The 129,540-nt window shown below is 35.3% G+C and overlaps 1 protein-coding gene across 1 annotated transcript; it reads left to right on the top strand.

The window, feature by feature from the left end:
* Positions 1 to 7,910: 7,910 nt before the first annotated feature.
* On the top strand, positions 7,911 to 101,238 carry LOC149572983 (synaptotagmin-2-like). The gene is made up of 12 exons (XM_089814114.1): positions 7,911 to 8,095; positions 61,121 to 61,219; positions 61,362 to 61,412; positions 61,597 to 61,720; positions 87,675 to 87,793; positions 87,876 to 87,977; positions 88,184 to 88,258; positions 90,099 to 90,175; positions 90,291 to 90,537; positions 90,675 to 91,019; positions 91,131 to 91,259; positions 100,637 to 101,238. Exons 1-12 carry the CDS (start codon positions 7,985 to 7,987, stop codon positions 100,763 to 100,765), a joined length of 1,608 nt encoding a protein of 535 aa, XP_089670240.1. The 5' UTR covers positions 7,911 to 7,984; the 3' UTR covers positions 100,766 to 101,238.
* Positions 101,239 to 129,540: the final 28,302 nt, after the last annotated feature.

Genomic DNA, 129,540 nt, shown 5'->3' with positions numbered 1-129,540 from the left:
AAAAAAAGCCACTCAAAACCTTGGAGTCGGTCCTTGATAATCTTTTCAAGAGAGAGATTTGAAAGGATCTCTATCATTCAACATCATGCAAAATGACAACTCAACAGGTCCCTATAAATAAGTTGTAATGCCCTACTCGAGAACCCAAGAGAGATAACCTAACACGATTCAATGTTTACTGAACTATATATATTTTAAAGTTTAAACAATATCAAATAACAATATGGAAGCAATACCCACATACACATCAAGTACACATAAGAAATTACAAATACAAATTTCCATTCCTCAAGGGTTCCTTCATGTGGAGTCATGTTAAGAAGTGAATATTAATTAGTGTAAGTCTCAAGTACATGTCCACGATCATTAAGAAATAATAATTACATTATCTCATAAGAAAATGCATAAGTACAATTGATATAATGCAAATGCATCCAATGAATAACATCCACTGCACATTTTGCAGGGTATGCGAGAATAGATACAAATACATCAGAATAATAAGATACACAATAACATAGATATACATCAACTGAAAAAAAGTCTCCAATATAGGAATGAGAATGATAATGGCACACCAACATCCATGAGCATCCAAAATCTATCAAAATGAGAGGGACCCAAATGGTAAGAAGACATTACCTCCTAAACACATAGTTACCTAATTAGGCTTCCACTCCCATTGTGCAAGGAAGATAATGCACGATCCACAGATGACTAATCAATTATAAAACATTCCTAGACAAGGAATCCTAATATCTAAATCTACCTCAAGGGTATCAAACTACCAAATAAAAGATGACAAAATCGAAAGACCCTCATTCTAATACCAACACCACATACCAAATCAACATACAATACACCAAGTGTAACTCGAGTACCAAAATCAATAGATAAAAACAATATATCCACTTCATGTCAAAGCCATATGTCAAAGTATAATAATAACAATTTGACCATCAACAACCACTAATGCAAGTAAATTACCAACAATAAGTACACCACCAGAGGCAAATACAAAATCTACAGAGGAGACTCAGGCTACACTCTAGGAAGTATCATCACATGGTCAAACTAGTCGAGTTAGCCTGGACTCGTCTCTCATTAGACACCAGACCCTCAAGTGTTGAGTTACCCTAGACTGGCCACTTTGGACCCCAGACCCTCAACGTGACACATGCAAAACCAGAATACCCTCTCATAAAGACAAGGAAAACTAGTCATACTTCTCACTAGGTATCATCCCATTCCCATCCTTAGCCTATACAAGCACTCAAGACATGAGCAAACCAATAACTCTTAACTTACCTTTTTAGTGTGTTTCCTAATTATTAATTACTAGATTATCACTTGTTACATAACTTATAATAGGTTACCCTAGTATTGACCGCTTTGGGTCCTGAACCCCTACTACAAGCCACTCCCAAAGACATGCATCCAAACAACCTCTTCTAAGCATACAAATCATAGTTGTGTCCCATACCACAACACCCATATGATCAACTCGATTCCTTAACAGGAAACGCAAAAACAAGTTGGTTTTCCCAACCCAAGTAAACATAAATGCATTGCAAGGGAATACTCATAAATGCCACTTCCAATACAAGGTCCATCATAATATCCAGAACAGACAACCATCATAGAAGAAACCACGAAAAGAAACCTTTGGTGCACATCCTAGTTGGCCAAATAAACACTCACAGGAAAACAATAATGAGATAGAACATCAAATAACTTCAAATGAGATTATAAGGAAGGCACATGTTCTTAAACGCATAGTTCAATTTGGTTGTTTCAAATTATTGATTTGACCATTTGGATATTTTTAAAACATTATGATATACATGTTTTTTTTCAAATATCAAATGTTGTTTCTGACCTAAATTTTAAAGTTTTTTTAACAAGTATTGTCAAGGTTATATATCCACTAATGTCGTTATATTTAAAAACAAGTATATTGAAATACCACAATTATATTTGGATTTTAATAATCTCTCTATATATAGTCATCTTAATTTAAGTATGTTTATAATTAAAATGTACACTAACCTTAATATATATTTTTAGAACTAACATAATTATCTTCCTAAAACATTCAAACATAACAATCTCAAATGGCAAGACATGTTTTTAAATATATCTCATATTATATTTAGTTAAATTAATCTCTATCAAATTTCTTTTCAAATAAATAATTACTATAAAAAAAAAACTAAATTTTAAATTAATAATATAAACTAAAATATTTCTAAATATTTAATAACTTAAAATAAAGATAAATTTATTTATTTATTTTTACACCACATTCATAGCCATTGCTGGCTCACACGACTTTCTCCAAGGGGAAGGGAGATGCCTTGCAATTCTCACTGCCTTGGAAGTGTGTTGTGAGGAAAGGGGGAGGGTTTGAGACTGACCCAACCGTGCCCCAGCACCCCCCCCCAACCCAAATTTTTTTATATACATTTAAAATATATATATATATATATATATATATATATATATATATATATATATATATATATATATATATATATATATATATATATATATATATATATATATATATATATATATATATATATATATATATATATATATATATATATATATATATATATATATATATATATATAATTTTATATTTCTTAATGCCTATTTGCGTACAGGCCTGACAAACAACTTTTTCAAAAAAAATTAAATAAGAGAAAATTTAATCGAATTGTAATTTCAATCTACGAAGTTTTCCATCAAACCCTAGCCATCTAAATCATTTTATTTTCAAGAATTTTCTTTTATAGAAAAATGAATAAGAATTTTGTATCATTCACATAGATCTGAACTAATAAGACATAATGACAAATCAAGATTCAAGCACCCATAAAACATAAAGCAAACAGATCTTTTCCAATGCAATATACAATCACGAGTGTTCAAACCCTACCTCATGTTGATGCTAACAATCTAGAAACCTGGTGAAACCCTTGCTAAAACGAAACCCTTCAAGCTACCAAAATTCCTTTTCTCCCAATCCGAAAATTGCTCCCCAAAAACCCTGTATGTGAAATAATGATTCGAAAACCTCTAATATAGAGCCCTAACACTCTTTTAGGGTTTATGTCTCTAAAAGCCCTAAGATTTAATTAATCTTTTCATGCACATTTAACTCACTTTTTAATTAAAATATTCTTTTATTTTATTTCCCACTTTATAATTGAATGCAAGCCCGTTAAAAGCAATTATTTATTACTTAATTAATAAATATAACTAAAGTGCATTATTTAAATGCAACTCAATTTAAATCCATATTAATTTAATAATCACCCTAAACAATATTTAATTTTAAAATTCTTTTAATTTAATTTTCTAAATTAGAACTTTGAGTTGAATATTTTAATTTAGCCAAATATTCAAATAATTCCAACAATTAAATATCATCTTATTTAATTTTTTTTCCCTCTTTAATTTAATTAAATAATATTTAATGATTAAAAAATTAACAATTAATCCAAAAATTATAATAAGCATACTACCAAGTAAATCACAACGTCAAATCACATGAAATGCATAAGGAAATCAATCCAAGTGAAAGTCAAACAACACACACACACACAACAAGACTCATGGGTTTACAAAGGGTAGACAGTCAATTACGAGTCCTTATAGGATAAATATTTAGACTATGGTTGAGATTGGACTTGATCATTATCTTCTCATTCTTACCATTGAGTTATTGTGATAGGGCGCACTTATCCTAGCAATTCAAAGAAGTTGATGCCTAGTACCTGCAACTTGCATAAAATATATATGTCTAAGCTAAACATGCAATGACAGGGAGTGGTACATCATGTAGATCCTGACTAGCTAGTAACTACGACTCCCTCCCTTGACCACATTAGACATGTCAAACACAAAAGTAAAATAGACACACACAACATACACATGCAAGTATGAGGTAAGTAAATCTCAAGTCAAATCATCGAATGCTCAGATATAACAATGCATCACTATGGATATAACTAATCATCGTTAAAGACATATCATCTGGCATCATTATGAAAGAAATCATGTTTATTAACTATGAATCATTTGAAACATCATTAATGCCAAGCAAACATAATCATTAAACAACACATGAAATATACTCAACTAAGTAATCATCACTGATATATATGTAATCCAAGTTATGAAACAATATCATATAACTCTAAATCAAAAATCTCTGAAACTAACACATGCATGAAATAGGCCTAAAAGAGTTTGGAAAATTCGAACAAAAAAACAACACAACAACACAGGCTAGGCATTACACAAGCTTTGATGAATATAATGAAATAACTTGGGATTCCTATGTATCTTACAGTTGCTATTCATAATCATAGGATGCAACATTTCTAATTTTTTAAAGAGTGATAATAAGGTCAAAAAAGGTTTTCCCTTATCACCTACCTTATTTGGCTTATATATTGAAAAAATTGAAGAGTTGTTAAACATGGAAAATGGTGAAGATATTCTATTGGGAGAATTTTTAATAAGGCTACTCCTTTACACAGATGATCTCATTTTGATTGCAAGATTTGCCCATGGTTTCTAAGCACATTTATTTGCTATTGAGCATTTTTGTAGTATGGGGAGAATACAAGTTGATATCAACAATAGTGAAGTCATGGTTTTCTCTAATAGCATATAAAAAAATCAACATAAGTTTTATTTTGAAGGAAATATATTTGAGGAACTTATGGATTACAAGTATCTTGATATTGACTTTAATACAAATCTAAGTTGGGAAGACCTCAAAAAGAAAAGAATTTTAGGAGGTTGGAAGATATTTAATGCTCTTCAAACTAGATGTAAGATGCAAAGGTTTGAGATTCGAAAACTACCCAAACTCCTTTTGGTCTTTAGTTTTGTCAGTTGTTCTTTATAGGTCTGAATTATGGATCAATAACACTTCAGTCTCATAATGGAAGCAAATCGAGGGAATCTTAAAAGGTTTAAGTACAAGCAATTTCAAAATCAAAAGCACTACTCCATTTGATATCATGTTAAGAGAAATGGGAGTTGTCCTTATTGAGGCAATTACTATGGCGTGTCTCATAAGCTATCTAAAAAACCAAACAAATGGAAGATGATAAATGGTTTGTGGTTATTTTCAATTATATATTGTGCAAAAGGAAGAAGGCATGGATGCATCAAATCATTAAATGGATGAGTAAATAGAATATCCATTTCAACATGTGCCCCACAAATAATAAAGAAATTAAGGCTTTTCGTTATGGATAAGTTCTATAAGAAAAATTGGGATATTGGGCTAAGAAGGAAGGAAAACTATTATATCAACAAGTTTATTTCCACATGTGATCAACTTCAAAAAGCTTAGATGGGAGCCAATTTCTCATGCAAAACTAAAGTTCTTAATGCTCAACTTAGAACTAACTCTCATGAACTCTGTTTTTGAATTAAAAAGTAGCCAAAACAAGAGGGCCGACCCTTACAATAGTCAAACTAATCAACAGCCAGCCAATAACCACCAGACAAAATTACCCCTTAATACTTTTAATCACAAAAACATCACCCAAAAAGATCAAAATAAGAGTTTTACCAGACATTATACTACTATTGCCTGTGCCATTACAACATAAATTGTAAAAGTTTATAAACAAAGGCACAACCGCCTTAAAACTAATAGAGTTCATGAACCAACAAACAAATAACATAGGAAACAAAGAGGAAAAAGCCCTAACTGGGCTTCTTCTCATCCTTCCCTTTAAGGAGGATGTTGGCCTAGTCCTCAGCCAGGAAGTTGAACAACATTTTGGAATCTTCATTGGTCAAATCTCCCTCCCGGTTATCCTTCATTAGGTGCAATGTAGTAGCCGCAACATGTGTCACCTTGATTGTGAATTTAGCCAGAACAGAAGTCTCATTCTTTCCTCCAGGGCACACACTCTCTCCCACAACTCTTTCTCAGCCATTTTCTGAGCCTCCGCGGGGACCTCCTGCTTTCCACACTGATTTCCATCCACCAAATCCTTAGCGACTTCCTCCAAAATCGGGGGATTAGAGATAACATTATCTTTGGTTATAACCCTAGCAAGTGAGGACACCATCATAGGGGAGGGTACTCTTTCCACCATGTCAGGGAACTAGTCTCGCGTGAGGTCCATGCACCCTAGCACAATGAAAGCCGAAACATGAGTCGTCTCTTTCCCACCTTTGGTCACACCTCTCGAGCCAGACATTGAGGAGTCTGAGACCTCCACCTCCTCCTCCTCCATATTCCCCCCACCATATTTTGAAGTCTTTTGTTTTAATCTTTTTTTAGGGTGGGCCATCTCCTCTGAATCATAATCCTCCTCCTATGAGGCCCCAGACCTCAACTTCCTTTTTGCATTGGATTTTGCAATTCTCTCAAACCTCCTCCTACCACCTCTCCCCTCATCCTTAGAGTCCTCCAACTCTTTCTCTTTACCTTTCTTCGACTTCACTTTTTTATCGGGGGCAAATATTTCTCTCCACAGTGGACCCACTAGGAGAAGGCTAGGGGTTAGGGGCTCTAGGTCCAGTAGTTCTAAGCGAGATTTGGTGGGGACAGGGGTTAGGGAGAGCAGGGATATCAACCTCGACAATCCTGGGGGGTAACAGAGCTAGGTGAAATTGATATAGGTAGAACATCAACCCTTGATGGAGAATAGTATACTTTACCCCCTTTCTCATTTTCTCCTTAACATCGACAATTGTATCAACCAAATCGTGTAAGAGAAAAAATAGAATAAAAATGTGATCACGATGACGAAAATGGTTCAAAAGAGGAAAATGATAATAGTCGCAAACACTATACCTCCCTTCAAGCGTTAAATACTTCATCAACACCAAGCAAGACTTCGTTCCAAGGCTGCAAAAGCTTCTCCCTCATAAACCCTCCTCTATAACAAATGGGTTCTTCGCCCTCCAAAAAGAAACGATTTAGGCTCGCTTTAGCAACAACCCTAGTCACCTTTTGCCACTTTCTCCCCTTCATCACAAGGCCCATTGCCAAAGAGATTTTTTCCTCAAAAATATGGAACAAAATACCATTAACAGTAACCTTTCTATCCTCCCAAGAATTAACGAATTGCAAAGAACAACTTTCATCATATTCGTTCAGCGCCTCCATGAACAAGATAAACCCTACCTCTTTAAGCATATACCAAACCAACAGTTTACGAGCATTGTCCTCAATCATCGAAGGCTCAATGTGTAGTAGATCACCACCCATCTCAACGACTTTCACCAGAATTCTCTCTGTTTTCAAAAACCAAAGGCAATTACTAGCAATGCAATCTCTCGTCAACTCTGTTGTGAAACTAAGCAAAATAAGCCAACATAGCCTTCAGAAGAGAGAGTTTGCACTATTTGTAATTTTGAGAATGTGGAAATTGTAAACATTTTATTGTAGAGTGATGCATATAAGAACATTAGAAACAAATTTGTAATATCTTTAAGTGCTAGCTCATTCAATGAAGAGTATATAAGAAATTAAGAGCATTCATCATCACTTGCATAACAAGAAAGATGATTTTCTAAAATTCATAACGATTTATCCCATAGTTTTTTAATTTTAATATAAATGTAAAAACAATTGTACCATAATGTTCAAATGTAATTAGTCAGCCGCATAGCCATTGCCTACACCAAGAGTCTATGGGACGGAAAGCAGCCGCAAAAGAGGGAGAGAGCAAAAGGAATTTGGATGAACTCAAATCCAGATTATTTTGATGTCTATTCAAATAAACCACGTGGCCGAGTGTCGTCCAGGAGACGGCAAGTGACCTGGTGCCTACTTTATTAACGATAGAGTATAAGTAAAACCTGTAATGTCCGGTATGGCGAAATTTAAATAAATAAAGCGTTTCGTCGAGATCATCGATGACAGAAACTTTTTCTTCTTACTCTTCTTGTTTATATTGATAGAGGCGACATGTTGTAAGTTGGCGAAGAGGAGATGGGTATTGTGAGTACAGTGGTTGGGCTTTTTGGGTTTGGAGTGGGTGTCTCGATTGGCATTGTGTTCGGCTACTTCCTTTTCATCTATTTTCAGGACAACGATGTCAAGGTGACTGCTTGCTTTTGTTCAATCTATTCAATTTCATGCCTTTCATTGCCTTTTCTTCGATCTGTCGACTTTCATGTTTTGTCATAGTTTTTCTAACCCTAAATTTGCAAGCATATCGTTGGTAGGGCACAAAAGGGGCACATTTGAAATTTGGAATCCTCTCTGTGGGTTTTCTATCAATCTCTTACTGCTTTAAAATTGGCATCCAATGAACCTTGCTTGAGGGGATTAAGAGAGACATTTCTGATATTGCAAAGCTATTATTAAATATTAGTAAAATGACATCTGTGACTGACTATATGGTAATCTTTTTGCACGCGGGAACCTATTTATAACATGTATGCACTATCCAAGATTAGAGATCCGTTAATGATTATGTCGTGTAATCCGTTTGGCCTATCTCCTCACCCTTTTCCTCAGTGAATACATAAGTTATTCCGTCATTCAGATACTGATAGCTTACTATTACTCTGACAACGATGAGCTGAATTATAATTTCCACGTCTTAGAAGGATGTGCTAATATTTTTCGGTGTTATAGAGTGTTGCATTTGACATCATGAGTAGAAGCTTTATGTAATTACTTCAGCGAAGTCTTTTTTTAAAAGGTACAGTACATTTGCTTTTTTTTTCGTGGCCTCTTGGACATTAAAATTACTTCTTCTTCCTGTAGATTGTCGCACCTAACATCACAAGCTATAGAAACTTCATATGATAACTATGATGAAGTCGATAAGTAGGAGATAAATTCCACAAGAAGTCAAATTGTGATATTGCTATCAGGATTTAACCATGTGATTTTGAGTCAAACTCATTGACCCATGTTTCATGAGTAGTGATTCAACATGAATCCATCTCTCATGAGAATAAATGGAACACATAGCACTCATTGGATCTAGGTGATGCTCATAGGGGTGAAGCACCGAGATTTCCAAGGAGGTCACCCATCCCAGTACTACTCCAGCCTGAGCGCACTTAACTATGGAGTTTCCTTCATGGTTAAACCCGAAGCTTGCAACCCCATTTGCAAAACCTTCACCAAGTGTTGTGCCTTATGAACCATTCATTAGAAAGCCCCTTAAGCTCATCAATTGATAAGTAGGAGATAATTTCCACTAGAATTCAAATTGTGATATTGCTATCTGGATTTAACTGTGTGATTTTGAGTCAAACTCATTGATCCATGTTTCATGAGTAGTGATTCAACATGAATCCATCTCTCATGAGAATAAATGGAACAATTAGCACTCATTGGATCTAGGTGATGCTCATAGGGGTGAAGCACCAGGACTTTCTAGGAGGTCACCCATCCCAATACTACTTCATCTTGAGCAAACTTAACTATGGAGTTTCCTCCATGGTTAAACCCAAAGCTTGCAACCCCATTTGCAAAACCTTCAGCAAGTGTTGTGCCTTATAAACCATTCATTAGAAATCCCCTCAAGATCATCAATTGATAAGTAGGAGGTAATTTCCACAACAAGTCAAATTGTGATATTGCTATCAGGATTTAACTGTGTATTTTGAATCAAACTCATTGACCCATGTTCATGAGTAGTGATTCAACATGAATCCATCTCTCATGAGAATTAATGGAACACTTAGCACTCATTGGATCTAGGTGATGCTCAAAGGGTTGAATCATTGGGACTTCCTGGGAGTTCACCCATCCCAGTACTACTCCAGCCTTAGTGCGCTTAACTATGGAGTTTACTCCATGGTTAAACCCAAATCTTGCAACCCAATTTGCAAATCCTTCACCAAGTGTTGTGTCTTATGAACCATTCATTTTAAAGCCCCTTAAACTCATCAATTGATAAGTAGGAGATAATTTCCACAACAAGTCAAATTGTGATATTGCTATCAAGATTTAACTGTGTGATTTTGAGTCAAACTCATTGATCCATATTTCATGAGTAGTGATTCAACATGAATCCATATCTCATGAGAATAAATGGAACACTTAGCACTTATTGGATCTAGGTGATTTTCACAAGGGTAAAGCACTGGGACTTCCCGGGAGGTCACCCATCCCAATACTAGTCCAGGGTACACGATGAAGTCTTTTTTTAAAGGGTACATGTGCTATTTTTAGCCTCTAAGACTTAAAAATTTATTCTTCTTTTCATAAGGCATATGACAATTTTTCTTCTATTCATAGGTTTTTTGGAGAGAGCTCTCTTTTATGAAAGAGCTAGTAATAGAACTATGAACTATTTCATGTTGAAGAATTTCTTGATAATTCTTGAAAAGTCAGATCATAAGAAGATAAGAAAACCTTTTCCAGTTATGAAATGTTAGAAGCAACACAAGAATCAATAATAGCTAAATAGTTTCTTTCCTAACATTTTTGCTATATTCTGATAAAGGATTGAAGTTTCTGTTTGTTTTTGAATTCTATTTTCAAAGAAACAGTAAGATTAAGACATTGCAAAAGAGGGGTTCTTGCCATCCTTAGGATTTTTTTTTACAAATGATAGAATCTTTTCTATCAGTGTTTCTTTTTTTTTTTTTTTTTAAAAGAGGGGTAAACGCTTTGACCTGGAGCTATGGACCAGTGAGGCCACAAACGGGGGACCTCATCCCCATGAGATTTGAACCTTGATGGCAAGGATAACAATGCAACAACGTAACCATCACAACATGCCACTATTGGCTTCTATCAGTGTTTCTTTATTTGGGAATTACATTTGATTTTTTAGGTGAGATTCATTTGGTTGCATATCTAATTAATCTTTGGCTGTTTCAGCCCCATTGCAGAAAAATGAATGTGTTTTATGGGGATGAAAGTTTGGCTACAACTCTTACCACAACCTCCTCAACTTTACTCTTCAAGCCTCCCCCTCCTCCTTACCTCACCTCTGCCCCCTTAGTCCCCTTAGCCCCCCCCCTCCTCTACCTCTTTCCTGTACCTCCCTTAACTTTGACAATGGGGACTAGGACCGCTTAACCATACACCTTAGGTGACTTCTTCCTCCAAATTGCTTCCCTTCGCATGAGAGCACCTCATCCTAGTTTTATCACCTTGCCACTTCTATTAGGGAGGCTGCCCTCCTCTCTTTCCCACACTGTAGTACCCGTTGGATCCCCTCCCCCACTCGAAGGAGTACTTGCCCCATGAACTAGTGGTTCAATGATGATTGTAAATTGGTCCATTGCAAGTTGCACATGTCCTCCACCCTTCACTCGACTTCCCTTGAGTAGTTGAAGTACTCTTACCGCCACTTCCTCTCCTACAAGAAATGCGCTTTCATCTTGCATCACAATTGTTCTCTTTGGACATCTCTTCTCTAGTTCCCCAAGGATTTTTGGCGTGCTCTTTTTCCTTACAGGTCCTCCCTCCCACCCTACCTTGGACCACAACTCGTTGGTCTCCCACATCTCTTCCCTCTACAATGTCCTTGACCAACCCTCCTTCACTCTCACCCCTACCCCCCATTACCACCTTTTCGCCTTTACCAACATTAGTAGGGTTGTGAATGAGGAAGTGTTCCAGATGGAACTCTTCAAGTGCAACATCACGGTTTTGGGCTTATTTTGCACTAATTTGTTTAGTAGGGTGGTGCACATGGGGTTCCCCCCCCCTTGGTCACCTCATATCATCCATTCAATTCATTAGGTTGGGCTAATGTCAAATCCCAACAATTACAATACCATCATGGTGGGGCACACCTTCTTTAAACTGTATGTCATAGTTTTATGTGGTATTCTTTCTAGGGATTTTATCAGAGACATCCGTGCTAAAGAGTAGGCGGGCTTCCCGCTAGATCTTCAGATCGTGGACCACATCTTGACTCTCAAGGCTATCATTGGGGAAGCACATCATCACTCCTCAAAGGTTTACTGTTGCTTTGTGGATTTTCGCAAGGCTTTTGTTTTAGTCCCTAGGTCAATCCTCTTCAAGAGACTACACGACATTGGAATCTCAGTGACACTTGACAATTTTTGGTTGCATCGGAACCCATCAGGGAATGTTTGACTTCATTTATAGCACCATTGGGGTGAAATAGGGTTGCCCTTTGTCTCCACTTTGTTTGGACTCTACATTGATGAGTTAGAAGAGTTTCTTTAGGCACACTTCCTCATTGGGACTATTGTTTCTTACGTCATGTGTTGATTTCTATCTTGCTCTTTACGGATGATGTGGTTCTCATGACATGATCTCCTCTCCGGAAGGTCTATAGATATTCCTTGATAGCCTTGCTTTTTTTTCTGTGATCTACGATAGTTGATGTTGAACCTGTGAGTAAGACTAGGGTGATGGTCTTCAATTGTCTTAAGACCTCTCACCTCCACTCCTTTTTCCAGTTCAAGGAGATTGAGATAGGTTCCTCGTACACTTATTTGGGGGTCAAGTTCTCTGGTCCTTGATTCGGCTTGAGATGAACAGTTCAACCTCATATCAACAAGTGTTGGGTCTTTGGCCATTATTGAGAGGCATGCTTTAGGTATCACTTCTAGAACAATATGTCCAATCTCACTCTTTTGGATACTTTGATTAGGTAGACTATGCTCTATGGCTTTGGGGTCGTCCTTTTTGGAGTTAGACTGGGCTTTAGTTGAGCGTGTCTACACACATTTCCTTTAGTGCATTATTAGATGTAGGCTGCGCAATATTGTCCTTGCTGAGTTCGGGGTCCATCCTTTCTAACTTGGTACTGTTTTCAATCTGATTTGGTTCTTACATCGCTTATAGTGCTTTGTGGATTCATTGGAGGGACGTCGCAGATAATTATGCATGTCCTATTGCTCTTTGGAGGCTATTACATGCTTGGATTCCATTGGTTGAGCTCATGGTTGGTTAGCTTAGGCCTTGACTCTTTTGGAATCTATTGGGATCGATATTGATTGCTTACCCCTTTTCTAATGTTCTTTGGATGTCCCCTTTCATTCTTTGCCACCCTGCCAAGAGCTGAACATGCATATTAGGATGAACATCTACAAAAGGTACATTCGTACTACTAGGGCTTGTCCCCCTAGGGGGCTTTGCCCAAAGATGGCATTCTATGCAATGCACTTTCTTGAGTTATTGGATGGGGTTATTGTGTACTCCTCGTACATGTCTCATGGTTGGTCTCATGTGCTACGTGTCTCTCTTGATTCTTTTTGAGTGGGTTCATATAGGTTCTGCACCTAGATTGACTACCATTCGGCTAGGGAAGACAAGATCTGCTAGCTTTATGATTTGGGAGGGCCTGAGACAAAGACTCACTTCACTTTTTGTAGGCCTTTCTACTATGATATTAGAGAGACATTCTACTACTTATTTAGGGAAGTGTAGTCTTTCCCAACCTTTTTCATGTACAAGAACTAGAGGTTCCTTGCGCTCTACCTTTAGGAGTCATGAAGGCTCTGAGACCTCACTTTGCAACAACTTCCCCACCTAGGATCATGTTTTGATCAGCTCATCACCTCTTCTTTACAATGGTTTCCCCCACGCAGGGCACCAAGCGGGCATTGGATACTCATCTCCCTTTTGGGTCTCCTAGGGAGATGATACCTCGTAAATCCTTCACTTAGGAATGTGCTTTTAATGCTTTTGGGGGCTCCTAAAGACGACATGGGATTCCCTGTCCTATGGATTATCCGTCGGTTCTAGACTTTTTCCCAAGCGCTCAGAGCAACTAGCTTGTTTGGTTGTTTGGTTTGGTGGTTTCCTCTTGCTTTAGATTTTTGCTTTATGTTCTCTTTTTCTTCTAGTCACTATTTGGTGTTCCTTGGATGTTGGGTTACTTTTTTTGTATTTGGCAATCGCTTGGATCCTTTTGTTGGTTATTAATAAATTTATCTTATCTTATTCAAGCGACTCCCCCCCTCCCCCCCCTTAAGCCTAACACATTTGCTGATTTCAATATTATGAATATAAATCTTGAGAAAAACTTTTCTTTAAGAAACAAATTTTGTATCGGTTTGGGCTCCATCAAGCTATTGTTTAACTCTAAAAAATGTGTAGCTTTGAGCTGTGTTCTTATGCTCTCAATCCTTAACTCTTGAATCTGGGAGTTGTGAATTATTTTATAATTGATCCTTAAGAGATACAACAGATCTCTATAATTTTTTAATGACTGTGAAGGGTATAATTCTTGATCAACTACTTTAAAGCTCGTTGGACAACAATCCATATTGAGATTGACACCGAATCTTGGACATGTGGCTGAAACAAAATTTCACAACACATGCATTCTTAAAATGTTAGCATTTGAAAGAGTAACGCAAAATAGAAAGCATAAACCAAAAGTGCCTAAAATACTTATCATGCAGAACACTATCTCTAAGGGAGAAGCTGACTTGAGGTAATGGAAATTCCCCCATCCTCTAGTGCAACCAGGCTCCAAAATGACCTTTTTAAGTCCTTTACATACAAAATAGCTCTAGAAGTATTATAGCCTTTGATATCTCAATCAACTAAAACATAGTGAAGTATGTCTCTAGTTTTGCATGCATGGCAATGACTATAGAGTCAACACCACTTGATAAAATACAATTAACATGGTTCTTTGGTCCAACCATGGAGTTAATTTGATTTGCACTTTTGATTCATCTTGTGGTTTCTAATAAATCTTAATACCACAAAAAAGAAAATAGCCTAGTGCCAACCTGGGGTTATAGTAAAAACCATTGAGCTCCTTGGCTGGATTTTGTATAGTAACTGGAATATTTTGTTGACTTGTTGCCAAACTAGAAAACCCTTTGGACAATTTGACCGTGTTATATTGTTGCTTTATCCATAAAACACACTCCCCATACAAACTGCTCCCCTTCTGAACATGTATCTTCATTATTTCATGCTTTGACTCTTTGTAAGCTTAACCTAACCTATTATCATTTTCAACATCAACTCGAGGCCATTGTAGGCTCTAAAGAAAAAGCACAACTACACAAGAGGACCATCCAACTAGAAATAAACATGACAATATTCATTTGTTTACTAGCATATTTGTTGTTTATCAAAGATAACCTTAGTTACCGAATTCGTGCCCTAGAGGCCGGATCCGGATTCGGGTCCGATCCGGATCCGGATTCGTGCCTGGATTCGTGCAGATCCGGGCAGGATCCTTGTTTTACACAGTGGATTCGTTCGGATTCGTGGGCCATGAATCCTGACGAATCCACTGTGTAAAACAAGGATCCTGCCCAAATCTGCATGAATCCAGACACGAATCCTCAAGGATCCAGCATGAATCCTCAAGGATCGACAGGTTCAAGTGAGTCTAAATTATTTAATATGACTTTTTAAAATATATTTTTTGGCTTTCTAGTGCTAAAATGACCTTTTTATGCATTATATATACTAATAAATGAGAGAAATAAATAAATAAATATATATATATATATATATCTATCTGTTACTAGTTGGGGCTTGGGCAAGATCAGTAATATATATATATATATATTTTCACGAATCCTCCACGAATCCTAATCGGGAAAAAAAAAAAAAATCACGAATCCACAGATCCGATTCACGTGCCCGAATCGGATTCGTATCCCGAATCGGTAACTAAGAAGATAACACAAGTAGAAATGTATCTTTGGATCTTGAAGGTGTCTTCTTGAACTTGCCTTTCAATGTAAAACATTTGACGCGGAATGATGCTAACTAAGCTCTATTCCTTAATGACCAATTAACACAAGTACTTCAAAAAACTTCTTCTTGAACTTGCCTTTCAACGTAAAACTTTTGATGTTGAATAATGCTAACTAAGCTCTATTCCTTAATGACCAATTACCACAAGTACTTCAAAAAACTATCTTACCGCCACATAGATCAAGGTTACTCCATGTAAATCTTTTGACATTCATTCAAACATCTTCCAAAAACTATAGTGCCACTTCAATATGAAAAAAAAGATAATGACAAATAAGCAATTTGGAAAAGCTCACACCACCTTTTGCTTTTCTCTTTCATACACTTGCTCACCCATGCGAAACATGAGATGTTCATAGTTAGAAAGGGGAACGATTTCCAAACTGAAAGTTGACTTGAAGCTTACTTAATACCAATTTTATGGGTCAAGCAAATTAACATTTTCTAGATCAGCATGACTTTGTATGACAAAGATATAATGAACAGAAACGTTCAATCTTGCTGGTCATCTGACTTGAACTCGATGCCTTATGACTCTTTTCCCTTACTATTGGAAGATTGAGATGTTGTAGATTCCTCAAAGAACTATAATATCATTGAATGCCATGGTTGTGACAAATGCTCATAATTGATTTGTTGAAAAGGAATTAGAAACCTTCAAGAAAATGTGATGAATGCATGTAAGTTTGCTATTCTAGTGCTTGAGGGGCATCAAAAACATATTGTTACAATGCTAGTAAAATTTATGGAGGTTGTGTAGATGTGTTTTCCTAGTGCTTGTTGATTACATATGAATATAATATATTTTGGAAAACATACCAAAATCAAAAACTCGCCAAGGCCAGTAACTTGCTGAAAACTTGACAACTTAAACATTTGCTTAACTTAATTAGAAATGCATTTTTTCTGCAAAATGAGGAGATGTTTCCATTGAGTGAATAAATGAGCACAAAAAAAGACGTAAGCTGAGTCTAGATATATTTGATTAATTTAAATGCAAATTGGGTACAAAACGTTGTCCTCATGTTGAATGTTGATGGCTGGTACCATGGTAGTTTGAAGCAATATTAAAATAGCAAATGCTTTTTGTAAACTATAAGTAATCACAATATCAAAACAATTTACATCATCCCCTTCCCAATTCTAGTACCAACTAAAGTTGCAATATAGGGTCCTGTCCTAGGAGTCTGCTATGACTGTGCGTCCTCGCTCTACATAACTGGTATGGCTCGACCTCTATGTAGATGCTGTTGGCATTGGAAATGATCATTCATTTTCATCTTCAACCTCCTCACCCTTCCTAATGTCATCCAATATGAATCCAAATCCACCCCCTCCTTTAAAGCCCACCTCACCAAATTTTAATCTCCTTTGTAAACAATGGATGTTGCTCACATGATGTCTAATCTCTTTTAAGATCTACATCATCCAAATCAATTTGACCAGCTGGTGTTTCATTTAACTTCCTTGTTTGCAACCAAAGATTATATTTTGCACAAAGAGGTCATTGAGGTGATTATGAGTTAACTTGTTACTCTTCTTCATGTAGATGGCCTCAAAGAAGCTCCAATTGTGTCTTGAGCTTCAAAGAAAGCAGAGAAAAGTGAATTAGAACTCATTTTTTGCATCCTGGGCCTTTAATTATGCCATGGCCAAGTTTTTCATGAAAACTTGCCAAAAACTCCCCAATTTTTTTTTGGTATGCTAATGGTGTAAATATTCATCAATGTCATGTCCCCCACTTAGAACTATAATTATAATTTCTTCCTCCTGGGAGAAAGGTTTAATAAATAATAAAAATATTAAATAATATAATATATTAATAAAGTATGATATAATATTATCTATAATATAACATAGTATATATATCGATATAATAAGATTTTATATTAATAATTTAATATATATACTAAATAGTAATACATCAAATTTTGTTATGATATAAAGTTGATATTATGATAGTATAAAAAAATTAAATAAATAATATTATTGAAAATGATATAATATAAATTAATTCTATAATAAATAGTTTAACTAGTATTGAATCATAATATAATAAAATTAAAATTAAACTAAGGACATCTAAAGAGTCACAATCCTTTAGACATGATAGCTATATAAGAGATGTCAAAAGAATTATTTAGGGATTATTGAAGATGAACACAAAATATATATTCAAAATTAAGAAGGATGAAAAGGGGACAATACAAATGGCATTAGAGCTAATGTCCTGCTAGTATGAGGTTTTCTACAGAGGCTTGATGTACTTGGCCTCCGAACACTCCAACAACCCTAGCCAATAACTTTAGCACCAAACCGGGAGTGTGAATACCGAGTGTGTTTTGTCTAGAGTCTTCCCACTGAATTGAACACTCATAGTCTCCTTAGAAGAGTGAATAAACAATCTTGATACTTCTTAGGTAGCACGAAAAAGCTCAGCTGTTGGTTGATAATCCCATCACACGTATGCTTCCTACATACAGTAGTTTATACGTATTTTGCAATGCCTTTTGTTTTTCACTAGTTGTTTGTGCTAACATTATAGAGTTCCACAACAACTCAGGAATCAACTCTCCATAATTTCATTCAAAAAATATCACCACGATGACTAGAAAGTTAGTTTTTTCAAAGTTTGGCTATGGAAACAGATTCAGAACATTGGGGAATGCCACTTTTGCAATTGCCTTGAAGAGGTGGTAAGGAAAGGTCTATACTTTAATTTTCTTATTAGAGATGTAAGTCGTTTTAGTGAGGGCAAATTTGGTTGAATATTGAAAACTGTCTTGCTAGAAAAACTAAGTCAGAGATTCGGCTATGGAAACAGATTTAGAACATTGGGGAATGCCACTTTTGTAGTTGCCTTGAAGAGGAGGTAAGGAAAGGCCTATACTTTAATTTTCTTATTAGAGATGTAAGCCGTTTTAGTGAGGGCAAATTTGGTTGAATATTGAAAACTATCTTGCTCTAAAAGACTATCATAAAATCATTGCTAGTCGTTACTTTTTGAGAATAGTTCAATTTGTCACAATTTCCCCAACTTTTGATTTCAATAGCAACAACATCCAATAATAGTCAAATTGCCTAGGAGACAATGTCTTCCAATCTCGTAGACAATGTCTTCCAACCTCGTAGACAATGTCTTCCAAAGTTTTTCCATTTTTTAGAAGCTGATTTTTTAGTTTGCAAATTCTTGTCTCAACTCGTCAATCTTTCTCCTTAGTCTAGTTCAATAGCAGTTTGCATTTTGCTGGTTCATCATAAGAGATTCTTCACGTAAGATACAATCTAATGTTCATTTGATCCGTTAATGACAACTCAACAATCCATCTGTATACTTGTTTGCTGTGCCTTCGATAGGTTATTTTCATACAAGTAGCCCGATATACATATCAATATGGGACATTGAAAACATGTAAAGTAGGGACATTACACCTTATCAATAGAAGTCTTGATTTCAAGCGGACAATAAAACAATACAACATTGTACACGTATCTATTAAGCAATGTCTGTGAAGTCAAAGACCACAACAAATTATGTTAGTAATATTTAGTATTTAATGCAAATCAAATTGGTACTATAATAATACATCCAATACGTACTCAAAACATAGACATTAATCAATAGAGATCTTCATTTCAAGGGGATAGTAAAACAATACAACATTGTACACGTTTCTATTAAGCAATGTTTGCGAAGTCAAAGACTGCAACAAATTATATTAGTAATATTTAGTATTTAATGCAAATCAAAATGGTACTGGAATAATGCATCCAATACATACTCAGAACATAGACATTACCAATTACCAACAACAGGAGTGGAGATAGAAAAAGGAGTATCATATGCAAGAAATAAAGTAATGAAATTGTATTGAAGAAATAGTCAAACATTGAGACCTGTAAGAAAAGTAAATGAGAGCAGGGAAAACGAAATCAATCCAAGTGAGTTGAGTGAGAAGAAATTCTACCATGAAATAAACAATTGCCAAGAGCAATCACCAATATAGAGCAACAAAGGAGACAAAGATTGTGAAAGGGGAAAGCAAAGAAAACCCCTTGTGAAAATTATGAATGAACGCAAAAGCCTAGAGAAGAGAGAGAGAAAATGGTGGAGCAAAATAACTCATTACAATAACATCAATGTGATGTGCAATGAAGAAAGAGAAGGAAGCATCTCTTTTATAGAGATGAGAAAGGAGTCACATTTGTAACTCCAATTTCTATGAATGCCACATTCATAATAAGTGTATTAGTGCAAAATCCTCCTAAGGAGGATAGTCTAATTTCCTTTATAATAGGAATTACAAAATGAGTTGTCCTCACATGTGGACTAGAGGACAACAAGATGACATGTCCTCCACATGTGTACAAGAGGACAAACTACAAGTAGGGATCATTGGAATATCCCAAATTAAATACATCTAAGGAAGGATTAATATTTCTAAGAAAACCCAAAGAAACAATCACAAAATACTTCTCATTCGTTGCTAGAAATTGAATAGGAATCATACATTATAACTATAAAAATAAGGAAGTAACATGAACACCGATATCTTTGGACCTTGGAAATGGGTCAAAGTAAGATTCCATATAAAGTCTATGTTCTACATATGAAAAGGTGCAATAGTGCTATGCTTACACTCATACATCATTATCACAAACAAAATACCAAGTTACTAAACAAAAGTAATATAATTGAAAGGTCATAAAATTTGTAAACCCAAATTTTTACAACGAAATTGAAATCTCTCTTTAGAGAGTGGCTTTGTTAAAATATCAGCCACTTGATCTCCACTCTTGCAATAGAGAAGTGAAACTTGCTCATCTTCAACTTGTTCTCAAATGAAGTGATGTTGGAGAGAAATATGTATTGTCGTTGCATGAGAAGCTGGATTTTTTGGTAAGGCAATGATGCTTTGATTGTCACAGTATAGTGGAGTAGGTGCTTGTTGAGGTAGATCCAAATCTTCAAGAATCCTTCTAAGCCATAAAGCCTCCGTAGATGCATAAGTACAACCTTTGTATTAAGCTTCAGTTGAGAAAAGAGAAATAGAATGTTCCCTTTTACTTTTCCAAGAAATTGCACTTGAACCAACAAAGAAACAATACCCACAAGTAGATTTCCCATCATTGGGATCTCCCCCTAGATCGGAATCAATATAGCCTTGTAAAGTAAAATCAAAATTGACATCATAAAATAATCCCATATTAATAGTTCCTTTGATATACCGTAGTATTCTTTTAGCAACTTTAAAATGTGTTTGTTGAGGTTTAGATTTAAATCGTGAAACTAAACCAACACTATAAGCAATATTGGGTCTAGTAAGAGTTAAATAATTTAAACTTCCTACTAGTTATTTGTGCAAAGTTTCAATCAACAAAAGGAGTATTCATATCAGTCATTAATTTAGTTCTCAATTCACATGGAATTGGAACATGGTTAGAATCATCCATCTTAAATTTTTCCAAAAGATCATGAGCATACTTGCTTTGAGAAAGAAAAATACCCTCAGGGGTTTGCCAAATTTGCATGCCGAAGAAATAATGTAAAATACGAAATCAGTCATTTGAAAGTTTTGTTTAAGTTGAAACTTAATATCATAAATTAAAGAATTTGAACTAGAAGTAAGAATCAAATCATCCACATAAAGAATAACAATGATAATATCATCTTGAGTATGTTTGATGTATAAGGTAGGATTGTTTTTGCTTATAGAAAATCCTTGAGAAATAAAGAAAGAATTTAACTAAGAATACCATTTCCTAGGTGATTGTTTCAGACCATAAATAGATTTTTTCAATTTGCAAACCAAATTTTCTCTACCTTTTGACACAAAATTGCGGGGTTGAGCCATATAGATCTCTTCATGTAAATCACCATATAAGAAAGCACTTTTGATGTCCATTTGATGAATAGGCCAATTCATTTTAGAAGCTAAAGCAAGAACAAGTTTGATAGTAGGCATTTTAGCAACGGGGGCAAAAGTATCATTATAACCTAATCCTTCAATTTGAGAGAAGCCTTTAGCAACTAATCTAGCTTTAAACTTAGTAATTTCATTATTGGCATTCAACTTGGTTTTATATAACTATTTGCATGAAACTATATTCTTACCATGTGGTAAAGTAATGAAATCCCAAGTTTGATTAACAATTAAAGAATCATATTCCTCTTGCATGACCTTTTGGCAATGAGGTTGAGAGTTAGCTTGATCAAAAGACTCAGGATCATTAGAATTCATAATAGAAGTCATCAAAGCATAATTGCAATAATTAATCCTCTTAGGTTTAAGTCCACCAAATCTAGTAATATAGTCATCACTTTCATTAAGCTAGCCTTGAGCCCAGTTAGGTTTTCTCTTAATAGTAATGGAGTCATCACTAGAAGAAGAGTCATTATCTATAAATGCATCATTAGTAGCAGCTTGATTATCATTACTAGCATGAGAAGGAGGAGGAATAATAATTGGAGCTTGAGGACGAGGGTTAAGAGTAGGATTAGGGATTAGAGGAGGAGGTTGGTCCTCCACTAGCACTATTTTAGTGCCACTAAATTCTGAATCTTGTGCATTAGAGCAATCATGAACTCCATTTTTTGCAATACAAACATCCCTTGCAACTTGCACTTTGTTAGTAGTAGAATCATAAACTCTATAACCCTTACTATTTTCATTTGACCCAACAAAAATATAAGGAGAATACTTAGCATCTAATTTATGCCTTTTTTGTTTAGGAGTATGAACATAAGCAACAGATCCAAAAATTCTTAAGTGATGTAAATCAAGCTTCCTACTAGACTAAGCTTCTTCGGGAGTAATGTCCTTGAGAGCTTTGGTAGGAGTCCTATTAATAAGATAAGTGGCACAAAACATAGCTTCAGCCCAAAATTTATAATGCATATTCTTAGCATGTAACATACATCTAGCAATTTCAACAATGTTCCTATGCTTTCTTTCCGCCACACCATTTTGTTGTGGTGTATAAGGAATAGTAAGCTCATGTTTAATTTCACATGATTTTAAATAAGAATGAAAATCATTTTAAATAAGAATGAAAGTCATTTTAAATAAGAATGAAAATCATTGTTCACATATTCATTTCCATTACCAGTTCTAAGAATCTTAAGTTTAAAACCGGATTGCCTTTCAACATGTAAATGAAACTCAATAAAAGTATCAAGAACTTGATCCTTGTGATGCAAAAAATAGATCCAAGTTTTCCTTGAAAAATCATCAACAAAAGTAAGTACATATTGTAAACCTTGGATGGAGTTATTCTCCATGGGGCTTGAAATGTCACCATGGACTAGGAACACCTCATGAGTTGCCCTCCGTGATTTGCCACTTGGAAAGGGCTCCCTATGCATCTTACCCCTCATACAACCAGTGCAAACAATTTTGGAAGGAATAATTTGAGACAATCCATCAACCATATTTTCTTTATGCATTAAAGTAATATAATCAAAATTTTCATATTTTCTTTTTGCATCAAAGTAATATAATTAGAACTTAAATGCCCAAGTCTTTCATGCCATATATTAAAATCAATAGAGGTATGTAAAGAATACCTTGAATTAGTGAATTCATGAAATTTAAATAAATTATCATGATCCAATTTAGCATTAGCAACAACTTGATTATTTTAAGGATCAATCACATGGCACATAGCCTTATAGAATTCAACTTTATAGTCTTGACATAGGTTGGCAACAAAAAGAAGATTAGTTTTCAAATTAGGAACATAAAGCACATCATGCAATTTACCATTAGGAACACTCACATCATCTAATCCTTCAACTTTACAAGTATGATTATTAGCTAATTGAATTGGAATGTTAGCCAAATCAAGTTGCAAAGAATCAAAGACATCCTTATGAGAAGTAACATGTTGAGAAACACCACTATCCACAATCCATTCTAATGGTTTAGAAACATTATAACTACACATAAAAGCATGACGAGAATTAGAACCATTAGAATTCCCTTTTTTATGATTTGATTTTTGATGTTGATTATTGTTGTTCATGGGTTTTTAATCATTTTGCTTTTTGAAACAATTATTAGTCACATGGTCATCTTTGCCACAATAAGTACAATAGGGTTTGGAATGAGAATTATTCCTTGGATTATTATTATGATAGTTTGAATTATGACGATTATTATTATTATTATGATTATTAGACTTGATATGAGCAAGGTCACCGGGAGACGGGGAGACTTTGAGGTCTCCGGTACTGGTACTAGTACCGGTACGGCAATTTTTCAAATAGGAGACGGGGGTACTTGGAGACGGCAAATTTTTTTTATTTTTATTTTTTAAAATGAATTTTTAATAGTTTAAACTTAAAGAGTCTAATACTAAAAGTAAATACAAAATTTCAAAATTTCAAAATAGTAATACCGTAAGACTAAAAGACTAAAGTAAATAATAAATTAATAATACTAGTGTTGTCACATTAAAAATTAAAATAGATTCATAGAGTCAAACTGTCAAAGATTATAATAATAATAAGCGGTCAGATACAGAAGTACATTACTGAAATAGATTTTAAAACCTGACAATTTGGCATTGCTACAAAAAATTTGTGAAAATTATTGAATTATTCAACATCAATGCATGCATAGAGACACACTTAGGATTTCTATTTTCTAACTAAGAGTTAGGATTGCTTAGTTTAAAAGGGAGTAAATCATTTTGTAATAGTGTTTTTTTTCCAGTTACACAGATTCAACTAACAAAGATTCCTATAGTGGTACTAGGATATTGCCAACAGCAGATAAACAGGTACGAATAACAAATACGACTTATACATCAAATTGAAACATGATATCCTCTTGAAAAAACAGAAATATGGGACCAAATACATTCATGTTAACATACATAAAACCTCTAGTCTATCACTGTTATCGCTAAGTCTTTATCAACAAATAGATGCTTGGTTTTCATGAGGAATAATACTATTATCAAGCATTTGCATATCAGATTTCTGTAACATACGTAATACTATCTTCTAATGCACTAACAACAGTTTTTGCACCCTAATTCCTCAGCCGCATAAATTTATGTGATTTGGGATCTTTAGTGCAGTCCTGTACAGCTTCCAATATGTTGTCTTAGACTTGTATCGTGTTCCTGTAGGTCACGTACATCACCAAGCAGTTGTTACGGAATTCATATAGTACCTTAGATTTTTGCATTAAAAACATTTAAATGAGGGCTAAAATATATAAAATTATTTAATATTATATTTTACATCTATATTTTATCAGGAGACTTCGGGGAGACTTCACTTTTTGGATTAGGAGATGGGGAGACTCAGTCATGAAGTCTCCAACCTTTTTTGAGGTCTCCGGAGACGCGAAAAGTCTCCGAGACGTGTCTCGATCTTCGAGACACCACTTTTAGGGGGGAGACGGGTCTCCTGGTAACCATGGATATGAGGTTTATTATTTAAATGATTAGAGTTATTATGGTTATGATTATGGTTATTATGATTATGATTATTATTTGATCAAAAGTTATTATTTGAATTGCTAGACATAAAAGCATGCCCACTTGACTTAAGAGTACCAAAATGAATTAGTTTAGCTTCTTTTTGACACAATAACTTTTGAAAACTACCATAAGTTAATTGAGAAGATAAACTAGGAATAGCATGTTGACCATGAATATTAGTTATAAATTGCTGAAATTGTCTAGGAAGACACTTTTTAAGAATAATATGAATCAAACGGATGCTAGCTAATTGAACACCTAAACCAATCAAATGACTTTTAAGAGCATCAAATTTTAAAAGGAAGTCATCCATAGTTTTGAAGTTCGTATACCTGAGATGCTTGAGTTGATCCTACAATTGTATTTTGCAGGATTCATCTGCACTATCATAAGTAGTTTGCAAAATTGTCCATGCTTCATGAGCTTTGGAACAATTTGCAATTAAAATATATAAATCAGGAATAATTGAAATGCCAATCAAACCTAAAGCTTCTTCGTTTTTAGTTCTCCAAGCATCTTTTTCATCTTGGGTGGCGGTTGCAGCGGGCTCAACAGAAGCATCAGTTTGCAAGATCTAATATGAGTTTAAAACGAAAAATAAATGAAATACGTGTTTTCCATGAATGATAATTAGAATTGTTAATTTTAATTTTTGGAGTTAAAGTTGACATGATCAAAGAAAAAAGCTAAACTCCCTTTGATTAAAAGAATGATTAAAGATTATTATAATTGAATAGAAAAATTCCCTTTACATAAATGTGTATAAGTAAAAAATTCTATAACCAATTAAAGGTTAAAAAAATATTCAAAATTTGATAAAGAAATTGTAAAATTAATTCTATTTAAATTTCTTTCATTTCATGTAAACTTTTTTCCTTTTACAATGACTATCAAATTTGTATTGAATTGTTATTATTAACAAAAATTAAAGATTTTATTACAATTTGTTTAAAAAGGCTTTAATTTCAAATTATGAAAAACAAATTAAAATAAGTTTAAAATGTTGAAAAAAAGGCAAAAGTAGCTTTATAAATATTAATATTTAGAAGTTTTATAAAATGAGTCTATGTTTCTAAGAAACCTTGGCTGATTATAAAATAAATGACCTTGGCTTAAAGAAAGTCAAGTAGTATAAAAAGAATATGATCTCATAAATGTTAAGAGGAAAAGAAGAGAACTAGATGGGCCAAATTTAAAAGGAGAATATAAAAGTGGAGGAGGTTTGAATAACTAAAATTAGACTTGAGGAAATAATGGAGTGATTAAAGTACAATATAGAATGGAGTATAATTATAGTTAGCGTAGTGAGAAAGGAAAAATTAATCAAGAGAATATTATGATGGAAGACAGGCCACTATTTAGGAAGAAAATGGACGTTAGAAAGAAAAACTAGAATAGTGGATATGAATTAACATATGAACGCCTAAGGCAGAACTCGCAAAGGTCATGGATGTGTAGGAAAGAGAATGTACAATGACAGGAGGAGCACGCGATAGGAGAATGCACAACGACCAGAGGAGAACCTACAAAAGAGAACATAAACAAAATTTATGACATAAAAACGTCTCTAAAATAGCAGATGATGAAACACAGAGATGGAGCGAGAAATGATCTCAAGAATGACAGAGTAAATAGAGGTATTAAACAAAAATATGTTGAAGCAGAGCCAAGAATGGGAGAAGAGTGGTCCGACGAAGCAAGAAAAGCTCAAGCAAAAATTGAATCTACAGACAAAGGCACAAAGAAGAAATAAAGGATAAAATAGATATTATTTTGAAGTTTGAATTAAACTCTAAATAGTACAAGTAGATTAACTCTTTCAACAGTAGATAAGAAAATTTGATATAGGTATTTTATAAATATGCACTGATAATCTGTAAGAATAGAGGTTAGTAATAGAGTAATATTTTGAAACCTGCAATAGCAATATTAGTGATAAGTTCCTCTTGTTTTGGCGACAAGCCTTCCAAAACAAGAGGGAAATTTTTTTTCAAGAAAAACAACCCTCTGCTAGCAAGCCTTTCAAAGGGGGTAAGATGAAAAGTAATAGATAAAACAATAAAACCTGCACATACAAGAATGAGCTTTAAATCTATAAAACACTGTCCTCTCAAAAAAGTCTCCAAATAAGGTGAGCTCCAATGAATGACAACCTTCAACACAAGAACTCAAAACAAGGATTAGTACCTTAGCTCTGATACCATGTAAGAGAAGTAAATGAGAGCAAGGAAAACAGAATCAATCCAATTGAGTTGAGTGAGAAGAAATGTTACTATGAAATAAACAACTTCCAAGAGCAATCACCAATATAGAGCAACAAAGGAGAGAAAGATTTTGAAAAGGGAAAGCAAAGAAAACCCCTTGTAAATATTATGAATAGAGGCAAAAGCCTAGAGAAGAGAATAGTGGAGCAAAATAGCTCATTACAATAACATCAATGTGATGTGTAAGGAAGAAAGAGAAGGGAGCATCTCTTTTATAGAGATGAGAAGGGAGTCACATTCGTAACTCCAACTTTTATGAATGCCACATTCTTAATAAGTGTGTGCAAAGTGTCAAGATCCTTTTAAGGAGGATAATCTAATTTCTTTTATAAAAGGAATTACATAATGAGTTGTCCTCACATGTGGACTAGAGGACAAGACGATGACATGTCGTCCAAATGTACAAGAAGACAAACTATATGTGGGGATCCTCGGAATATCCCAAATTAAATACATCCAAGGAAGGTTTAATATTTCTAACAAAAACCAAAGAAACAATCACAAAATACTCCTCATTCGTTGCTAGAAATTGAAGAGGAATCATACATTATAATTATAAAAACAAGGAAGTAACATTAACACCGATATCTTCGGACCTTGGAAATGGGTCAACGTAAGATTCCATATGAAGTCTATGTTCCATGTATGAAAAGGTGCAATAGTGTTATGCTTACACTCATACATCATTATCACAAACAAAGCACCAAGTTACTAAACGAAAGTAATATAATTGAAAGGTAATAAACTTTGTAAGCAACTTAAATAAGCACATCCACGTGGGATGTAAGAGACACAATGGAGACCTAAAGGAAAAACACATCCCATAAGTGGGAAATGGAAAAAGGTCATATAAAACAAGATAGTAAATTTTTAATATATAAAGGTATAGGAAGATATATTCCTTTTTATGTTTATGTTCTATATGTTTAAGATTATATAAGGATAAAAAAATATATATTTAAGATATAATTAATCTATTTGTTTAAAAAATGAGATTAGTCATAATGTCTTATAATATACTTTAAAAAAATGTTCATATTTATAATATTAGTAATAATTAATATTGAATAAAAAGTAATTTAAAATGGAAAATAAATGATGAGTATGTTCTTATATATAATTAATATGAAATAAGTTTATATATATATATATATATATTGACTAATAACATTTACAAATATACATTTATTTATTATTATTATATCAAGGTACTTGGAACCATTCAATTAATGGGGTCGGTAATAATGGAAATAGAAGAATACTCATATTATTATTACATAATTATTAAGTATAATTATTTTCAATATTATTATTTGATATCCAGTGAATGCTCATATCATAGATTTAGCTTTCAAAATATTTTAATGTCAAATTATTTACTATGATTATTTCCAATTCAATTATTATTTGATTTATGAATGATGTGGACAATGTTACCAAGGATGGGCTTGTCTAAGTCCAAGCAATTGGATCTTTGTCCCAAGATAGGGTAGGGGTCAGTGATCTATAATCTTTTGTGATGTGGACTTGAACCTGTAAACTTTGAGGCAATCCATTTGCACATTTGGCATCTAGGCAACTTGGAATACCATCTATTCCTTCTGATCCTAAATTCAGATAATGTGTTCATCTACTTTATCCTTTATCGAGTTGAAATAATAAAATGATCGGATATACATTTATCCTATTCCCATATGGCCAATAGGAGATAGTGATGTTACCAAGGAGGGCTTGTCTAAGTCCAAGCAATTGGATCTTTGTCCGAAGATAGGGTAGGGGTCAACGACTCATCAATGGTCATCCTTTGAGACACGGGCTTGGACCTGTAAACTTTGAGGGAACCCATTGCACATTTGGCATCTAGGCAACTTCATCTCTTTCCATCTTTTGAGGTTGACATGGAGTAATTTATCATGATTCACATTTTCTTAAAATTTGTATATACATGTATTTACTAATGATAACTTGTGGTTGCAGGAGTATATCGAAGAAGTAAATCATCTTCTTGACTTTAGTAAGGAATTAATTAGGAAATCATGTATTATGTGTCTACATCGTGTCTGCTTTGTGTTTTTATGTGTCTGCTTCGTGTTTTCATGCATTCATGTGGCTGCTTTGTGTTTTTATGTGTCTGCTTCGTGCTTTCATGCATTCATGGGTCTACTTCGTATCTACTTTGTGTTTTCATGCATTAATATGTATTCTCTATAAATCCTTTAGGTGTTATTGCATCCAAATATATGCTTTGTATTTTGAATCTATGAGAAATATTTGTATGAATTGTGATTGCTTGAGGACAAGCAATTTTGGGAGGGAAGCACTGTCATGTCCCCCACTTAGAACTATAATTATAATTTTCTCCTCTTGGGAGAAAGGTTTAATAAATAAAAAACATAATAAATAATATAATATATTTATATATAATATAACATAGCATATATATCAATATAATGAGATTATATATTAATATATATACTAAATAGTAATACATCAAATGTTATTATGATATAAAGTTGATATTATGATAATATAAAAAAAATTAAATAAATAATATTATTGAAAATGATATAATATAAATTAATTCTATAATAAATAGTTTAACTAGTATTGAAGCATAGTATAATAAAATTAAAATTAAACTAAGGACATCTAAAGAGTCACTACCCTTTAGACATGATAGCTATTTAAGAGATGTCAAAAGAATTATTTAGCGATTATCGAAGATGAACACAAAATCTATATTCAAAATTAAGAAGGATGAAAAGGGGACAATACAATCAAGCATAGAAACTTCACAAGTATTTTGTCCGTTTCTATGCAAGTATTTCATCTATGGATGAGAGATATGTCCAAAGATGGTGAATGGAGGCAATAAAGGTTCTATACAAAATCAATTAGTTGAAAATGGTTAAGGGACTTTACAATAAATGCAAACAACATTATCACAACATTTTTCTTTGATGATTTCAATTGATAATACAAATCATGGAATGATTTTGCTTCGCAATTCACCACATTGTAACCACCTTCTACTTACATCATAGACCTACCCTAATACTAAATGGGAGTGGTGAGTGTTTGGTTGTTTGTTTAATGAATGTGATACATTTGTATAGGAGGAATTGTAATTTTGTAATTGTTGGTAGGAATGGCGTAAGTATTCCAACATTGCACTCCAAGAAAATACTTGAATTTCTTGAATATGACTTTTTTTATTGGTTTAGTGAAGATGGTTGCAATTTAATTTTTCGTAGTGCAAGTATTAGTTTCATTGCCTTTTTTTTCCAAATATATAACATATTGATATTTCACAACCAATTATTTTCTCCTTACATGGAAATTTGAGTCTTTTTTATCTTTGTTGCACTCTATACGCAATGGTACCTTTAAACAAAGCTGTATCTCAACTGTAATATGCTTACATTTGACAAAAGAACAATGACTAGTTTTTTTTGCCCCTTTTTGAATTTCAGAATAAGTTTAAGCATACTAGTTTCAGTGAAGAAAACAATTCTATAAGCCATAAAAGTGCTAGCATTTTTTTTGAATTATGATAGTTTAAAATGATTACATAGCAAAAATAAACTTTGCAAGTTTCGAAAACTAAAAAGTAAATCCATTTGTTTTTAAGATTTTCAAACTATATGAACATTTATAATGATACAAAATGACCATAAAGAAAGAGAACTTATTGAGCAATAAAGAGTGGAGGAAAGAAGGTTGCCATGAGTATTTTGACTTTTAACTTCGATCAGGGGGAAAAGTATCATTGGGGCATTGATCCACCCAATGATCCACCCAACCATGGATCACTTCTGATCCTCCCTTGCACACTTCCTTCAGAAGTGGGCCCAACCCTCGACAAAGAATTTGGGACAAATCTTCTTGGAATTGTATGACACTTGGCTATAGGTGTATTTGGAATTGTTAGGATTGACCGACATTGGACTAGTGCACCCTGGTCAAGGATTTCACATTTGTAAAGCCAGCCTCAGGCCCTATACGACTTGCACTCTGGTCTCAACGGCTAAAGAAACCATTCAAGGCTAGGATTCCCTCCTAATACTTGTAATACTAAGGTATCTAGTCCATCTGAAGATCCCCACCCTATCTTGGCGTCGATAATTACCCTTGTTATGCAATCTTAACTGCTAGGTTTAATGCTAGTTTCTATCATGGAGAGGCTTGGTCTAAAGTGAGAGACATGAACAATTAACACAAACCTCATCTTTTTGACTGTGCTATTTAGGTTCTACCTAAATTTCATATTACAATAATAAAATAATTGCTGTCACATGTATATGTATCCTGATGGTTTATCCCCTCAAATGTTTTAAGGTCACATTGATGCCATGGCACCAAGATTCTTTTAAATTGGACATTTGAAAAACAAATATCTTTTGATTAGAGGTTGATTATGTTAATGTTTTAACCTAAAAATACAGATAAACAACAATAACAAAGCATAAACAATACACAAAGGACACAAAACATTTATCCTGGGAAAACCTTTCCACTTGAAGGGAAAAACCCAACCACACCAGCAAAATATCTCTTTTATTGATCAAGAAATGTTCATAGTACAAGGCTTTCACTTGATTGATTTACGATATACCAATCAGTGACTTAAAGAGATTGATATATGACTTTTCATCTTTCACACGAAGGTCTCTTGAGTCCCAAAAATAAGACCATGTTTCCACACATTAACACTTCACATTTCCATATGCACGCCTCTTCGCATGATGTATTACAGTTGTTTGTTTATATAATATTAACTTAAATATTCTCACAAATGTCTCTTTCAGTTGAAGGTGATCATAATGGTCATAACAAACATATTTCCATTTTATAAGAGCAGAGATAAAGATCTCTATCACAGCTACAAACTCTAGCAATCCCTCTTAGCAAGAGAGAGATCTTTAATGAGACAGACACACATAGCTGCAACCAAAGATGTCAATGATACATTCTCATCACATAACATATGTTATTTCAGCATAACATAATTCACCATAGTTACTTTATAAGCACATAAAATTAGAGTCATGGAGTTACACACATGACTTCAACCACACCTACTCACAGAGGGAGATCCATTACACATACCCGTAGAGGGTAGAACAAGGGCTTTTATCTCAAAATTTCTCCCAAAGAAGGATGCATTTCCACCATGCCTACTCACAGAGGGTGGTCTATTGTACCTACGTGTAGAGGGTGGAACAAGGGCTTTCACCTCATACTTCTCCTAGAGAAGAATGCATTTCCACCATGCCTACTCGTAGAGGGTGGAATGAGGGCTTTCACCTCAAACTTCTCCCAAAGAAAAATGCATTAATAACTGAGATTTTCTCTTAACAAAGACTCCCTCTCAGCAGGGATAACTTTTAATAACTGAGATTTTCTCTTAACAGAGACTCCCTCTCAGCAGGGACAACTAATCACAGAGGCTCCCTCTCTATAGGGACAGCTTTAGTCACCACAATAAGATGGCAGATTTGATAAATTTGCAAAGGATTAAACAACTCCCTCTGAAGATGACCAGTCTCCCTCTGAAAATAAAATCCTCCATGTGTGTACCATCTTCCTACTTTTATGAAGATAACAAATCAGTCCAAGACTGCAACCAGCATTTCAACATTCATTGTGTCACTTTATCTTGATGCCTCCTGATCAAAATAGATTCATCAAATCAATTAGTGGTATATACTATTCCCATTAAAGTGACAAATACAAGATCTATATTAAATAATAGAGTACTTAGAAAAGTTAATAGAGCAAAGCTTATTTGATCGAAGCTTGAATGTTAAAAAATAAAAATCGAACTCCCCTTGATAGCACCAAATCGCACCAACGATGACAAGCCAGGAATTCCTAACTGCAACCACAGACTGCAGAATGTATCGGTGCAATTCGTCAATTGCAACACACTTCTGCGAAGACAAGGATACAAGCAAGGCAACATTGGATTTTAATGCCACTGAGACTCTTCAAACATAACATTTCTGACCCTCACACACTTGTGCATGAGTCACTCAAAAAACATACTCCAGGAGAACAAATAAGCTTCACCACGGAATTCAGAAAGATGCCCAAAAGCAGTTACAAAGTCCCGACGATATTCTCTTAGTATGAACTGATGAATGCAATAATTGAATCGATGGTATCTTCATAATATGAACCGACTAAAGCTAATGATAGCTGGATGACATGTCCATGATGGCAAATCATCTTCTGTGGTGCCCTGTCATCATATTCCCAGCAGTTACGAAGATGAGTATAGAAGGAATAAAATACAGACTAGAACTATCGAAGGCATTTACATGGTGCGAATAGATTGATACGAAGATCGAACTCCCATCTATGCTGGCAAATTCTTATGCTGTCGAGGCCACTATCTTTTGTAATGGCATATATTATTTGCAATCGATTTGTCTTTCCTCCTACACGACGTTTCCATCATGATGACTCTTACCACTCAAGCGACTATGAATCTGGGTGAGACTCCATGTGCAGACATTCAGGTTTTTTTAAAAAAGGACCACAAGATAAATATCTAAGACCAGATTGAGCAATATTCGTTTCAACCAGGTGATTGCCTGAAAAACTCAAACCCAAATTCCCTTGCCGCTACAACAAAAAAGCCTGAAAATGGAGTTAGAAATTTCAAATAGGAGAGAGCAGTAACAATTTATAGCTAATTCCCTCCTCCAAGTGGGTATGCATCACATCTTATCAGCTGAACATCCATACATAATGTAGCCTCTCCAGAAGGGCACTATTAGCTCTGCTCCACATGAAATGAAAAAATGAAAACATTAAAAGAGACCATGCCTGTTGCGCCCAAAGAAAATATATCGTTCAATCGCGAAAAATGAATGACAGATACAAATAAAACTATCTGTCTATTGTTACTCTATTCCTTTAATGGTACTGACATCACTATTGCTGTGCCCTCTTCTCGGTAGATGCTAGCGACATACCTCACCCCTCTACAGATTTAAAACGCCACTATTTGCCACATGTGTGTACCAATACACATCTAGGCACACAAAAATGAATTGTTGTATATGAATAATAATCTTCCTATTAAAAAAAACAGCAAATGAATAAATTCCTCATCGAGAAGAGATCAACACATAAAGCAAGATGATCTTCAGGAGGTGAATCGAAGATCAAGAAACCAGCAATAGCGATACAAAAGGATTATTCTCTGTAATCAGTTTCTATATGCTCGAATCATTCTATTTAACCTCCAAACATTCGAATCTGAATTGGCCTAATTGATAGAAAACTCTATCCAATTTCTGATAAATTCGACAAGTTGATTTGAATAGCCCAAACTTGAAGAGCAAATGATGACAAAAGGACAACATATAATGAGACGAAGTCACCACATCAATAACCGATGAACCTCAGAGACTTGAAAAGGAAATAGAACTGCTCCCCAAATTTACCAGCTCCTGTCAATGGTATAGCATTCATGCACTTCCAGATATAAACATCACCAGAATTAAATTCTGATTATTATTCCCTCCATGATTTGAGGAAGATTTTCCATGCACCAAGTTAAGAGTCCAGTATTTGCCTGGAACGATGGAGTTGACTTCACAGAATAATCTCATGCCTGTCATATTATGCTGAGTCAACCTTCTACTTGAAGGCATTTAGAAATGCAAAGCTGCTATTAACTTTTATACATTTTCGTTACTGTTGTTATTAGAGGCTCTGATACCATGTTAATGTTTTAACCCAGAGATATAGATAAACAGCTATGACAGAGCATAAACAATAGACAAAGGACACAAAACATTTATCCTGGGAAAACCCTTCCATTTGAAGGGAAAAACCCAGCCACACCAGCAAAATATCTTTTTTATTGATCAAGAAATGTTCTTAGTACAAGCCTTTCACTTGATTGATTTACAATATACCAATTAATGACATAAATAGATTGATATATGACTCTTCATCTTTCACAGGAAGGTCTCTTTGAGTCCTGAAAATAAGACCCTTCATATTTCCACACATTAACACTTCACATTTCCATATGCAGCCTCTTCGCATGATGTATTACACGTCTGTTTATATAATATTAATTTAAACAATCTCACAAATGTCTCTTTCAGCTGAAGGTGAATATAATGGTCCTTACAAACATTTTCATTTTATAAGAGCAGAGATAAAGATCTCTATCGCAGCTACAAATTTTAACAGACCATATTCAGTCTTAGCATTTAATTGAATATGCTTGTCCACTGATAATTTAGCCAAACTAACAAAGTCTACAGACACTAGTGTGTATGTTTAAAGACTAAAACAAATTAGAAGAAAGATTAGAGTTTCTGAACTTCAGAATTCTACGTACAGATTAGAAAAAAGTCTGATTCTTCTTCTTTTTCTTTACTGGTGAGGACAGGAATGATCATTTGTTTAATTTTAATGTACAAATTACGACCTTATGAGATCAGACAAAGTATTTCTTTTATATGCAGCTACAGATAATCGAAATGGTAATCAGTTTGCAGTTTTGGCTCATTGATTTCTTGAAGAACATTAGACTTGCCTCTATCTGACATAGCTATAACAATTACCAGAGAGAGAAAATATATGCAATAAATATGTAAGTTTGACCTTTGAGGAAAGCTAAAAATAATCCTGTTTACTGCATCCCAAGTTATCAGGAAAAGAATAAGAGTTTGTGAAAGCTCAGGCATGTACGCTTACGGCAGAATCAGTTTTTTTAATTATAATGAAAAGAGTTGGGGGTCTAAGATTTCTCAAGAGTTTCCTTTAACAGAAGGCTAGAATCATGTATTTTCATCTACTACAAAGCAGAGAGTTACGATTTCACTTGCCTGGTGACTTCAGATAATGCTGGAGTAGAGGGTTGTCGAAGTCACAGTTAAATGGACGCCCAGCTGGACACTGAGAGCAGTTTTACCAAATGAAGCACTGGGAAGCAGAAGAATTGGAGAAGATGACTCTAAAGACGTCTGTCCAGGTTGATAAGATTCAACATTGATCTTCTATAGCAGACCAGGAACATACACAAACTCCCATCAACTCCTACACTCTGGGATTCAGTGATTGAGAAAAGGAACTGAAAAAGTATATATCTCTTAAGCTTCAAGCTGTCCTGACTCCTTCCAGCAACGTTTCTTGCAGAGAAAAGTATCATACTTGAAAAATTGCCTTTTTTTTCTTTCTTCAGTTCCCAGCACCATGACAAGATTCTTTCAGAAACCTGACTAGATTTCCTTTCCACCAGCCACCCACAACGCCACCCTAGTTTTTGCAATTATCTGTGCTGTTCTTTGCAATGGCACAATACTATTTTCCTGCCACCGTTTACGTGCAAATAGGAATGGAAGTATATCTTCTTCATTATAAAGTTCTTGAAAAATTTAATTATTAGGAAGTGGCTTCCTTGCCATCGATTTATGTCAGCTAAAATACCACAAGTTGGGTCTAAGGTGACGCCGTGTGAGTATAAGCTACACGGTGATGAAAGATTTCATTTGAAATAAAATAACTATTAACTTAATGCAGTTATGATTAAGACAGGTGGTAGGGGTGTGTAGAGGAAGATGTTAAGAGTATTATTATAAAATAATACAAGTTATTCTCCAACACTATAGGTAAGTGTTGATGTCAGTTTTATACCACTACATAACATATAGCAATCGAATACTTGATATAGAATACCAAACACTCAACCCTCTCTTGAAAAGTAAATACTGATGAAGAACATGAGAAAACTCCAAGGTTCCTTACACCTGTGGATACTAACTCAGTTATATTAATGTGATTTGCTGGTTAATCACGTAGGTGGGCTTACATTGTTCTTTCAAGGATGTTGAACTTTTGCTGTCATGGTGATGAAATCTAGCTTTGCAACGTGTATTGACTTGACTTTCTCATTTTCTTTTCCAACTGATCTCACTTCCAACTTTGCTCTTCGAAACTCCAACTACTAAACTACTTGCTGCTTTACTTCTACTCCTATGAATGGAAAGATTAGTAGATGGACAGGGATCAAATCTGATGAAAGCCTGCCAGCGGCATTACCTCCATAGATGCAATGATTCAAAGGGGAAAAGACTAGATTACCACACAAGGCTTCCTAACAAGCCGCTAGGATGCTAGTGGCCTAGTTTATGGATCCCTATCAAACATCCACTAATATCACCATACAACTATCCATCTATTCTTACTCTTGCTTAACAACTTTCTTGAAATAAAATCTACTTTAAAAACTACAATGGAATTTGACTTTAACCATTGGAAGTAGAAACCATGCAATAACGTCAAGTGTTCTTAATCATCATGCAAGATACAACAATGATAATAGAAGCAATTTTGATATTATCTAAGCAACAATTTTCTTCAGCCCTTTACAAATGAGGGCAAATGGTCTTATATAGGGGCCAAAATTACAATCAACAGTAGAGATTAAAAGGCAAAATCAACGATCCAAATCAAATCCCAGAAACCCTAACTAGGGTTGCCACCCCATCGGCCAATGAGAAGATGCCACCTCATTAATGGACCAATGAAAAAAAGGAAAAGTGGCAACCAATGAGAAGGCACCAAAATGGTAACTAATCAGAATCAAACACCTATCTTACCCAAGAAGATAGGAGAGTTTGCCACTTGGGCTTACATCAAATTATCCTCTAATATAATTCACTTTTCTTTCATCTTCTTAGCCAAGGCAATGAACTTGGCTAGCCTGTTGTTGACTTCCTTCATGGGAAGGCAAGGCGTGTGCTTCATCTTGAGCTTAGCTGAATTCATCATGTTGCTCGCTGCTTGCATTGTCTTCTCATGATCCTTCTTATATTCTTTCTCATATCCGATAAAGGCATTGAGGGAGGCAAGGGAGCCCAAATGCTTCTTCCTGATGGCAACCTTCCCCAACTCATCCAATCTCGATTCAAACTCTGTCTGATTGACGTTCTCCTCTTTGATATCTTCAAAATCAAGTGCAACCCCAACATCGCTCATCATGGTTGAAATGGAAGTGTCAACGCCTAGGCTGTGCCGTACAATCTCATTCCGTATCTCTTTAAGTATCTTTAGTCTAATGGTTAAGGCATCATACCAAGACTCCACCATACTCATTCCTCTTTCATCCACCAACTTGGTTCTCTCCAAATATCTCTCCTGTAGCCCAATAACTGCTCGTAGCCTAAGAATGGCTAAGTCCTTGACTGGAAGGAAATCCTTCCACTTCCCTTCAAATGTTCTGAATTTGTCTCTAATAGCCACTAATGACCTGAATGTCGAGATAGAAGAAGGTAAGAAATTTTGCCCATCTTGAATTATATCACTGATCCAATCTTTGATTTCGCGCAGCTGAGCTGATATCTCTTCTATGTTGCTCCCGCTGTCTTGCAGAAGGGCTGCCTAATGCAATTGTTGGATAGGCTAGCAATCTTTCCAATACTTGTTTTCGGCCTCCAACTTTACAATCCTCTCGTTTTTCTTCCTCAACCTTTATCTAATTGAAAACATGCCTTCCTGGATCTCCTCACACTCCATGTCATCCGTGATTCTTCAAGTTATACTCTACTATCTCATACTCTTGGGCTACAATCTCATCTACTGCCTTGCTAACCTTTGGCATAGCACTCTGAACTTTTCGGTGACCCTCATTATCGCTCCTGATTACCTTTGCCACCATTTTTGCAATTTGTTTCTGTTTTTCACTATCTTCCTTTTCCACTAACCCGTGAATATCTTCAACTGTTCGGATAGTGTCATGCCCAAAATGTAAGGGCAAAAACACACCTGCAAATTTTTTTTTTAAAGGTTAAAACTTAAACTACTATAAACTTGATATGCTTGTGTTCATAGTTAAGGTGTAGGTTCTCTACACGATGTCTAAGATAAAGTATTCGCACGTGAATTAATTATTAATTTAACTTTCATCATAATTGAACCTAAGCTAATTGATTAAACCTTTACTATCCACTAATTTGGTCCTAAATTTATTAGAAGTAAAACACTTCCAAAGGTAAAACAATATAATTAATATAATCACGATTAGATCAAGTAAAATAACCAAGCCTTCATAACTTTACCAATCTTAACACCTTAATTGGCAATTAACTCCACATACTTATTCAATCTAATTAATTAGTTTAATGTTCACTATTAAAGTTGGTGTCTATAATAATTCAATGAATCTATATTTTAAACTGAACTTTATTTGAATTTTCGAGACTTAAGTCCACATTAAAATCAATCTATAGAGTTCATAATAAGATAAAACTAATTAATGAATCATTAAAAATTGTATTAAATTACAATATTCAATTTACGTAAAGACTCTCTAAACAGAACTAATCTAATATTCAATCACCGAACCACTATCTAATATCAACACCATTACCAACCTAAACGAATTATAACCTTTCTTCCTAAAGTTAAGAACTATACTCTAAATAGAGGTTTCAAGATAATCCTTAATTCGAGATATAACAAACTAAACTTTATCAACAAATTAAGCTATCTTAGCTCAAATCACAGCCATCTAAAACTAACATACTAACTATAAGAAACTTTATTAATTTAAGCTAACATTACATCAATTAACGTAAATCTAAACTTAATTAAATTTAAGCTACTTAACTCTAAACAATTAACAAAACTTAAACAAATCAACCATTACTAAAAACTAAAGACTTAAATCTAAAACATAAAAAAAATGATAATCAATATTCAAACTTAAATTTAAAGCTAACATAATTACTAAATAACTAAATAATCTAATCTACAAATGTCATAAACTAACTACCAATAAATAAATAATACCTATACTAACCTAGACATAGTATCCTAACTTTAACTTAAAACACAACTACCTAAAAACTAATATACTAACTATATTCTATAAACTAAACCTCCTAACTCCCCCCCACCCTACAACTAACCTAAGCCAAGCGGCCAAGCCTAGGCGTGGGTCACTCCCCAAGGCGACGCGCTGTCCCATGTCTGCGCAGTGCAGATGTGGTCCCCCGCCTCCCTCTCTCACATTGCGTGACTTTTCAGCAATAAGGATGAGCACTAGGTAAGAGGGTAGAGGAGGCCGTTTGAAAATTTATAAATTTCTTTTTTATTAAACTTCCTTTGCCCCCCTCCCTCCTTAGTGACATGACACGTCATAATGTGAGGTGTACCCTTACTGGCAGGTGGGTGGAAAGTCCACGCTTGGCCATGGGAAGGGGAATTAAGTAAGGTGTGAACTTAATTTTTTTTGATTAATCTAGTGAATAGGCATAATGACCTAGGTAAGTACTTTGGCTCCTTAGCTCTAGGAGTTAATGCAAAAGTTTTATAGGTGAAATATGTCAAATAAGATATGCATTGAAATGTTATAGTTGTAAATGCATTTCATTTATACTTTTAAAAAAAAAAAGGTTTAATAATGATTTATTTATTTTTGTTGAAAATTTCAAAGAATAACTCAGAGAATATTCTCTGTAACTTGGGGGAAAGAATTAAATTTTGCTCCATACATTTTCCAGAGAGGTCTTTTAAGTCTAGAGATGCAAATTTTTTTTTGAATTCCATTCTTAAGTGTTGATCTCTAATACTTTCTTTTTGTGATAACCTAAGAATGGTATCTATCTATTGACAACCTTGATTCCCTTATTCACCCTTACTATTATAATGATGTGTATGAAATTATTCTTTTCTCCTATAATTCAGTCCTCAACAATCAACATGTAACAAGGTGAATGTTCTATTTATCCAGAATTCAAGGTAATGCATAGTTCTTAGCCCAATTGACTTTTGGCAATTATGAAACTTAACAAGGAGAAAGATAACTTGAATCACAATGTAAGATTTCTACTTCATCTAAATACTTAAACCATATAATTGAAAACTTCATCATATCAAATTTCATTTCATTAACATAATTGAAAAAAAACTTGGAACTTTATAATTAAGTGACATTATCCATCAATCTATTTTCTCACAACATAAGCAAAATTTGAAATCACGTAAGATCAATACAAGGAGGTATTCATGATCATTTTCTTTCTCTATTATTCATCCTGGTTCAAGGCTCCATCGGGAAAGAACCAGTAAGAAAACCCGATGTCTTTGCCACTACATCAAATTCAATTACAACTTAATATTACAATTCATTGAGTTTTCTTCAAGGCTTGCACAAGAGAACTTTTATCAAATGTCTTCATTGCATCAAGGAAAAACATGGAAGAGACAAGAACCAACATGGAGATAACAACACAAGGAGATAAGCAAATTAAACATGCATTCCCACCCGGTTGCACAATAGGTCCAACAATGAACCAATATAGGGGAAAGGTGGATTTTCTCAATAGGAGAAGTCAATCACCATACCTTCACTTAGCCCTTTCGAGGCTAAAACTTCAAGAACTTCCATTCTTTCACAAGGCCCTTTCGAGGCTATATCCACAAGGATTTTCATTCTTTTCCACATTCAAGAATTCTCAATAACAACAAGGTATGAGATGACAAGTAGGGGCCCATACACCCTACCCTTTCTCCCTCCTCTCTCCATGAGAGGAGACTCTACACTATTGAGGTCCAACTAATGCCCTTTCCCCAAGCATGGCCACTTCTTCCCTATCCAAGGGTGAGTGTTGCCAAAAACATCCCCATGAAAACCTCTCAAAAACAATCAACACACCAAGAAGGCATATGAATTACATCAAAAGAAACAAGATAAAATCCCTCCCAAATCCACCCCCAACACACAAACAAGAAATGCATATCTACACAATGTCTCCAACATGGTTCAAGCAAGATTCAAAACATGAACACACATAAAGAACCATTCATGGAGTGAAGAACTCCTACCTTCATAAAAGAGTTATGGCAATGGTGGTTTGAGAAGAGCTTCCCTTTCTTCCTTCAATCTTCAAGACTTCCTCCAAAACTAGAGGATTGGGTGACAAAAAACTAAACTCCCCCAAAAATGCCTCTAAGTATGGTCCTTAACTCCACTAAGCTTCAAGTAACTCAAGATGGAGGTTTGGTTTCACTAACCCAAGTAAAGAGCAACCCATTTTCGAAATCAACCTATAATAGGGTTTTTAAGAGACCCTAAGAGTCAACCTAGGAGGCTAAAGGGTTGGAAAGTACCCCCACCCATACCCTTGCCCATAGGGGTACTTAAATTTAATGTTTCTAAGCCTTTAAAGACTTATTAGGAACAATTAAAAGTTAGGAGAATAGTAAGATCAAATTACAACCTTTAAAGAATTACAATATAAGGTTAGCACAAAATTGACAAGTAGTTTAGCTCTGCTTTTCCGTTGAGTTGTCTCGGCTAATTTTCCTGCACACTCATTGCACACATCAGTAGGTCCAAAAACCACATGCATAATGTGAATTACATATTAGAGGAATTATATAAATTAAAGCATCCATTTCTTAATAAATAGTTGTTTATCTAATTCTACTCATATTTCTAACCTTTCGACTTGCATAACCAAATGTGTTAGTGTTGCATACATTTTCTTCATCATTATACATATTTATAAGCATTAAATGACAAAACCAAATAACTGAAGTAAGCATCACACATCGTAAAAATAGCTTAACAATGTTCAATGTATCCAATAATGTTCTGACATAACAAAGCATGAGCATCAAAATAATAATGTATCCTCGGTGCTAGGATGGGTCGGGGCGAGGCCTCACAGACAGTCACCACCTCACCTCTTGGCATAAGCATTTGCCTTAGCCATAGTGGTGCAGTGCATCTCCCCAAATTTGGATTCAGTTCGACTAGCAAAGCATCACCAATAGCCTCAAGCGCTTGGTTTACTTCCTCAATATCAATTGGCCTATCCTCTTCTTCACTAGTGATTGTCATATCATCTCCATGCTAGTTCTTTGAGAGAGGAGAGTATTCGGTACTATTATTGTAACCACTTGATTCCGAACCAAAGCTCACTTGTACTGTGACCCTTTGTCCACTTGTATTAACCTCTTGCCTCCTAGCCTCAATTATGCTCTCCCTTGATGATGTTGCATTCTGTCTCTTTGCTGGAGGCTTCTGATGCTCCTAACTTTTCTCAACCTCCAAATTTCTCTTCTTGCTCTTAATTGCTCTTTGTTGCTAGCTACTACCCCTACTTTTTTGTCTGATTGACTCCGCTGGACCTTCTTTCTTCGATTTCATCATCTCATAAGTAAGGCGTACCTTCCGACTTTGTAATTGCCTTAACTTCTCATTGTACCATGACTCAGTGTGTAAATCAACTGTCCTCATAACTGCCTCTAAGCAAGGATCTTGATGATCATCCGAATCCATTGGACCCAATTCTGTTCCATCCACTGTATCATAATCTTCTCTTAGCACATTTTTATCGTCTTCCAACTGATCGAGAATATGAAGGCCTCTCCCTCTGATTGCCCTCATCATGCCCACTCACAACCTTGAGAAAGCTAGCGTCCTCACATGAAAGTCATCCTGTGTATTGGCCCAAAAATCTTCTGTAGTAGGAGTATGTTTGAATGTGCTTTCGTGAGATGCCTTGATAAGACCATTAGGATCAAATCCCTGTCTTGCTCTATACCATTCTAGATGATATCGTTCTAACTCCTCCATAGTTTTAAAGGCGACAGTATTGGGGCAAGTATCACTACCTATTCCAAATGAGAAGGTAATCCTTGTCTCACCTTTAAGTTTCATCATCTTATCATAATGCTCAAGTTGCCTGGCCAATAGCATCAAAACTATTCTCTCGGGTGTGTACCTTGGAAGTCTCTTGGGACAAATTGTACTTCCTGCTACTCTGATATATGTGAATTGCGGAAATTGGATGAACCAACTCCCATGCTCCTTAACTTTTGCTTCTGATTTCGATGAGAGTCTCCTAGCAGGTGTCCCTTGTAATGTCCTTATCGTCTTCATGGAAAAGACGTCATAAAATATCTTATTGGTGTTGTGCAAATGAAGCTGTGGATAGCACTCATGCACCAAACGTTGCCTTGGCCCATTGCCAATCACTCCTAAGGCCTTAAGTCCAGGATGGTCACATAGTCTCGCAATCAGATAGAAAAGGTAGGACCTCATGTAGAATTGCTTTTGAATTTGTATTGTCCTTCGTTGCAACTCTAAATTTTTACTTATAATTCTAGCCCAATCAAACTTTCTCTTTCCATTTCCAATTTCATCAATAAAATAGTATATTCAGTTCTCGAATTGCATACCTTGAGCCACACCCATGATTCAGTTGAGAAGCACAATAAGGTCGACATACTCTGATTTGAAATCCGACTTGGTGAGCTTTGACGACTTGGCAACTCCCTTCTTGCCTTCATATAACCAATTCTGCTTTAGATGAATGAAGTAGGCATCTTGATTATCCTGAAAGAACTTGGTTGTTTGATCCATCATTACTACTGTCATGCCTTTATGCTGGGGAATATTGAACACTTCTTCAACCACTTGTCTGCTGATGTTAGCCAACACTCTCTTCCTTTCATCAAAAACGATGGACTTGGTCACAATATCAAACTGGGATACACACTCCATTACCAATTCTGAACAAGGTAAGGTAGAAGGGAAAGCCGTCGAGTGTATAATTTTGCTCTTGTAGATTTTCTTTGCCATGGGGGATTGTCCTTCTATCAATCTATCCTTCAACTGTACCATGTTCACCGTGTTGATATTGGTGTCACTTATTTACCTCACTTTCGAGAAGGTGGTCTTAGGCATCATGTCTTCCTTGTCTTTTTTGGTATTTGTTCCCTTTCAGTTCTTCCTTGTACTAACATCCACCATCCTAAACACTTATTTCTGCCTCATCGCTCTAAATGACATGGACTACACTTATAAATCTCCTAACTTCTTTCTATTGATGGAATCTAACTTGTTTCTGCCTCTCCAAATCCTATCTCTACAACTTCTAATCACCTCTCCAGCCTAGGGATGAGACTACCACTTATTTCTGCCTCTTCGTTACCTTAGGATGGACTACACTTATATCTCACTACTTTAATCCTAGGGTGGTCTAGCTTATTTCTGCTTGTCCAAATGTCCTATCATGAAATCTACGCTTATATCTCCCAACTTCAATCCTATAGATGGAGATGATGAAGTGGTGGATGAATAGTGCAAGAAGAAGATAAAGAAAACAAACCAAACAAGAACAAGGAATAAAATCCGCCTTTAAAACCAATGTTCACCTCTAAAGATGAACGAAAATCTTACCTTCAATTTGCCTTCTACCAACAATTGGGCCCCTTCAAATTCAGATCTGATCTTAGAAATTTCAATCCTCCTCCAAAATGTGATGCCCTAGCAAATAGATTACTTGCAAAAGTTTGCTCCTTTCACCAAACTTCGACCTCCTTGCCAAAATCACCCAACTAGAAGGAAAATCACTGCCCTAGGGCAGAAAAGTCTGCTCCAAATCAGAATTTTGCCCATCTAAATTTGCTCACACTTGCAAAAATCAGACCTCAAAGAACCTTGTTCTTCACCAAACAAAATCGCCCCAGCTGAAGGAAAAATTTGCTTCCCAAAAATGGAAATTCTCAAGCCAAAATCGATGCCAAAGGAGAATTTTGCCCCGCTAGAAGAAATCACTCAACACCAAGCAAGAGGAGTGGAAATGGAATGAGGAAATAAAAAGGGGGAAGCCCCTTCTTGTATCCTCTTGTTGACCTCTTGAGTGCGCCGACCTGCTTGGAGGGAAACAAAAACTTAAGTTAAACCCCCCAAAATGGCCGAGTTTTAAATAAACATGAAAATAACTAAGCCCCATAGCGAAATTGACCCCTTTAATTGCCAGTTTGACCCAGAATTGCAAAATAGAAAAAAGGTAAGTCTAGGAGATGTCAAAATTTTCCTTTAACAACATTTTGGCAATTAAAATATCATTAAAATCGAATCTAGCAAGCCAAAAATCAATATTCAATTCCAAATTACCAATTTCCTTTAATATTTATAAAATCCTCCAAGGAAAATTTCAACCAAATTAATGAGATTTTGCAATTTAATCCTATTTCAATTTTGCAATACATTTTCAAATTTTAACAAAATAAATCCTTTTCTTGGCAATCGAAATTCAAACTCTAAATTCAATTTCACTATCAAAAATTCTTTTCACCGAAAAAATTTCAAGATTTTTCAAAACAACTAAATCTAAAATTCATTTTGAAAATGTTCAAGCTTGTTTAATTAAATCAAATTTTCAAAATTCGTCTTAGTCCAAAATTTGCAATTTTATCTTACCAGATATCGTTTTAGCCATCGAAAAAATGTTGTTGTTGAAACTTGTTAGGCCTAAGGAAGAAGTTACATGTTTCGGAAAATCTAGTTTCGCAACAAGTGAAAACAAACCAAATCCCCTCCTAGCCCGATGGCGTCCAGGGTGTAAAATCGCCAATTCAAAAACCTTTGGGCAACTCCAAATTTTGCTAAGGCAACCGAAAAATTCCCAACACCCACAAAAATTGCCAAGGCTTGCCCGAAAAAGGGGGTCCCCAAAATTTTTTTGGGCGATGATGTGAAAACCTCACAACAGTAAGAAATAGAAACAAATTGCAAAAACGGTGGCAAAGGTAATCAGGAGTGATGATGAGGGTCATTGAAAAGTTCAGATTGCTATACCAAAGGTTAGCAAGGTAGTGGATGAGATTGTAGCCCAGGAGTATGAGATAGTAGAGCATAACTTGGGAAGAATCACAGATGACATGGAGTGTGAGGAGTTCCAGGAAGACATGGTTTCAATTAGAGAAAGGCTGAGGAAGGCAAACGAGAGGATTGTAAAGTTGGAGGTAAAAAACAAGTATTGGAGAGATTGCCAGCCTAGCCAACAGTTGCATCAGGCAACTCTTCTGCAAGACAGTTGGAGCAACATAGAAGAGATATTGGGCTACCAGCAGTTATTGGGCTACGAGCAGTTATTGGGCTACCAGAGAGATATTTGGAGAGAACCAAGTTGGTGGATGAAGGAGGAATGAGTACGGTGGAGTCTTGGTATGTTGCCTTGACCATCAGATTGAAGATACTTGAAGAGATACAGAATGAGATTGCACAACATAGCCCAAGTGCTGACACTTCCATTACAACAGTAAGTTTATTAATATAATTATTCATTTATATATATCCACAATCCCTTAATCCACGTTAAATGCTCATGTACACATGATTAGTCAAGACTCATTACCTGGCCTGTTAGTAATCACTTATATATGACCACGTAACAATCTAGGTGAATTTGAGTTATGGACGTCTATACATGCTTACTTATATGTATTCTGAATTTGAGGTGAATTTTGGTCAAGGATAATGAAAAGGTTACGAAAAATAATGCTAGAAATTAGAATGTCGCCAAAAGGTTATCCGAGCTAGGTGCAAGTTACCACAAGGAGACATCAAGCAACACTTCCTTAAGACCCCTAGCCAACATGGTGACACTATTCTATGACTAGTCTGTCTTACTTGTTTTGTGAAGATCTTGTCCTTTTGTTCATACCTCATCCCTCTTTCCTGATGATACTTTCTCCTTTCTCTGGGACCTCGTGTCAATCTTGCAGCCACTTGTCAAACGAGAGTTGTTAGTTTGTTATCATATTATGGTAATTTAATAAACATACATAATGCAAAATAATAATTAAATATACAAGGAACCATAAACAATATCTTAACATTAAATGAAATTCATGATTAAACATCATTACAAATAAGAATATTCCAAAATCATGAATTAATTAACGCAGAACTCGTCCAGGGCATGATTTATAAAATTATTATTAACTTAAAATAAAACCCAAAATTGCTTAGGGCACAACTTGCAAAACCACTGTATAGTCTTAATAAAATGATTTAGGGCACGATTTACAAAATCACTGATGAATGTAAAGCCAAAACCATTTAGGAGACTTTTACAAAACCATTATTTAATTTAAACTTTTAAATTATTTAGGGCACAATGTTTAAATGTTTAATGTAGAGCATTTGGGAGGGGTGTGACATCAATTGATGATGAAATTGTTTTCTGCTTCTTCTAACGACCAACACATCATTTTCTCTTTTGAATATCTTATGGAAATCCACTTGATGCTTCTTGCATCCAATGCCTGTTTTGTTCATTTACTATAAAGTTCATGACAAGTTGAATTGAATTGTTTGAAATCTTTTACATCTATATGCCAAAATTTGAAAGTTGTGTTCCTTTTAAGTGGTAAAGTGGGAGACCCGTTTGTTGAAAAGTCAAGTGTATCCATTTCTATAGCCCAAATCCTTTTGTGCGTCTTCTATTGTTTCAACATAGCCCTAGCCATTACTTCTAGCAATTTGTTCAATCTTATTGTCGTTCGATTTTGTTGAAGTGTACACATGGATTTATTATCTTTTTATTGAGATTAATGAAACTAATCTTGTTGAAGTTTTAAAGTATTGCATTGAAACTTATTGTGTTTCTCAAAGAGGAGGGTGAAGGCATGTGAGTGTAACTGTAATTGGTGAATAAGAGGTTCTCCCTTTTAGAGAGGAAAGAGCGCAATGGGACTGTAGTCTTCATCCACAATGGTTGGTTCATGACCACCTTCTAACCATACACATTCGACCAAGCAACATAAATTGTTCGCAGGCATTTTGTTTAAATTGCCTGTCAGACAAGTTTCGTAAGTCTGTAGCCTTGACACGTGTTGGCATGGCAAAATAACACCTTCAATTTTAACTCCCCATCCCCAATGCCCATTAGCTCAACACGTGGAAGGTTTGTTTTGAAGAGGCCGAATATCTGAAAGGGGCTTGAATCAGTTACTCCAAAACTCTTTTTACAAACTTTTGTTAAATTGGTATAAATATTAAACATTCAGATACTTAAAAACTGATATAAACTTGAAAGAGCAAAAACAAGAAACATAATAACACGAGATATACATGGAAAGCCACTGATTAAGGTGATTTTTCAAAGAGGTCATTGCCAGTTTGCTCACCGCAGGTATGCTCATTGTTGGTTGGGCTAATTGCCCCAAGAGGAAATATTTATTACAAAAGGTCTTACAAACAAAATGTGAACTGATATTGTTCATCTGCATATGCATGAAACAGTTCTAGTTCAAACCATTTCTAGTAACCGATTGCTGTAGATCCGGTTAGAGATCTGTCAATACATTCTTACCCTTCTGCAACACTAAATACTTGTCTGTGTTGCTCGCCTTATCTCTGTCTTTACAATAACCCCTCGAACTTCTTATTTCTGCTCATGCATTTCACCTCCTATGATGCATTTGTTAGAGTAATAAGATATTGCCTTTTTAATTAAATCATTTTGATTTAATTATTAAGTCACTTATTATCTTTAGTTTACTTAAGCTAAACTTTAGGCATATGATAATTAATTATTTTATTAATTATTATCATCATGCAACCTAGGTTTTACCCGCTAGGGTTTTGATCTCCTTTTATAAGGATTGATCTCTTTGTAATTTATTGATTCCTTTTGATAATAGCAATCTTTTTTTATGCTCATCAAGAATTTCTTATCTGTGGATCTGGGAATTCCAACCTCCATAGCGTTTGCTTCTCTCTTTCTGTGACAGGTGTTTGTAGCAGGTGATTCTTGGGAACTGTGGGGTTGATCTTTCACCAACTTCAACAACATAATCATGCTCGCATCATACTACCTTCAACATACTTACATACTCACTCTACACCAAACACATGATTATTATATATATATAAACATCCAATAAAACAAATACATATGTTGGCCTAGCCACAAAATATGCTGGTTTAAATTACAAGAGATATTGCATTGTAGTTTAACATGCTAGCATCAGACCTAAAAGATAGGTCATAAGTATGAGATCTTCATACTCTGCTACCATAAGACCTAATGATAGGTCACACATAAGCACATTGCATAGCATAAACACCGAAAGATAAATGTATTTTGGGACCGATGGAAACGCCACAACCAAGTCCATGACTTAATGTACAAAATTTTTGAACTAACCGATGGATAGAACCAGATTAAACTTGTCCAAAACTGAATACAACCATTATACCAAACAACCTCTAATTATATCCATCTAAAACTTAATACTTCTGCATTCACCAAATGACATAGCTATAGTAGAAAGGTATATTATCATAACTTGAATAGGGACATCCACCCCACAATCTATTGCCAGAATAAGCTGCATAGAATATATCTGATTTGTATAATATCAAAGCACAATCAATTGACAACCACTCGTCATATACGTACAAGTGGTACAATGGTTTTGACATCAATGGCACCAATGCCAATATCTTCTCAATATTCTCAACAATCTTTCCCTTTGAAAGCATTGATGGCAAAACAACAAAAACAAAGAAACTCCAAATATAAGCTCAAAACATCCAAAACCGTAAACTTCTCCCTTAATTCAGATATTCTTTTTAGTTTTGCCTTCTTATTTTCTCTCCCCTTTTTGCCAACAATGGCAAAGTGCTATAACAAAAATAACCGATTTTACCAGAAATATCTTTTTGTACCTCTCCTTTGATAATAGGAAGATTCATTTCCACAAATTTACAATGGAGCTTATCCAGACACACAAACTATAATTATCCACTAACATATCAAATGATGAAGTCCAATCTGAGGATTGAAACCGACACTCATAGTCCTCTGCATCAAAATGAATTTCAGACAGATGTTTTGTGTGGACCTCAACCATATCCTTCACCTGCCAAAAAGATATCACTAAATCTTCCCTCTATCTCAGTATATGCGACATTTCAACCTGAAATTGACCAACTCTAATTCACTGTTTTTGTCCTTCATCTTTGAAAAAATCATAGCATTTGCCAATTTCATTTAGCTCCGACTCAATGACCTCAATCGTCCCTCTAAAGTTGTCAATCCCAGCAGGCCGCTAGAGACAATATTGGTAATCAGAATTTTTTTTATACATTCTCGTCTCCGCTATCTATATAGCTAATCTCTATGTAGCATCAACACATTTTAACTTTTGGTTTTTAGCACCATCTTGCAACAATCTTCTCCCAACATGTTTTACCAGATCATATGGTAGCATAACAAACACATTATAAACAACAATATCCTTACCAAGCAAATGTTCAACCAACATAATTTCTATCTCTGTTTTGCTCTCTGAAGAGCAAGCAGAACACATATCATCAATCCCGTTAAATTCTCCTTAATCCAACATTGTTTGAATTACATCTGAACCCATAGAGCTAGATTTAGATGAAAAAGACCTCACCCTTTTCCATCTCTTCATCCTTCTTTTCTGTTCCTTCTCACTTTCTTCTTTGTCCTCTTCTTCTGAAATAGTAATAATTTCTTTTCCTTTTTGCTGGTTTTTCTTCTTTTTGGTTTCGGAATGGAACCACCAGTAACAACTTCTAGTTTCTTTTTACTAGAGGAGGGACCCTCGTCAATATAAGTAACAGGTATAACACCTAACGCAACCAAACCAGAACAAATATACATCTGTAAAGATACAAAGTATGCTTTACAAGCATCCTCCTTGTTTTCGAAAAACTCTAAGTAGCTGTAAATCTGTTTTTCAATAGAGATGCTGAACATCTATTCCATGTTCTCTCTACCCAGTCGTGATCTCATAAAGCAGAACACCAGAGATCCAAATCAGAATGTATAACCTTCTTCTAAAGACTTCTTGACATTTTCAAGTAATTCTTCTAATAGTAGACTACACAAATCGAATTGCATGCTTTCCTTAACCATTTTATGTGCCAGAAAAACGATTACAATAGATGTAGCACCTTCATGATTTCAAAAATAAAATTTATATGTAATGGTGTAGGTAGCATACCTCTTAATCGGATTGACAAGGGTGTTAGTCAATAAGGCACGCTAATCTCTGTCGATGTCAGTCAACTCCTGTACATCCTTGTACTTCACTGACTTGTTTCATGAAGATTTCCGACATTGTACAACATAGCGATCTCAATTACCTCCATCGCCGCATAGGGTTTGTCCAATAACAAATTTCCGTACTTGAACCAACTCAACACAAATTAGATAGACTCCTCCTCTGCAATCCAGGGAAAGTCTCCCCAAATATCCAAACCTAAGGTTCAAACTCTCTGCAGCTATTCAGTAGATAACCCTACTTCCAATTGCCTATCATCCCATGGTCAAATTGTTCTAATTCCACTCTTCAACATTTTGACATGGTGACAATGGAGTCACGAACAACCAACCTTGATTCCATCTTTGCACTTGATCAATTTTATCAAACCCTCACAAGCTTTGCCAAATTCTCAATTTCTTCTTCACGATTGCAACAAATGATTTGAAATTTTACTTTTTTTAACATAAACTTCTCACTTTTTCTGTTGAGAATTTGTATTGCTGATGCAATTAGTCATACTCTGCACACGAATCAACCCAGAACAAATGCAATTATGAATTTACTTTCCGAACATACCAAAGACAAGACAGTTGCAATTGGTATTGCACTTGAGAAGGGGCACTCACATATTTAGCATTTCAATACTCCCCCCTGAGCCGAAGTAGTAGTCTCAGTTATTGGAAGAGCTAGTACCAGGATTCGGTACCACAAAATTCCCTTCACCAACTTCCTCCTTCCATGCCAAAATGGGAAAATCCTTGAGAAACTAATTTGCATGAATGTAAATACCAGTTAAGGTGATTTTTACAAAGGGCTCTCTGTCACTTTGCTCACTGTGGGTAGTCTTACTGGCTATTGGGCTAACTGCCCTGATGCAATAGATTTATTACAAAAAGGTCAAATAGACAAAATGTGAGCTTATATTGTTGCATCTGCATATGCTTGAAATAGTTCTAGTTGAAAACATTGTAGTAACCAATTGCACTAGATCCGATTAGAGACCTTCTGCAGTCAATTCTTTACTCTTCTTCAACACTGAACACTTCTCTCTGTTGCTCGCCTTTCTCTGTCTTCACAATAACCTCTCTGTCTACTTATCGTTTGCTTGCGTAGTTCACCACCTATGATGCTTAATCACACTCACATCATATTACCTTAAACATACGCACACATTCGACATTGAATGTAAATGATTGTTACACACACACACCTATGTCTGATAAAACAAATACACGTCGGCCTACCCACAAAATATGTCGGCTCAAATTATAAAAGATATTTGTCATTGGCAACACGTGTACAACACAATTTGCTTGCCATCTTCAGGTTTGATCTTCATATTAATGATCATTTGAAGACCTTCGAGTTCTTTCTTCAGTGCTTCACATTCCTTCAATGCAACAGACTTTTTTTTTCGTTTTTTCTTCTTTAATCTTCTCATTTTGTTTAAGGCACATAATAATTTACCTTCTAGACTTAGTCTCCCCCCTCAACATCATAAACATCATTACCTGGATTCTCAGTAGTTGATCTAATAGCCATGAATAATGTCTCACTTTTTTGAGAAAAGAATTTATATGCATTGCTGTCTTTTGAATTTGTGATTTCTTCTTCTTTGACATACAAGCTTTTCTTGTTCTTTGAAGAATGTCTTTGCTTGCACTGAAATTGATTTTTGTTCTTCTTGATGTCTTCAACACCCTTGTCATTCCTACTACAAGCCCACTTAGCTGTTGTGATGTCCCCATTTCCTAGGTCAGAATTTATAGTATGGTTGGCCCAGTACTGTTCCCGTAGGTTGTTATAGTGAATAAGTGACCTGCTGATGGGTGTTTTATGGCAACAACATAGAATAAAGTGCTAAAGACACTCTATGCTTTCTTGAACAAAATCACACACACATGGTAAGATTGCCAAGAAGACCATAGAGGTGACTCCAAGGTTTAAATTGCGAACTTGCGACATTGTGTGGATGGGCTCGTTTGGCTTGATGTATGTTGGTTAACGTAAGGGGACTTACGTACTCGCTCTTATCAACTTTTTTGTCACTGATATAGCAATTGGGTGCATCAACTATTCCTAACTTCTATTTAAAATAAAGTGCAAATGGAGTGAGGGTTTACAGATCTATATGACTATTTCTTATTTCTAATGCAAAATTATGTTTATGGGTGTTGAGACCAAACTGGTTCTTGCTTCACCAGTTCAACTACATGAAAGAGGGTGCAATCTTTTGTGGATGTGAGTATGATTTACAAACTACCAATGATCATTCAAACCGTAAGTTATGCAAATCAATGAACATTAAACAATTGAAGTGAAATGCATTCAATTAAGTTTAGACCAACCTTACATTGTTGTTTGTGATCAACAGACACTAAAAGGTATGAACAGTAGTTTCACCATTTCTTCAACAAGGTCTTTCATTATTTAGTTGACCATCCAACTACTCAAACTAGTTTAACTCTTACTCAACTTGAGAAAATTTAAACTAAGTGATAAATGTAGGAAAGCACACAAGACTCCAAAAGTTCACAAGTATTCACCAGGAAAGACAGCAATTAAAAACAAGTAATTGTTTCAGTATGTTAAGAATAAAATTTTCAACAATCTCCTTCTTTCAAATTGACGACTATTAAGAATCAGACAGGATAAGTTGACTTTCAGATTTTGCAATATCACTCAAAACAACTCTTATATTTTACAATATGAATGGACTATGTGATAAGTTTCTAACATTCTTTACGCCTGCAATTTCATAATCACAACTTGCTCTGCTTCGAGATTTGACATGACCGACATACACTCCTCTGCCCTTCGTTGAACTTTAACATCCTTTAAATAGAGTTTGTTTTTTTCCTCGTCAGGTGGGCTCAGGCTGGAGTAGTACTGGGATGGGTGACCTCCCGGGAAGTCCCGGTGCTTCACCCCTGTGAGCATCACCTAGATCCAATGAGTGTTAAGTGTTCCATTTATTCTCATGAGAGATGGATTCATGTTGAATCACTACTCATAAAACATGGGTCATCGAGTTTGACTCAAAATCACACAGTTAAATCCTGATATTCACATCACAATTTGACTAGCTGTGGAAATCATCTCCTACTTATCAGACAATTAACTGTTTGGAAACTGTCTACAGTTGCAATTGAACAGTTGGTTGGCAGTTACAATCAAGTCTTCTAACTGATCCAACGAAGTCTTTTAAGAATCGATTCATATGCAGTTGAATCAAATCAACTTTAGCACTGTCCAATAAATGATCAGTTTGATATAATATTGAAACAAAAAGATTGTCTCCATACTATGATGCACAAATATAGGCAGTTTAAGTCGAATCAAACATTTCGCATAAACAAATATGTTTTCAGCCATCATTCCGTCATCTTCTGAGACATTATCAGAACATATCAAAGGTTAATACAACATTGTTTTTTCTATACATCTAATGTTTATTTTGCTATCAGTCATCACCAACATTGATCTGAAAAACACAGGTATTGGTTAGATTGCAAATCAAGGAAGTATTTAGAAATCTCAAATCCGATATACTTGTTTGTCCTCCATCAACCTGATCAGACTAGGGTTTTTATAGATTTCATCTAACTTCTTCATCCTATTAAAATTTCCTAGTTCTGTTTTGAACATCAATGATAGATTCTCATTTCTATATGCGCATTTGACATCAATGACAAATTTTCTTTCAATATTTGTTGATGATGCAAGTTTATTACAAACATGTAGTGTTGAAAAGAGCACTAAGTTTGAGAAGAGATCTGAATTAAGGAAATTTCAAGTAGTTTGAATAGATACAATGTGCTTATACTCTTGGAAGCCTCTAATACCGCTAATGAAAAAATAAAACAAGGGAATAGAGAAGTTACAAATGAGATCTTTATATTGTTATACTAGGCTTTGTGAAATAAAGATCTTTCTTTCGATGATTGCTTGTGTAGATGGACTCAAAAAGTGTTAGAGGTGTCTCATTCATATGACAATGTTTGCAGAATGCTTGAATCAATTGCAACACGTTTGCTCTCTAATTTTTCAGTTTCTTAGAAAATATCTTTTGATTCATTTTGCCATGATGTGAGCTTCCCGCAATAAAGTATCCTCGTGAAAAGTAAATAACTCCTTGGCCATTTGCTTTCTTGGTGCTTTAACTCCACCAAATGTGTGCATGGTGACTCAAACTGTGGCTGGTCATTGAACAGAAATCTTTTCTTTCTAATCTTACTTGCCCTGTATGCAAGCAAATAGTTATATAACAATATGATAACCAGATTCTTATTGCTGATTCCAGCTACACCATTATTGTTGCAATAGATGGAAATAATTTTTAAGGTAGTGGTCTTCAATCTCCTGAAATGTATATCAAACAAAATGTAAATATAAAATATAGAATATCATTCCAATTAGTTCAATGCCTCTTGTGATGATAACATCACTGTAGATCTCTAATAAATTTAGTCACTTTTCAGGTGAATCTATAGCTATGTGTTGGTAGATTACAAACATGCTGTTACTAGTTCTCTTCATCAATCCTCATGCTGGTAGTGAAGATAGGGTGCCCATTTATTTCCGATGCCAGAAGTATTTTTATATGTGTATAAAGTTAAATGGGAATGACAATGAACAAAACAGAGTGGAAAATAATTAAAGAAATAAAAAGTACGAATAGAAGGTAGAGTGTACACGAATAATGTATGATGCAGATTTTGATGCAGTCCATATTGTAGCACTGTTAACAGAAATTCAATTATGGTAGATAGACAAACTAATGAAACAAGAAGACAATAAAATGCCTTGAAAAAATGGACCACAAATGTTTACTCAAATACCATATTTAAATATTGAACATGAAGAGCCAGAGGCTCAAACACAACAAATTAACTATTCATCTTTCTGGTTACAGCAGGGCTGTGAGGCCTTGCAGAGGTTTTACTCCGCAGCAGTACCCTACCTCTAGCATCTCCCCGAGACAGTCTGGGGCCCACTCTTGCCCCGGGCCCAATTCTTTGGTTCTGTACTACTACTCCTTAGGTACAAGGGTATAGCTGTTTTCTGTTCGGCTCTTGGTTGGTTGGTTCTTGTTTGCCCTTTCCCCAGGCAATGTTTGGTGTTCGTGCTGTTGGCTGTTGCCATGTTGTATGTTTTCTAGTCCCTTAGACCCTCTTTGTGGTCTCTTGTTGGACATTAATAGATTTATCTTATTTTATATTGTATTATCTTTAACTTACACTTCATTACATGTAATCTAAGTTGTTGGTTAGGGTTCGGTTCCAAGTTCGAAGTTCGAGAACCGGTTTGCAAGTTCATCAAAATTTTGGAAAGGGGTTTGGGTTTGTTTGGGTTCGTTAGTACAAAAACATGTAAAATTTTATATATATATAATTTTTGATTTTTTTTTTTTCTGATTTTTTTTTTAATAATGATAGCGTATTTGATCCATAGATTCATACCAGAATCATAGATTCATACTATGAAATGATTTAGAATCATAGATTCATACTTTGAAATGATTTAGTTTTAGAATTATGTATATGTAATGCATCTATATATATATATATATATTCATACTTTGAAATAATTTAGTTTTAGAATTATGTATATATAATGCATATTATATATTTATATATATACATGAATCATAATTGGGAATTTTTTTTTTATGAATCCACAGATCCGATTCACGTGCCCGAATCATATTTGTTTCACGAATTGATAACTAAGGTTAAAATTAGAACGTAGCATAGTAGCATAAACACATTTAAACAACCTAAGTTGCACGGGTACCTCCCCCCCCCCCCCCCCCTCCGGACCACGTACCGGTTCGTGGTTCTGGTCCGGTTCGACCTGGGTTCGTTTTTGGAGGCCTGGTTCGATCTGGTTCAAACCAGGGTTCGAACCCAAGAGAACCACATATAAAATTTCGGACCAGGGTTCGAACCCAGGAGAACCACATATAAATTTTCCACATTACAGCATGTTTTAATTTAATTTATGTTGATACATCTTGGGTCTGGGTTGGTAGGCATTACAATGCCACAGTTTCTTAGTGTTGAGTAATCCCTAGCTGTAAAACACTTTCTATTTGAATCAAAATGCTACTAAATTTGAGACACTCACAAGAGAAGATGCTCAACATGTGGCGACCACCATGACCAATTTCGAGGAATTTCAGGGCCTATTTGAGTAGCAATATGAATTTTTCAAACACTAAACAATAAACAACGTTTTATTGGGAAATGTTGCCCTACAAAAGAAAGTTACGGTCACATGAATATGGTCAGGTGGGGCAGCTACTTACCACATTGTTTATCACTGTTTGGCTGATTATTTCTCCTCTAGGTATATTAAAATTGTATTAAAGAATATTGAATCTGGGACGTCAGACTGTGTTATCCAAAGGCCTCCATGAATGGTCTTTTTCCAGTTTACCGTTGTTGATCAGTGCTTGGGAGATTGTGCCCAAAGAGATTGAAGAATATTCAGCTGGTCAAAGGGATTTACCTTCTGCAAGCTAGATCTAATTAGTTTTTAACCACGTTCAATCGATTATGTTAATCATAATAAGAGTTTGGTAAATAAATTTATGAAAAGAAGAAATTTTTATTAAAACTTACTGTTGATCTGCATAAACTAATCAGATATAGTTATGAATTTTTTAAATGAAAGGGAAGAGATCTAGTTGCTAGGGGTTCCAATGATCGCTGTGGTTTGCTACTATATTGTTTATGCTGTTTTAAAGTTTTTTGTTGTTCAAATGTGTTTATTCTACTATGCTACATTCTAATTCTAACTCATGCTTCGTAAAGATGTATATATATATATATATATATTTATTTATTTAAAAAATAATAATTTTTTTTTACATGTTTTTGTACTAACAAACCTAAACGAACCCAAACCCCTTTTCAAAATTTTGTCGAACCAGCGAACCGGTTCTCGAACCCGAACCCGGAACCGAACCGCGAACCGGCAACTTAGTAAACAACAAAAACAACAAAAACAATTAAACGTGTAATCATAGTGATTGTACCATCATATAGTTCAATCAACTTCAACATCAAAGATTCAAATCATTTGACAAAATAACTTGTTTGGAAACATAAAATGACGAGAGGCCACCAAATGCAATTCATAACTACTTTTAGGGTTGTGGATGCCAAAAACCATTTAATTTTTGTCCAAAAAAGCACTTTCCAGCTGTCCGTGAGGCCTAGTTTGTTGAGAGTTTGAATCGGGTTCGAACTTTTTGGTACTGGTTCGCTCAGTTCAAACCCAATCGGACCTGTAGGGCAAAATTCGAACCCTGGCCGAACAAAGTCCAAACTGGACCAGAACTGCAGACTGGTTCAAACTTTTCTTGGTGTGGTGGTGGGGGGGAGGTACCATGGTAACTTAGCATTTAATGGATTTATAAAGCCTCTTAGCTTCCGACTTCCAACCTCCAACAACTAACTAACAAGGGACATGTAATCAGTAAATGTTATCACCTAATCAAAAAGTTTACATCTAAATGTTTATTATTATTTGAATGAAATATAACTATTATTAAATGTTATGCACCACTAAATTCCCAACTTCTTTTCTTTTGGAAACACATAATTACTTGCATGCTTAACATTAGTAATTCAAAATTTCTGTCTTTTCTTATTTTGACTTGCCATAGGGAAATTGAGCTCTTGGTACTTATCTTCCAACTAGAGCACTTCAGGTGATCAAGCTGCAACTATATATTTAAGGGAATCTTGTATTCTTGAATCAAAATAAGGTTCAATATATCATTAGGGGGGTTCTATCAGAGTTTATAATTAGCAAATAATATTTTTTTTATACTCATACTAAATCACTATAATATTTTTTGTTGTCACATGCCATGAACTGATAAAGATAATTCCTTTTAGCTAGTGACAACTTCATAGATTCGTTTAGTATCAAATGTGCTAGGTTTTGTAGGAGGGTATAGGCTAAACTATACAATCAATGATCATCTCTAGGGACATTGATCTATAGCTTTTGATATATGTCTTTATGTTTGAACTTATTTGAATCCAAGGTAGGTATGCCACTCATATACAATTGATACAACTTCCTTATAAGTTTTTTGTCTGTCTTATGGCACACGTTGGCTTTTTGTTGTGCGCCTCATCTTAGTTATTAAATTGCTTCACATGCGGTATAGGCTTGGTTAGAGTTACTTGTTTCTTTGAGTAGCTTGGAATAATCTTTATTGTTAATGAAGCTTGGAGAGGGTCAAATCATAGTGCATACATTTGATGCAACCTTATTAGAATTTTGGGACGTGGCGGTAGCTTAATGCAAACCAACTCTTTTTCATCATGATTTTGATTGATATTATCATCCTTGCATGTTGTGATGTTGTAGATGTCTTCTTACCATTTGCATTCGTTGCCCCTACATGCACTTAGCTAATTTTAAGATCTAGGGATATTAAATTTGCTTTGTTTCCTTCTCAAAGGTCATGTCTTGGTGCTTATATCAGTTATAACATGTGCTGGTACTTATATCAGTTGTGTGAGAGAACGCACCAAGGGTTGCCAAATAACGCAGGTAGTTGTAGAACTCGAGTAATGCCATCTTTTGTTTCTTGACTACCTTTGTATTATTAAAGGACAAAAGAGAGTTTTGAAGCATCTCATTATGGTCACTATATTTCTCATATATTGATAAACACTGTCAATGACTTTTTATGTATATCATCTTAAATATTTATGCAATTTGTGTTTAATCTTCAGGCAACCTTTTATTATAATTTCAGCTAGCATCAAATATAAATGTTGGAATGTTTTAACAGGACCCTCAGATCAAACCTATTGGAGAGCTAGACTCAAAGACGTTAGATGGACTCTTATCAGATATTCCATTGTGGGTGAAAAATCCTGACTATGACAGAGTAAGCACATTATGATCCACATTTCCTAGCTTGTATATCATAGAAGTTGTTAGAAAATTTGAACATAGATAATAACACATAACTTTACAAGGTCAATGCTAACTTTGTTTTACTTTTATGGATGGAAACTGTGAATGAGCAGGTTGATTGGCTTAACACATTTATACGTGAAATGTGGCCTTATCTTGATAAGGTAAATTGTGTTTTGGCATTGGGACATTTCATTCATTAATGTATTGTAGAACTTGGATAGGTAAATTATGGATGCATTTTGTAAACAAGATAGAAAGAGGCTGCAGTTGTTACAACTTCTACTATCATTCAATGATATATTTGATAAAACATTACCCACCTTTCATTGTCATTTTTTGGTTCAGGCAATCTGTAAAATAATAAGAGACAAAACAAAGCCTATGATGGAGCAATATGTTGGGAAGTTCAAAATAGAATCTATCGAAATTGAAACTCTTACATTGGGCATACTTCCTCCTACCCTACAAGGTTAGTTGTTCTACTATTGCTCTCTTTGAAACATATTGCTTTGACATTATGTGAATGATATGTATTCTTGTGCTCTATTTCATTGAGTCTTCTATTGTTAGTAATATATTAGCAATTATATTCTACCACACAAAGAGTATAAATTCTTGGTACACTTCCAAAGTAGGTCAATAATACTAATGTTTCCTTAAAATGATTTGTTACAGAACACAAAGGTTTCTTATATGATTCAATTTTCAAACAACCTAATTCTTAGGGTGACCAAACAGTTGTTGAATCTAGTGGAACATTGCTCTCGCTGGTCAATTATAATGAAACTTTAAAATTAGAAAAATAAAGAAGATACCAATTGAATCGCCAAAACTAGTACCAATTCTAGCCTCTATTATACTGATTTTAATACATGGGGACATTATCTATCGATAAGCATTACACATGAACTCACCTAAATATACCTTTTATTGCTGAAAATACTAATGCACAACCTTCCATCCGTTACCCACAATGTCTTCCTGATTATCATCTATTCCACTCTGCATTGACCACCATGGATTGTAAGGCCTCTTGGACCTCAAGTATTCTATCATGAAGTAGCTATCCTATCTAGTCTCTACGGACTTGAAGAAGTCTTTCTTTGAAAATGTCCTAAATAATGCAAGAGATATGTGATGATTGTAAATAAACATTTGTACATCTCTAGCCTTAGATACCATAGCCTTTATCCAATCAATTTTTCCAATATTCTTCAAGGTGTTATTCAATGCATGTACACAACACGGGGTCTATAAAATGTGTCTTTAAGTACTCTTCACCATCATTTCAATTGACTACTTGCATTACATTTGATGGTCCAACCTCTTCTATAGCATCCTTCAGAATTTGAAATTGGAAGGATCCATCCTTCCTTTTCCTTGAATAAACAATAGCTCTAAGAAAATAAGAGCCTGCTGTGCTGGTGACAATAAGATTGATGACTGGCTACTATTTGATATCGGTCCACCCATCCATAAGGATAGAGCATCCATCACTTTGTTTGTCTTATATCCTCCATTAAAATGCTTATGTTTGAATACTCGTTTATCAAGGATAATGGTGCATAGTTTTGTCTCTCTAGGTGGTACAAGTGATGGATCAACAACATATATATCTTTGCACATTTGTCTACAAAATAAGGAATGTGACACATGGTATGGCATACCATAAGCAAAAAGACACCTACCAATAGATTCTTCAACCTTCTCTTTTGCAGCCACATTAAACAAATCAAGAACATTTGTTTATCTTTTGTTCTTCTATCCCTTTTCTCTACTAGAAGAGGTTGTGCCTGTGGAGGTTGTGCTACTCATATGCATGTTGGCTTGCACATTCTCTATTAGACTCCTCATTTTCAATCCCTCCCTCTCCATGTGCAATCTAGTGGCCTCATTTTTTTCCTCCTGTAATCAATTTGCATCTTTTGACCACTTGCCCACCTATCCATAAAAGATGGCAATACACTCTAGTGTAGCTCCCAAAATAATGTTTGTGACATATATGGCACTACCATTCCCTACTATCCCCTAATTTGTTTTTCTTATTTTTGTCCACTCTTGAGGCAAATTGTAGGAGAGGTTTCTTTGGGTTGAATGTGCCTTTGGCATATTTTTGAGGATTTGGGAAAGGTACTCAAATGGATTTGAGGTTGCTGCATCTTCTCTATGAACATCGACATTAGTCGCAAACCCCCCTATGGCTGCCCTAGAACTAGGTCTTTTTCTTTGTGTTAATTGAGTTTTTTCCATAGCAACATCCATGCTATCACTACTTCCCTCATAGTCACTCTCACTGCTACTCACGTTTTTTAAATTTTGTAATTTAATACAATGTTCTATTCAAAATACCCTCTCTATGTGATTGAAAAAAGAAAAAGAAAATGGCAGCAAAGTTTGAAACAAACAAAAGGAAAATGAAATACATATATGGAATGAAGAAGATATCTTTGCTCATTGTGTTTGCTGCTCTATATTTTCGTCTTCCTCGTTCTAACTCTTATAAACTTACAAATGAGAAGGATTTGCACTTTTAGTGTTTTGATAGTCAAAATAGGGTTTCCAATATTTTAATATAATTTAGAAGCCATGTGGGGCCTGCACAGTCAAGCAAAACTTTAAAAAAATTAATGTTTTGCCTTTTGTTTTTGCTTCCGCCCGATTGCAAAATATGGGACGACAATCGGTATCGAAGATGGGCGGGGACGACCTTGCTGTCCTCAATATTGATTGTTGTCTCCACATTTCCATTGCCAAAGAAAGACGCGTTTTAGGGACGATCCCTGATTTGGGTGCTTTGGGGACGACATGGGGGATGAGGAAATAATGTCCTTTGCATCCTCATTTTGTTCTTGGTATGACAATGGGTTAAACCTAGTTGATGCATCCCTATGGAACGTAGCTAAATTATGAAAGTGTAAAACAAATACGCAAATAATATTTTTGGCTTAAGTGTATCCTCGTGACCCAACCTGACGCCTAGGGACAAGCAAGGCGAGACTAATCCTCCTCAAGATGCACTTGTCCACTTGGAATCCACATGCATCGTTTAAAAAAATGCAACTATTTGGGATATACAAGCTCCAATTGGAGCATTGTAAGCATCTCAAGAAATATAAATTGTAGGCCTGTAGACATCCAACTATAATGACATGTTAATGCATAGAAACTAGAGTAGGTAGCACAGGTAGGCTAGCATGAAAACCTGCAAGGAATATATGTAGACATAGAGGACAGTTCGCATTAACTCAGTTCACACACAATGAGGATTGTTATTAGAGTATATATGGACAACCATCATAAAATTCATCAAGAACTTATGTTTTGCAGTCGATTTATTGAAAACTTAACATTGAACCTGCTCCTTGCTCTTAACATATTGAATATGTGATTCTTGTAAAAAGCACAAAAGTTATGCAACACATATTAAGATATAATGAAAGATGTTTTTTTTGGGGGTCAAATCATACACTCGAGAAATTCTTGGTGGATTGATAAAAATAGAGTGAGATTTTATGCGTTCCTTATTTTGTAAAAGTTGTTCGATGTAATTAGCAATATAACAAAGAGGAACGAACATGACGGGAGTGCCTCATTCTTTTCAAAGTGGCGCAACAATTGGGAGGGCCAAGTGATTTCGATAGAAATGTTCAAACCCTCATATTAAGTTCCCACAGAAATTGATCACTCCGATACTATCTTCAAGCTATATCTATGGCAACGTTAATGATCCACACAAATATTAATACAACGAAATTTAAGAACATAATTAAACAACCGTAACTTAGTGAGAAGAAATACATTGATCAAGACCTCTATGAATGCGTCGAGCATATGATGTAGCTAAGCGGATCTATCTATAATTACCATTCATTGGATAATTTTTGGTGATTTCTAGATATAAAGCAAGATAAAAGACACAATCATTTGACTATTGGATGTGAGTATTCTCCTTATGCCTTACGTATGCAGTTGATAGGTAGAAGGCAATTTCATGTGATTATGCATACGCGAGACCTTACATGGCTTGAGAAAGAACTTAAGGAGACATTGCCACTAGGGAATGATTGTGAGGTGTTGTCAATGAACAACATGGATAAGAGGAAATACGAAAAGCGTTTCCTAAACCCACGAAGTGAAAATGGGCATGAGCGGAAATAGGAGAGTAAGAAAGGCCAAGTCTTAGACATATAATCATTTTTTATGAAAAGATTTGTCCAAAGGAAAATGAAAGGGTTAATAAATGTGAACCACACACCTATGCAAATGCATAAGTTACTGTAGATAAGATGATCGACATCATTGGTATGGGATACACACATGAATTGGTATGCAACGCGTGCAGAATGGAATCAATTAGTAGGATATATATATATATATATATATATATATATATATATATATATATATATATATATATATATATATATATATATATATATATGCCAAAAGACAAGGAAGTCAAAATAGTAAAGGAGTGAGTACGAAATGCATCAAATTATGTATGATGGCATACCAGAAAAAAGTGGAGACCATTGATTCTATGCACCAACTGACGTATAAGTTGCTTTGTGATCCTTGAGGTAACAACAAGGAGAGCACATTCTCTTCTTTAGTGAATGTTTATTGAGAAGTATTTGTGGTATTTCATAGTTGTAGTGGAAATAATATTATCGTGACATTATAATGTAAGGTGAGAAACACAAGTAAAATGGTATTGTTGTTTTGGACGATTCATGTTGGTCTCCAACATTCAACATAAATATAAGGAAGGGAATTACATTTTAAAGCCTTATGCATTTGATCAAGAGATCATGAGTGGTCTTCAAAAGTTCACATACATCATAGACGAAGGTATTGAATAACACCATTAATGTACAATGAAAGTAGATGAAATCACATGTTACAAAATAGGGCAGACATATTGTGTTCCCTGTACATCATCAAATGTGAGATAAGATAAAGGACTTGGAAATAATTAAAAGGAAACATTAAAAGTGTGTCATGTTGTGAATGATATAAATAGACTGTCACAAAGGATAGACACAAAGGAAGCTACTGAATTCTATTGTGATGAGAAACCTTTAGAAATGGATATATATATAAAGAGGAACATATTGTAAAGAGCTTGGTCTATGGTGCATGGTGTATCAAATATCCTTAAACTCAAATTTATAGGAGATAATCACATCTTCTCAATGCAGAGGCTTGGAGGTTTCTACATCAAATTTCCTTCTTTCAATTTTGTTATATGGTCATAGATCAATTTGGAGGAAAGTATCAATATACTTACTAGTCATTATTTGATATTCAACTTGCAAGTTTTATTGTATGAAGGATGCACAGGTAAGTATTCATTAGCCTTGAATATTACATTTATCTTCTCACTGTATTCTCTCTCTTATTTGTAATTCTACACATAATATAAGAGTTATTTTGTCTTGATCTTTTCCTTTGTATCTGAAGTTGATCTTATAGGAAAAGAAGAATGACACATTAGGCAGCTTATGATAGTAGCTTAAAAGAAGTTGTGATAAGGCTGGATAAAGTGAGGATGATTGAGATTATGAGTATCTTTCTACATTAAGAGGGAGTATGAAACTTCTTCGAAGGCAACATAGGAGCTTAGAAGATTACTCTTGAGTGCATCATGAGGAAGTATTGACTTATCACTGTAAAATTGGAAGATTGATATTAGGTTCAGAATGAGCTTGACAAAAATCCTTGGGGGAAGAGAGCCTCTAAGGGAGTAACTACTGGACTTAACTTTCCAGGATCATTTTTCTGAGGGAGAATTTTGAATTGCAATTCTTTGTGAATGATATCTTCTCTACGAGAAGTTCTAAGTGAAACTCCTTTGTAATAAATTCTTCTCTGTGAGAGAAAATTAAGGTGAAAGCCTTTGCACCACCCTCTGATTGGGTTCATGGTGGTTACTATTTCACATACGATATGTAATGAAAGGTGACGATCTTTCATTGACATATATAAACAAAAGGTAATCATTGTAAGATGACGATCTTATAAATGGTAGACCTGTTATCATGACAAACTTCATTAAATTGTTGTCCAAGAGTGCTAGAAGTCATGATAATGAACAAACAAAAGGTAACCATTGTAAGGTGGCGATCTTATAAATGGTAGACTCGTTATCATGGTTCTTTGGGCCGGATTTTTCCAGACACTATGATAACCAACTCATCATGGTTCTTTGGGCCGGATTTTGCCGGACACCATGATAACCAACTTGTTGTAGTTCTTTGGAATGGATCTTGTCACACATCATGACATAGTTACTATTATAGACCACACTTAAAGTGGTGGCTAAGCTTATATTAAAGTTATGGAATTTGTTTCAATTGTGTGTTATAAAAGGTGAGATGATATCTCTTCATATACTTGAGAGCATAATGTGTTCTATATCAATCCTCCCTAACTAAGAGGCAGTGTTAAAGTTGTAGCATCAGATTGATTCAATCTGATATACATTATTGTTATTGGTAATCATCATTTCCTATATATATTATGCATGTTAATAATATATATTATAGTATATACTATATATTATATTATATATATATTGTTATACATATTATTATTATTCATGTTAATATAATATTATTTAAATGATGATTACACCATGTAGAGACATGTCTCTTCATGAGACATGTCTCCTCTCATAATTATATGAGATCCAAATCTGCGTTTGGACATAATCAATAACAATGGCTATGATTCTACATTTGCAAAAATGATCCTAGAAATTAACACCATGGAATTTCTTAATGGGCACCCATGTAATAATGTTTGGTACCCCTTTCAAAATTTTGTTCATGGGAAACATGGAAAACTTGTCAATGGCTTTTTTCAATAAAATCTGAAGTATCATAATTTAAATTTTATAAAATAATGTTTTAATATATCCTTACAAAAATAGGATTCATCAACAAATATATTTTTTAAGTTCTTGTTTCATCTTTTGATATTCATTTCTATCAGCTTGGGGTGGGCCATCATAATTCAACAGAGAAACAATATATTATGTATTGTTTGTTCTAGTTGTGTTTACATTAGGGTTTTCTTGTTTGTAATTAGGATAAAATATTCAATATATTTATGAGGAATCCATGTATCTTCTTTCCTTCTTAGCCTCAAGAAAGTTAGAAACTTGACACAATACCGACACATGTTAACGATCACAACAACTTAATGTTCTTTCAAAAAAACGATCTTAATGACCATCAACAAAAATGGGCTAGTGAATTACAAGCTTACAACTTCGATATAGAGTATGCAAAAGGAAAGAATTATGTAGTAGCCGATTCATGAATATTGCATGTTTCTACCTTTTTAGTCTTAAGAAACCTGACACCATGCTTTGTGTAAATATTTTCTCAATGATGAATATGTTATTATGGTTTTATTACTGTTACAAGGTTTTACCCTTGAGATCTCAGTCCCATACCCAACTGGATTGAGCATTGGTCTAGTGACAAGAGCGTTAAGGATGCCTTGACCACTGTTGAGGCCTCCCATGCAATCTCACAACCTCCATGTGTGGGAGTTTAATAAGAACCTGAGAATTGAAAATTATATTTTAGAGATTTGCTTGTGATTCCAATGATTTTGAGCTAAGTGGCACCCTCATTTTAAGATGCTATTGATGAAGATTGAAGAGCCAAATGGAAAATGTTTCTTGTTTTATTTTCAAATTTTCTAATTGTAATGATTTTCATTTGAATCATCTTTGACTTATATGACATAATATAAGGTTCTAATTCGAGTTTGAGTTCGAGTTTGACAACTATAAAATTTGGATAAAGTTTGACAAGGATAAAAATTCGACAATAAAATTGCATTAAATATTTAAAAAAATATAATTATTATAATTTACTATGATTTTTTTATAATTTTAATGATATATCAAAATTAAATTTTTTATTAGCATCTTAGTCAATGTTTAATTTAAAAACACAAATTTACTCATTTAAAATATTTTATAGTATTAAAAACAATCCAAATATCATTTTAAGCTTTTCATCAAGTTTTATAACAAAATGATAGAACTAAAACAAAATAAAACAATGAAAACATGATTGACAAAGGTCTTGCCCTAACTAGCATTGCATTGGATTTTTTGGGTCACGTTAGACTCGCTTGGCTGCTATACTTTGCACAGATAACAATAAATCTACTCTTGTGAATTGCATGTATGGATCAAATCGTCACCATAGCCAAAAGTTGTGTTTTCATTTATAATTAAATTCAAGAAAAAGTGCCTGATAGAAATAAAAATTTACTGAAATTGTCACCCTAGCAAATTGTTAGTGATTTTGAACAGTTATTTTCTAACCCTTGATTATGCAATGGATTTCAAACTTCATCTTTAAAGTTCCGAACCCTATTGTATGTATCCATTTCTGCCAAGGATATTTTGCTATATTGGCATTCTAGAAATCCATACCCATAATAACAATGACAACTTAGTTTTTTATCACTACATTATTGTTGGTTGAGAATGTTAATCTTAGCTTAAATAAAAAAATTGTACATCAAAATTGGACATGGTCTACTGCATCTGTACTGCCCTATTTGGGGATCCTTGGAAACAAGGATAGAACAAACACTAACATATTTTTTTCTTTTAAATAAAGTATATAAACATGCAAACATCAATCATAATGATCAGAAGCGAGAGACAACAAACCAGCCAAAGATTCACAAGTCTACCATTATTCTTAAACACGTTTCCATTTAGGTGATTAACATACAAGGTTCATTTTGTTAACCACAATGACATTTAATATGATGTTCTTTTTAATGCCCAAGTACAAATTTCTAGATGATTAATCATTCAAGTTCATTTCTGGAATTTAATGCAAGATAATGAGACAATTTTTCTAACTATCTGAAGTGTACAATATTCGGTCTATTTCGGATTGGTAGGATACAACTTTCAAATGGGTATCTGAAAAGCCAAATTACAAACTCCGAGAAAGTTTGGAAATGCTCAAAGCCCACACTATGATAAAGTACAATCGATATAATGCGATAAACTCCTTTAGGAGTACGATAAAATATTTTATCGTACTATACGATGCAAAAAAAGTGAGATACTTCACTAGTAAATGGTGCAATAAAATGCACCAATTATGTGCATTAAACTGAAATAAAATAACTGTAATAATGATTAACTGAAATAACAATAATAACGATCAACTGAAATAATTGTAATAATGATTAACTGAAATAACTATAATAATGATCAACTGAAATAACTGTAACAATGAACAATTGAAATAACTGTAACAATGAACAACTGAAATAACTGTAACAATGATCAACTAGAATAACTGAAATAACGATCAACTAAAATAATAGTAATAATGATTAACTAAATTAATTGTAATAACGATCAATTGAAATAACTGTAACAATGATCAATTGAAATAATAGTAACAATGATCAACTGAAATAACGATTTTCTATCAGAACTTGCATCCAAGTAAAGTAAATGCATAACATGAAATAGAAAGAGGAACATAGGAGAAGTAACTAGTGAATCTTTAATTGGTTGTGCAAGCCTCAACTTTCGGTAAGAGGAGAAGCATTAACTTAGGCTTAACCTCCCAACCTTGGACCATATTCATCCCCACACAATCTATTGAATAGAAAGACCCTTGCTACCCCAGGTTCGGGCTTGGGATACTTTAGTCCAGCCACCTGAGCATTCCGGTGTTTACAATATCCGCACATGTAACATCCAGACTTCTTGAGTCTTAATTAACAACTAACATACTCAAAGAAATACAGATATTACTTCATTTTCATAGGAAGATAGTTAAATTAGTTTCGTTCAAATGAAAGAGATTGACAGTTAAAATCAGTTAATCAAAATTTCTCAACGAAGAACTTAAAACACCATCAATGAATTACTGTAGAAAATAAAATCCGCACACCAATTCGAAATCAAAAATCATTGTAGGGATGCTTCTGCAACCACTTAGGTTAGTCCACAATTCCACTATAACAATATTAAGTGACAACTACCATCCAATGCCGCTATATCAAAATCAAATGACGATTACCATTAAATACCACTATATAAAATTAGGGCATCACATACCGCTGTATCAATTAAGGCATTGATTACCATTGGATCATTTAGGGCTTCAAATACTACTGTATCACTTAGGGCTTCAGTTACCACTGGATCATTTAGGGCATCAGATACCACTGTATCAATTAGGGTTTCAGATACCATTGAATCATTTAGGGCTTTAGATACCACTGAATCAATTAGGGCTTCAGATACCACTTTATCATTTTCTTCCTTTTGATTGCTTAACTGTGGCAATAACTCAAGATTAGATGCTATGCTCATATTCAATATTCATATAAAGGAAAAACAATCCATAAATCTATCTCTCACATCTAGGTGTAAAATAACTGTAGCGATGAAATAACTCAATTAATCTTACCTTCTTGCATATACATCATAAAAGTAAAATAATTGATTCCGGTAACCAATTGAATGTATAACTTATTTTTCTCTATTGTACGTCCGACAATTTGGGGAGAGGTGAAACATTGTCAGGGGCTTAACCACCCGACCTCGGACCTTAACTTATTCCCTACACAATCTCCAACGAGAAAGGCCCTCTCTCTCTAGAATAGATAGGGAACATCTGTCATCTACTAAGCATCCTGGAACTTAAACACACCATTCGACTTGACAGGAGGAGGATACAATTAATAGGATCATGCATGAGCTATTAAATAATTTGAGCTCTTAAATAATTCATACTAAAAATGATAAAACATTGTTATGTCATATCTGATTTTGTTTCATGTTATTGCAGATTCCTTTCTCTCACCTCATCACCCATTTCCTTGACTACACAGCGGGGCGAGTCTCAGGTTTTCGGAATCTCAGAGCAGACAGCTCTGTCAATTATTCAGGAAGATTACATACATTCAGCATTTCATAATCTGTGATTACATGATTATGTTCTTTAAAGATTTTAGAATTGATTGTTTAATTCTAATATCCATTGGCATAATGATTTATGGACCCATACTATGTTTTTCTTGGCTTTCACTTGTCATGACAAAGAAAAATTAAAAAGAGGATCAAATCTGTAATATCAAACGTAAGCGATAAACATACAAACATATTGTGAACATTTGAAAAGGCTGGGTCAACATATACCATGTCATGTAAGAGCTCGTTAATATTCAAACGTTACCCAACAAGTTTCCTTGGCTTGTACTACATTTGTTGAAGCCTGTGATTCTTTCTATATGTGGCGGTTTGGCATAATGATTGAATTCAGAAAATCAGTCTTTCTTTACTTGAACCAAGGAAAGTTACCATCATAACAATGCTACAATCAGAATAAAGTATATGAACTACACAAGAGTTTTGGTTTCCAAGATTTGAAAAAGATGTTGTAGACGTATCTATGCAAATGCTTCAAAAGCCGAGTTCATAAGGCAGAGTTACTGTTTGAAAAATGGTTGCTTAGACTAGAAGAGAAAAATGGGACTTCGGCTCATGGGATTGTATGAACCGGGTGTTGGAGATGACACAAAGATAAAGGAAAATGCAGTAAAAACTCAATGATTGACGCTATGCTATTATGGAAATAATATGTCTCCACGGCAAGGCAGACGAGTATATAAAAAGGTGTCGGACTTCAATCATGACTTCAGTTACAAAGAAGAACCGTGCCTTCTTGGCTTTCGCTGGTTATAAGACAATTCAAATTGCCAAATGTTTTAATTCGATTGAAACAAAGAAGAGGAAAAGAAAAATTAAATGGTTGGAAGATAAAGTTGGAAAGATTATAATTCGAATATTATTATAATTTATATTTACATACATATATGTAAATATATTAATGTGGTGACATCATTTTATTATATTATTATAATATAATGGTGCCATTTCATTTTTATATCTATATGTACGTATACAGATATATCTATTATAACAATAAGGTGAAAGATTATATTAAATCCTTTGCGGTACATTTTATATTTTAACTCAATTATTTATGTATCTCAATTTATTTATTTAAATAGCTCATGCGGGTCCCATAGATGTATCCTATGTCAAGTCGCTAGGTCCTCAACCCATCTGCCCAGTGATGGTGATGCTCCTGTGCCTAATTCTTTTCTTACAATGCCTCCACCCCTTCGACGTGTTTCCTGCAAGGAAATTCTCTACAGTTAAATTATATTATCATAATAAATTATTTAATCATAAATAATCATAACGGTTAACCATCTTCTCAGTTCTATGGATTCGTGATAAATGATCAACTAGCTTGTTATCTTCACTTGAAATTATAATGACTAACCATCTTACCATTTCGCAAGATTATAACCAATTTAACTGTTAGCTGAATTCATGTGAACCTCAACGGCTATATTTTAAATTAGGTCAAAAATTGGAAAGTAACAGCATAGTTATGGACGAACATGTCTGAACTATTGGCACTATTGACATCAAATGATCATAGATGGCAAACATGCCTTTAACAACCTTGGCCAAAGTTTTCGGATGGGTTTAATGACCCGATCACCACCGCTCGACTTGACAACAGGGGAACAATAAGTATGAACATGCATGAGCTATTAAATGATTTAAAATAATTTAGAATTGTTAAGTCATGTCTTTGTTCTAACTCCCTGAGTGGGCCAGACACCACACCTTCGTTCCAACTCTCTTGGGAAGCCAAGTGTTTTAAAATAATCTGATCTTTCATTCATTTTGATTATCCCTTATGTTCATTTGGTTATTACTTATTACAAGTCGTTCACGTTACCTTGTCGGTGACTTGTGGGTCAGGGTAACCATGAGAAGCCACTTGACACATCTACCCTACATAACCTTCTCGTCATACGACGCATGCCATAAGCAATGAAAATTTCTAACCCAACCCCTAAATGAACCAATACTCAACTAGCCTAAATCCAATAGTTGAAATTGCAAGATCTTGCCATAAGTAGGCTCACATGCACGTGGGTGGGCACAACTAACTCTACGTAGAATAATGATACAACAATATTGTAGGGTTGGATTCGAGAAATGCAATCTAATGGACAAGCATAAACACACTTAGGGAAAACATCCGAGTGGAAACCATAATAAAGCTCAATAACACATATCTCAATCAAACACTTTTTTGAGAGCACGGATTCCCGTGGAATCCTCCAATCATCTTGTTAGAACATGAGGATGGCATACAATGCCCAAAATCCATCAATACTCCAAAATCTGACAAGAACCAAAACTCCACATTTACAATTAAAAGCTCACTTTTAGATTGTGATATAAAATATCTCGGAATGTCCTCAAATCATTCCAACTCCATGATCCTACTCTTTGTAGCAGAGGTTACTAACAAAAAATTGAAGTCAAGCCAAACAAGGCGACAAACAAACACTGGGTGGCACACAAACCGAGGCGATACCAAAAACATCCAAAATTCAAACATCTCAAAATTCAATGAAATGGAAAAATCCACTTACAAAATATGCCCAAATTCCCAAAAATTCAATAAAAATCATGTTGTTGGCACACGCAAAATTCAATAGCATAACTAGGTAAGAACTTTTGTTTAAACCCATAAAATCCGCATAAACATTCATACTAGACCAACTAGGCTATATGGAATCGCATGAAAACGGAGGGGGGCACTAGTTCTCAACATTTAGCAATCAAGAAGAAGAGCTCAAACGAAGAGAAACAACTAAAACGTGAGGGCCCTACCTCTCACCAAAAGCTTGAAACTGGGAATTGCAAGAAAGAAATGGAGAGAACTCTGAAGACGGATAGAACCTCGACAAAGGAGAATCTTGCTGCAATTCCAACAAGCCTATATTTGTGACGATCCAACTAGCAAATCTCTCACAAAGAACAAATCAAGAAAAACCTCCAAGAGGATTTTAGAGCAAAAATCCCAGTTTCATAATTCATGAAATAAGAATTGATTGTAAAAACTCAAATTTTTTCCAATATAAGCACTTGTATTAAAATGTATCTTATAAATTAGAATATTTCACACTTAATAGACTAATTGGCCTTTACCCAAATTAAATAAAACAATTTTAGGCACTTGGAATTCAACTACGGCAAATCAGCCAGTAAAGAGAATAAATTAAATAAATAATTAAAATCCCCCAACATTCAATTAAATCAATATTAAATTAACATTTTCTGTGACAACTGTGGAACCCTAAATGCATAGACATGCACATGGGTCTAATCACATTATGCATAATGAATCTAGATTTACCACAATAACTAGAGGGTTAGTAATAGAAAAATTACAGATATGTCACCCATACAAGGACAACATTGGCTAAGTATGCAAGGTCAAAATCACTATCTCTTGGTGCCCATTGTCGAGGATATAGGCACACACTTGGATTCTGTAATTAGGGTGAATGTATTGGTACCTGTTCAGTATACAAGAAAACATCAAGTGCGGATGCTTAATACATAAAAGCCAAAGCACATCCAGGACAAAAGTCAAATGAAGGAGAACGAGACACCTTGTATATCTCGCAAGCGACTACGACTTTGTTCCCACTTCGTACTGGCACCAATGGGCAACAACGCATACCACTGGTGCAATATAGCATAACAACACAATGATCATATGATAAAGCATCTAAATTAAATCATTTAAATAATCATTCTCAGACATTTGAGCATATATCTATTGAAGGTAGAAGCTAGATATCCACAACATAAAAGCACAATGATAATGAGTCCAAGTGATCATCCTCTAAGCCATCATCCAAACTCTGGTTATAATTAAATCATTTCCCAATTATTATAAGCATTTGTCAATGGAAATAACAACTGAATTATTCAACAACATATATGGAACATAACTTTGTAAAATCCCAAATAGTTAGCCTGAAGCAACATCAATAACCTCAATGTAAAATACACCTGATAATATCATAAGGAACAATCACACATATATGGTCAAAATGCTACTAACAACATAATCAAACATATGAGTCAACACTACTGCAGGAACTAGAATCAGGTGCAGTAGTCAATGCATCACACAGTGCAACCACTATTCATATCTCAAGGGTGCTGGAATAACATTATGATACCATATACCAATCTAACTAACCACTGGCACATACCTCACTGAAACCATCAAATACATCATTGCCAGTCTGCTGTACGTCAGTCAAATCACCCCAAGGCTGTAGACCACTCATGGGTCCCAACATGATCATTTAGAAAACAAGAACATCAAGGTCACATCCAACAGGATGATATGCAGAACGCAAATTGGAGAGGCACTACAACATCACAATCCTTGAATATCAGTTTTTTTAATCAAATTTGAAGTCGACATTTTTCAAATAAAAAGAAGTGTATTTTATTTTGCCTAAACTAATAGAAAAGAGTAATAAAGTCCAGTGCATGAAGGGTATGGTGTAGTCATGGTGGACATTTGTGAATCTTGCACTATGTCAGTGGTTTGTGCAGATCATTTGGCTTCAACATACTTGCTAAAAACCTAAAACAGACCTTAAACATGAAAGTTGTGTTGTGGTTGTGGTGGATGTTTGTTAATGAAGCACTAAGTCAACAAATTCTGCAGACCGTTTAGCTTCAACATATTTGCTAAAAGCCTAAAGCAGATCACAAGTACAGTTTTTACTGGTTCTTACGTGGGTTGTATGGGTGTCATGCATTCAAAAGGCAATATGTAAGATGGTTTTTCTTTGGGGTGATGTATACATATATACATTTCTATGAATTTGTGCCTGTCAGGAATAGAAGCCTGCGTGCTTTCTTGTTTCGTACTTTACATTTGGAGAAAGATATTTTCCATTAAGACATCATTAAACTTGGAGAGGAAGAATATTACTAAATCTTGTGAATTCTCTTAGGGAAGTTTCCACATCAAGCAGCTTCTCCATTGTTCCCCCTATTGTACCAGTTTATGCAACCAGGACTGATTAAAATAAGAAATTTTAAGCAGTCTTTTGATGTTGCTTGTCGTCAGGGGCATTGTTTTTATCTCAATGTTTATTATTTGTTTTTAATGCAACGTTAAGAACATTAATGTGAAAATTTGTCTTTTGGGTGCCATAAAGTAGATCACACTAACCACATTGAGAAACTGTTGGTATCAGATTTGTAGAGGGATAATATGTGGGACCATGACGCCTATTAATATTACAATCATAATGGCATTTTCCAGTCTCCTTGGAGGGAGTAGGTTGCTTAAGCAAGATTTGGATTATAACGTGTCAAACAATTGATTGTGCGAGAAGCAGATGTCACTTTTATAATATGTAAATCGTATGTGGAAAAGTTGCATTTACATGTTTATATTTTTCTGTTCTGTACATCTCTGCTATGAATATTTCTCTGAGATTTGACATGATTTGTAAGTTGTAACTAATTAGACTAGCGACTTTTTTTCTCTGCCCCCACATGTGGCTACTAGATCTGGAGTATAATGGGTATCTCATTTTTTGAGTTTGAATTACATCCATCACAACAAACAGGTGTATATTGTCTTTGCGACGTAGTCTCTTCTGTTTTTAATTAATACTTTTTAATATTATTTTGGTTCAGATGACTATTCACAGTAGTTCATCCCACAATTTATTATTCAGAATTGCCTTCTGAAACAGCAGGATGTACCCTGTTGTTTGAACCATACTATGCAGATCTGAGCTTACTTTTATCCTCAATTTGCAGAACTACCGAGAATCTTTTCTGCTCATGTAGGCTTTCACAAAAATGTAGAACATGTGTTATTTTCTTGTTTGAATTCCTTGTTTCAACAGACATTCAGGACTTGCTGTAGATAAAGAAAATCCTCATTTTAGCAAGTAAGGAAAGCTTTAAAAATTCAATAATTTAGAACCAAAGCCATCTCACTGGAAAATGTATAGCAAGAAATGCATACCTTAGTCAGCAGGAAAAATATATTTGCATTCTTTTGTAACCTTATGTTTTAAAAATACATTTGTTTATCCACCATAAAATAGAATTGCTTTGCAAACACAGACGGAATTAATGTTTTACATCTGTTTTTTCCTTGATATCTGATTTGCCCAGTCTTACTTCTTGTAGATGTTGATATCTTTCTCTGCTCTCTTTTGAGATAGGTATATTCATCATAGTTTTGTACAGTGAGAAATTTGTGCATCTTAAGATTCCAAATATACACTCTTTCGTGCACTCCAAGCCTATATATCTCATCTTTATGAATGGACTTTAAACATATGGTCATGCTTTTCATTCTTACACTATGAACTACTGAGTCTATGATCTCTATCTTCCCTCATACACATAATAAACTTTGCGAGATGCTATAATATGCTTCTACTTAAATTATAGATTTCTGAGTGTCTACTTATGTCACTGGTCCATTCTAGGTTCAAATGAAATTCAAGTTGCAAGATTGCGAGGATGAGTGAAATTTTAACAGGCATTTTGCATCGTCAAAGTTAAGGAGATTGGGGGGCACTGTGAATAATTGAGATGTATCTTTTAGTGCAAGATTTCAGGTTTAAGACCATATGAGTATTGTAAACTATCAAAAAATCTCAAATATAAAACATTTTAGGTTAAAAAATATTAGACTTTGGGTTCTGATGCTTTCTTCTGAATATATAATTAGTGAGTTATTAGTCATACTTGGGATGATAGTTTGGACTGCATATGACATATGCACCATACAAATTATTCTAATGCTGGGACAGTTACATCATGATATTTGTTTGAGACATACTTTTAGTGCAAGATTTGAGGTTTAAGACCATATGAGTATTGTAAACTATCAAAATATCTCAAATTTAAAACATTTTAGATTAAAAAATATTAGACTTTGCGTTCTGATGCTTTCTTCCGAATATATAAGTAGTGAGTTATTAGACATGCTCAGGATGATGGTTTGGACTGCATATGGCATATGCACCATACGAATTATATTAATGCTGGGACAGGTACATCATGATATTTGTTTGAGACATACTTCTACACATGGATTAAAATATCGTCAATATCTCTGCGATAAGACAACTTATTTTGAGAATTTTTCGCTCACGACCAACTGTGTAAAGTTATGCGGCAGATAATTTTCAAATCCTAATATTTTGGTGTTTCATCGGATATATCGGCATTTTATCTCGATATTTAAAGAATTTATCGTGCAGGACCATTTCATACAGCAATCATATTACAATAATAGATAAGACGTCTATTATTAGTTAATGGTCAATTTGTAAATATCTTTAGCTTTAGTTTGCTTTCGTTTTTTTGCTTTCTCTGGAATAGAATGTTTCTATTCTTCACGATCGTTTCCTAAGGAAACATCGTCTCATTCTTTTGTATAAATTGACCTCTCGGTCTCTGTTAATAACAAGCAAGTATTTACCAATTACCTCGTAATATGGTATCAGAGCATCTTTCTTAATTTTTTCGAAAATTATAATTTCTTTTCTGAAATTATCAGAGCCAATTTTCGAAATTATTATGCGAACCTTGCTTCCTAATCTAAAAACCCTGAGATTTTCAGAATAGTTTTTTGTCTGAGATTTTTGAAACTCGCAGATTTTTTCTAGCAGACCTGCAGATATTTTTCTGGGCGTTTTTTTTGAAATCGCAGATTTCTTTTCCTGGTTTTTTTTTTGAGATTTGTGGCCTGCAAGCATCCTTCCTCCATTGGCGACCTTGTCTCCTCATGCAATCGCGTCACATGGCAGCGCAAATCTGAACAAATGTATGCAAAAAACGACGCGATTTTCTGAACCCGCAAAACGTCTGTAGAAAACGACTATTTCGAACACCGAAGATCACTGCTGAAGCATTCACGACCCTCTTTGCCAGCATATCTTCCTTTTTCGGGTGTTCATTTATCCAAATCTGCCATTATTTCCTGCAAATTCGCCGACTAGGGTTTTGCTCGAAACCCTAATTTTTGGAGTCGAAAAAATATTCTGTTTGCAGATTCTTGGTGGGTTTTTCAAGAGCTCAACTGGGTTTTCGTCCGTTTTTTTGGGTGCCTCGATTTTTGTGCCTCAATTTTTGAGCCAGCGGATTCAGAAAACGACAGCAAATTCCTTTTGGGTTTTTCGAGCTCTTTTCTGGTTCATTCTCTGATTCTTCTGGGTCTTCTGTATTTTTGCCTCGAAGAACGTGCCTTCACATATTTTCACAATTTTTCATTGAAAAACGTGCCATGGCATCTCTGACAAATATTCTGCTCAAGCATAATTCCAAATTCAATGGTCGCAATTATGGAACCTGGAAGCAACGCATCATCGCAATCTTCGAATATCGAAACACCGATCAACTTGTTCTGGGTGTTAAGCAGCGTTCGACTTCTCTTGGTCCTGATCAAGATACATGGGATTTGAACAATCGAGAGGCAGTAATGCTTCTCAAACTCTCCGTAGCTGATGACCAGCTTTCTCAGATTCCATCCGGCAAGACAGCGGCCGAAATTTGGACACATCTCAAAGGTCTTCATGAGACTTCCGACAAGAGCAGAGCCTTCTTTCTGAAAAACACTGTTTTCTATTGTCATGGATGAGCGCACCTCGCTCCAGGCACACCTGAATCGGATTCAGGAAATCCGTGATCAGTTACTTGCCATCGGTCGCAAGATGGAGGAAGAGGATATTGTGGTAATCACTCTTCGGAGTTTACCAAATTCCTATGAGCATTTTATCGAGACTCTCAACATCACATCTACTGGTGTTGATCTAAAGTTCACTGATCTCTGCACCCTGCTACTTCAGCAAGATCGGTGGAAACAACAGTTCGGTAGCAGCTCCAGTTCCACCTCCACTGAGCAAGCCTTTGCTGCGAAATCCTTTCAGAAGGATAAGGGCAAGTTTCAGCAACCATCTCAGCAGAAGTCTTCTGCTCCAGCATCCGATGGTACCAAAAAGAAGAACATTCAATGCAACTATGGTCACATGAAGGTTGCATGTCAGTAATGCTTAGCTGCCCAGTCTAAGCAATCAGGTTTGCAACCCAAAGCGAACAGTGTAGAGCACACTGAGCAGGCGGAATTTGCCTTTTACGCCTTCATGGCTAACAGACCCGCAGATCATGTGCAGTCATCTGCCTGGTACATTGATTCAGGTGCCCCTCGACATTTCACTCACCGCAGAGACTGGTTTACTGACTACCAGCCTTATTCAGATTCTGTTATCTTTGGTGGTGGAGAAGAGTACACGGTTTTTGGTAAAGGCAACATTCAAATTCAGTCTGTTGGGAGGAAGCTCATATTCCTTGATGTGTACTACGTTCCAGGGATGGAACTAAATCTACTCTTGGTCAGTCAGTTGCTGCGACATTCTCCACACTTGGCAGTCACCTTCAGTTCACATCAGTGCACCATCACTGATCGGGCGACTAAGTCTACTGTTGCAGTTGGTCTTGAGGATCATGGTCTTTTCAGACTTACTGATTCTGGTGATTCTCAGGACTTAGCTATGGCTGCTCGGCAATCTTCCATCAGCACACTTTGGCATCAGCGATATGGGCACTTAAATGTGCATTATCTCTCACAACTTGCTCGGGATGAGCTTGTTCTTGGTTTGCCAGAGATTCAAACCCAACACCTTGGAGTTTGTGACGCATGTCAGGCTGGGAAGCAACATCGCACACCTTTCCTCAGTGGCGATTCTTGGCGAGCTTCTCAAGTACTTCAGCTTGTTCATGCTGATATCTGCGGCCCTATGACCACTCCTTCTGTTCTTGGGTACAGGTATTTTCTGTTGTTTGTAGATGATTTCAGTAGAAAAATGTGGGTGTATTTCCTTAAAAAGAAATCCGATGCATTTACTGTATTTCAGAAGTTTAAACCCTTAGTTGAAAAAGAGTCTGAGAAATCTATTATTACTCTTAGATCAGACAATGGGGGGGGATTTTGTTCTAATGTTTTCTCCAGCTTCTTGGATACACATGGCATCCAACGCCAGTTCACCACACCCCACACGCCACAACAGAACAGTGTAGTTGAACGTCGGAACAGGACAATCACCGAGGTGGCTCGTTCCATGCTCGAACACAGACATGTTCCGAAGTATTTTTGGGCAGAAGCAGTTAACACTGCAGTTTATCTGTTGAACCGGTTACCCACAATGGCGGTCAAAGGTAAAACTCCGGAAGAGGCTTGGTCAGGTCGCAAGCCCAGAATCAGTCACCTGAAGGTTTTTGGCTCTCTTGCTTTTGTTTGGATCCCTGATGCTTCACGCACCAAGTTGGATGCCAAAAGTCAGAAACTGATGCTTGCTGGATATAGCAGTGTTCACAAAGCCTACCGCCTTATTGATGTTGAGACATCTCGTCTCATATACAGCCGCGATGTAGTCTTTGATGAGAGCGAGGACCATTCATGCCTGTTTCTCCTGTTCCTGATCCAGCAGACCAGCCTATGCAAGTTCATGATTTGGGAGTTCGGCTTCCATTAGGTCCACCTGATGGGAGGGCTCCAGTAGCTCCTCCAGCTCCAGTCCTGCCAGTGATACCTGTACAGACACCTCCGGCTTCTCCTGCAGGATCACCTCGTTTTGAAGATGCTTCACCTGAGTTTGATCCATATTCTTCTGATCAGGATCCTGCTGATCAAGCATCTCCTAGTACTACTGTTGATCATTCTCCTCTCCGGTCTAAGTGGTGGGCTAAGACACTTGCTGATCTTCATGATGATGAGCTCATTGATGGGAGAACTGCTCGGAAAAAGAGCAAAACTACAGATTCTGTTAACTTTGCTCTTATGGCCAACATTCACAGTGTGTTTGAACCTCAAACATATTCCGAGGCTAAAGGAATTCCAGAGTGGGAACATGCCATGCAATCTGAACACTAGAGCCTGCTGAAGAACAACACTTGGGTCCTTTCTAATCTTCCCCCAGGGAAGAAACCCATTAGCTGCAAATGGGTCTACAAAATCAAATACAAATCAGATGGTACTTTGGATAAGTACAAAGCTCGTTTAGTGGCAAAGGGCTTTTCTCAGCATCAGGGCATTGATTATGAGGAGACCTTTGCTCCTACTGCAAAGATGAGCACCATCAGATTAGTCCTAGCCATGGCAGCACAGTTTGGCTGGAAGGTCCATCAGATGGATGTAAAGAGTGCTTTCTTGAACGGTGATCTCCACGAAGAGGTCTACATGACGCAGCCTCTTGGTTTCAAGGTTGCTGGTAAAGACCATCAAGTTCTCAGATTGGTAAAAGCTCTCTATGGTTTGAAGCAGGCCCCTCGGGCATGGTACATCAAGATTGATACGTACCTCAGTGATCAAGGCTTCAAGAGGAGTTCTTCAGACTCAAATCTGTACATCAAGACTACTGACAATGACATCATCCTTCTGGTTGTCTATGTGGATGATTTGATCATCACTGGCAGTTCGGCATCTTTGATTCAGGGAATCAAACAACACTTATGCCAGTCCTTTGATATGACTGACCTTGGGCTCATGCATTATTGCTTAGGTATTGAAGTTTGGCAACAGTCTTCTGGTATATTCATCTCTCAGTCCAAATATGCCAGGGCCTTGTTAGACAAATTCCGAATGCAGGATTGCAAACCTACATCTACACCTATGGAGAAAGGTCTCAAGTTATCAGCCAAGTCTGATTCTCCTTCCGTTGATGATACTACGTATAGGCAACTAGTAGGCAGCCTCATCTACCTATCTGCTACTAGGCCTGATATCAACTTTGCAGTCAGCTATATTTCACGCTTTATGACAGCTCCTAAGGCTGATCATTGGATGGCAGCAAAGCGTGTGCTTCGTTATGTGAAGGGCACTTCTGATTATGGACTTCTGTATTCTTGGAGTTCTAATCCTAAACTCAGTGGGTTCACAGATTCAGATTGGGCTAGCTCTGTTGATGATAAAAAGTCAACATCTGGATATGTGTTCAGTTTGGGATCCGGTGCAGTCACATGGACCAGCAAGAAGCAGCAGGCAGTTTCTCTCTCTTCTACAGAGGCTGAATATAGAGGGACTGTTAAGGCAGGATGTGAAGCTGTCTGGCTTCGTCGGATGCTTGGGGATATGCAGATGTCACCAGCAAGACCGACTACTCTGTTTGTTGATAACGAAGGCGTTATCAAGTTAGCACGGAATCCAGTCTTCCATGAACGAACCAAGCATGTGGATGTTCATTGTCATTACATACGACAGCTGGTTGAAGACGGGACTATAGATCTGCAGTATGTTCCTACCACAGATCAAACTGCAGACATTCTCACCAAGCCTCTTGGTCCTGATAAGTTTGTCAAATTCAGAGGACAGCTTGGTGTGTTAGATAGATTAACCATTAAGGGAGGGTATTACAATAATAGATAAGACGTCTATTATTAGTTAATGGTTATCTTGTAAATATCTTTAGCTTTAAGTTTGCTTTCGTTTTTTTGCTTTCTCTGGAATAGAATGTTTCTATTCTTTACGATTGTTTCCTAAGGAAACATCGTCTCATTCTTTTGTATAAATTGACCTCTCGGTCTCTGTTAATAACAAGCAAGTATTTACCAATTACCTCGTAATAAATCATACTCACATATACAATATTATAATTAGTGATTATATACCAATCATTTGATTATCCGATTGACGAATATTATAACCAGTCATGGTCTACACTGTTTGAAATAAACCCAGGGACTTTCGCTAACGGGAATATTGTAAGGAAAAAGACAATCTTCATAAAGGAGTCTTTCAGAAAAGATGCATCTTAACCATGACTATACTACTAAATCAATGGCACAGCTATAGAAGCGATGAAATGCTATTAGATAACCAACATCACATTGGTGAATAATATATGCAGTTCACTGATTGGCGGTCATCTAGTTGATGTCAATTCTTAGTAACCGAACTATCATGGGAATGACTTAAGTGAGAAGAATTACTGACATAATAAGGAACGATCAAGACCAAAGGATGAGACGACATACACATGACAGCGATACGAAGGGTCTAGGGAAGGACCCATTCTAGTGTTTTTAGTTGAGCTGCTAGGAAAGGGAAAAGGAAGATGTAGGACTATTTTGATATTGTACTTAACACACCTGTATCTGCTTATAGTTTTACAAAGACAATTTGCTATTTTTAGTTTTCTTTAGAGTTCAGTTTATCAGATTATGGTTATGAGCCATCCTCATTCCACATGAGGATGCGATTTTGTATCCTATTTTTATTTATATATCTACATCAGCTTGTTTGGTTGGTTTCCGTATTTACTAAATCATTAGATGCATCTCCTTATTGAATTTTGCAAAACAATGCATTTCTAAATAAATTTAAGCAATTTTTTAAGTTCCAGATATTTTGCAGACTTATCTTTGACATTTGCTGATAGCCTTTTTTTTGCCTTTGGCGATAATTGCTGATAATGATATTTTTAACTATGCTTTTACATGTGCGATACATTCTACCAAATGCTCCATAATCTTTGTCTCACAATATAACATTTGTTAAACATATATTGGTCGTTAGCACTAATCAATAACCTAATTGTTTGTCTTATTACATATCATTTATTTTTAGACATGGAGTGAATGCCTTGTTTTCCAGGAGCAACAAACTTGCATTTACATATTGAAATCTGTTTGCTTATGTGTTTGTGGTTTGCATTGTATCTTCCTCCAAATTTGGCTGTGAAAGAGTACCTGTGGAGTTAATAGCAGCGAGACACAATTGGTTATGTGGGCAGTATGTTAATGTTGGGCCTAGGGCTCAAACCTGTCACATGCAAATGATTAAGACATCATAATCAGACAAATATGATTGATATGCTCCACTATATTAAAAAACAGTGTACCTTATTGTTCTTGTCTAGATTTTTATTTAATAATTTATTCAAAGCTTTCTTCCTTCTCTCCCTACAAGAATAATACCCGAGACACCTGCATTATGGTTGAAAAATGCCCTATACATGTTTTACTGACATATTCTTGATTTTTGCTTACATCAATATTCTTTCAATTTGTTTCATTTGTTCCTTCATTCTGTAACCAACAAAAGATTAATGTTATGTTTGTTCCCCAGTCTTTGAATTATGTTCTGTATGTGTAAACTTCAGACTTCTGTTGCAATGTTGTGGAATCAAATCTGGGCAATAGAATAGTAATCTCATCATGTTTTTGGTTATCTGCTATGGAGTTAAATTGTGCTCTTTGTCATTAGAATTAATTTCACTGGATTATGGTTTCACAGTTTCTAGCAATTGGTTATCATTGTGAAGACAGAATTATGTCTTTATTTGTGTCAAGTAACTAGAAAAACCAAGAATCTAAGATTCACATTTTGTTTATCAAGTTAAGTCATTTCTGATTAATGTAGGTTTGTGCAGTTTCTTTGTTACATAATCTGATTAGCCAAAGCTATCATTTTTCTTCGCTTTTTTTCAGTGCTACCCCAGTACTGGGGTACGTTGGGACATGGGGAAAATGGGCCTCATTTTCGGGACGGATGGGGAACGGCCGGGGGAGGATGGGGCAGGGAGGGGTGTTGTATAGTATACACATAGAACTTGAAATGCTAGTTATGAAATGATGTTTCAGTAGAACATAGCAAATTAAAAATATTGAACATAGCAAAATTGCAACATGAGCTAGAATTATTGAACATTCAACATAGTAAGATATTAGATACCCAATAGTAACATTCAAAAATCAAAATTCAAATAGAAATTCAAGCAACCATCCCAGCAGCAGCATGGTTGTGGAATGGTGGAGGTGGGGTTACTTGGGTACTCAAGCACCCGGTGCGGGGACGTCTTGGGGACGAGTACTTTGAGGCTTGAGAGGGGGGTGCATGTCCTCTGTCACACTGCTTTTTTTTAACCAATAAACGATTTCATGGCAATTTATCATTTTAGCTGTTGTGATTGCATATCATATTTGATGAGGATACTCAAAAGTTCTTTGCTTTTTTATCCAAGAACTTAGATTGTGTATTACAGTAATACTAAAAATTTACTTTTACTCGTTAAAGCCATTTCATTGTGAAGTTTTTACCTTCTTTGTTTGTTATTCACATTATAAGAGATGTTACAGTTGCTATGAAAATATATACACATTTAATATGTGCTTTGTGTACTTTGTCTCCAATTATTGCTCTTCGATCTCCGATCATTTATATAGTTATTTTTAAGCAACTAACAAGATAATTTGAAATTTATTCATCTTTCCCGACTTTAGGGTGAAGCAGATCTGAACACTTATGGAAAGGTTTGTCATAATAATCATTTGGAAGTAGGCTGAGCTCACTGGTTGCTAGTAGATACTGTGCATTCCTTTGCCTCCCCTTTTGAACAAGCACAATAAGTAGACAGGAATTTTCTTTTAATTAAGTTGACCTGATAAATATTTTCTGTGGTATCAATATATTCAGGAGTGAAAGTCTATGATACACAAGAAAAAGAAATGATCATTGAACCTGCTATTAGGTGGGCTGGAAACCCAAATATAGTTGTAGCAGTTAAAGCATTTGGTCTAAGAGCTACTGTGCAGGTCTGCTCTTATTTGCTGAAAGTTTCTTGTTTCTAAGTTTTATTTGTAAGTGCACTTATTGTTGGAGGGTGTGCATTTTCAGTTGGTAGATTTGCAGGTTTTTGCAACTCCACGTATCACACTGAAGCCACTTGTCCCAGCTTTCCCATGTTTTGCGAGTATATTGGTCTCTCTTATGGAGAAGGTAAAAATATTAAAGTTCAAGTCTGTTGTTATGTGTAAGTTAATATCACCGATTTCATTGATGTTTATTCATGTCTTCTTGATGTGTAAGATACTAACAAAAGGTGAAATTCTAAATTTAGTGTAAATTGAGATGCATGAGCTCATTTATTTCTACATTTGACACTGACAAGTAGTCTGGATTCTTTGTTTATCCTTTGATTGCAGCCACATGTTGATTTTGGATTGAAACTACTTGGTGGAGATCTTATGGCCATTCCAGGTCTTTATCATGTTGTGCAGGTGGCTTCTGCTTCCTTTCTGTGGCAACCATGTCATTCAATAAAATCAGTCTAAACATTAATTTCTTTACTTCTGGTTTCATCTTGAGTGTATTGGCTTCCCAAATAAATGCTTCATGGAGAATGCATGCTTGTTTAGTATAATTATTAATACTCCAAAATTTAAATTGAGTCATGTTATTCATGTTTACAGTTTTTATGATTATCCTAACCGGTGCTCCTACAGTTATTATGAAAGTGTCCTAGCACTTTTTTTTCTGGTTTAGGGTGGAGTCAAGGGACCACTCCCATGTATAGGAGGACATCACCAGATTTACTAGAACAGAATACAGAAAAAATCAATTGTTTACCATGTTAGCGTTTAATTACGCCTTTGATTGCAATACAACAGAACAAATGTGTGGTAGAACTTCTCGCTTGAACTAGTATAAAAAGCTCCCTATAAATAAATACTAACAGAAAACTTAATTTTGAATGGTATGTAGTTGCTATTTATAAAATGTTAGGATATGCTGTTTGGGTTTTTTTCACGCATAATGAACAGCTTGAACTAGTATGGGAAGCTCCCTATATAAGAAATTAACTTAAAATTCAAATTGAATGGTATGATCTTTCTACTTATAATATGTATGAAAGTGCTTTTTCGGGGTATTTTCACACATAATGAACAGCCTGTTTAGGAGCTGTGACAGCTTGACGATGTTAGAGGCTAGTAGGAATGAGCTGAATGACATTATGAATCACTAGATGATGTTACTGTATGTATCATGTAATCACTTCCTTCATATGGTCAATTTTGAAAAGCTTTAGGTATGGATGAAATAATCCAGTGATGTATAGTTTTTTAAGGTAACATCAAACTTGAATGACCCATTGATGGGCTGAAAGTGCTTTAGCTTAAAACAAAAGAAAAAGTAGAATTCTGGTCATTCTGTACAATCAAAGATTTCTAACTTAAGCACGTATTGATGACCAGGAAACAGGTTTATTGTGCAGGTGGTCTGATTATATGGCTGGTACTACATACTGTAGGAAGCATTTATTTTAGACATCCTATGATAATCTCGGACTGTCTGAAATTAGGGTGAGGCAGTTTGCCTCAAAATTGGGTAGCTTGATTCTGGTCCTCATTTTATTGAAGCAACTAGGGTGAAAAACTAGAAGTGGTTTGAGAGGTTCATATAAATTGCCATGATTGTCTGCAATAAATCTTGTTTGAATCACCTTTGGTTTGTAATGATTTTTTCCAGATTAATCAATCTTCATGGTTTTTGGGGCTGCTTGTGGCTCCTTCCTTGCACATAAAATCTATTCCGTTTTTTTCTTTTAATTATGTTCTCTTTAATATGTATGTATGTATTAATTAACATTCTGATATTTTTTGCCACCATTTTTTTTTAATCTTTTTGATCTTGTACAATGACTTTAATCTTAATCAACTGAAGTATCCAGTAGCTTTTTCTGAGTTACTAATTGACATGCTTGAGCTATATGTTCTCCATTCAAACTACATCTATCAGTTGCTAAAAGTCTTGAACCCTTGGCGAGTCTTCGCTTATGTAGTCAGTGTCACAATTAACTGAAGCAGAGGCAAAATTAGGACAATGAATATATAGAAAATTAACATGCCTTGTTGCAAGGAAGCTATTGATTCTAGTTCCTAGTGGGAAAAATTATCTGGTCAGAAATCAGGTGGAAATTTGAAAAGAGGAGTATCATTGTGCTAACTGCAATAACAGCTGTACTTCAGCAATGGAAGTGGATGTTATGTAGATTCAAATGAGTGTATATTGTATATGATTCTTGATGTTCACTAGACAATTGATTAATTTGTTGAATAGGAACTTATCAGAGAACAAGTTGGCAAGTTATATGTGTGGCCGAAAACATTGGAGGTGCCTGTTTTGGAGGATCAGAGGTATTTACTCTCTATAGAGTATTTATTTGATTTGTATATATTTATTTATTTATATGTTTAAAATTAACTTCCTCAAACGATACAGTTGTAATTATCTTTGGTTGTTTTAATGCAGAACTATGCATAAACCTGTAGGCATGCTCCATGTAAAAGTTGTCAGGGCAACAAACTTAAGAAAGAAAGACATGATGGGAAAATCTGATCCATACGTGAAACTTAAGCTGTCAGGAGAGAGGCTTCCATCAAAGAAAACCAAAATTAAAACGAGTAACCTGAATCCAGAGTTTAATGAGGATTTCACCTTCACTGTGAAGGATCCAGATTCTCAAGTTCTAGAAGTTATTGTCTACGACTGGGAAAAGGCATGTGTAACTGCTGTTTCTTCTTCATAATATTCGTGGTTTATTTTTGAAGCATATATTCTCTACTGTTTAAGCTATCTTTTTATAACAATACCTGATAAGCCTAAGTTGGATCATGTGACTGTCGATTAGTGCAGGTTGGTTCACATGATAAGATGGGAATGAATGTTTTCCCTTTGAAAGAATTGACACCAAATGAGACTAAAACTCTTACCCGTGAACTTCTTAAAACCATGGAAACAAATGACCCCCAAAATGAAAAATCACGTGGGCAAATCACTGTGGAGATGACATACACACCTTTTAAGGAGGATGAAACTGTAAGTGCTGATGATGGTGCAGTTGACAAGGCTCCAGAAGGCACACCAGCAGGTGGAGGCTTGCTTGTAGTGAGAGTAAATGAGGCCCAGGATCTTGAAGGAAAACATCATACAAATCCTTATGTCCGTCTTCTTATGAGAGGAGAAGAGAGGAAGACCAAGGTGTTTATTCTATGAATATATTTTTTGGCAAGCTATTTATATAATGATCCTTTTAATTATTCATATTCATGAACTGTTATAACTATCTTTATCTGGTCTCTGCACATACAGCCTGTAAAGAAAAATAGAGACCCAAGGTGGGAACAGGAATTTGAATTTACTTTGGACGAACCACCTGTAAATGAAAAGCTCCATGTTGAGGTTATGAGCAAGGGAATGGGCTTGGCTCTGCATTCAAGAGTATGTTCCTTTCTTTAGCTAATTTCTTAACTGTATACTTTTTTTCCAGTCTGAAAAATAGTCACCGTTGATTTGCTAAATAAAATTTAAACGTCTTATGTGTACCCATGTATATTTTTTTGTTATGTCAAGTTTCAAGCAATGTCATTGTTCTAAGCTGTCCATTCTTTGTCATGCTATATCCTTTTCTAGTCTTTGTAGGGCTATAAAATCAGTTGTTCAAATCATTCAAGATAAGTTGCTTCTAAAGAACATGGACAGGAGCACACCTTTGAGTTTGAAGCTTTCAAATATGAAAATTGGTTTAGTCTGGAGAGAAGGGGCATATTTCATCAATGGGAATGGGATTTCACTGTCACAGATTTTGTACACATTATCAGGGGCACATTTGATGTGTCGGCATAGACTTCATAAAAGGAAGAATTTAGTTTTCAACTTAAAATTATGAAGATCTGAACATAGGTGTGTGCCTAGGCAGGAAGCACACCTCTAAGGAAGGAAAATCAAGCATTCAATAACCCATGTACGGGTATGCATATGAGGTCTAAGCATACACCTGGTCAAAGGACAGATTTTGGTTTGTAAAAATCATAGAAAGTGCTTGTACAGGTGTGTGTTTAGGGTAGAGGCACGCCTCATAATGCAGTTTGGCCTTTCAAAATGACATCAAAAATCCTATTTACAAGTACACGGGCATGAGGAAAATGCATTTAATTAATGACAAGAAGTCAGTGTGTAGGTGTATCATGGCTATTGTCTAGGTGTGTGCCTCACTTCAGGATAATCATATAGTTTGAGTTTACAAATAAAAATTTCATTCTATTACAATTTTATGTTTGGCAGTTGCAACTCAATATACAGTTTTCAAAATCTTGAAAGTGCTGAATCCAAGCAAGTCTATTCATGAGGCATGTAATACAAGATGACAGTATTACAATGACAGGTTTTATTGAATTCGTTTATTCAGAGCAGTCAACTTGGATCTAATAAGGACAAATTCTATTTGTAAGTTTAAGAGCTACTTTTGAAATTCATTACTTAAGCAAGGATGCCAATCGAATTTTAATAGAAACATTTCTATTTAATAGATCTGGGTGCCAATTTTAGGGAGACAACTCAAATTTGAATAAGGGCTTCAATCAGCAGCAACAGAGCAGAAATAGCAGCTATGTCAGTCTACTGCAGCTGTAAGATGCCATTCTTCCTACATAATTCAGGCACTTAGTCACAACAGCAATCTTCTTGCTTCAAAAACCTCTTTCCTCTGTCATTTTCTGGTCTTCTAGAAGACAAAACAACTTTGCCATCAGAAGGATGATGAGTTTGAGGGAAGCTAGTTATAACAATGGTTGTAGCAGACAAAGAAGCACTGTCTCTTCATCAAATTTCTCCGTTCTCTCAAATATATGTCCAACCCAAGGAAAGCCTATTCAAAAGGGGGTCAGTTTGAAAAAGTTTTCCATGGATTCAAGAGGAATAGAGCTGATGAGATATTAATTCAATGGAGAAAGAATCGTTCTGTTTGAGAAGGTTTGGAAGCATGGAAGAAGAGGTCACTTAATGAAGAATGAAATAGAACCAATGTCTAGATGTGTGCTTGAGATTGAGATCTACCCCTCACAAAAGGATAAAAGGGATTGATTCTCAGAACAGTTTCAAACCCATTTTGAGGATTCTCCTTAGGGACGAAGGGGCTCAACTCATAAAGGGAAAGTCAATTTTTAATGCAAACATTTAAAACTGTTGTATAGGTGTGCGTTTGAACTGCAAGTGTGAAAGAGTATTTTGAAATTAAAGAATTATGTTATCAAGTGTGCATGTGGTGATGCAGTTCACACCTACATAAAAGAAATCCAAAGTGCAAGTTCAGGTTAAAATTGTATTTGCTCATGTGTGAAGCTGAAATGTGTGGCTAAGGATTTAGATGTCTTCAGAAGGACGGACAATTGGAGGAAAAATTGTGTAATGAAATAACTTTAACTAGAGAAGAATAAATTAGGAAATATGTTACAAATGTTTGACAATTCCTGTGAATTATAATTCTCTTTGACGGGGCAAACCTCTAAAAGTATTCAGCAATGTAATTATCATAAATTAACCACTAGCTCCTATTTGTTCCACACTCATGCTATGGATGCTACCTAGGCTTAGTTATGCTATAAGACTCCATGCATGATTATATAACTTAATTAAGGGTTAGAGCTATCAGATTTCCACAATCCATCATTATTGCTATTCTGTTTTTTGGGTTTGATTGTGTAAATAACTTTTATCATCAACATTTCAGATCACACTACGTGATCCATCATCAGGATGTTTATGCAAAAAGAGAGAGGAAAAAAGTGATAGATTGCAGACCAGGAATCCAATAAAAGGAGGGGAGGAAAGGAAGACAACACGATCTATGAGAACATATTAATTAAGGGTTATACTAACCAAAATTCAATACAAATATCCCAATACATTCAATGAGTTAAGGGCATATTAATGGCCCTCTTAACATAAAAAGTAGTCATCAATGCTAATAATTTGTGTGTTGCCTCATTCAATTTGAAACTAGAAAGTAACTCTTCTTGGTAGTGGTTGTCCAGGCCCTTCTCCTTAGGTGCATCATCAGGTGAACACATTATCAGTATCATCTTGGCCGAGTTTGGGGCTCATCCTTTTGAGACTTAGGGCCATCTTTGATCTTGTTTGGGTCTTCCATTGTCTTCAGTGCTTTTTGGACTCTGATGAGGGTCGCCACAGACACTCCTACCTGGCTTACAAGCTCCTCAAAGATGATTGCGATGGATAGCTTGACTGGTTGGTCTTGCTGCTGGTATACTCAGGCTGCTACTCTTCTACGAACAGTGGGGATTGACATTGACTACCTCCCTCCCTTCCAATACTTGTTGGATGTCCCTGCTCACCTCCTCTCCTAAAAAGAGTTGAATAGACATGTTAGGATTGATATTTATAGACAATACATTCTTACCATTTGGATGACACCCATGGCGGATCTTTGACTGAGGATGGCTTTCTACTTTGAGTAGTTTATGGACATTTAGCATTGGAGCATTGCAGTCCCTTCGTACCTTTCTCAACGTTGGAGTCATGCACTTCGCATCTCTTTGGGTTCTTTCAAAGTTGGGTCACACAAGCTGTGCTTTGGGACCTGGGTGAGACTAAGACACATGTCATCTTTTGCTGCCCCATTTACTACAAGATTAGTAGGAGGTTCCATTGCCTTTTTAACGAGTGTTGGTCTCTCTACTTTCTTCGAATACACTGACCAGCGGTACTTGGCTCTCTATCTCCAGGAGTCTTCGAGTCTTCGGGACCATACCTTGTAGATTCGCTCTCCATTGAGACGACCCACTAATTGGCTCATCACCTCCTTTTTCTCAGTGGTCTCCCGTGGTAGGGGTTTCAAGTAGTCACTTGAACCCTCTTCTTCTAATCACACTTGTTCCGTGAGAGCTCACGAAAGTTACATGCAACAAGTCCCCTCTGTTCCTCTTAGAGGCAACAAAGGACCTCCTCTCGGCCCATGTGTTATCCTTCAATCGTTGGCTTCTTCTCTGAGCTAGAGGACAACTAGTTTGTGTTTGGCTGTCGCCCCTACCTCCTATTGTTGTTCTTTGCTTTTTGTTTTGCTTTCCTTGGTCACTGTTTGGTGTTGCTGCTGTTTGCTTGTCTCCTTTGTTGTATCTTGGCAATCCCTTACACCCTCCTGGTTGCTTGTTGGACATTAATAAATTTATCTCATCTTTTCTTTATCTTACGCTCTAATCTTTTGGTATATCTTGAAGAAGAGGCCAAAGATAGTAGATAATACCTTAGTATTGATTTCATGATTTTTTTGGGGAGGCAATCCTTTTGTTCTATTCTTGAAAGTAACTTGTGGATTTGGTGATAGAGGAATCTTTGAATTTTGCATCGTCAATGACTAATTGAACCAGAGTACTATCTTTCCCCTTGGGCCTTTTGAATTTGGTGCGATCTTACCATCTATGGATACTTCACATGCAATTATTTTAGTTCAAATGTTATACCTTCTGAATAAAACTCATGAACAACTCCTAAAAGGTCATCCCAATTGTTCCTTAGGTAGTGAGCCATTGGACACCTAAAACAATGTCTTCTCCAACCAAGAATTTGAGCATGTATTCTCCCATGGTGTGTTTATGCTATGGAATTTCCCTAAACAATTGATTTTATCTCCATATACAATCATGATTTAGAATTCTAGGATTGGGTACCTGAAATAGTTCAATTATTTTTCCATATACAATCATATTACTACTCTTGCTTGATCAAACATTGGTTTTCAATGCAAGCAAAGTGCTAATATTTTTAGTTTAGTCCACTTTACGCAATTACACAAGTGTTGTATGGTTCCACTCTAGTCTTAACCTTAATATTCAATCCTTGATTTTAAAGTCCACCTTTGCCCAAAAAATCAATGAAAGTTCATGATCCTTTTGTCCAAAAGGTCAAGAAAATCATAAGAAACATGGGATTTTTCCTCTTAGAAAACAAAAACAAGCAATTAAGGCTTGAATTCTAGTTCTTTTTTCTTTTTGAAGATGTTCACAAGTAGAAAGCCCCAAATTTATTATTGATGACATCATTGTTGATGTTTAGCCCAGTAATAGAGATAAATAACAATAAACAAAATAAGAAAAAATAAGTACAAAAGACACAATAGTAAGCTTATAATATCTCTTTTATTGATATATTAAATGCTCAAGTACAATGCTTTCCACTTGATACCATACATCACACACACGCGCACACACACACACATAAAATTGAGAGACTCTTCATACCACAATCAAAGGTTTCTTCAATTTCCAAAAAACAAGTCTCGTCATATTTCCAAGTGCATGACACATGTCTCTTCATTTAATATTATCATAAATATCTTCTCTAGCTGTTGACACAGTATAATCTCTATTTTGAAAGATCTTTATTGCAACAACAATCTTGAACACTCCCTCCTTTTGAGAGAAACCTCTAGCAACAAATCTGGTCCTATATTTCTCTAGTAATAGAAATAAACAGCAATAAACAAAATAAGAAAAAATAAGTACACAAGACACAATAACTTATAATATCTCTTTTATTGATATAATAAATGCTCAAGTATAATGCTTTCCACTTGATACCATACATTACACACAAAACAATTATACACACACACACACACACATATAAAATTGAGAGACTCTTCATATCACAATCGAAGGTCTCTTCAATTTCCCAAAAACAAGTCTCTTCATATTTCCAAGTGCATGACACATCTCTTCATTTATATTATCATAAAGATCTCTAGCTGTTGACACAGCATAATCTCTATTTCAAAAGATCTTTATCGCAGCAACAATCTTCAGCACTACCTCTTTTTGAGAGAAACCTCTAGCAACAACTCTAGCCTTATATTTCTCTACACCACCACCAGCAAAATGCTTAATTTTAAACAACAATCTGGAAGAAACCACAGACTTACCTTTGGGTCTCGGAACAATGTCCCAAACGTCATTTTAAGAAAAGATTGATATTCTTCAATCATTGCATCTTTCCATAATTGCCATTTAGAAGCTTCTTCAACACTAGAGGGTTCTGAAGTGATAATGTGATTCATTAGAGTAACATAACCAGTAAACTTATGAGGCCTCTTACTTTCTCTACATGTGCCTCAAGGAGTAGCAAAGGACTCACTTTCTTCCATGAGATTTCTAGCCCATAGAGGACATTTCTTGCTAGATGAAGAAGAGCTAGGACCTGCTGAAATATCTACAAGTTCAAGAGAACCAGAATTAAGATCTGCATTAGGAGACTCCCTCTCAATCTCTACAGGAGGTACTGGATCAGACATGAAGGGGACTTGAAGATTATCAACATCTTCAATATTTTCGGAACTTGAATCTTATGAAAGTTTATGTCCTTCAAATTCATCAAAGGTAACATCTCTGCTAATTTCAATTTGTTTTTGTCCTGGAATGTAGATCCTATAAGCCTTAGATGAGTCACTATCTCCAACAAAGATAACAATAAATCCTATAAGCCTTGGATGAGTTGCAGCAACAATCTTCAGCAATCCCTCTTTTTGAGAGAAACCTAGCAACAAATTTGGCCTTATATTTCTTTGGCCTTATATTTCTCTACACTACCATTAGCAAAATGCTTAATTTTAAACAACCATTTGGAAGAAACCACCTTTGGGTCTCGGAACAATATCCCAAATGTCATTTTTAAGGAAAGATTGATATTCTTCCATCACTGCATCTTTCCATATTTGCCATTTAGAAGCTTCTTCAACACTAAAGGGTTCTGAAGTGATAATGTGATTCATTAGAGCAACATAACCAGCAAACTTATGAGGCCTCTTACTTTCTCTACATGTGCCACAAGGGGCAGCAAAGGACTCACTTTCTTCCATGAGATTTCTAGCCCATAGAGGACATTGCTTGCTAGATGAAGAAGAGTTTGGACTTGCTGAAATATCTACATGTTCAGGAGAACCATAATTAAGATTTGCATTAGGAGACTCCTTCTCAATCTCTACAGGAGATACTGGATCAGACATGAAGGGGACTTGAAGATTATCAACATCTTCAATATTTTCAGAGCTTGAACCTTTTGAAAGTTTACATGCTTTAAATTCATCAAAGGTAACATCTCTGCTAATTTCAATTTGTTTTTGTCCTGGATTGTAGATCCTATAAGCCTTAGATGAGTCACTATATCCAACAAAGATACCTTTCTTTCTTGAAGGTTCAAGTTTAGACCTTTTCTCCTTAGGGATATGAACAAAAATCAGACAACCAATTTTTTTGCAATAACTAAGACTTATATTTGGTTTAATAGCTGAGAAGCTTTGTCTGGAGTCAAGTTGCCAAGAATTGGATAGAGGGCAACGATTCTGAATATGAACTGCTGTTCTACAGGCCTCAGCTCATAAATAATTGGAAGACCTTGATCATGAATCATTGCCTTGGCTGCTTCAATAACAGTCCTATTCTTTCTTTCAGCCACACCATTCTGTTGAGGATTATAGGGAACACAAAATTCCCTCTTAATACCAACTTTTGAATAAAAAATCTGAAAAATTCTAGACACAATTCTCCACCATTGTTTGATCTCAAGGTCTTAATACATTTGTTAGACAGGTTCTCAACCAAAGCCTTAAAATCTTTGAGTAGATCCAACACTTGGAAGAAAAATCATCAATAAATGAAATATAATACTGGAATCCACTAAGAGAAGCAATGGACATAGGACCACATAAATCTGATTGTATGATTTCTAAAATTTCTTTAGATTTAGACTCACTACTATGAAAAGTGTTTACCGTATGGGGTAAATAGTTTAATGCATACAAACAATAGACAAGAACATGTAACATAGTAGTACTCTTTTTAGTATTCGCATATATGCCGAAGAGATTACATAGTGCTTCCAATGATGATTACATCCATCATCCAAAGTCCATTCCGGACGGTGTACATATACCATTCCGAAGGGGTGACTCAACCGTCGCCCCCATTTGGATATAATTAATTCTATTCGTCGATTACATAATAATTACCGACAACATGCTAATCTACCCGTCGGCTATTTTATAATGTTATTGACAACAAAAATGACTCTTGATGTTCTTACCTAAGGCACAACCCTTATGTGACATGCTAAAATCTGAAGACTAATTTAACCGAATTTAATGAAGGGATTCATTACAATCTTAATCGAATGAAATGAGTTACAGTTAAATCAGTTATTCTACTCTTTCACATGAAGGAAAATACAAAATAACTGTAATTTACATTTCCAAATAATTAGAAACTAACAACCATTTAATTACTAGCTTCACATGACATTTAGTTTTTAACTACATTTCACTTGCATTTTCAAATCTAATATCTTGACTTAAGGAAATATTCAAATACATGAAAGTAATGTATTTATCAAATGAAATGCGAAATAAACATGAATAGGTTACTAGAGCATAAATGATGAATGACACTGAGTTGTGCAAGCCTTGGCATCTGGAAGAGAGGAGAAGCATTGCTATGGGATTAACCTCCCAACCGCGGACCCTTAGTATCCTCAGACAATCTCCAATGAGAAAGGCCCTCGCTACCCTGGGAGTTGGCTTGGGACACCCTTATCCAGCCATTAAGCATCGTGGTGTTGTGTCGGGCAATGAGGAGATAAAATAAACATGCATAATGATAACACACATTACTGATTTATTCAAAAGACATGGGTCCAGAATGAACCTTGATTTGGATCTTGGTTCTATAGAAAGCACAATATACATCCCACAAGTTGATCAATTCAGATGGGGGATATTTATGACATATTTTCCCAAATTCAACAGCCTCCGATAATCACCTTTTGGGCTAATCTATGGCTGCACGCTCGATGAATCATCAGGCTTACCTGTTTCATGCAAGATAGCTGAAGCACACTATAAACACTCACTGTGATATAATATTAAAAAAAATCATCAATGAATCGCATCAATTGATAACCATTCTAAACCACATGATCCAAAACATAAATGCAGACATAAAAAATCAATAATTTACATGGTGCTGGATTAGATAGCATAATCAAATCACTTATGTCATATACAGTGAAAATAGTGAAAAAAAAAATCAGTTAAACAGTCCACCCACAGTCACAGTATATGCATCTGATAATACTCAGTCACCGAATGTAAATAAAAAATAAAAAATATCATTGATAAAGTTCAGTGACGGCAACATAATACATCACCATTAAGTCAAATGTCAAAATAAGGTACGCATATTCAGTCGTATGGGGCAGATTTTCCCAAGGCATTACATTCAGGCCAATAGAATTGTTGAGCCATGTTATATACATAATCTCATGATCATATTTCAGAGTACTCCACTATACAACTTCATAATATAATGTAGAGTAAATTAAATTACTTAAATTAAATACCTTTACTATTCTGGAAGGCTCAAGGCCTATTCTTCATGTAAGATCAGTTGTGAGAAAACTGAGAACAATAAACTTTTGTACAGTTTTTCCAGCATACACATTTTGGTTACTAAGTGAACTTATTGCGTCTCATCTTGATAATTGCAAGGAGATCAGTTTTCAGTGCATTGCAAAAATCGTATCTTGAAATAGATTTTGTCACTTAGCAGTACGATGTGCATATGTTTCGCTATGTTTTATTTTATTTTATATGAATGCATTGGAACAGGAGTTATATCCATTGAAGTTGAACAAAAAGAATTTTAAAGCCTTGTTATGGAATTTACTTTGAATGGAAAGACATTAGGAAGAGAAAATGATTATTATCATAAGCATTAATATTTGATTACATCTGACCTGCGTTGTTCCTTTGGCAGGAAACTCTAGGCTACGTGGATGTTAATCTGTCAGATGTGGTGCAGAACAAACGAATCAATGAGAGGTTTAATCTTATTGACTCGAAGAATGGGAAAATTCAACTTGAGCTTCTGTGGAGATCTGCTTAATCTGAATTAGATGAATTCCCATATATATATATATATATATATATATATATATATATGAGGTTATTGCTTTGAACAAGAACATCTTTGTTGCTTTCAAACACAAAGATTTGTCAAAGAGGAATTTTCTTCCTTCTGGCTGAAAGCTGTATGGTATTCTAGTGAGTACCATGATAACCTGATATCGGTTTGTTTCAAGGAAATCACTTATGTTGAGCTGTGCTGTTTGTATTTACTTTTGATCCGAAGTTTATTGTATATGTTTTGAGTTATCCACTGGTCATATTTAAAAAGATATACTCCTTTATGCATTGTTGTAATGAACTTTAGTCGTTGCTTGAAATGTAAATAATTCTGCATTGCGATTGAATATACATAAGCAATAATAGACACTTCAGTGCCTTGATCTAGATTTCAGGTATTGTGGTTGATTGCTTCATCATAATTAAAATGAGATTACTCTCTTCTTTTTGTTATCTTCAGTTGGTTGGAAATGTGAGATGTTTCTCCTTTCTTGTAATCTTCCCAAGGATTTTTTAGTATAGTGGACACTACCAAAACTGATACTAATTTATTTCAAGTAGACCTCTTATATGTGAGACTTGTATAAGTGGGAAGTTTTGGATTCCAACTCACCAAAAGTTCAGTGTGTAGATTTGAGTGGATGTTCCATTTGTCATCACTACAGATTTGCTCTATACTTAATTATAGATACTAAAAGTTTTGGTAGTAGTACTAGTGATGAGTAATAATGGCGCATTGTCATTGCATGTTGATAACCTAGAAGAAAAGTTTTAGTGCATTGATATAGGTCTTGTCTCTCATGCGTGATTATCATCATATATCTTGAATGAGCTAATGTTTTGTTTTTTCAATTATCAATGATTGAAAGCGGGTATTTTCATCCTTGGATATGAAAGTGATTGTTCTCACTTAACAAAAGAATAGAATAATGAAACTCTGCTTGAAGAAGGAAATAATCACCAAACAAGAAGGTGAGGTACAAATAGCATTAGTTGTGGTTGGAGTGGATAGAATGGGCAAAGTGCTAAAGCAGTACAAGTAGTAGTGTTGAAAAGCAATAGTTGTATTGTCATTTGAATGTTCATTAGCAAGAAAAGATGTTTTAGGGCTTTTATATATTTCTAATATCTGATGCTTGATTACTTCAACATAATTGTCAAAGAGCTTACTTCATTGTTATTTATAATCATGAATGATTTGTGGAGAAGGATATTCTTCCTTAGATATGAAATTGATTATCATTTGACAAAAAAGACAAATCATGCAGCTGTAGTTGGAGAAGGAAACAATTGCAAAAAAAGTGAAGGTATAGACCACCTCAACTGCAACCTTGAAATTTACTAGCTTGCCAAGTTTCTTTCAGGGGGAGACAACCCGGGCCTGGAGATGGCCTTTTGGGTACATTGCACATATGATATAAGACTTGCTTGAATATTGATATGTAATAGCCTTACAAAGTATCCACTATGTTTATCATCTTCCAGGTTAAAATGTTGCTGCATTCTGAAATGAACAAAATTACAATATTAGTATGAGCCAAAATTTAGTTAGTGGCATTGAGACATGATAGTACATACATACGTTGAAAGAGATCTAAAAATTGAACTGTAGATGTTTTTGTACAAGATCTGAACATGACAAAAATGCAATCAAGACCTACAAAAAAAATCATAACTTCTGATTGTCATATTCATTCTATGGTTATGCGGTGAAATAGTTATACTAATTTAAGCCCATTCTCATTACGAGGACAAGAGGAAGGGACCCCTCTTGAAACTTGGGTGAGATTGTTTAAATCGGTTTCTATATCTGTTTTACAATTTCTATTTGTGAGCAATTGATGCTTCATGAAGTGCTTCGATTTGGTTTGTTTAATGTACGATGTGATTAAGGTGTTTATTTTGAGCTAGTTCATTCCATAGCTTTGGGGTAATTCACCTTAAGAATTGGAATTCATTTTGCGACTGTTTACATTGTGCCCACTAGTCTAGCAGTGAACCACAGTATTCTAGAAGTTTCCATTACTCTCTTTTGCTTTGTATAATCCTGTCTCAATCATATCGAATCCCTTGTTTTTATTATAAGTTTGTTCATTTTTTAGTACACCATAGTATCACAATTTACAGGTCTCTTGTCGCTCCTTGCTATCTACTTCAGTAACTATCATTCCATAGGTCTCCTATCGCATCTAAACCTCCTGTTGCAAATCGAATCCAACCCAAATTACCATTGTTATTTCAAAGCAGTTTGATCTAATTGTGAATATTTACTAAGTAGTTGGCTTTCATAATTATAATGATGTTGTGTTAGTTAATGTATTTGGCTTTCATAATTATAATGATGTTGTGTTAATTAGTGCTAGTTAATTAGATCTATATAGGTTTATTTGTGCAAGTGTGGACTCCTAAAAATGAGTATGATTTCTTTGAACTTGAATTAAAATTCAACTTGAACTTTTTCTTACGCATGAAATAAACTACATTCATAATCACTTGGCTTGTTATTTTCATCCCTTGAGAAAATAGTTGTTATATCTCTCACTAGTTTATGAATCCTAGATCGACATTTTTAGGGTATCCCAGTCCAAACTATATTAAAAAATAACGTATTAAAACAAACCCTGACTTAACCATACATTTTTTGACAACGTTGCTAAGGAGAGATATTAAATGTGTAAAATCATAGTAAGTCAAGATAAGAACAATGCGGCTTTGGGAGTGTTTGATCAAGTGTCGGCCTTGCTCTGTCTGGTACCTTGGGTTTGCATTGCAGTAAATCATTTAGGTGCATGAATAGGCCTAGGTATTGTCAAGGTAGGTTTATTAAGGAAGAATTAGTAGGAAGTTCCAAAACTCAAAAACCACAAAAAACGAAAGGGCCATTAAACATCGAACCCCAACCAAAGGAAGAAGTCAGTTTATGACTATCTTCTCAATCAACCTCCCCTACTATACCTTTTGAAAATTTTCAACAATTCAAAAACTCATACGAAGCTAGGTGTAGTAAACCTCCAAATCCACCAAAAAAGCCTTTCAAGCCATACTACACACCTTGGGCAACAAAAGTCTTGGAAGAAATCATGGTTGATAATACAGGAAGTGAAGCAAGAGGTAATAATGGTGGAAACAATGGTAATGCAATTGTTCAACACAATATGACCATTGAATTTCCTATCCAGCCTTCTGAGGATAATGCCCCTATGAAGAATACCCCACACAGAGCTTCTTATATTTAGGGGGTCAACCTGTGAGGATCTTGATATGTTCCTATTTGAATTTGATGTCCTTTGTAATAGTTATGATTATCAAAGTGACACACAAAAACTTAAAAGATGCTGCATTATGATGGTTTATGAGCCTTGGGACATTAGAGCATGGGACCAAATGAAAGATGCTTCTTTGGCAAAATATCAGGAATATTGTAAGATCAAAAAGTGTGGGATGAAATCTTTTGTATGACCTAACTAGAAGAAGAGTCTGTTGAAGATTTCTTAGAGTGTTACGCCTTTAGTTTACAATGTTCGTGGCGCCCTAATTTAACCATAGACACTATCGAAATTATCTTCTTAAGGGGAATTCAAGATGAAACTATGGATGCTTTAAATTTGATTGGTAAAGGTGATATTTCTAAATTATCCTTTGATTATATTTGTGATATATGAACTATTCGTGGTCTCATAGATCTGTTCGTGGACACTCAAGTAAGTTTCGCACTATGGGCAATGCATTGAGTATCCCCAAACGAGAAATTGGTAATCTACTTGAAGACCTCAAAATTGATTTATTAAATCATATGGGAAAGAAAATTGACACTGTATACTTGTAAGAAACAAGAGGAAGCTAAAAAGGCCCTAATAGTATATTGCCCAACTTGTCGTAAGAAGCATGGACTAGAAGATTGCCCCTATAAGCGAACTCATGTAGCATCTCTCGTGTTGGCTCTTGATTTAAGAGAGATTTTAACTACCGGGCAACTATCCCTTATGATGGACACAATTTGTCTAGAACTCGGGCCAACTATAAGGTTGAACTCCTTCAGGCTCTACAAAACTTAGGCGAGTAGACCTCATATTCGTTCATATGGTACCAGTTGCCAAAACACACATTTGAATCTATATCAAGTAGATTAAAACCCCAAATCTTCTAGGCTTATGCAAATGAAAAAGGCAAGAAACAACTAATAACATGACCTATGCATTCACAAGCTAAGTGCGGGTGTCTTTTTCAACTCTACAACATGAAAGGGAAAATGATTTTGATTAATTGATTGATATCAACAAAACCCAAATATGCAACAACAAGAAATGGGTAGATTCTATGATTGATTAGTGCCCCATCCATTGGGTATTCCACAAATCATAACAGACATTAGGTATTGGTGATCTATCCTTTCACTTTGTAAATTGGACATCTATGTTCAATCCGAATCTCATACTCATCAAATATCCTTCTCATGAAATCTACAACCCTGTTAAGATATATCAGGCATTTACATGATTCCTTGAATCAATGGTGAAACACATCAAAACATACAACCCAAAACAAATTGCAATTGGATCTATAGTCTTTGATCACAAACCACAAAAGATTGCAAACAACAGAGACAAGAGACAAGAACCAAAATCAAACCAAATAACTTGGTGCTCTTTGTATTCACTCCTTTGAAGCAAATACATTCAAGATGTATGGAAATGACTCATAAAACACACATTAGACTAGAACTATACACTAAAAATCCATTAATGTTGTTCATACAAGGGAGAATACTGAAAATAGTGGAATCACAACAACGAAAACTTATCCCAAAAGTATGGAACCAACCTTGTACAATGAGAGAAGAAAGAAAGATATAGAAGAGGAAGGAATCCTAGATTTGATATGGAATTGACACTTGTACACTTGAATCTCCCTCCATTGTTGTTGCAAAACCTCTTTCTTCTCTCTATAATTGAAAACCAGATCAAATCCCATCATTCTACCCAACAAACTCACGAACATCTTTCAAGAACGATGAGAAAAGCCCCTTTTTGATAAACTATCAGATCTAGTATCAGAATGTTGCCAATATCCACATTGAACTACTTTGGAGGCAAAATAATATCACTAATAAGACCTCCAAATTTGGCACATACCCATTTCATCGTTTGGCCACAAATTGATTTTGAACTACCTATACCAGAATATAGTTGCAAATAGAGCATGTCGAACAAAACCTATTATAACTTTTACCCACTGATTCTTGTAAAACAACTAATAGTAGATCTAGAAAGTAGATTTTGAGAGCTTTTCATCGATATATAATAGTCCTATATTGGCCTAAAAGACATGCCCAGGAAGTCTGTTTGAAACTCTAGGTCCAGGACTAATTTACAGAGCCTTTAAATTTGCAAAATTTAACTTTTTTCAAAGTTTGAACTATACAAATAAAACCAAGTTTTATTTAAATTCCCTGCCATGTGTAGCCATCTGATTGGCCCACAGATTGCCACCTCACCTTTGACATTTGCCACGTGTCAGCCTCCTATTTGTTGTCGTCATGTCGCATTTCTTATCCGATGAGCAATTTCCCATGGCAACTATGCAACAATTGTCGATCTTTATCATGTGGCACAATCTGGTGCATCTATTTGAAACCACTACGTCATCACCTTTAATATGTGTCGATCTGTCACTTTGTTGCATACATAGTCAACATCCTGCCATGTCATCCTGACATAGCGAGTTCACAGCGAGTTCACAACACGTGGCATCTTCATCCATTTAACCACGTTGAATTGCGTGCCACATCATCAACCCTGCCACATGGCGACCTGTCACATTTTCATGCGTTGACTCATCCTCTGCCACATCACTTGCGATAATGAGACATGCCATGTGTCATTGTTGCCTAGTCAACTCACCTCGGCATGCAAGCCACTTGTCAAGTTCTGATTCGCTCACCTTGGGTCCACATGTCAGTTGCTCATTTGTTGCTCTGGTCCACGTCATTGCTGATGTCATATCCATGTTATTTGCTAGGTTGTTCAAAATTATACCTTAATCACCATTTCTGCATGAGGCTCATCCCTCAAAAGAGCATGTCTTTGAGACACATATAATTTATACACTCGCATATAAAAGTACATGTAAACCTTGCTATAGGGACAATGTGGGATAAACTATTTTGGAAAATCTCACCACTCGTGCTCTAAACTAAGGTCCAAATATGATGAATATGCCTCGACCGCACTTGGAGGTTCCTATATTCATTTGGAAAACAATGCCTCATCCCAAGATTGAATCATGCCTCTCTATGTGATTTTTGATATGCATAGACGGTTTCAATTTTACACTGCTTCAACAGATCAGACTCCCCATGCATATGGTGGCTACTGGGTGGGAACACACGGTTAAAACTTTGATTTACTCTACAATTGCTTTCCATGGTGAGAAAATGTAAATTCACACCCTCACTCATGTGTAGATGTAAGTTACCTCTTTGATTGTGTATCTACTCCATGGCATACCTCATGATGATGGTGATCTTTCGACAGTCTTTCCTCAATCATGAACCTAAATGTCACTCATTCGTGAACAATGACACCTACTGCACCATAACAATGTCTTTGGAAGAGGGACATGTAAAACCGAAGGAAACAAATAAGACTCCCATGATTGAGTGGAATCTTGTCAAGGTAGATGTCTATAGAGCTTTGGGTGTTGCCGCTACATGCGATGAATTGTGCTTTCTTATATTTTCGTCCTATCTCACCATGTACTATATTTTACTTCATTTTTTAGCTCAGCTAGCATTCTGAACCATGCACTAAAGGCTGATTGGATCATGGGAGTGAGCATCCATCAAAGAGATTTGAGACAACCCATAATTTTGTGTCCATGCTAGCAGATTTGGGAAAGGACTCGATAAGATTAACTGTTCTCTTCTTTGATTTCATATGCACCTTGGAAGTAGTTTAGAGAAGAGTTCATAATTTAAAATCCGGTCCTTGTTGCAAATATGATAAAGCAAAGCACAATGGTCTCCAAGCTCCATGGTCTAAGACCATGTGGGCAGACGGGAAGACAATCCAGTGTGGTGGCTTTCAAGTAATTTTAACAATATCACTGCCTTTAGTCAGCAACACCTTCAATAGATTCAATCATTATTACTAGCTAGTTCTCCCTCGTATAAGAAATCCATAATAACATCATAGTCCATTGATCAAGATTCACAATTCATTGCACAGATTCACCTTCTAACAAGCTGGAACAATTACATTAGTTTAATCCAATTGGCGATATAATTACACACATTCGTCAATGTATATCCTTGGTCTTTCACTGATGTCCATGCTTCCATGTGTTTCAAAATCGAACAGAGTTGATGAGAACATTTCACACTATAAACACTCCTTGTCTTCATTTACTCTAGTATGTGGCTCTTAATGAGCACGAGGCCTCCTTTAGCCGTATACAACAAACAATTAGGATACTCCATTTTGACTTGTCAAGCATCTGCCCAAACTCACAACGGTAAACACCTGACACAAATATTTGCTTTCATGAGGAGACTGGAGGAAAATTTAGCCAATGGAGGAACAAACTTTGGTTATTTCCACATGAATCACACTACTTCAAATAAAACCTACCTTTGTTGCATATTGTCCTGGTGGTCAATCAAATTTTATGTGAATAAAAAGTTTTTGTCTGATGATATTTTCATATTTTAATCCAAACAATTGTGTTCTAATTTGCAATTCAAAAATCTTGCATTGTGACCACACTAACTTCAACTCATCAAAGGGATTGGTAGTAATGAATTTATCTTCAACCATTTTGAGTATTGGCAACTTGTCAATATTTTTAATTGCATCCTTTATTGATCCTTGTATACATAATTCCACATATCCACTTCATGTTTCCTCTGATCTCAAATAATGATATGTGTAATCTAAACAAGCTATCCATGCTTAGTCAGGAAAAAAATTATTCTTAAAATCTAAATACACCATCACTATTCATATCATCTTTAGACCTCAATACATCAATGTTTAAACTCATTACAACGTCTTGTGCTATCTCAATTTCCAAATGCTCTACCAGTCTAGTGATTTAATTGGGCCCCAAAGTCAAATTGATATTTTCAAATCCTTATACTAATTGAGAATGAGATTTGATCATTGATCAATCATTTAAATCTTTTTTTAACCCATGTTTGAGAAATACCATTTCTGTGTAAGGGGTCCCCTGACTGGCTATAAAAATTGACTGAAACAAACAACCAGGCCTTGAAACCTTGCATTCATGTTCTTTGGTTCACACACATTTACCCTACAAATTCTTGGCTCTTGACGACATCTGGATCAATTGATATTGATCGCCAAAGTTGCTCACTTCAAACTGTCCTGCAAACAAGCATGTTAGAAACAATAAATCGCCTTCGAATTTGGCTTTGATAACATGTCAAACAATCACATGGGGGTCTACAATCTAGGGCATTGCTTTACTGTCACATGGAGGGTATAGGTTTGTGATTTGGGCTCATGAAGAATGATTGGGAAAATTTGGCAAGTCTTCAAATTTGGGTACTTGAAATTGTAGAACTAGGAACACTAGTAGAAAATGATTTTCACAAATGAAATGAACTCAAAGAAGTATGCAAATGGATTCCTCAGGATCTGAAAATTGGCACATTTGGAGTATTTTCAGTTGAGAACACAATGGTACAATCAGTATAATTTCATCTGGCTTCCAATCATTCTGCACATTCAATTACCAACAAAGTTTTAGAAATTGCATATGGAGTCATGTTTCAGAACTAGTCAAACGGATTCATCATAAGCTCAAATTTGGAACATAGCAAGTCTTTGACCTCTAGAATGCAATGGAAAAATAATTTTCAGAATTTAGTCAACAAGGTCAAAGTTATGAATGGTCAATTAGGGCTATCGAAAATTCTGAGCAATATGCATCAACATGACAACAATAAACAACCAACTTTGAAGGATTCAAAACCTAGTCAAAACATATCAAAACGACTTGAGATTGAAACATAGGTTCTCTGATATGCATAATAAACATCCCAAAGTGGTGAATCATGGAACTTTACTGTGTGCAAGATATTTAAGTGCAAACTAGGCTTCCCCTTGCCATTTCACACTCAGACAAAAAGTGCAAATTTGAGAAATGCTCAAAAGGGAACTTCATGAAATGAGTCAGAATGGTGATTTGTCATCATGAAATGCATGTATGTATTGAATGAAAGATGTTAAACATATGAGAAGCATCATAGGCCTCAAAATGACGATCAGGTACATGTGCATGAAAAGCTCTTATAGGGGCTCATTTAGACTTAGTTTTTAGAATGCTACTTAAAATCAATGCTTCAATTTTGAGTCCCAACACCTCGAAGAAGCTAGAAAAAATTTGACACTATGAGATTTTCTTGAAGGGATGGTTCCTATGGAGTACCCAAAAGAGCCAATTTACTTATGGCTCCAAGATGCTAGTACCCACGTAAAGGGTTTTCCAACGAACCTTTTTCTGGACTATCTCAACAATTTTCTAACCAAGGTCCATGGTATGGAGGTTGACAACAACATCAATCCTATCCTCAATGACCCCAAGCTTTTCAACCTAGTAGACAACCATGGCACTAGGTATGGAGGCCATATGTACTACATGTTGGAAATATTCAAGACTATGCTAAGTTACTGAGAGGGGAGGGGTGAATTAGTAACTTCTAAAACTTTAACAATTTCAATTCTTAATCCAATAAATCAATTAGCACTTAATTCATCACATCTGATCTAATTGCATGCATGAGAAACTGAAAACATGAAAACATCCATAACACTTGAACACAAAGATTTGCTGACCCAGAAACCTTCCAAATAGAAAGTCAAACTGGGGTGGGGATGATACCCACAAAATTTAGTACTACAACATAAAGTTGGCCTGTTAAGGCTTGCATTGATCACTTCTGATGATCTGCCCTGTTAGGAGCAAATAGGACTGCTAGGTCCACCTTGTGAGAGGATTTACAAACATACAATGAAGTATGCACTCGGTAAAGAGATTTATAAAAGATTGTTAGGTCTACCTTGTTAAAGGATTTTGACTGGTTCACCTGTTAGGATGAAGCAGTAGGTCTTTGATTTGAACTTGAGTTTGCTGATAAAGATTCCTTAGTGTACTAATCACCTTTCTATGATAGATATGTCACTGCTGCTCCTTATACTGATATGGCCTTTATAATTCTTTATCTGCTACATTCATAACTTGAACTTTTCGCATTCACATTCACATTACAATGCATATCCTCACATTCACATTCTCACTCTTACACACACTGGATATGATACAACACATTACATATATATACCAATCCAAATTAAAAAGTTACAAAGTCATCCATGATACAAGTTAACACAAATATTACAGAGTTGGCCCACATGAAGATACTCGACTTCTGAAGACTAACTCAGTGAGGTTTTGATACTGGGCATCCATTATCACTTCTTGTCATCATCATGCTCTTAGTATATATAGAAGCTCGGTCCATATTGATCACTTTCAAGTAGTCTTGAACTCGGTTTGCACTGGTGACTCGGTAGATATTGTGCAACTCAACAAAAACTGAATCACTTGGTTACTGTGAAGTAGCTTGGTTAACACTGGCTTCACATCACATGAAATGAAAACTCAATAACCATTGATAAACTTGGTATACATTGAAATGTATGGTTTGAATTGTTGAACTTCACACTGATTGAATCTACTCGGTAACCACTGAGATTAGTCCAAAAGACTTGGTAGCAACTGTAGAACTCAGTGGCTCTGAATTATATGGCAATCACTGTGAACTATTCAATGAGCTCGGTAGCTATACATAATCTGAATAAGTGTGTGTCACTAATAACAAACTTGACTGATATGTCAACAATCTCCCCCTTTGGCATTAGTGACAAAAAACTTATTAACCCAAAACTGGATACCTTGTATTCATCACCATGTGATACTAGCTTGGTATATTTTTGATTTTTTTCAAAATTGATCGTTGTAAGGTATATACAGAGTAGTTCTCTACCATAGCATATTTCTCCCCCATACTATGTGTCCCACTATGTACATGTAAATTTTCTCTTATATACATGACATATCTCGGCCTGTAACTTTTCTCCCCCTTTTTGACAGTAATGCCAAAGATTTATTCTAATATATTTACATAGAGACACCAAAATGAGATAAGAATTCAGAATGTACCTTGAGGGTGATTGCCAAGGTTTATCCCAATTTTCTTGCAATACCTTGCATGTGTGAATTGCAATTTGCACATCTCCTAAGAGTTCAATCATGTGATCCACAATAGAGAAGTTGTTATCATGGATCAGGATGAACCCATAATACTAGGTACCACTTTTATGGCACAAAGGAAATTGTAAAATGATGCAAAATTTCCATATTCAATTTTATGTATGTTTGCGCGAACTCATTAATGATGTTCGCATGAACATAAAAGAATTGCATGTTCACATGAACATATTTAGTTTAAACTAGGGATGTTCGTATGAACATTAATATGTTCGTGCGAATATATTTTTATGGTGATTTTGAGCCATTTTTTCATTTTCCAATAGGCTTGTATGTTCATGCGAACATATGTTCGCACAAACATATAAAACATGTTTGCGCAAACATAGTGTTCGCACGAACATGTTAATTTATAAAATTTTGGTGCTCTTTTAAAAAAAAAAATGAAATTGGCTCTTTTGACCCCCAAAATTGAGATTGAATGATCTCCTACTGTAAAATAAAAATGCCAATTTGTGCTGCTTGAAGCAAGCTTTCCAACGACTATAATTGTAATACATATTATATTCATTAAGACTTTCAAATATGAGTTTAACTCATTATAGGTTCATTACTAATTGAACATCAACCTACTTTGACACATTGGGAAAATTTGTAAATTAGGTCAAGTTTTTTAAAAAAAAATTCTAGAAAATAGGTTGTTGAGATAGCTTTCTATTAAAAAAAAGAAAATTAGATTTATGATAAATTGAGTTCAAGTTATTTGTGTCAAAATGAACGTATGTTTAAATTATGATTGATGTCACTTCAAAACTTCATAAACTATACAATATTCAACCAAATTGAATCAAACCAAACACATCCTCTAGATATTGATGTTACAAATACAACACCAAAAGAATTACCTCATTATCATTTCTAAAAAAAAAGTTTGTGTGTCAAATAAACTCACTCTTTAAAAATATTGATTTTTCATATGTACCACTTTTTGGAGGAGAAGAAAAAATGACTTAAATAATTAAAAAAAATAAATTAAAAAATATGGTTACAAAGTAGGAACAGAGTACTAGAAATCACTAGTTTATGTCATCGTAAAATTATTCATAGTTTTAGAGATATAGTCACTCGAATGTGAGGTTTGTTTCAAAAATAATGATTTTAGTCTCAAAATTGGTCAAAAAGTGGAACCCATTATCATGGGATCACCTATCAGAGTCTTTGAATATACAATGTGTTTCTGTATAGCATCCATGACTGGAAGGATCATATTTTGTATGCCAATCAATGTTGAACGAATCCTTGCTTCTTCTCTTAACAATTCAGCTTGCAAGTCTTGCAAAAATCTGATCTTCTTGAAATGTGCAGAGCTTGAACTAGGGTCAAGTTGCAGTTGCTGAGTACTTGCTTTAAGATCTATATCAATTTTGGATAATTTTTCCTTTACTTCCTTTGTATACTTAGTGACATCACATAGTTTCCCAAAAAGTGATGACACATTTGATCAGGACACCTCAAGATTGACCAAAATTGTTGAAAGCTCAACTTGATAAATGGCTATTTGCTGTGCAATGTGTTCCAACACTTTATTATTGAATTTCTTTTCAGCTAGCTTATCTTGACCTTCGGTGTCCTCATTGAATTTTTGGACTGCCTCTCCAAGCTGAAAGAAAATAGGTTGAGAAGAATCAACCTCAATTCCTATTACCTCGGTCAAGATATTCTTGGCATCATCTATTATCTTATATTCTTTGTCTCTCTCCTCTCTTAATCTTTGTTGTTTGGCCTTTTTCTGGAGGAGTTCAACAAATATGTGCACTTGGTCTATAGAAAGATTGTAGCTATCCCATTTGGGAATTACTATTTCCTCATCCAAATCTATATCTTCCTCTATCTCCTTTCCTTTCAAAATTTTTGTACTCGGTTGAACCTTAGGCTCAACTGTCCTTGCACTTATTGCTTTTCTACCCAGAATGGAAACAATAGTGGACATATTTACACTTGCAGTAAAACCTGATATTGTATTGACTGATGGAATACTTATAAAAATGTTTGAAGAATCCAAAATTGATGAAGTCAAAATTGTAGAATCCAAAACTAAAGTAGACAAAACTGGAGAGCTTACCATGGATGTACTCAAAATTGAAGAAGTCAAAATTGGAGAAGTGAAGACTGAAGAACTCAACTTGGTAGATGACGATGTAGTTTGGTGGATGAAGTGGAAGTCACTTCTATCAATGATATGCTGAACTATGTTGGGACAAAGAGTGATTGGACATTTGATGTATCAGTAGTCAATGGTTTTCTCAGGGAGTGAGGAAGTGAGGCAATGACTGCAACAACTATCTTGACTGGGTCAATCTCCTCATCATCTTGATTATCTTCCTCAGTAGCTTCTAGATCTTGATCCTCTTCATCTTCTTCATTATCAAAATGAGTCACTTCTTCAACATTTTCCTCCTCATCTTTCTCCTTATCTTCTTCTTCATCAACATCCTTTACTTCAATAAGAAATTCACTTGGTTTATGAAGATGATAAATGTTTTTCCAAGTGTTTGTAGCATTTTTAACAACATGTTTTATGTCCTTAATCAAAACCAAACAAGTATTAAACCTTAGAGTCAGTTTTTCTTCATTTTTCTTTAAAGACTCTTTCACCTTAGCATCTAATATGCTCGATAGTAACTACCTCAGGGTTTGTCCATATATGTCTTTGATTGTTTGCATAGTATAATCCCATCTTGGCTTGATCTTCTCTAGCAATTCTTTGGAGACTTGTGAAGCAATCTAGTCTGGTGAGTCCTTCCACTTACCCATTTTGCTCAACACCAATTCTTCAACTTGCTTTTGCTCTGCCTTAGTCCTAGTCTCATATTTCAAAGATTTAAAGTTTTTTATTCTGGCTCCTCCTTCCAATTGTTTCAACTTTTCCTAGAAGGTGGGTGGAGGTTTGCTGAATATAATGTCACTTCCTTTCTTCCGTGACCTCCTTGTGAAGACTACAGTGGATGATTTTGTAGGCTTGGTGATTATCACCTTGCCATTTTTCTTCAAAGGTTCCTCTTCTTCTCAAATTCTTCCTCATCCTCTTCTTGTTCCCCATCCTCACCTTTGTCTTCAGTTAATAAGAAAGGTGCACTTGATTTTAGTTTGGCTATCCTTCTCTTCCCTTTGTTAACCACCTATGGGAGCTTTATCTCTAGCTCAATTCTAGCCTTAACTTCTTCATAGGTTCTAAAATAAGTGTCCTTGAGATCAACAAGTTCATTGACAAGGGCTTCAATGATATCCTTGGTCTCATCAATGTTCACCTCATAGCCAAGAGGTTTGACCCCACAACTCTAGGCTTCATTGCCTAGATACATACCTTATCATAGTCCACACTATATGTTCCACTATGTACATGTAACGTTTCTCTTATATACGTAACATATCTCCCCCTTTTTGTGACTAATGCTAAAGGCAGAGATTGTTGACATTATGCTGATAGTCTGTCATCCACTATATGATATTGATCACTTAGTGACGTCTCCATGATTCGGTAACCATAAATGCCTTTGCTACTCCCGACCTTGCTCGGTAGAGTTTATGACCTGACCTTACTCGGTAGAGAAGGTAACTCGGTAATAACTGATACCAATCTTGCTCAGTGATCCCTTTGTATCTTGTATATAGATTTGGATCTTTGTTACCTTTCAACTGGAACTAATTCAGATGTCTTCTTTGATAACCTGGTTCTAGTTCTTCCTTGATAACTTAATTAGGAATTGAAGAGTCACCAAATTCTTGAGTGAGTTGACCATCATTGCTAGGACCAGTATCCTTTGTAGACTTAAGAATCCATTGCTGTCTCATTTGGTTTCAGATGTTATTAGCCTTTTCCTTCTTTCCATCTTCAATTTTACCAGTATTCATACAATTCTTGGCAAGATGACCAACTTTTGTAAAAATGAAACATCTTTTAGTGGTATCTCTTTTTCTCATATGATGTTTAACAAAATTCATACCAATGTGTCCAAATTCTCCACAGTAATGACATCTGCACCAGGTATTGTAGTCCCAACCAAATATTACTTTCACAATTTGTTCTGCACGATTCAATGTCTTTGTTTTACATTCTAATGCCTTGTGTCGATGTTTCTTACATTTATGACAGTTGCCTTCAAATCTTGGTTTCTCTTTGCATTCATTGGTCCTGTGACCATGTTAATTGCAATTGTAGCATTTTTTATTGAATTTTACTTTTTCATTACTCCAACATTTGTTTGATGTATGACCTATCTTACCATAGTGATTTCAAGTAGGTATTTGATTCTTTTGAGCACCTTGTTTGGAGGATTCACCTTCTTCTTTGTATCCAATTAATGCTTTTCCTTTTTTCCTATAGAGGATTTTCTTATTTAGTTGATCCATGTCTCCTTGAGATTTCATCATTCTCTCATTGATTTGCTTCTCAATTTTTAGGTCATTTCTCAATCTTTCATTGATTTTTCTTTCAAATCTCAGATCATTTTTGATTCTTTCATTGATTTTCGTTTCAGAATTTAGATAATTTCTTATTCTTTCATTTTAAAATCTTAGGCTCATGATTTCCTCATTTGCATTGGAGAGATGATCAATAAAGTCTACTTGCTGAAGGGATCGGTTCTAAATTTCATTGTTCCTTCCATCCATTTTTTCCTTTATCTTGTTTCTATTCCAAAACTTCACATAACCTTACTGAATTTCTTGTTCTTTGTTTAGCTTTCTTACTTCTTGCATGGAACCATTCTTCTCTAGGAGTTCTTTGATTGCATCATTTTCTTTACCTTAGATGCTTGAAGGGTGAAAGTCTTAAATTATTTCTTCAATGTAGAGATGATCATTCATTTGATTTACAAGTTTCTTTCTTCTTTTCAGAGATTGGGAAAGTTGCTCCTTAGATTTCTTAAGTTGGGCAATGGCCATTTCCAGATCCAACTTTTCATTATCAATAGCTTTGTCAAGTCTAAATATCTCCATATCCTTGATCTTTGCTAAAACTGTTAAACTTTCTCCTAAGAATCACAAAGATCTGATACAAATTGTTTGAAATATTCAAGACTATGCTAAGTTACTGAGAGGGGAGGGGTGAATCAGTAACTTCTAAAACTTTAACAATTTCAATTCTTAATCCAATAAATCAATTAGCACTTAATTCATCACATCTAATCTAATTGCATGCATGAGAAACTGAAAACATGAAAGCATCCATAACACTTGAACACAAAGATTTGGTGACCTAGAAACCTTCCAAATAGAAAGTAAAACTGGGATGGGGATGATACCCACAAACTTTAGTACTATAGCATAAAGTTGGCTTGTTAAGGCTTACATTGATCACTTCTGATGATCTACCCTATTAAGAGAAAATAGGACTACTAGGCCCACCTTGTGAGAGGATTTACAAACACACAATGAAGTATGCACTCGGTAAAGAGATTTATAAAAGACTGTTAGGTCTACCTTGTTAAAGAATTTTGAATGGTTCACTTGTTAGGATGAAACAATAGGTATTTGATTTGCAATTGAGTTTGCTGATAGAGATTCCTTAGTGTACTAATCACCTTTTTGTGAAAGATATGTCACTCCTGCTCCTTATAAGGATATGGCCTTTATAATTCTTTATCTGCTGCATTCATAACTTGAACTTTTCACATTCACATTCACATTACAATGCATATGCTCACATACACATTCTCACTCTTACTTACACACATTGGATATGATACAATACATTACATATATATACCAATCCAAATTAAAAAATTACAAAGTTGGCCATGATACAAGTTAACACAAATATTACAGAATCGACCGCCATGAAGATACTCGTATTCTAAAGATTGACTCAGTGAGGTTCTGATACTCAACATCTACTATCACTTCTTGGAATCATCATGCTCTTGGTAGATGTAGAAGCTTGGTCCATATTGATCACTTTCAAGTAGTCTTGAACTTGGTCTGCACTAGTGACTTGGTAGATATTGTGCAACTTAGGAAACACTGAATCACTTGGTTACCATGAAGTAGCTTGGGTAACACTAGCTTTGCATCACATGAACTGTGAACTCTATAACCACTGATAAACTTGGTTTACACTGAAATGCACAGTTTGAACTACCAAACTTCACACTGACTGAATCTATTGGGTAACCACTGAGATTAGTTCAAAAGACTTGATAACAAGTGTAGAACTCGGTGGCTCCTGAATTACATGGAAAACACTATGAATTGTTCAATGAGCTCAGTAGCTATACATAATCTAAATAAGTGTGTGTCACCAATAAAAAACTTGACTAATATGTCAACAATCTCCCCCTTTGGCATTAGTGACAAAAACACTTATTAGCCCAAAATTGAATACCTTGTATTCATCACCATGTGATACTAGCTCGATATATTTTTGAGATTTTTCAAAATTGATCTTTGTAAGGTATATATAGAGTAGTTTTCCACCATAGCATATTTCTCCCCCATACCATGTTTCCCACTATGTACATGCAACTTTTCTCTTATATACATAACATATTTCCCCCTGTAACTTTTCTCCCCCTTTTTGACAGTAATGCCAAAGATTTATTCTAAAATATTTACATAGAATTTAGAATGTACTTTGGGGGTGATTGCCAAGGTTTTATACCAATTTTCTTGCAATACCTTAGATGTATGAATTGCAATTTGGACTTCTGCTAAGAGTTCAATCATGCGATCCCCAACAGAAAAGTTGTTATCATGGATCAGAGTCTTTGAATATACAATGTGTTTCTACATAGCATCCATGACTAGAAGGATCATATTTTGTATATCAATCAATGTTGAACGGATCCTTGCTTCTTCTGTTAACAATTCATCTTGCAAGTCTGACAAAAATTTGATATTCTTGAAATGTGCAGAGCTTGAACTAGGGTCAAGTTGCAGCTGCTGAGCACTTGCTTTAAGATCTATATCAATTTTGGACAATTTTTCCTTTACTTCCTTTGTATACTCAGTGACATCACATAGTTTTCCAAAAAGTGATGACACATTTGAACAAGATGCCTTAAGATTGACCAAATTTTTTGAAAGCTCAACTTGATAAATGGCTATTTGCTGTGCAATGTGCTTCAACATTTTATTATTGAATTTCTTTTTAGTCTTTTTAGCTAGCTTATCTTGACCTTCGATCTCCTCATTGAATTTTTGGACTGCCTCTCCAAGATGAAACAAAATAGGTTGAGAAGAATCAACCTTAATTTCTATTGCCTCAGTTAAGATATTCTTGGTATCATCTATTATCTTATATTGTCTGTCTCTCTCCTCTCTTAATATTTTTTTGTTTGGCCTTTTTTTGGAGGAGTTCACCAAATATGTGCATTTGGTCTGTAGAAAGATTGTAGATATCCCATTTGGGAATTACTAGTTCCTTAGCCAAATCTATATCTTCCTCTATCTCCTTTCCTTTCAAAAATTTTGCACTCAGTTGAACCTTAGGCTCAACTGTCCTTGCACTTATTCGTTTTGTACCCAGAATGGAAATGATAGTGGACATACTTGGACTTGCAGTAAAAAGTGATATTGTGCTGATTGATGGAATACTTATAGAAATGCTTAAAAATTCCAAAATTGATAAAATCAAAATTGTAGAATCAAAAAATGAAGTGGACAAAACTGGAGAGCTTACCACGAATGTACTCAAAACTGAAGAAGTCAAAATTGGAGAAATGAAGACTAAAGAACTCAACTTGGTAGATGAAGAAGGAATTTTCATCTCGGTGGACGAAGTGGAAGTCACTTCTGTCAATGATATGCTGAGTTGAGTTGAGGCAAAGAGTGATTGGACATTTGATATATCAATAGTAGTCACAACAAAACTTGCTAAAGCTATCTCCATACTGGATGTAGTCAATGGTTTTCTTAGGGAGTGAGGAAGTGAGGCAATCACTGTAGTAGCTATCTTGACTGGGTTAGTCTCCTCATCATCGTGCTTATCTTCCTCGATAGCTTCTAGACCTTGATCCTCTTCATCTTCTTCATTATCAAAATGAGTCACTTCTTCAACATTTTCCTCCTCATCTTTCTCCTTCTCTTCTTCTTCATCGAAATCCTTTACTTCAATTGGAAATTCATATGGTTTATGAAGATGATATATGTTTTTCCAAGTGTTTGTAGCATTTTTAACAACATGCTCTATGTCCTTAATCAAAACCAAACAAGTATTAAACCTTAGAGTCGATTTTTCTTCATTTTTCTTTAAAGACTCTTTCACCTTAGCATCTGATTTGCTTGGTAGTAACTACCTCAGGGTTTGTCCATATATGTCTTTGACTATTTGCATAGGAAAATCCCATCTTGGCTTGATCTTCTCTAGCAATTCATTGGAGACTTGAGAAGCAATCTGGTCTGGTGAGTACTTCCACTTACCCATTTTTCTCAGCACCAGTTCTTCAACTTGCTTCTGCTCTGCCTCAATCCTAGTCTCATATTTCGAAGATTTAAATTTTTTTATTCCTACTCCTTCTTCGTATTCTTTCAACTTTTCCTGGAAGGTGGGTGGAGGTTTTCTGAATACAATGTCACTTCCTTTCTTCCATGACCTCCTTGTTAAGACTGCAGTGGATGACTTTGCAAGCTTGGTGATGATCACCTTGCTCTTTTTCTTCTAAGGTTCTTGTTCTTTCTTAGAGTGTTCCTCATGCTCTTCTTGTTCCTCATCCTCACCTTTGCCCTCAGTTAACAAGAGAGGTGCACTTGATTTTAGTTTGGCTATCTTTCTCTTCCCTTTGTTAACTGCCTGTGGGAGCTTTATCTCTAGCTCAATTCTAGCCTTAGCTTCTTCATAGGTTCCAAAATAAGAGGCCTTGGGATCAATAGGTTCATTGAAAAAGGCTTCAATGATATCCTTGGTCTCATCAATGTTCACCTCATATCCAAGAGGTTTGACCCATGTAGCTCTAGGCTTAACTGCTTGGATATATACCTTGTCACAGTCCACACTATGTGTTCCACTATGTACATGTAACTTTTCTCTTATATACATAACATATCTCCCCCTGTAACTTTTCTCTCCCTTTTTGTCAGTAATGCCAAAGGGGGAGATTGTTGATATTATGCTAATAGTCTATCATCCACTATATGATATTGATCACTCGGCGATGTCTCCACGATTCAGTAACCATAAGTGCCTTTGTTACTCCCAACCTTGCTCGATAGAGTCTATGACCCGACCTTACTTGGTAGAGAAGGTAACACCGTAATAACTATTACTGATCTTGCTTAGTGATCCCTTTGTATCTTGTATACGGATTTGGATCTTTTTCAACTTTCAACTAGATCTAATTCAGATGTCTTCTTTGATAGCTTGGTTCCAATTCTTCCTTGAGAACTTAATTAGGAATGGTAGAGTCACCCAAATCTTGAGTGACTTGACCATCATTGCTTGGACCAGTATCCTCGGTTGACTTAGAAATTCATTGCTATCTCATCTATTTTTGGATGTTATCATCCTTTTCCTTCTTCCCATCTTCAATTTTACCAGTATTCATATAATTCTTGGAAAGATGACCAAGTTTTGTACAAATGAAACATCTTTTAGTGGTATCTCTTTTCCTCATATGATGTTTAACACAATTCATACCAATGTGTCCAAATTCTCCATAGTAATGACATCTATAGTAGGTATTGTAGTCCCAACCAAATGTTGCTTTCACAATTTTTTCTATAGGATTCAATGTTTTTTTTTGCATTCTGATGCCTTGTGTCCATGTTTCTTACATTTATAATAATTGCCTTCAAATCTTGGTTTCTATTTGCATTCATTAGCCATGTGACCATGCTGATTGCAATTGTAGCATTTTCCATTGAATTTTTCTTTTCCATTACTCCAACATTTGTTTGATGTATGACCTATATTGCCATAGTTATTGCAAGTAGGTCTTTAATTCTTTTGAGCACCTTGTTTGAAGGATTCACCTTCTTCTTTGTAGCCAATTCTTGCTTTTCCTTTTTGCCTATAAAGGTTTTTCTCATTTAGTTGATCCATGTCTACTTGAGATTTCATCATTCTCTCATTGATTTGCTTCTCAGTGTTTAGGTCATTTCTCAATCTTTCATTGATTTGTCTTTCAGATCTTAGATCATTTTTGATTCTTTCATTGATTTGCCTGACATAATTTAGATCATTCCTCATTCTTTCATTTTCAAATCTTAGGCTCGTGATTTCCTCATTTGCATTGGAGAGATAATCAATAAGGTCTGCTTGCTGAAGGGATTGGTTTTGAATTTCATTGTTCCTTCCATCCATTTCTTCTTTCATCTTATTTCTCTATTCCAAAACTTCACATAACCTTATTGACTGAATTTCTTGTTCTCTTTTTAGCTTTCTTACTTCTTCTTGCAGGGAACCATTCTTCTCTAGGAGTTATTTGATTGCATCATTTGCTTTATCTTAGATGCTTGAAGGGTGAAAGTCTTCAATTCTTTCTTCAATGTAGAGACGATCATTCATTTGATTTGCAAGTTCCTTTCTTCTTTTTAGAGATTGGGAAAGTTGCTCCTTAGCTTTCTTAAGTTGGGCAATGGCCATTTCCAGATCCAACTTTTCATTGTCAATAGCTTTGTCAAGTATGAATATCTTCATATCCTTGATCTTTGCTCAAGCTATTAAACTTTCTCTTGAGAACCACAAAGCTCTAATACCAATTGTTGGAAATATTCAAGACTATGCTAAGTTACTGAGAGGGGAGGGGTGAATTAGTAACTTCTAAAACTTTAACAATTTCAATTCTTAATCCAATAAATCAATTAGCACTTAATTCATTACATCTAATCTAATTGCATGCATGAGAAACTAAAAACATGAAAGCATCCATAACACTTGAACACAAAGATTTGGTGACCCAAAAACCTTTCAAATAGAAAGTAAAACTAGGGTGCAGATGATACCCATAAACTTTAGTACTGTAGCATAAAGTTGGCGTGTTAAGGCTTACATTGATCACTTCTGATGATCTGCCCTATTAGGAGCAAATAGGATTGCTAGGTCCACCTTGTGAGAGGATTTACAAACACACAATGAAGTATGCACTCATTAAAGAGATTTATAAAAGATTGTTAGGTCTACCTTGTTAAAGGATTTTGATTGGTTCACCTGTTAGGATGAAGTAGTAGGCCTTTGATTTGTATATGAGTTTGCTGATAGAGATTCCTTAGTGTACTAATCACCTTTTTATGATAGATATGTCACTGCTGCTCCTTATACTAATATGGCCTTTATAATTCTTTATCAGTTGCATTCATAACTTGAACTTTTCAAATTCACATTCACATTAAAATGCATATGCTCACATTTTTATTCTTACTCTTACTTACACACACTAGATATGATACAATACATTACATATATATACCAATCCAAATTACAAAATTACAAAGTCAGCCATGATACAAGTTAACACAAATATTACAGAGTCGACCCATATGAAGATACTTGGGTTCTAAAGACTAACTCGGTGAGGTTTTGATACTGGGCATCCACTATCACTACTTAGCATCATCATACTCTTGGTAGATGTAGAAGCTCAGTCCATATTGATCACTTTCAAGTAGTCTTGAACTTAGTCTGCACTGGTGACTCGATAGATATTGTGTAACTCAGCAAACATTAAATCACTTGGTTACCATGAAGTAGCTTGGTTAACACTGTCTTTGCATCACATGAATTGTGAACTCGGTAACAATTGATAAACTTGGTATACACTAAAATGCATGGTTTGAGCTGTTGAACTTTATAGTAACTGAATCTTCTCAGTAACCACTGAGATTAGTCCAAAAGACTTGGTAGCAATTGTGGAACTTGGTGGCTATTGAATTACATGGAAAACAATGTGAATTATTCAATGAGCTTAGTACCTATACAGAATCTAAATAAATGTGTGTCACTAATAAAAAAATTGATTGATATGTCAACACTACATTCCTCCCATCCACCTCCACAACCTTATACATAACCCTATCTTCCACACCATTCTTTTCACCACCACCAATGATAAGTCCCTATCAACATAATAAAAAATTTCTTCATCCAATACCTCTGTCTTCCTCTAATCCAATTTCTAATCCACCACAACCACCCAAACCTACATGCATACCAACTCAAGAAAATTCAAATCCTAATAATAAGCATTCTCAACTACTTTATAATAAGGAGGTGGAAAATTTCCCTGCCAATCCTATAAACATAGTTGAGTTGGATGGTATACAACTAAGATAAGGGAAGTCTCTTCAAGGACCTAGTATCATAGAGGTCAATGACAAATTTGGAGAAGAATTAGAAAAATAGCCTCCCTTTCTTGATTGGTTCATCCCTAAACAAGAGCCTAAAGAACCAACGCATTCAGTGTTTGACATTTTAAATGAGTTACACAATGTTAATATCAAAATTCCTCTTTTTCAAACTCTTAGGGATATTCTATTACACAAGTTTTTTTATGTGAGTTATGCACCCGATGACAGAAAAAGGAGGACGATCCAAAGACTATTAAAGTTATTAGCCAATTAGTAGAATTAATGTTGGGGAATGTTACTATTCCAAAATATGCAGATCCTGGTAGTCCAGTCATAAAAGTAAGTATAGGTAAAATTGTTATTAATAATACACTTATGGATTTAGGTGCTTCTATAAATGTAATGACCAATGAATCAAAAATTAAATTATCATTAGATGGACATAGACCTACTCCTATGATACTTCAAACGTTTGACCGGTCCTTAGTCAAACCAGAGGGGATTATAGAAGATGTTCTTCTTTCCATTGATAGTTGGGATTATTTGACAGATTTTATGATTCAACAACCAAAAGTTAAGTTGGGGGGGGGGGGGGGGGGGGGTATCCTTTAATTGTAGGGAGACCCTGGTTAGCAACTTCTAATGCCCACATCAATTGTTAGCCAATTAACATGGTTATTTCCAATGGAGAACAAACAAAAAAATTGACCCTATATCCCCTTGCTCAACGTTTGTTAGATACAAAAGATCTTACATGGCTTGACAATGATCTAGAAGATTTGTACTGGTCCTTACCATTGAATAGGCACAACACCTTGAGGAGCCTATTGATGACAAAATTTTGGTGAACTTTCTTCATAATAGGTATGAGTCTTTCCTTCTCATGCAACTATTGACTGTCCTTTTGGAAATTTTTCCTAGTAGGCAATTCTCGATCTATCCAACACTTTCTCACATTACACTAGCTTTTTCCACATCAATGTTTGTATAGTCTATTTTTGTCTTTAGATAAACCAGATAGATCACCAAAGCTTAGTCTTAATGCTCCTACACCATCAAAACCTATGTAGATCTTACTAGGGTGTACTCTCAATATTAATCCTATATTAACACCTGCTCAAGTTAAAAAATCTCATAGGTATGCTCAAAGAACACAAAAATGTGTTTGCATGGGAATATCTGGATGGATGAGGTATACATCCAAAAATTTGTACCAACCACATTTACATCAAAGAAGGAAGTCGCCTAGTTTGACAACCACAATGAAGACTCAATCCTTCTTTGTAAGATGTAGTCAAATAAGAACTCCAAAAACTATTGAATGTTGGTTTCATCTACCCTATCTCAGATAGAAGATGGGTATCTCCTTTGGTTGTTGTACCAAAGAAAAATGGTAAGTGGCATATTTATGTAGACTACAGGGCTTTAAATAAGGATACTAAGAAGGATCACTTTCCATTGCCCTTTATTGATCAAGTATTGGATACTCTTGCATGAAAAGTTTTTTTCTCTTTCTTGGATGGATTCAATGGGTCAATCAAGTCTGCATCACCCCAGAAGATCAGGACAAGACAACCTTCACATGTCTATTGAGAACCTTTGCATACAACATTCTTCCTTTTGGGTTATGTAATGCCCATGCCACATTTGAAAGAGCCATATTAAGCATCTTTTCTAATTTGGTTAATGATTGTGTCAAAGTTTATATGGATGATTTAATTATCCATGGGAACACTTTTGAAGAAGCTAGAGATAACTTGGAGAAAGTAATTAAAGATGTATAGACACTAACCTATCTTTAAGCCATGAGAAGTGTCATATGTTAATGACTGTGGGAATTTTATTAGGCCACTTAATATCCTTGAAAGGTATCCAAGTTGATCCCAAAAATATTCTAGATAGACGTTAGGAGTTTCCTTGGTCATGCTGGATATTATAGGTGATTTTCTCAAAACTTTAGTAAGATTGTTTTCCCTTTTTTTTCTTTGTTAGTCAAAGATGTTGTATTTAATTGGACCCATGAGTGTCAATAAGTCTTTGAGACTATAAAAAATAATCTTGTGACTACCTTTGTTCTTAGAGGCCTTAATTGGGAACTACCTTTTCATATTCACGACACTTCTAATTTTTCTATGGGAGTAGTACTAGGACAAAAGGATGACAACCTCTTCTATTCTATCTACTACATCAGCAACAAATTTAATGACTCATAAGTAAACTACACAACAATTGAAAAGGAATTGTTTAGCTATTGTTTATGCTATTAATAAATTTTTCCATTACATTAATGTTTATAAAGTATTTGTTCATACTGATAATTCACTAATTCAATTTTTAATGAATAAACCAGTATTAACTTGTAGGATTATTAGATTATTTCCCTTATTAAAATAATTTGGTGTGACTATACTTGATAAGCCTGGCCAAGAAAATGTGGTTACAAATTTCTTCTCTAGGTTGTAGAAGCCAAATAATGAATTTTTCCTTATTGATGACACGTTCCTCGATGAACACCTCTTTTCCATATCCACACTGAGTCCATTGTATGCTGACATTGCCAACTATTTGGTTACATGCAATTTTTTGCCACATTTTTCTCCTAGAGAATGTCAGAAGTTACTTAGCCTCAGTGGACAATACACTTGGATCAATAGTCTCCTCTTTTGTACTGGCATTGACAACATCATGTGTTGATGTATTCCAAAGAAGGATGTCTTTGATATTCTCTGAGCTTGTCATACTGAACCATGTGGTGGACACTTTTCTACTCAAAGGACTGCTGAAAAGATTCTTACTGCAGGATACTATTGGTCTACACTCCATAAAGATTTGAAGTGTTATGTTAATCATTGTGATCAATGCCAATGAATGGGTTGTCCTACATAGTCTAATGAAATGCCACTCTACCCTTATCTATCTATTGAACCTTTTAAAAAGTGGGGTCTTGATTTTGTACGACCTATCAACCTACCTTCTAAAAAAAAGGACTGCATCCTTGTTTGCACAAATTATGTTATCAAATGGGTTGAAGTGGTTGCACTTAAGCATGCCTTAGATACCAAGGTTGCTGATTTTTTGTACTCCAAAATTTAATCTCGTTGGTGTTCCTTTGGAGATTACTATAGATCAAGGACCCTAGTTCACTCCATACTTCATTGTTGCATTAGTCAAAGAGTATGAAATTCACCACTAGAATTCATCACCCTATTACCCTTAAGAAAATGAACAAGTAGAGGTCACCAATCAACAACTGGAGAATATTCTTACCAAGACTGTTGCACTTCATAAGTGTGATCAAGCCACATAGCTTCCTAAAGTTTTGTGGGCCTATCACACCACATGGAAGACCACCACTAGTCTAATGCCTTATAAAGCATTCAAGATTAAGACTCTTTGAACCACACTTCAACTCACTTTGAGTCTCTCTCATGCTCAATGGGAACACATAACTCAACTCCACTCTTTGGATGAACTCCATCAAGAGGCACTCCTCCATACCAAACTTTTTTAGAATCAACAAGCAGTATGGCATGAATAATACATTTGCCAATGCTCCTTCTAGCTAGGGGATTGGGCATTTTTGTATGGCTCTCAGTTTCAATATTTCAAAGGTAAATTTTATACTTGATGGCTAAGTCCCTATGAAATTGAACATGTATTTGATGATGGTGTTGTATAGCTCTACACTATGGACTATGACCACCATAAGCTCCTTGTTAACATGCATCATCTTAGGTTGTACTAGAGTATTTTGTTAAAGGAAGCCTTCTTTCTCAATGTAGCCAAGGAATTAACCATGGTTCCTTTTGGGCTCCTTCGAACATAAAAAACCAAATAAAAAAATCAATAAATTTTTCCCAATCCATAAGATCACCTTTGTCCTCTTGGGAATTTTTGTATGGCTCTCAGTTTCAATATTTCAAAGGTAAATTTTATACTTGATGGCTAAGTCCCTATGAAATTGAACATGTATTTGATGATGGTGTTGTATAGCTCTACACTATGGACTATGACCACCATAAGCTCCTTGTTAACATGCATCATCTTAGGTTGTACTAGAGTCTTTTGTTAAAGGAAGCCTTCTTTCTCAATGTAGCCAAGGAATTAACCATGGTTCCTTTTGGGCTCCTTCGAACGTAAAAAACCAAATAAAAAAATCAATAAATTTTTCCCAATCCATAAGATCTCCTTTGTCCTCTCATCATGCAGTTTTCCTCTTGTGCTTCTCTTAGTGTGATAGGACAATTCTTTTCTTCCTATCAACCTTTTTCTCATTCTTGCTACCTCTCCTAAACCCCTCTTCCCTTGCTCTCTAGTCTCTATGGTAGGATGGTGTTTCTCTCCTATCATCATGTTCCACTCTGCTCTTTGATTTTTTGTATGGACTCGATGGGGTCCACTCTCTTGTTCGTACTACATTTCTCCACATGGAAACTACGATGCCACTTAAATTTCTATTTTTTTTAGTGATCATTCTCCTTCTCTCTCAAGTGTGACTCTATTGCTCAATCTGGCAATCTGTTGACATCTGCCTCACACTTGCTTCACATGATTATTATCCATCACTTGTCCTTCACCATTAACCTAGGAAGTACTCCTTTCCACTTCATAATTAATTAGGTTTTATTTTATGTTTTCTTTTTGCATTATTTGGAGATCCAAGGGATGTGTTATTTTTTCATTGGGGTGAGGTTAGATTTGTATCTTACCATTATTATCTTTCTATTATTCAATTGTCATACGAGCCTTGCCTTGTTATTTGGTTATTGACCTTACCCCTATTTTTGTACATCCAAGTTTATGACTGTTGTATTAAGTTGCTTCCCTTGTGACATTATTTTGGTGGGTCTCTTTGTATCTTTCTACCATGGGAGGAGCCCACAAGCAATTCACACCTACATAGATGACCAAGTTAAGAAATAGTGGAGAGGATTTAAAAATTTTCTATTTTGCTAGGTGGACACGATACTTCCAAAAGTTAAAAGGATTTGATGAGAAAATCATAGTAGATTTCACCTAGGGACTCACATAGGATGTTGACAAAATTAAGGTTTTTGGAATTTTTGATCACACTATAGATAATGACTCATGTTATAGGGCTTCCCAAAGTCAGAGACAACTTCTTTTTGAAGGTCAACCCGCATGCAACTGACCTACAGACCTAAAAAACCCAATTTATACATA

The sequence above is a fragment of the Cupressus sempervirens genome, chromosome 2 (assembly GCF_028749045.1).
Source record: "Cupressus sempervirens isolate cs-2001-9-10 chromosome 2, ASM2874904v1, whole genome shotgun sequence".
Classification (NCBI taxonomy): Eukaryota; Viridiplantae; Streptophyta; class Pinopsida; order Cupressales; family Cupressaceae; genus Cupressus; species Cupressus sempervirens.
The sequence above is the reverse complement of the archived record's forward strand: the minus strand, read 5'-3'. Positions and strand labels throughout refer to the sequence as shown.

Excerpts from the sequence above, each read along its gene's own strand:
- LOC149572983 (XM_089814114.1), top strand. The coding sequence starts at position 7,985 with ATGGGTATTGTGAGTACAGTGGTTGGGCTTTTTGGGTTTGGAGTGGGT. Across the intron at positions 61,413-61,596 it reads TGTGGCCTTATCTTGATAAG|GCAATCTGTAAAATAATAAG; the intron begins GTAAATTGTGTT and ends TTTTTGGTTCAG. Across the intron at positions 87,978-88,183 it reads TGGTCTCTCTTATGGAGAAG|CCACATGTTGATTTTGGATT; the intron begins GTAAAAATATTA and ends CTTTGATTGCAG.